The sequence below is a fragment of the Sorex araneus genome, chromosome 7 (genome assembly GCF_027595985.1).
Source record: "Sorex araneus isolate mSorAra2 chromosome 7, mSorAra2.pri, whole genome shotgun sequence".
Lineage (NCBI taxonomy): Eukaryota > Metazoa > Chordata > Mammalia > Eulipotyphla > Soricidae > Sorex > Sorex araneus.
This window is the reverse complement of record NC_073308.1, coordinates 21,606,766-21,709,941: the sequence shown is the minus strand read 5'-3', so window position 1 is coordinate 21,709,941 and position 103,176 is coordinate 21,606,766. Positions and strand designations below refer to the sequence as shown.

At 47.7% G+C, this 103,176-nt stretch overlaps 2 protein-coding genes and 1 pseudogene across 2 annotated transcripts; 2 read left to right on the top strand and 1 right to left on the bottom strand.

Annotated features, from left to right (window-relative positions):
- The first annotated feature begins 6,144 nt into the window (after nucleotides 1–6,144).
- On the top strand, nucleotides 6,145–30,435 carry TAF1A (TATA-box binding protein associated factor, RNA polymerase I subunit A). Its single transcript, XM_004613024.2, has 11 exons — nucleotides 6,145–6,222; nucleotides 7,826–7,945; nucleotides 12,103–12,272; nucleotides 14,508–14,621; nucleotides 17,143–17,341; nucleotides 20,298–20,428; nucleotides 21,599–21,757; nucleotides 24,311–24,377; nucleotides 25,431–25,554; nucleotides 27,740–27,894; nucleotides 30,058–30,435. Exons 2-11 carry the CDS (start codon nucleotides 7,834–7,836, stop codon nucleotides 30,162–30,164), a joined length of 1,338 nt encoding a protein of 445 aa, XP_004613081.1. The 5' UTR covers nucleotides 6,145–6,222; nucleotides 7,826–7,833; the 3' UTR covers nucleotides 30,165–30,435.
- A 6,306-nt stretch (nucleotides 30,436–36,741) lies between these two features.
- Nucleotides 36,742–59,365, top strand: HHIPL2 (HHIP like 2). Its single transcript, XM_004613060.2, has 9 exons — nucleotides 36,742–37,062; nucleotides 38,320–38,972; nucleotides 40,624–40,767; nucleotides 42,950–43,278; nucleotides 45,088–45,214; nucleotides 46,069–46,214; nucleotides 50,368–50,449; nucleotides 57,693–57,775; nucleotides 58,747–59,365. The coding sequence occupies exons 1-9, from the start codon at nucleotides 36,742–36,744 to the stop codon at nucleotides 58,968–58,970; spliced, it is 2,109 nt and encodes a 702-aa protein (XP_004613117.2). The 3' UTR covers nucleotides 58,971–59,365.
- A 7,902-nt stretch (nucleotides 59,366–67,267) lies between these two features.
- LOC101540405 (serine/threonine-protein phosphatase 2A catalytic subunit alpha isoform-like) lies at nucleotides 67,268–73,028 on the bottom strand (annotated as a pseudogene).
- Nucleotides 73,029–103,176: the final 30,148 nt, after the last annotated feature.

Below are 103,176 nucleotides of genomic sequence, written 5' to 3'. Positions count from 1 at the left end.
CAAACGTGTGGAGAGTGGCCTTGAGCATGGATGTGCTAAATTAAATTAAATTTAAAATTAATTATTATAAAATTTTAATTAAATTTTTTTTTTTGCTTTTTGGGTCACACCCAGCGATGCTCAGGGGTTACTCCTGGCTTTGCACTCAGGAATTGCTCCTGGCAGTGCTTGGGGGACCATATGGGATGCCAGGGATCGAACCCGGGTCGGCCGCGTGGAAGGCAAACGACCTCCCCGCTGTGCTATCGCTCCGGCCCCCTTAATTAATATTTTTAATTAATTTTTTAAAATAATAAATTTTGATTGTTGCTCAACAACAATAATGAGCTATTGATATCTATAAAGGAAAGGAGATCCTGAGTGAAATAAACCAAATTAAAAATACATGCTGCAAAATCCCATTTTTGTACAAGTCTAAAAAGCTGCAACTACCCCATAACCACGGAACATCTGATTGGTTACCTTCTGACAAGGAAAGGAGACAAAGGATGGGCACAAACTGGGGAGCAAAGATGTTGCTTCTCTTGCCTGGGGTGATGATTTCAGATGTCTCTGCATGGGTCAGAGTGCAGAAAACTGTACAATTTTAGTACCTTCTTTATCATTTGTAACTTACTTAAACTATCCCAAAAAATCTGTATGAGGAATAGTAATTTGTAAAATAAGACAGAAATGAGTAAGATACAGTTATCCTTAAAAGTAATGGAAAAGGGGCCGGAACGATAGTACAGTGGGTAGAGCATTTGCCTTGCACGCAGCAGACCCGGGTTTGATTCCCAGCATCCCATATGGTCCCCTGAGCACCGCCAGGAGCAATTCCTGAGTGTAAATCCAGGAGTAACTCCTCTGTATTGCCGGGTGTGACCCAAAAAGAAAAAAAAGTAGTGGAAGAGTCATAAACCAGGTAGATTCTAGTAAAGGTCTAGTTATTGGTTACAATATGAATCAGAAAAACAACACTTCTGGGGGTGTTGGATAAGCCTCCACACTATGATCTCTTGCTGAGTCCCAAAGCTCTCTCTCTTTCTCCCTTTGCAGATTTCTGGCTTCTTTTATGGCTGGTGCTATCCTTTTGGTGAGTCTAAGAGACAGGTATACAGGTGTAAAATAAGCCCCAGTCTTGACCCCACAACTAAGGGTGGAGAAAGACTCTGAATCTTCCTGGGATCCGACAAAGTAGAAACCCCTAAAATACAAATAACTCTCTTGTCCCCCGTGCCCCACTTTCTTCATAAGGATGGGGGGAAGGGCAAGGACCTATCACAGAGTAAGTGATAAAATGTACTTTGGCATAACTTATAAAACCCTGGAGGTTCAAAACAGGAAAGTATGTGATGTTGGTGAAATTTGAGCTTGGACTTGGTGAAGAAGTAGGATTTAGCTTCTAAAAAGAGAGGCGGGGAAGCTGGTGAAGTAGCAGCAAAGAAAGAAGAATGAAAGGCAGTGTTTGAAGAGCAGTAGGGAGACCGTCTTACAAGTATAAAATTATCTGGGCCCAGAGAGATAGTACATATGTGTGTGTATTGCCTTTTGGGTCACACCCGACGATGCATAGGGGTTACTCCTGACTCTGTATTCAGGAATTACTCCTGGCAGTGCTCAGGGGACCATATGGGATGCTGGGAATCGAACCCGGGTCGGCTGTGTGCAAGGCAAATGCCCTACCTGATGTACTATTACTCCAGAGAGATAGTACACCAAGGTAAGGTGCTTGCCTTGCATGGAGCCGACCCCATTTTGATCCCTGGCTTTGTTTATGATCTCCTGAGTTCTGTGCTAATACTATTTTACTACTTTAAGAATTTTTTTCAATAAAAATTGTTGAAAAATTCAAAAGGGCTTACACTTCTCTTACAGTTATGTGATGCAGTACCCCCAACTCCCCACCCCCAATAAAGAATGATTCTATTAAAGGTATGTGGAAGGTAAATTTGGGTGGTTAGGGTAGCCTCATTTATGAAAGCCATTGCAAATAAAGCCTGAGAACTTTAACTTAAGAGTAGTAAAAAAGAGAAAGCCATCAAACTTTAAGGAATGGAATTTCATAAGTAGAATTTAAGCCAGTATGTTGTCTTGAAAGCCAAAGAAAAGAAGTTTTGGGTAGACATGGTCAGTAGGGTTAATTCCTCCATAATTAAAAAGCCATGTCAATGACTGTGCTATTGGGAGTGAGTCATATCTGAGGCACAGTCTTCTATCAGTATGTACTATTTGTCTAGTCTTGACAAATATTATACTAATTTCTATTGTACAAAGAAAGAAATGCAAACATCTGAAATTGCCACAAATATACAGGCTCATGGACAAGTTCCTGTTTCCTGTTCTGCTTGATTTACCTTGGCACTATTTTCTTAGAAGTCAAACATTTGGTGCTTTCATACAAATACAGAACAAATTCCAGAGTGGGTGGGGCCAGCACAACTCAAGTTCTATATATTATTTGGCATTCTACATTTCAGTTTTTAAATGTATATCATTTCCTTAGCAGAATAATAGTGGAAGCAAGGCAGGTAGTCAAAACTAATGTTCAAGGCTGGGGAGATAGTACAGTGGGTAAGGCACTTGCCTTACATGCAGCCAACCCAGGTTTGATCTACTGAACACTGCTGGGAGTGAAACGTGAGCACATCTGGGTGAGGCCCCAAAACAAAACTCAATGTTTATCACTGAGATTTAAAATCCAGTTGTGTGACCTTAAACAAGTCATTGATTTTTCTAAGTCTTAGTTTCTCTGTCTACAAAATGGGACGAGGGTAAAGGAAATAGCTGGAGAGGCAAGCATTCAAGGTTTTTTGCAGAAGGCTCCAATTCAATTCCCAGCACCACATAGTCCCCAGAGGGTTATCAAGAACAAACCAGGAATAGCCAAGAATAGGCCCTGAGCACTGCTGGGTATGGCCCAAACACAAAAAAAAATAAAGAATCAAAAGTATGGGAAAATGGAACAAATGTTAAAACTTCACATTTCTTTCAAAAGCAAATAAAGTAGAATTTTTTTTAAAGGAAGCATTTCTAGTTAGCACCTACTCTGGAAACTAGTTTTCTGATTAGGAGACAGGATAGGGAGAATCATTCCCCCAGGCTATGCTTGGCACTCGAAACACCTCCAGGAGGAAACAGTAAGGGCTGTTAGGGAGAAAGTATGTTTTTGAGGATAACAAATAATCACAGTAGCCTGACCTGCTAAAGATCACACATCCACAAAAGACAAACCTCCCAAATTGCTATCATTTAAATTGTGGTTATAACAAAGCAGTGGGAACATAAGTTACACTATGAAGACTGGGCTTAAATGTGGATAATAAGCAATTAGATACAGAGTACTACCTGCAATTACAATACCTTGTTTCTATTTAAGTCTACCTTAAGCCTACGTGGGATTTTAATACTGTGAAATAAGTATAAGAATGAATGAATGACCTCAAACCAGAAGAACTGTATTTCTCACTGATTCTCTGGAACAATGCCATCCAATAATAATATAATCCTAGCCACATATGTACTCTAAAATTTCTAAAAGTCATGTTTAAAAGATAATACAAAACTAGTGAAATTAACTTCAATAATATATTTTGGTGGGGCTGGAAAGATAATACAGGGGTTAAGGTACTTGCCTTGCATGGGACTGACCCTGGCTTAGTCCCAGCACCACCTATGGACTCCTGAGCACTGACTGCCAGGAGTGAGATAGAGGACTCAGGAGTAAACCCTGAGCACAGCTGATCATATATAAGTATACGTAGGTTTTTATTTATGTAGCAAAAATTTTATCATTTAACTTTTAGATGTTTTATTAAATCCAATTATTTATAATCAACATAAAATTACTGAGATACTTTACATTCATTATTTCATGTGAAATCTCTTAAATCTAGTAAATATTTTATTCCTGAAGCACATCTCAAATTGAATGACACATTTTTAACAATAGTACATCTCTAGAAAACAGATATATACTGTACATTAACAAAAAAGCATTTAAAATTGGGGTCTAGGGTTTAAAAGATTTAAAGCAAAGTTATTTTGAAACCTCAGCTGAAGGAGAAAGAATATTAGTGGTTATTTCAAATCTCAAAATATTTGTGTTGTCTTCCATCAGAGGTTGAGGTATTTTGGTTGGGATACATGAAGATTTCATTGCTATCACAGGTGAACACAAAGTTTCAAATAAAAACATAGGCTACAGGAACTGGAGAGATAGTTAATGGGTTAAGCAGCTCCCTTGCATGTGACTGACTCCAATTCCATCCCTGGCTCACAAATGGTACCCTGAGCACCACTCTGTGCTTAGGAGTGATCCCTAAGCAGAGACAGGAGGAATCCCTGAGCACCATCGAGTGGCCCCACTTCCACTCAACTACAAGTTGTCTTCAGTAAGCTTCTACGCTATATCTCCATTCTTTTCTCATAATCATCTTTAATACAGTAGGTGTTCTTGTTTTGTTCTGAGAGTCACACCTGAGATGCTCAAGGGTTATTTCTAGCTCTGCCGAGGAATTATTCTTATTAGAGAACTGGGGTGTCATATGGGATGTGGGGGGCACCCAGGTTGGCTGTGTGCAAGACAAACTCCCTACTCACTGTATTACCTCTCTTTCTCATATTTGCTATACTTGATAAATACAAGGAAACCAAAAATGACTTTTTTTCTTGGTGGGGTGGGGCCCACCAGGAAGTGCTGAATTAGAGTTTACACCTGGCCTGCTGTACTATCCCTCTAGCCCCTTGCACAAACTTATTAGACCGCTTCATCTCTTTCAATGCTGTTCAAACCATTTGAACGCTGTTCAAATGGTTCCCTTTTAGAGTGGGGGAAGCAGAGAATCTGTGGGAGTCTATGCCATTATTTTACACAGCATAGATATGGGTGAAATTCTTGCAATGATGCTAGGTATCAGTCTTGCCATCACTTTATAATGATGGTTATTTACTACTATTATTGTTGGTTTTGGGGGCACACCCTGAGGTGCTAGGGGGTTATTTCTCTGTGCTGGGAGTTTCTCCAGTCATGTTAGGAGCCAACAGTCTGCTGCATCAAGATAGCACCTTATCTTCTGAACTATTTCCCCTCCCACCCAAGCCTTACAATGACTTTAAAATTGCCTCCCTAAAACTCTCAGTCCTTTCCTAACTTTGCACTGATACTATCTTAAGAATCTTTTAAAAATTAAAGGGCTTACACATTTCTCACAGATCAACCCCCCACATTCTGGAAACACACATTATGATCCCATGGCTGTCAGCTTTCCAGGGGTCCTTCACTTTTATTTTAAAAATTGCTGGAAAAATTATTATTTTTATTCATGATTGGCACTTATATAATCTCACATGACAACTCATTACATTTACAGCTATTTGGACGATTTCTACCTTTGGCTACTATGAATTCTGTTTTCCTAGTGGTTTCCCTGGGAATTACAGTTTTACTTTTTATTTTTTTCATTTTTATTTAGGCATCATGGTTTACAAAACGGGTCCTTCACTCTTGACCCTTCCAATTCTTCACATTTCACCTTTGACCTTCTCCCGTTTGACCCGTTTCGCCCGGCTTTTCATGTTCTTCATAAAAAGTGATCTTTACGGAAGAACCACCCCAAGGGAGAGGAAACAGATACTCTTCACTGCGGGATGGCCACGTCAACTCGAAGTCAAAAGCTGAGTAAAGGAAGAGACCTCGAGGAAGCAGCTGGGAGCCAAGCAGAAATCGACAGGTTACTGCGGCGGATTCCGGGAACAGAGTGACACTGCTTTTACGTCAGCCCCCCTTTGGGGGTGCACTCCTGACGCTGCTGGGGGGTACTCAAACTAGGTCCTCCAGGGTCCCTGCGGTGCGGAGACACGCAAAGACTCCGGGTGCAAAGCCTCCAATCAGAACCATCTCCCCGGGGCCATGTATGAGGCGTCCGGGGTTGCTCCTCTCGCCCAGCCGCAGACAGCTCAGCCCAATCACCTACAATCGCAGAGTCTAGTCCAGTCCTAGCCGGGGGGGGTCACTTCCGGTGCCTCCCCGGGTACTTCCGGTATACTTCCGGGCCTAGGCGCGGGCAGGGCCTCTGCCACGGCGGATAAAAGAGTTGGGGCGGGACCGAGCGTGGCGCAGCCGGAAGTCGCCTTGTTGCGCATGCTCACACGTAGCGCCCGATAACTGCGCTTCCGATCAGCACGTTGTTCCCGGGGCAGTAGAACAACTTTCGCGGGGCCGCGGAGCTCGGCTGTGGGCCGGTGAGTGTGGCGGGCGTGGGCGTCAGCCCCGTGGCGTAGGGATTCAGCCGTATTCTGGTGTTTTCTCCGGAGGCCTTTGCAACCCGGAGTTCTCGGAACCGCGCAGGAGTGGGTGGCCCGTCGGTTACCGTGGCAACGGGCGGACGCCGCTTTTGTCTGAGCGTGGGAAGAGGACGGTTGTTGTGAGGACGCTTTAAAGGTTAACCCGAGCGGACAGTAGAAACAAAGGCCAGGAAGACTGGTCCAGGGTGGAAGGGAAGGGGCAGAATAGGACAATGAGAGTTGGAAATGATCACTGGGTAAGAACGGAGTGCTGAAAGCAGGTAAAGGGATAAAATCTCAGTCCCTGTATTGAAAACCATAGTGCCCCGACGGAAAGAGAGGGGTAAGGGGGGAGGGGGAGGGAAGAAAAGTGTCTGCCATCGAGGCAGACGGGGGGGAGGGAAACCGGGGACACTGGCGTTGGAAAATGTGCACCGGTGAAGGGATGGATATCGGAACATTGTATGACCGTAACCCAATCACGAACAACCTTGTATCTGTATCTCACGTGCTTCAGTTAAAAAACAGAAATTAACTCGTGAGTCGGTTCGGGTTTAGCGACTGAGGTCTCAAATCCAGACCCCTGTAACTGTAGAGCTTCATTTTGGGAAGCATTCTTTCGGGCCATAGTGCGGCCAAGCTAAACTGGAGGCAGGGGTTAGCTCAGCTGTCGAGAACCCGGTGGAAGGTACTCGATCTAACGTTGGAGAGACCAGGGAAGACAGGGGAAAGACCCACAGCCAGCATCCCTGAAGGTGATTGAATAGACCTGGTGGAGAACAGGGACATGTGTCTTGTGTTAAGTCCCAGGTCGGCATCTGCCCTGCCTTCTGCATAGAGCAGAGACCTCATGCCAAGTTGCTTGACAAAAAGTGGACCCACCTTTCTGCTGTCTTAATTTCCCTAAGCCCCTCTGCTTTTCCATCATGAAAATGGAAAAAGGTAATAACCTAGTCTTAGTGAATTAGTTTTCCTGCTCAGGAGATAACCCATAAATGCCAATTACTACTAATGTTGTTGTTCTTGATTTGTTATTCATCAGTTTGCTGGTTTTGTTTTTTTTTCCCCAGGTTTAAGCTCTTTTTCAGTAAATGGGACAGTATCTTGTCTTTGTACTTGAAACAGTAGTAAAAGCCTTTCAAATGGGTTTGATTGTTGCTGACAAATGAATTCATGTCTTTGAAGGAACTCAAGGTATTACTAAGATGACTGGTCAGATGATATTTATTAGATAAAAAGATGGCTGTTGTGGGGCTGGAGCAATAGCAAAGCCGGTAGGGCATTTGCCTTGCACGTGGCGAACCTGGGTTCGAATCCCAACATCCCATATGGTCCCCTGAGCACCACCAAGGGTAATTCCTGAATGCAGAGCCAGGAGTGACCCCTGTGCATCGCTGGGTGTGACCGAAAAAACAAACAAACAAAAAAATTTAAAAAAAGATGGCTGTTGTTCCTGTGTGAACTCACAAGTTTGTGCATTCAGGTATATAGAATGTGACCGATAGTCACAGTTTGGACAATTATCAAAATGAAGAAGAACCAAGCTGCTTCTGTGTTCCAGGTTGGAATATGAGTGATTTTAGTGAAGAGTTGATCACGCCTTTGACCAAGGATGAAGCATCTGTGTTCTCTGGTACAGGAATGTGTTTTCCTTGGCTCCAAAAGCATATCGATGCTGTGGGTAAGTAAAATAACATGCAACCATTTTGGCCATAATATAAATGAGAAAATTCAACATGGATTTAAAACTGAATAACCACACTAGTTCAGTGGTCAAAAGAATTTGTGGGGATTGTTGCAGGCTAAAAGCAATAAAATAATTAAAAATAGAATTTTGAGAACTGGAGAGAATACAGCAGGTAGGGAACTTGCTTTGCATGCGGTCACCCATGTTTGATCCCTAGCATTTCATAGGATCTCCTGAGCACCTCCTGGAGTGCAGAACTAGGAGTTAGTCCTAAGCATTATTGGGCATGCCCCTGCCCCCAAAATACACACACATGCATGCGCGCGCACACATACACACACACACACACACACACGTATACACATATACATATATATGAGTGTGTCTCTGCATATATATGTAATAAGCTGGGACTGTGGTTTAGCAGGAAAGCACATCTTGTGTGCATGAGACCTTGGTTCCATCCCTGCCACTGCTAACAATAAAATTGCATAATTTTAAGAGTTCTTTTGAATTAATGGAAAAAAAAGAATTATGCTAACTGCACTTTAATTTTCAACAATACTTAGCACATATATCTCTGGCACCAGCTTAATATTGATGATATGTATATAAAGATTTCTGCCATTTAGATGTACTGGGAGGTGTTCAGGATGTATCTGTTGCAATCCATTCCAATAGTTTCTGATAGTTTATTGAAAACATTTCAAAAATACTCAAATAAATTAATTTTTCCATCTCAAGTAAATTAATTCAATCTCAAATAAGTTAATTTTTCCTATGGGATAAACTTCATAAAAGATAATGTAACGGAGAGGCTAGAGAGACAGTACAGAAGATACGGCACTTTCCTTGCACAAGGCCAACCTGGGTTCATCCCTGATACCCCATACTGTACCTGAGCCTTGCCAAGAGTGATCTCTCAGTGTCGAGCCAGAAGAAAGCCCTGAGAACGGTGGGGTGTGACACCCCCAAATCTAAATTAATTAAAGAATGTATAAGATATCTGTATATTGTTATGTTGGATAGGTAATCCTGAGAATACATCTGAATCACTGTGTTTCACACAGCCGTCAAATACATCTTTCTTGTTCTAGCCTTTCCACTTGACAGAGATTTCTTGGCTCCTTGAATTCAATAGGATCTAAGCATTTAAACTTGAATACTTAACCCTTAGGACAGTTAGAAATGAAGGGGCTGGGGTGATAGTAAAGCGAGTGGGGCATTTGCCTTGCACAGTTAGATCCCCAGCACCCCGTGTACCCGCTAGCCCGTCAGGAGTGATTCCTGAACTCAGCGCCTGGAGTAAGTCCTGAGCACCACTGGATCTGCCCCGCACCCCACCCCCCTCAAAAAAAGAGAAATGATTGCATCCTTCTACAGTATTGGTAAGCAAAAGATCTGAAAACCATAAGACTTCTAAATGGATATGTGAGAATTGCTCACTTTCTCAGCACTAAGCTTGTATTAAACTAGTGTGTAGAGATTTTGATTGTGAGGCGCCTGTTCTTGGTGATCAGTTTTAGGTAAGGGTTTGTGAGGAAGTTGAAGACCTGAAAGATGGTTTCTGTAAAACTGTATCATATGTGAAACTAGCTAGTACCCGAGTTCTCCCGGGGAGACTAGATGGGTAGGACTCTGTTTTTGTTGTAGGGAGGGAACAGAAGGTGGCAATATATGATCTATTACTTTTGGGAAGGATTGTAAGAGAACTCTTATCTTTATAACATGAGTTAGAGATGTCAATACTAACATCTACAGTAGCTTAATTCTCATTCGCACTTAAGTTACTGTGAGCCCTGTAAAAATGAAAGCTCGAAAAAAATCAAAAGCCTCAGTTAATCTTGGCCTGCACATGGCTGAACAGACCCGGGTAAATCGAAGGGGGCCGGCCCTCGTCGAGATGTAACCCTGGCGGCTGTACATGTGTGGCTTCCCCGCTGCTGTACGACCATCGCCCTGGAGGCCAGCTAAACTACTTTGGGCACCAGCAGCTTCTTGCAGAAATGTCTCTAGACTGTGAACTGAGCCACGGCCGCCATCTTATGACAACCACAAAAGGGAGGTACGAGCTTGCAGTGATACAATATCTGGCAGAAATTTCCCTGGACTTAGTTACTAAAATACAGAAATCCAAAACCTCAAATCTCTTCATTGTCAGCAATGGAAAACAAATTATCAAATGCTTCCTTTTCAACAGGTCTGACTTTGGGGGGAGAATCTCCAAACAGTAATAGTGAGTTTTTTGTTGAAATATTGAGTGTAATCAAAGTAAAGAGAAAAATAAAGTGAAATTTATCAGCTACACAGGACGGGGGTGGGGGTTGTGGTTGGGGGGGAGGTATGCTGGGGTTCCTGGTGGTGGAATATTTGCACTGGTGAAGGGATGGGTGTTTGAGCATTGTATAACTGAGATTTAAGCCTGAAAGCATTGTAACTTTCCACATGGTGATTCAATAAAAAAAATTTTAAAAAGACAATGAAAAAAAATTTAAAAAAAAATTGTAACTTGTAAAGCGAAGGGGGCCGAGTTGGCCAAAACCCACCCAAGTGAGCCCCTGGTAGCCACTTGCTTCCACAATCCAAAATTGCTGCCATACCCCCGGCCTGACTCCACTGTCTCAGGACAGACCTCACCGAGATATAATCTGCTGAAAATTCAGGTATGCAGGTTTTGTGACTGAAATCTCCAGCCTTTCTCAGGGTCGGAATGGGCCACCTCCCTCTATCTACCTGTACTTCCACCTTCCCCCACCTCCCTGTACTTCCAGAAGCCTCGGAAGTCTCGGCAGTCCAGAAGCCACACCCTAAGTGGCTACCCAATTAAAAAGCTACTCCAGCCTTAACATCCCGGTAAAAATTGTCCCGATTTCTATAAAACTATTGTGTGGCACAAACACCATGACCTCTTACCACCTGTATTGCAAGCCATAATGCACAAAAGGAAAAGGAGAGAGAGATCAAGAAGGAAAGTGCCTCCCATAGAGGGAGGCTGGGGGGATGGGGTGTTGGGGGATGGTGGTAGGGAAACAGGACATTGGTGGTGGGAAAAGTACACTGGTGGAGGGATAGATGCTGTGTCATTGTATGACTGAAACCCAACTATCAACAGCTTTGTAATAGTCTATTGTGGATATTCAATTAAAATTTTTTTTGAAAAGTAATGTGGAGTTTCATGCCCGATTCAGTCGACTTAATCAATGGCTGAATAAATAGCAGTACTCCTATATTTAAAAAAAAAAAAAAGAACACTCACCTTTTGGTGCTTTTTTATTCTTTTTCTTTTTTCTTTTCTTTCTTTTTTTTTTTTTTTTTTGCTTTCTGGGTCACACTCAGTGATGCCCAGGAATTACTCCTCGAGATGTTTGGGAACCATATGGGATGCCGGGGATTGAACCTGGGTTGACCTTATGCAAGGCAACCGCCCTACCCACTGTATTATTGCTCCGACCCCTCTTGGTGCTTTTTAAACCTGTGGTTGGAAATAAAGACTTCCTTGCACAGAATGCCCCTGCTTTAATGTTTTTTTTACCCATTCTAAATATTTTGGAGGTTTGCTTTGGGTGCCCTGTTTGAGAGATTGTCTGCAGATTGTTCAGTGCAAGAACAAAAAGGCAATTGAATCGAACTCTGGTAGCCCAAGGATGTCAATAAAGTATTATTGCAACAATGTTGCAGTTTTACTTGACAGTCTGAGGCACTTCACTCCCAGAAGAAATACACATTTTTGGGGAGGAGGTTTTTTTGTTATGGCCTGCCGGAGAGCAGCCTGTTCAATCTCCTTTTATTTAGTAGGTTAATGTACTAACCAATAATATTCAGCCACATAGGCTGAATATGCAAATTAACTTAGCCATGGGAAACAGTAACAGTCACTTAAAGTAACAGTAACAATAACAGAAACCCTCGTTTAGATCCAGGCCTAGGTAGGCCTGAGATTATGGGATGTTGTATACCAACAAAGTATCTCTAAATGAGTCATTGTTTTCATTTGCTGACACCAATTAAAATCGCAAGGAAGTTGGTTTCAGGTGAGTGTGTCTTGGATTTCAGATGGGCTGGTTAGTAGCACCTGTTGCTCTACCTACTGGAAGTGTTCTGAACTGTGGAGTTGGAGTTACTGTGAGTAAAAGACTCTTTTTAAATCCTAGACACTGGAGGTAAAATGGAAAAGGATTTTGCACAGACAACAAATGCTTGTCTAAGTTTCATCCAGGAAGCTCTGCTGAAGCACCAGTGGCAACAGGCTGCAGAGTACATGCACAGTTACTTACAGATCTTGGAGGATTCCGATACCTACAAAAGGCAGGTCGCTCCTGAGGTAAGTAACCTGTGGACAAAATGATAGACCTGGGAGTCTTTGCCTTTTAAATTTCTATAATATCCTTTGCAGGATCTCACATTGCTTTTACTAAAAGTCTCTTTAAGTAGTTTTGGAGGGTGAGTTTGTGTTGGGACAGTTGTGTTTGTTTTGGGGGGACCGTCTTGGCATTTTTCAGCCAACTACGTGTGTGGATCTAAGCATTTTAACTTAGGATCAGTCCAAAAGATGTGATGCTGCCTAAGTAAGCCCTGCAGTGCCGGGGCTTCTCAGGCCTCACCCAGCAGTACTCTGGGGATCCCCAGACTATCCGTGGTGACGTTCAGGGGACCGTTGGGTTGAAGATTTTAGTTTTCCCACATCCTTACCAGCATTGTTAATGCCCATATTTTGTTACTACATCCATCCTAGCTCTTATTTGATTAGTATCATGGTTTTGATTTGTATTATTTTAATGACTAATGGTGCGGTGTGATTCTTTTAAAGCATTAGTCAAGTCATGTTAATTCTCCCCCCCCCCCCATGTTAATTGTCTTTGCATCACTGAATGTCTCTTCCCACTCACCCTCTAAACACCAAATTCTGAGTGCCCCTCTGGTCCACGTGACCTGCTCATGTTGCTTCTTTTGCCCACATTGACCTTACAGTTGGTTTTTCTTTTCTGTCTGCAAGCCAGATATATTCCCGCTCAACTACCAGTGCCTTAGATATTTTCTATATGGGGAGAGCGCTCTCCAGTTACCACAGCAGCTCCTGTCTTTGTCTCGTTTTTCAGTCAAGCTACCAGTGCAATTTGCTGTTGCATGCCAGCCCCCATTCCTGCCTTGTGTGTGCCTCTCCCTTCTCCTGCTTCATTCTTCCCCCATAGTACTTGCCAGCTTAATTTTCTGTTACCTGTCTGTAACAAAGTATGACTTCCCCATTGGCAGAGATCTTTGTTTATAACAGTACCAGGCATGTGCTGTTAAATGTGTTCATTGAATGATTGTTTATATACACTAGCTCCATATGAATATCTCAGTTAACTTTTGCTAATATATTACCTTTGCATTAGTTAGATGTCTAGTACACACACACACACACACACACACACAAAAAAAAAAAAAAAACACTATAAGAAAAGTTAACCATTCATTGGGAATTTAGATTATGAACTGAAGTCAATGTAGCTGGAAAACATTGGGCAGAAAACATTGGGCAGGTTTACTGATTCCTTTTGTCCAGACTGTTTTGTACAAGGAAGGTATTGGTTCATTGGTTTTCTAATAAGTGTGCCAGAGTAAGCTCAAGGCTTACTCTGGGCTCTGAGCTCAGGGATCACTCCTGGCGGGCTAGGGGGAGCATATGGGGTGCCGGGGATCAAACTGGGTCAGCCCTGTGCAAGGCAAATGCATCCTGGCATGGCAAAAACCGAGAAAGAGGAGAACCCTAACCTTATTACCCCCAACAAAAAGAACATAGTTTGATTTACGCTAAATACCAGGGTATATGGTCATTTAATTTATTTTAAATGTGTCTAAATTTAAAGTTGATTTCACTGAAATTCTTTAAATTATGGTAAGAGAGAAAGATTTAGTACCATCAACAAGAAGAGTGTTAAGCTCTGTTACAGAAATAAATTTGACAGTATTCGTGGAACTTAAAGTTACCTCAGGAAACATAGACTGTCACTCTCTTTTTTAAGTTTTGTTTGCTTTGGGGACCGCACCTGGCAGTGCTCATGGACAGGGACTGTTCTGGGCTCACTGCCATTGGTGTTGGTAACTGAACCAGAATCTCCAGCACTCTCACAGCATTTTTTTGTGAATGGAGAGCACTCGATGCAGCCCTGTGAGCATCTCCCGGGCCCCACATCTGTCGTTTTGTACATAGCAAAGCTGAGAATGAGAGAAATGAAGAAGCTGATAGTAATAGACCCAAGTTTTCCAGCTCTATTAAAGGTTATCTCGTGTGTGTGGTTGGGGGGCCTGTCTACCTAGTAACCTAGTATCCTGTAACTTAACTCAGTGTTCTGTCTAGTAACTTTAAAATGGCACTATCATAGCATAGGTATGTGGCATTTTAGTTAGTAAAAATGATTTTTATCACAGATAAAACAGTTTGCATTAGCTACAGTTAACAACAGTTTGGGTCTTGGGGAAGACTATTGATACTAGAAGTGTATAGAAAAAGGACTTTTAGATGGAAATTAAGGCAAAGCTTTTACATTTTTGTTAATAATTTCTGTTTTGACAGATTATCTGGAAGCTTGGAAGTGAAATTCTCTATTACCATCCTAAAAGCAATGTGGAGACTTTTAGTAATTTTGCTGACCGGATGAAAAATATTGGCGTCATGAATTACTTAAAGGTGATGAGAATTAGGCTTTGTAAATTTACATTTGCAATGTTCACTTTTTAAAAATTTGTTGTCTTTCTCTCAGAACAAATGGTCGCTCTCTCTCCCCCCCCCCTTCTTCACTCCCTCTCCGTGTGTGTGTGTGTGTGTGTGTGTGTGTGTGTGTGTGTGTGTGTGTGTGTGTGTGTGTAAAAAATTACTTGGCCCGTTGATAAAAGTAGGAAATAAAGTAAAAAGCATGGGAAAAGTGCAAGACACCACAACAAATACGAGAAGGTAAAAGAACCATGTGCTTCACTTCTGTCACCTAAGCTCCTTTACCATCTGTGAGAAGTTGCCTTTCTGTCTCCTTTGTGGTCTTTTTTTGTGGTGCGGAAGCATTTCAGATTGATTTGCTCTATCTTGTTGAGTTTTACTATTGCTTCTGCTTTCGGTGTCCTGTCTGAAAGAGACCTATGTTAAGGAACTTTTCTTCAGTTCCTTGTAGGAGTTATATAGTTCTGGTTTTACATTTCTTCGGTTCTTTTTTGAATCACCGTGAGGTACAGTTACAGATTTACAACTTTTCGTGCTTGTGTTTCAATCATACATTGTTAATTTCTTCAGTTCTTAATCTATTTTAGGTCAGGTTTTGTGAATGTTGTAAAATAGACCAATTCCGTTCATTTCATGATTCTGTTTTTAGCACTGTTACTTTTTTAAGAATTTTTTTTAAGAAAATACCTTTGCTATAGTCAATCCCTTTGTCTGTCATAAATTAATTGATCATGTTATTTTGATTGCTGTAGCTTTGTTTTGGTTTGGTTTTAGGGTCACACTCAGTGGTGCTCGTGGCTGATTCTTGTCTCTCTACTCATGGATCACTCTTGGTGGGTCCTGGGGACCAGAAAGGGTGAACGAACTCAAATTGTTTACATGCAAGGCAGACACCCTACCCACTGTACTATGGCTCAGGCCCCCTGATAGCTATAGCTTATAATGTAGTTTGAAACCAGGAAGCATGGTATTTAATATTTAATTTAATATTAAGCTAATATTTCTTTGGCTAGCGAGTAAGCCACTTGCACTGCACATGGCCAAATGGGCTCAATCCCTGGCACCCTCTGTGGTCCTCTGATCCTATCAGAAGTGGCCTCTGATCCCAGTCGAATGAGGCTCCAAAGCCAACCAACAAACAAAAAATTGCTTTGGCTATTGAGAGTCTTTTGTGGCTACATAGTAATTTAGAAATGAGGTTTTTCTCCCCCTATTTCTCTTTTTTTTTTTTTTGCTTTTTGGGTCACACCCAGCGATGCTCAGGGGTTACTCCTGGCTTTGCACTCAGGAATTACTCCTGGCGGTGCTTAGGGGACCATATGGGATGCCGGGGATCGAACCCGGGTCGGCCGAGTGCAAGGCAAACGCCTTACCTGCTGTGCTATCGCTCCGGCCCCTTCTCCCCCTATTTCTGTGGAAACTGTCATCAGAATTTTAAGACTCATTAAAATGTCTTTGGTAGTATGAACACTTTAAAAATTTAACAGTATTAATTCTTAATTCTTTTAATTCATGTGTGAATATGTTTGAATGCTCTAATGTTTAGGTAGAACTTTCTCCAAATTCAGTTGATCTTTCATAAAATTCTTGTTTAAAAGCATTTAGGCATTTCCATACTAGGGCCGGGGTGGCACTACAACTGGTAGGGTGGTAGGGCATTTGCCTTGCACGTGGTCTACCGGGGTTGGATCCCTGGCATCCCATTTGGTTCCCAGAGCACCGCCAGGAGCAATTTCGAGTGTGGGGCCTGGAGTAACTCTGTGTACTACCATGTGAGAGACCTCTTCCCCCCCCTTGCCCCCCCCCCAGCATTTCTAAACTACATTGTATCTTCCTTTCTGTGGTAGATACTTGCCTCAAAGGTACACCTTTTTAGTAGTTTCTAAATATATTTTTTCTTTTTTTCAATGTTTCTAAGTAAACATCCACATCCATTTCAGTCTGTCAATAGTTGCTTTTTTACACAATAATTACACAACCGGAGAATTATGACAGACTGGTATGTACCTGAAGTCCTAAAAGACTCTAGTTCATTTTTTGTTGATGTTTCTACTTTTTCTAATTTCCTTTTTTTAAAATGTGGTGAAATACCTAATTCTTTTTTTAAAAAAATACCTAATTCTTAAAGAATAGAATTTAGTAGCATTTGTTACATTTCAAGGTTGATCCGCTGTCATCAGTATTCCCAAATGGAAACTCTGTACCCATTATGCAGTAATTTCCCAGTTTCCTTGATCTCCCAATCCCTGGCAACCTCTAATCATTTTTGTGTGTCTCTGAATTTTTTCATTCTGGAAGTGTCATCTGTTTGTAAATTTCCATTAGGTAACATCCATGATGTTCATTGTTTCCTATTTGATTTCATTGCTCAGTTGAAATTTTTCCTGCCAAGCCACAGTGTTTCTCATTTGTGTCTTACCAAGGCCAGCCCCAGCACAGACTGCTTCTGTTGTCTCGGAGCTAAACTCCCGTGGGTTTTTTCTTCTTCCTGTTGCAGATCTCCTTACAGCATGCACTCTACCTTCTGCATCATGGCATGCTTGAGGATGCAAGCAGGAATCTTGGCCAGGCAGAGACGTGGAGATACGGTGAAAAGTCCTCTTCCCAGGAGGTTCTCATCAACCTCGTGAAGGCCTATAAGGGGCTTTTGCATTATTTTACTTGGTCGAAAAAGAAGATGGAATTGTCTAAGCTTGGTGAGTGCATACAAGGCAGCTACTTTTGGTAATGAGGCTGGACCCAGGGGATTTCAGAAGGGGTCATTTCCCCTGATTACACAAAGAACAGACATTTCTATGGAGCTGTAACTCTTTGTTGTCCTTTATATTTCTGATATGTCCCCAAACTTTTCAGACCTGAATTAGGTCAGTGTTTCTCAGCCTTCTGCCAACCCTGGCCCCATTTTGACCACGTTACCATCCCGTGGCCCCTCTGCTTTCCTCCCCTGCCACTTACCCCCCTGCTCTGGTGCTGTGGGTCCCCGTTTGTTTTTAACCTGTGGCCCACTGGGGTATAGGTTGGGGGCAGAATTTATGGTCGAATAACGCTGTTAGAGGATTCATTATTAATGATCATTTTAGATCATTTTTAAGCCACAGTTTCCAAGAAAGGCTATAGAGCTGCTTTGGCAGGCATTTTGTATATGATGAGCATTTCACCTTACTTGGAATGGAGATTATTTTCCTTTATTATGTGGTTTCTCAGGATAATGCATTTAAAGAGTAAGACAATAAAACATGGTAAAGTTCATTTCTGTGGGAAGGTATGACAGTTTTCTTGGTTACTGACCACACCCAGAATCGGTCATGTGCTCTGACTTCTAAGAGTGAGAGTCTGTCTTCTTCCCAGTGTGACCTTCCTTTTCTGGGTCCATATTTGTGTTGTCTGTAGCTGTTGGAGTCTGTGCATTTTCTCTTCTTGATTCTTTTTCTCATTGAAGTCATAAAAGTTGGAAATTTTAATTCTCTTTTATTTTCTCTTTCTCCATCTAAATCTCAGTCCTACTATTTATTACATCACATGTGAAAGTACCACGTGTGATGTAACATTCCTTACTGTCTTTATGTGAAAATAGTTTTCCTTGGTCTCCAGGCATAGTAAATCCACTAACTTCAGAATTGCCTTTTCTCTTTCTCTCTGTAATCTCTCCCACGCTTCTGCTGTCTTCTTCACGATCATTTTGTAGGGGCTGTGCCAGTTCCTCATCTGGAAAGCCATCTGCCTTCCCTTGCTCTCTAGACCATCTATAGCTGCTGTCTGTACCGCCTGCATCATTTGGCTGTATTTTTTGCTGTTATTTATGTGTATTTTATATTGTATTACCCCACCTAATAACTTACATGTCCTCGATCTTTTTTGTTAACCTTACCATAATGTCTTCTCTGATACTAAAAAAAAAAAAAAAAAGCTGCTGATATTAACTGATTAAGTGGGTTGTAAAGTTAATATTTACTTTTCTTCTGACACATGGTTAGATAGAACCCACGCAAATATTTGCCAGTTAACTCAGTTGAAACGTGGCGCTTACACGGTCAGTTCCACAGGCAGATGACTCCGTACCTTTCTGTGGCTGACGCTTGGTTCTGTAGCGACAGGAGCTGATGGTGGAGTTGTCTGTACAGGTCTTCAGATGGTCCTAATCCTCAGAATGTCCACTTAAGGAAAAATTAGGCTGAGACTCATGTCTGTAGTCAAACTCATACACGGGAATGTACATTGGGAGTTGGCCTGTGATGTGCCTGCTCTGTGGCCTGTCCAGGTTGCTATGAAGCAGCCAGGAGCCCCTTTCCTTAGGAAGTTTGTACCTTATACTTGGGGCTCCCCTTTTCCTAAAGATACATTTTCAGTGCTGGAGTGCCTACTACATATGTGCAAATGTGAGTTGGATCATGGGCCCCGCCACTTTGTTCCCTGACACCCCAACATGACAGATCAGCGCACTGCAGCCCAGTACTAGCCTGTCTGGAGGGAGATGGGAGGAAACGCATTTCTTGCCTTTCTCTTTCTCTCTTCTTTGGGGTGTGTATGTGTGTGTGTGTGTGGGGGGGGGGCGTGTGGCTACATCTAGCGGTGCTTAGGACTTACTCCTGGCTCTGTACTCAGGAATTGGTCTGCTGGTGGGGGTTGTGGGGGGTCCGTGTCGCCCAGGAGAACAGGTGGAGTGCCAGGGATTGAACCCAGACCAGCGCTGTGTGCAAGGCAAGTACCCTGCACGTGTACTCCCTCTCCAACCTTGCTCCCGTGACAGCTGTCTATATCCTGGTACCTTTGGCCTATTAGTGGATTCTTAGGATTTTCTATATAAAACATCATGCCACCTGCAACTAAGAGATAGTTTTGCTTTTTTTTCTTTCCAGTGTGTCTATCTTTTATGTTACTGTCTCGCTGGATTGCCTGGCACTGGGCCTCTGGAGGACTGTGGGGTGGAACTGTCCGGAGGACGTCCTGTCCTCCCTGCGGCCTTGCACTGTTAAGTCTGATACGAGAGCCAGTTATTTATAGATGACTTTTATCAGCCTGAAAAAGTTCCTTCTATTTCCAATGGTTACGTTTTTATCTTAGAGGATTGCCATGTTGTCCTAGGTTTTTCCTACATCAGTTGAGATAATTACGTGTTTCTGTATTCCTTGTTCTGTTTGTTTTAGAAGTGTTGCATTGATCGATTTTGCAGTTCTTAAAATAGATCCCATTTGTGCCTGATACATCATTTGTTATATGTTGCTGGATTCATTTTTCTGGTATTTAGGATTTTTGTACTGTCCATAATATAGTTGTTTATATGCTTTTGTATTTGTTTTTTTGTAAGGTTGGTTTCAGAACAAGCTGGGAGCTTTTTTTTTTTTTAATATTTAAAAATAATAAAACTCTCTATGAGTGCAGACTTTGTTTTTCCATTTTTGCTTTTTGGGTCACAGTCAGCGATGCACAGGGGTCACTCCTGGCTCTGCACTCAGGAATCATCCCTGGTGGTGCTCAGGGGACCATATGGGATGCTGGGAATCGAACCTGGGTCGGCCGCATGCAAGGCAAACTACCCACTGTGCTATGGCTCCAGTCCCTGAGTGCAGACTTTTCTTGTGGGTGGTTGCTTATATCCTGCTCATCAGAAGTATTCAGTATTGAATAATTTTTGAAAATCTTTTCTTTGGACAGATGAGGATGATTACGCTTATAATACAGCTTCCCAGAATATGCGTAACAGTAGCTGGAAGACATCTATGAACTTTGCTTCATTAATTCAAATTCCTGGAGTTTGGGATCCTTTTGTGAAAAGTTATGTGGAGGTAAGTAGACTTTTCATAAAGTTTTGTTAATTTTGTTTTTCTAGGCTAATGTTTATCGATCATAAGGCAAATGATGGAGAAAATTCTCTTGAAAATGTATAAAAATATGTTATGGTTTTTTGGTTTGAATCTAATTTTCTAGTGTGCTATAAATGGGTAATCTGTTTTCACAGTTGGGCAACACACATTTAAAAAATGATGATAGGGTTACAAATGCCAATTGTGTGGATTTTTTGTTGTTGTTTTGTTTAGTTTTATTTGGGGCCACACCAGAATTGCTCAGGCCTTACTCTTGGCTTCAAAGAAAAGCAGAAGTATGTGATGAGCTAGAGGAGGTCAAGGGACAAAATACGAAGCTAGATCACAAATGGGATGCAGCATAATGGCTTTTGGAAAATTCTGAAGGATGTTCTGTTATTTTGTTTTTGTTTTTGTTGTTTTTTTTTTTTTTTTTTTTTTTTGCTTTTTGGGTCACACCTGGCGATGCTCAGGGGTTCAGGGGTTACTCCTGGCTCTACACTCAGGAAGCACTCTTGGCAGTGCTCAGGGGATATATTGGATGCTGGGAATCGAATCCGGGTCGGCTGCATGCAAGGCAAGGCAAATGCCCTACCCACTGTTCTCCAACCCCTGTTCTGTTATTTTGCTCATTATCAAAGAACCAGAAACCTTGGCACTGAGCCAGAATTGAATTTTCATAATCAGTTTTCGTTTGGAATATTTGGTGAGTGTGAAAGAGGTCAGTGTGTGGTCAGGGTGATCCCTGACACGGAAGGAGCAGGAGGAAGTGGGTGGAGACTGTGGGACCCCACCCATTGCTTAGGAACAGGGCACTGGGGTGCAGGACATCATTTTTCTCCATTGTTAGTGGGTCCCACTTTGAGGGTCTTATAGAAATGAAATACAGGAACAGTTCTTAGATTGAATTGCTGCATTTTCAGCAACAAAATATGGTCACAACAAAATGGAAAGCCTTGTAGGCCTTGCTGGAAGCAAACTTTGTCCCGTCAAGTTGCTACATGCTGGTGAAAGCAAAAACTGGCACTACTGTGGTTCTCTGGATGGCAAGTTCTGTCCTTATGTTATTGTACCCATCATACAATAAGGAGTGCATCATCTTTTAGACAGTGGTTTGACTTGTGCTGATATATTGTGATTTATTTTATACAGATGCTGGATTTCTACGGGGATCGAGATGGAGCCCGGGAGGTCCTCACAAATTATGCCTATGATGAGAAGTTTCCTTCCAACCCCAATGCCCACATCTACCTCTACAACTTTCTAAAGAGAGAGAAGGCTCCCCAAGAGAAACTGATAAGTGTGCTTAAGGTAAGTATTTATTTCCATGTTTGAACAGGTCTACTTTAAAACATTCTTGAGTCACTGTTTTCCAGCTTACATGCTAGAACAGCAGTAGAAAATTACAGTACATGTGTGGTACATGGGGTAAACTGAGGAAGGGCTGCAGGCTTGGGTGACCTGCCATTGGCCATCTATACCCTGATTACACTGCCCCAAGCTCAGGCTGAGGAGAGCGGGAGGGTCACATTTCAGAAACCTTCTATTACCCTCACTGGAAAGTGCTGCATTGCTTTGCTTTGAAAATCACCTTTACTGCAATTAATTTACATATTATGCTATTCCTATTTTAAATTACATTTGGTTGGATGGTTTTTCTGGGGATAGGAGTTTGCCAGAGCAATGCTCAGATGACCTAGGGATGCCTTCCTCCCCCCCCTACACACACACACACACACACACACACACACACACACACACACACACACTGATTCTTGGCCAACCAGATTGGTGGTTCAGTGCGAGGACCTGAGGAGGTGGTGTGTCAAGGACCTGGGGGCCACCCACATCTCCCAGGCAGTGCTGGGGCCAGGAGGGCGTCCTGAAGATCATCTCTTAAGTGCTCAGGGGCCGCTAGCGCTGCACCTGACAGAGCTTAGGGGCCTATGTGGTACCAATGACAGAACCAGTGTCGGGGCTGGAGCAATAGCACAGTGGGTAGGGCATTGCCTTGCACGCAGCCAACCCGGGTTCGAATCCCAGCATCCCATATGATCCCCTGAGCACTGCCAGGAGTAATTCCTGAGTGCAGAATCAAGAGTAACCCCTGTGCATTGCCAGATGTCATCCAAAAAGCAAAATAAAAGGACTGAACCAGTGTCGACCATATGCGAGCTTGTATCTTCACCCATGCTGTCTCTCTGACCTTCTTTTGAATCAGTGTGTACATCATTGTAACTGCTGATAACTACAATATTTAGCATTTCCCTAACCTTAGAAAGCCCTTCATTTTTCTGTATAACCAGTACACCCATTTCTCTCTGTCGCTAACCCACTCATATGCCAAGGGAATTGTTAATTTCCTGTGTATCATTGTGTATTAATTTGATCTCTTCATAAAAATAAAATCTTAACTATGATTACTTTTTTTTCTCCATTGGCTTTTCTTGGTCAGCTTAATGTCTTTGAGATACATCCAGGTTATTGTATCAGGGATTTGTTGTCACTGCTGAGTAGGTGATTTTACACCTTCCCTTCTGGGTAGATGGTTGGACTAGTTTTACTTCATGACTATTATGAATGCTAGCATTCATGCATGCATCCTTTTGTGCACATTCTTTTTTTTTTTTTTTTTTACTTTTTGGGTCACACCTGGCTCTGTACTCAGGAACCACTCCTGGCGGAACTCGGGACCATAGGGGATGCTGGGAATCGAACCCGGGTTGACTGAATGCAAGGCAAACGCCCTAACCACTGTGTTAGTGCTCCAGCCCCTGCACCTATATTTTCTTCTGGCTGTAATGTCATTAGCTCTCAGTGTGGAATTTCTCAGAAGTGTATGTGAACTTTTTTGTTTTGGGGCCATACCTGGTGGTGTACAGGGTCTTCTCCAGGCTTTGTTCAAGAGATCTCTCCTGGTCCTGGTGGGGCTTGGGGACCCTATGCTGTGCTGAGAATCAACTGTATTCAGTGGTGTGCAAAACCAGTGCCCTAACCCCTGTACTGTCCCTGTAGCCCTAGCTACAAGACATTTTGCTACTGTTTTGAATCTATAGGTCTCTTTTGAGAGAATCAGAGTCTTGAGATTCCTTAGCTGTGAATCTTGCGTGTGTTTGTTCAGCTAGGTCTTTCATTGGGTGAGATGTTTTATACTTTTTATTGTACAGGCTTTGTAAAATTTATGTTTTATGTTTGTAGCTCTATACGTTATTGCATAAAAAATATACTTGTGGTAAAAAATAGTAAAATTTTAAGCTCATGCTTTGTAGTAAGTCTGCTCAGTTCTGTGTAACTGTCAGCTGCTCTTTTCCAAATTTGTGTCATTTCTTATTATCTTCCCTGTCGGAAGAGAATTAACAAGACTAGTTAGTTTGTTTTCTAGAAAATTATTTCAGTGTAAAGCTAAAGTGTCTCAGCCAGCAGATTAAAGAGGAATTTGAATCTCCTATTGAATGCTAAAATGAGAAATAAAATTTTAGTTTGAATCTTCTTTTTTAAAAAATTTTATTACAGCACTGTGATTTACAAAGGAAAGTGCCCTACCTGTTGGAATAACACTCTGGCCCAAGTCAAGTATTTAGTATTCCTTAGTTTTTAGTTTAATTTTGGGGGGGGGGTTTGGGCCACATTCAGGGCTATCCGGTGACTCTGATTACTCCTGATGGGACTCAGGGAACATTGTGGGGGGGTGGGGAATGAACCTGGGTTTGCCACAGGTGAGGTATTATCTCTCAACCTCAGTCAGGTGTCTTTTAAGCCTGTCTATTGAATGCATGTTAGAAAGACCTTCATCTGGGAAGCAAAATGAAATTTTAAAAATGCCTTTAGACTATCATGAAAAATCACAGGATTATTTTTTTCCAGATTTTATATCAGATTGTACCATCTCATACACTGATGTTAGAACTCCATAGATTACTGAGAAAATCAGGTAATGTTGGGTTTTTTATCTCTTGGTGCAGACAAGTGGTAGTCTAGGGACCCCCAGCTACATGGCCCATGAACCAGGCCCACTACTTGCCTATTTGAATGAGGCAGGTTCTGTTGGAACACACCAGCAGTTCTCAGGGCTTATTCCTGCTGGCTCTGTGCTAAGGGATCACTCCTGGCAGTGCTCAGAGCATTACGTGCAGTGCTGGGGCGGGAACCAGGTCAGCCTCCTGCAAGGCATGCACCCTCCCCACTGTGCTCTTTCCCGGCCCTGGCGTGCAGCTCTTTCCGTGCCTGCACGTACTCTATCTGGCTGCTTTCCGGCATTACGCGGTGTGCTGAAGCTGCGGCAGATGCAGCGCGGCTTGCTCAGATCTCAGACCTTTATTGCCTTTGGGAGGACCTTCTAACAGGAGGACGTTTTCTGACACTTGTGGTAGAATATTTGGCAGTAATAGAAGAGAAATGGCTCCAGTTTCTCTGATTCACCTTGATTTTAATAGCTCTTGGGTTTCAGCTCCGAATAGGAAAGAGTCTACCTCGCTACGACCCTGTGGTATGGAGGGAAAACAAAAAAAGGAAATAGATAGTATCCAAGGAGAGCGGCCCTTGTGTTATAAAGCAGAGGATAGGGCAGGAGCAGGCAGGGGGGTGGTGAGGTGGGCCAGAAGGAGCATGCAAGGCCTGGCGGGGTGAGGTGTGGTTACTGTGTACAGCGAAACTAAATATTGACACTGTTGTAAACACGTGACCTGAGCTAATTTTCACAAATTATTGGGTCAACCCTATTCCTAATAGACAGGACCACAAATAAAATCCTCGGATGGGGCAGGCTCAGTCAGTAATTTCTCCTAGAGCCTGCCAGCACTAGCCATGCGCCCTTGCTTTATTGCCATGGACTCAGATCATTGTCTGAGTATGAGCATGTGAATACTTTCAAGCAGCTAATCAGACTCAGATCTTTGGTTCCGTCACACAGGAACCATTAAACATCTATGTTGGCTTTATGCACATTGATGTTTTATATAAATTCCCATTGTTATGATCATTGCAGGAAAAGAAGAACATCATAAACTGGGATTGGAAGTATTGTTTGGAGTCTTAGATTTTTCTGGTTGCACTAAAAATATAACTGCCTGGAAATATTTAGCCAGATATCTCAGACAGACCTTAATGAGGTAAGTAAAAATCAAATTGGTAGTTTTTTGGAGGGAAGGGCACACCCACTGATTCTCAGAAGTTACTCCTGGCTCTGCACTCAGGAGTCGTTTCTGGCAGGTTCGGGGATCAAACTCGGGTTGGCGACCACCTGCAAGGCAGATGCCCTACCCACTGTACTGTTGCTCAGCCCCTTTCTATCTCCTGTCTCTATCATTACTGTTATTAGTAGTATTATTATTATTATAATTAGGGTTTGGTTTGGGGGTCGTGCCACTGATGCTGGGGGCTGTCCCTGCACAGGGCTTGTGGGTTATTCCTGTCGGTGCTTTGGGGAGGACATGTGATGAGACCAGGCGTCCTCCACACTGAGCGGCAGCCCTGTGCACTGTCTCCTGCCCTCTTTACTCTCGCCTCTTTCGCCTTGCTTTGGGAGTTGGGGATCCTGTCCCCGCCCTTCCCTCTGCTGCTGCTCCTACTGTAATGATGGCTGTGCACTTGGAGTGTCAGACTGCAGAGGTTGGGACTTCCTTGGCACATGGCCTTTGGCACATGGGGAAGTGCCAGGGAAGGAGCTGGCAGTAACGCTTCACCTGAAGATGCCATCTCCTGGCCGATTGGGGATTTCTTCTTATTATTATTTTTAATTCAGCTTAAAAGTCCTTTATTGAATACTAATACTATGTATAGGAACTTGTTAGTAAGAAGCAATCAACTACAAAATCCAGTTCAAAAGAGCTTGGGTTGTTGAGTTCTTAGACCACCACCAGAAAGAAGTAAGGAAGTACAAAGTCACAATGTAACTACAAAAATGCTATTCTAGATTTTCTCTGTGTGAATTTTGATTTTTGGAGTATCCTGGGTGGTCCTTATGGCACAGTGCCCAGAGATGGCTCCCTGCGGTACTGCAGTGACCACAAGATGCTGGGGTGGAACCCGGCACCTCCGTATGCAGAGCATAGCCTTAGCCCTTGGAGCATCTCCCTGACCATTATCATGCTGTCGAAGTACTTGTGTTTTTGCTTTTTGGGTCACACCCAGCAATGCTCAGGGGTTATTCCTGGCTCTGCACTTAGGAGTTACTCCTGGCGGTGCTTGGGGGACCGTGCGGGATGCTGGGGTTGAACCTGGGTCAGCTGCATGTGAGACAAATGCCCTATCCACTATACAGTCGCTCCAGCCCCCAAAATGATTCCTATACCTGCCCTTTGCACTGCTAGGGGAGTGTGTGTGTGTGTGTGTGTGTGTGTGTGTGTGTTGTTTGTTTGTTTATTTTGTTTTGTTTTCAGTGAAGCAAGATAGTTATTATCGAGATTTCCTTAGATGTGAGGGGAGAGGAGAGAAGCCTCTGTGTGAGAGAGAGCAGTGGCTTCTCCAGAGTGTAAAAAGCAAAAAGACAGACAAACAAGTGATGTGTGTGTTCAAGGGAGAACATGGGCTTAAGAGCGAGCCAGCCCATTGCAGTTTATTCTTCAGTATTAATTCCAGCGTGAGCTGGAAACGATGTCTCTGACCAGAAGGTGTAAAACTGAAGATCTGATCAGATGTCATTGCTGAGGCCTTTGAAGTGAAAAAGGAAGGGGTGACCTTTGTTTACTTTTGAGAGGAGATAAGAATAAACACAAAATTAACTTTCATTGTATCTGTTTTACTGTTTTAGGTCACAGTGAATTTCTTTTTATTGGCATGTATCCATATCAGCATTTAGTGGTTTGGGGCAGAAAAGTTAATCCCTTTTGTTTATTAGGAAATTCATTATTAACAAGATCTTGTTTTAAGCTTTGGATCGGACTTGACCTTGTAGCTAGAACAATGTTTTATTATGAAATATGTTAGGTATGATATGTTCATCACCTTGGTTAAAAACCATTTTCTAATCCAAAACACTATCTAGGCCCCTACGCAGAATAACAGTTTTGTTTATGACCCTCGCCTGGCGGTGCTCAGATGCTCTCCCCGGCTCAGTGCTGGGGTCTCCCCCACTAGTGCCTGGGAACTAACCCAGGGGTCCTGCGTGCACACCGTGCGCTCCAGCTGTGCGTGTTGAGCTATTGCTTCAAGCATGTGCTGTGCGTGGCCACACTCAGCAAGCGAATTTGCAAACATTTTCCTTGTCTTCTTTCCATGGATGCTACTTACATTCAAAATCTAACAGCATAGCTCTGTTCTGTCATGAGCATTCCCTTTTTATGCTTTATTTTCCAGGAATCATCTCGCCTGGGTTCAGGAGGAGTGGAACTCCAGGAAAAGTTGGTGGCCAAGCTTTCACTTCAGCATCTTTTGGGCAAAAAGTGATTGGAAGGAGGAGAAAAATTTGGCATGTGAGAAAGCTCTGGTAGCTGGAATATTGTTAGGAAGAGGTACATGTATTTCTGTTGTTTTTATCTAGATACAGCTTTTGGACAGTTTTGTGATTACAGATGATGACCGTGTATTCCTGTTACAGTTTACCTAGTAGCATTCCTGGGGAAAATTCTAAAGTATATGTAAAACAAGCACAGTTAGGCCTGCAGCTGGGCCTCTTCCTTCCTGCAGGGGTGAGGGTGCAGCCGCTCTGCTCTGGAGTTAAGTCAGTGATGGAAACTTTTCCTCTTGCTGCTTCCTGTCATCCCAGCCTTGTGTTACTTTGCTTTGGACCGAGAGCGGGGCGGGGGCCCTTCCCATGCCCTTGGTGGGCCTGTCCCTCCCGGGGCTTCCTTTCCTCGCTGTAAGGCAGTTCAGGCCTGGTGGAGTGGAGGAGATACTGCAGTGTGGAGTCTACTGGCTTTCTTCCCTTTATGCGAGAGTGGCAACAGATTTCTCTCCTGCTTTCTGTATTCTAGCTAAAAGCAGAAATCTTTATGATTTTTTCCCCCAAATTGGGGACTATTTTATTTTTAAAATTTATTAAAATTTTTTTTTAATTTATTTTGAGGGGGGATGTTGGGGCACGTTTGGTGGTGCCGGGATCTCCTTGAGGCACCATATGTGGTCCTGGAGTTGGAGCCAGGTTTGGGTGCCTGCAAGCACCTTGATCCTATCTCCAGTACGTTTTCTGATTATTGGGGGTGGAGAATATTTGTAAATATGTTCAGAAATAAGTCATCGGACAAGTTTCACTAATAGACTAGCAGTTCTGGAATACTATTTTTTAGAGATAATAAAATGGTTACTCTAGATGTATTATTTACTCTAATAATTTCCCAGAGAAGATGTAACTAAGCTGAAACTATTATCAGATTAATTTTTCACATATTATTTAAGGTTTAATTCATTTATAAAATATTTTTAAACGTCTCTTAGAAGAATGCAGTAAGATAGCTCAGGGGACTAGTACACACACGTACTGGAGGCCCCGGGTCCGACCCCTGGCCCCAGCACCAGCCAGAATAGGCTTGGAGGCCCCCGGGCACTGCAGCAGAATCAGGCCTGAGTGGCAGCCCTTACCTCTCCAGGCTTGAGCTTCTCACTGGCTGGCAGATACACTGGGAGTGACCCCAGGCCTCCTGAGCACCACTTTAGGAGTCTCCCCCCTCTCGAAAAAAAGCAGACAACTCTTGCACTATCCAGTGTGCATTTATCTTATATAAACATTTGGGTTTTGTTCTAAAATATTACTCAAGTGACCCTCTTAACTTTGTGAGTTAAGTTAAATAACTAAAAACAGATACGAGTGGCAGTGAACTGGCCTGGCAGTCAGGGATGACGTCGGCACCACCCAGCCACTTGCTCGAAGGCTGGATCACTGGCAGTGTTCCATTTCTCCCCCGCTGACTGGTTTGGTCTGCCCCTCATCTCCGCAGTTTCCACTGGGCACATCCTTTGGGAGGGAGATGCTTCTTCGATTCACAGGCTAGCGTTAAGTGCAGTTGGCTTTCGGGGAAGGTCTGCTTATCATCATATCTAGTGAAGTATCGATGTAAAATGTGCACTGGTGTTTGGGAGTAGGGAAGAGGATAAGCTTTACTTATCCTGAGTCAGGGATATCTTTGTGGGGCCAGAGAGAGAACACAGCAGACCTGGGCTCAGACCCCGTACTACATGTGGTGCCCTGAGCGCTGAGTCAGGACTCAGTCCTGAGCACTGATGGATGTGGCTCAAACACCAAACACCCCATCCCACCCCTAACAGAAAAGAAAAAATCATTATCTCTCTCTCTGCATATAGCAGAAGCAATATTATTCTGTGGCAGTAGTTATTAAACTTGTGACATGTTGGTATAGGTGATATATAAATTTTTGTTTTTCTTTCGTTTGGGGGAGGAGGGCACATTCTGCAGTGCTTGGGACTGCTCCAGCTCAGTGCTCGAGGGTTGCTCCTGACGATCCGCAGAACCAGATGCTGGGGACTGAGGCTCGGGCCCCCTGCATGGACACAGGCTTCGGCCCAGAGGGCGGCGCTCCAGCACGGGTCAGGCTGCACGATTATTGTGTGCCCGGCTGAGTAAGGAAGAGTTTAAGTATATATTAGTCGATGCTGATATATATTAGTCGATGCTGATAACTGAGACTCTTTGTTTTGCCTTTTTTTCCCCCTTTTTTTAGGTTGTAGATATTTTCGGTATATTTCAAAACAAGATCATCAAATCTTAAAGAAGAAAATCAAGCAAATGAAGAAATTAGTGAAAAAATTTAGTATTGCAAATCCATGACTCTGATACTGAATTTTAGTTATTTCAGGTTAAAAGTTACAGAGTAGTAGATCAGCAGGTAACTCATTTCATTTGCTGTTTCTTAAATGATGGAATGGCTACAAAAATGTTATCTTTATATTTATGTTTACTGTCAGTTTTATCTAGAGAAAAAAATCTCGCAGCCTTTGCTTTTTGTAAATATATTTATTTTTGTTCTCTTTTTTTGTACTTTTAAATAATATTTATTAAAGAATACTTTTTCCAGTAAAAATGTATTTATTTAACCAGCTCTATAAGCCTTATATAGCTCTTTACACGTCATTTGCCTTTTATTGTTATGCAATGAAACATGATTTGGATTGTAAATGAATTTATATTTTAGATTCTTTTGTTTTGGGGCCACATCTAGCAGTGCTCGAAGCTTCCTTCTGGCTGACTCTGTGCTCAGGGCTCACTCCTGGTGGGGCTTGGGGGACCATATTGGGTGCTGGGGACTGAACCCAAGTCAGCTACATGCAGCATAGTAGCCTACCCACTGTTCTTTCTCTCTAGCCCCAATATCTTTCAGATTCTCAATGTTTCCTACTAAGTATTTCGTGAAGAATTTCCTGGTGATAATATGTTGTGGATTTTTTGGTAGAGAGGGTTTAGAAAGACTCCTCTTTCTCTTGGGCTGAAGTGATAGCACAGCGGGTAGGGCATTTGCCTTGCACATGGCTGACCCGGGTTCGATTCCCAGCATCCCATATGGTCCCCTGAGCACTGCCAGGGCTAATTCCTGAGTGCAGAGCCAGGAGTGACCCCTGTGCATCTCTGGGTGTGACCTAAAAAAAGCAAAAAAAAAAAAAAAATGAAAGAAAGACTCCTCTGTCTCTTTTCAGCAATACTTGGCCTTTGGGGACTAAATGATCTCCAAATTAATAGCTTTGATTCTGTTTTTCACTTGGTACAGAAATCTCAGACATGCTGTAGAACTGATGTGTCCCTCTCTTTTCTCTTGGAAACTAGGGTGCAGAGTTAGCTGGACATTGGGAAAACTGTAAATGGTGTCCGAGGGTCACACCCACTAGAAAAATTGTGGCCCAGAGCCGAGACCAGCTTTCCTAGAATAAAAGCTGAGTCTTAGGACACGCTGTGGTCACTGGTTAAGTGTCTCTTCAAACCTCTGTTGGCTCTTACACCTTCCCTGACTGAATAACTGGTATTTGAGTTCCATGAACTGACTTACTCACTTTTTCCCCCCTCACCACACCTGACAATGTTAAGGATTTACTCTTGGCTCTGCATTCAGGAATCGCTCCTGGTGGTGCTTGGGGGACCATATGGGATGCCGGGGTTCAAACCCAGGTTGGCTGCATGTAAGGCAAGCACCCTACCTGCTCTGTCTTCGCTCTGGCCCACCTGTCTAGTACTTAGATGGCAAACCATATATCTTTCCCATTGACTATTTTATACTAATTTTAAGCCATCTGCAAGAAAATTGGGGAACAAATTATGGTTTGTCGATAATTTAATTCAATATCTTACATTTAGAACTGGAGCGATAGCACAGTGGGTAGGGTGTTTGCCTTGCACGTGGCCAATCCAGGTTTGATTCCTCCGTTCCTCTCGGAGAGCCAGGGAAGCTACCAAGAGTAGCCCGCCTGCACGGCAGAGCCTGGCAAGCTACCTGTGGTGTATTTGATATGCCAAAAACAGTAACAAGTCTCACAATGGAGACCTTACTGTTGCCCGCTTGAGCAAATCGATGAACAACGGGACAACAGTGCTACAGTGCTATACTTTGAAAAAAATAATCAATAGTCTTTTTATATACATAAACCAAGTGGCTGCCCCACAGAACCAAAACATGCCAAGTTAAAACTGCCACATGCGTCAGCTTTATTGTGGGAGTACATAAGGATGAAATTCCCAGACGAGATGGGCAAAGTCTCAAAACAGACTTAAATTTTCAGGGCATCTAAGTTTCTCAATGAGAGACGTTACTGGTGCCCGCTCGAACAAATTGATGAGCAACGGGATGACAGTGACAGTGACTACTCCCTGTAATCTTCATTCAAAATAAAATAAGATTTATACATTCTTGTACTCTCAAGCGAAATGGAGAATGAAAGAGAAATGGGTAAATAAGGTTCTTGGTTTCCACAAACAGCTTAGTCTCTTAGAATTTTCACATCAGATTCCAGCTCTAATTAAGCATTAAGAGAAATCAGAAGTTCTTTTAGGTTTTCTGAAGTTAAAGCCATTTTCATGGATAGTAGCTCTCAAGTTTATCAAGCACCTTTTATTGTATCATTTATGGACCATCTCCGCCTTAGCTGGAAAGAGAGTTGGGGCGTCCGAGTTCAGGCACTGTGCTCAGGACCACAGGCGGTAACTGTTGGCACTAGGACCCTCATCCAGTCTGGGTGGGTGCAGAGACCCCTGCTTTACCCATGCTGTCCATACCATCACAAGGGAGCTGTGCTGTGGCCCAAAAGAAACCTCCCAAAGTTGGGCCTTTGGCAAATGATTCTTTAAAGGAAGTGAATATAATCTATGAATAATCACAACACATACAGACATAAGGTTAAAGTGCAGTAGCATCAGGAGAAGCACTCCAGAGAAAACAGAACACAGGACACGCCCAGGTTTTTCACAGAAAAGGAAACACATCAACAAATCAGAAAAAATGTAAGTCAAGGGGGCAGTGAAATGCCTATTTGCTCCATTCAACTTACCTCAAACAGGCACATCTTTGGTAGATAAAAGACGTGTCTATTATGTTCAAGTTATTTAGTGGAGCAAAATAGATTTGGGTGGTTTTTCGTTGTTTGTTTTTGTGACCAAATTGGTGATGTGATGTGCAGGGGTTTGGGAGTCAATCCTCGTGGGCTTGAGGGAACCATATGGGATGCCAGGGATTAAACTCTGGTCAGCTGCATGCAAGGCAAGTGCCCTACCTGCTGTGTTATCTCTCTGGCTAGATGGTTTTTATTGAATGGAAATAAAAAAATATGGAAATAAGAAAGTAGTTTTTATTGAATTGAATGGAAATCTTAAAAAGATGCCATTGGCAGGGTGCAAGAAGGAAAGGAATAAATGTTCAAGAGAACATAAGCTCGGAAAAGCAAACAAGCAAAGAGACATAGGACAAGAAAGCGAGGTAGCAAGTTGATTTTTATTAGTGTGACAACTATAAACCACCATTCATTTCCCTGAAGGAGACATTCTTTTTTTAGGCTCCCTGTTTTTCAGGGCAAAAGGAATGCTGAGATGACCAGGTCAGTGGCTGCTGGAAAGTCCAACCGGCCCCACCTGGAGTGTGTGTTCCCCATGTAGCCCAGGGCCAGCCCGTTCCCCTCCTTTCTGAGAAGGCGGAGTGCTGGGAACTCACTGGCTGTCTTTCCTCCAGGCCTCACTTCTGCCTGAGGCTTCTGAAGCCCTGGCATGATCTCATCTTTGAGCAAACAAACCTGAAGAAACAACACAGGCACCCATGAGTTGTGGGTGCTGAATGGTGTTTAAATTGACAAGAGAGTCCTCCCGATTTATGATTAGAATATCATATGCGTTTAATGCAGTCCCTATCAGGATACCCATGACATTTTTCAAAGAAAAAGACAAAACACTCCTGAAATTTATATGGAACAATAAACCCCCACAAATAGCTAAAGAAATCCTTGGAAAAAAGAAGATGGGTGGCGTCACCTTCCCCAACTTCAAACTCTACTACAAAACAGTAGTAATTAAAACAGCATGGTATTGGGATAAAAACAGACCTGCAGATCAATGGAACAGAGTTGAATATCCTGTCACAGACCCCCAAATATATGGCCACTTAATCTTTGACAAAGGAGCAAGAAATGCAAAGGAACAAGGAAAGCCTCTTCAACAAGTGATACTGGGAAAACTTGATAGCTACCTGCAAAAAAAATGAACTCTGACCTATGTGTAATGTCAGACACAAAAGTCAGATTAAAGTGGCTTAAAGACCTCAATATCAGACATGAATCTATAAGGTTCATAGAAGAAAATGTAGGCAGAACTCATCATGACATTGAAGCTAAAAGCATCTTTAAGGACAAAACAGCACTGACCATGCAAGTGGAAGCAAACATAAACAAATGGGACTACATTAAACTAAGAAGCTTCTGCACTTCAAAAGAAACAGTGACTAAAATACAGAAAGAGCCCACAGAATGGGAAAGAATATTTATCCAATACCCATCTGATAAGGGATTAATATCCAGGATATACAAGATACTTGTATACGAAAAAACCTCCTTGGGGCTGGAGAAATAGGACAGCGGGTAGGGCATTTGCCTTGCACGCGGCCGACCCGGGTTCGATTCCCAGCATCCCATATAGTCCCCTGAGCACCGCCAGGGGTAATTCCTAATTCCTGAGTGCAGAGCCAGGAGCAACCCCTGTGCATCTCCGGGTGTGACCCAAAAAGAAAAAAAAAAAACAAAACCTCCAACCCCATCAAAAAATGGGGAGAAGAAATAAACAGAAGTTTCCTCAAAAAAGAAATACAAATGGCCAAAAGGCACATGAAAAAATGCTCCACATCACTATTCATCAGGGAGATGCAAATCAAAACAACAATGAGATATTATCTCACACCACAGAGACTGGCACACATTCAAAAGAACAAAAGCAACCAGTGCTGGCGTGGAAGTGGGGTAAAAGGGACTCTCCTTCACCGTTGGTGGGAATGCTGACTGGTCCAGCCTTTCTGGAAAACAATATGGACAGTCCTTCAAAAACTAGAAGTTGAGCTTTCTTATGACCCCGCAATACCACTTCTGGGAATATATCCCGAGGCTGCAAAAGAGAACAGTAGAAATGACATCTGTACCTATATATTCATTGCAGCACTGTTCACAATAGCCAAAATATGGAAACAACCCGAGTGCCCTAAAACAGATGACTGGTTAAAGAAAGCTTTGGTACATCTATACAATGGAATACTATGCAGCTGTTAGGAGTGATGAAGTCATGAAATTTGCTTGTAAATGGATAAACATGGAGAGTATCATGCTAAGTGAAATGAGTCAGAAAGAGAGGGACAGACATAGAAGGACTGCACTCATTTGTGGAGTGTAGGGTAGCATCACATGAGGCTGACACCCAAGGATGGTAGATACAAGAGCCAGGGGGATTGCCCCATAGTTGGAAGACTGCTTCGTGAGTGGAGGGAGAAGGCAGATGGAATAGAGAAGGGATCACTAAGAAAATGATGGCTGGAGGAATCAGTCAGGATGGGAGATGCGTGCCGAAAGTAGATAATGGATCAAACATGATGACCTCTCAGTGTCTGCGTTGCAAGCTATAATGCCCAAAAGTAGAGAGAGAGTATGGGGAATATCGTCTGCCTTAGAGGCAGGGGGAGGGTGGGAAAGGGGGGGTATACCTGGGATACTGGTGGTGGGGAATGTGCACTGGTGGAGGGATGGGTGTTTGATCATTGTGAGATTGTAACCCAAACATGAAAGCGTGTAACTATCTCACTGTGATGCAATAAAATTTAAAATTTTTTTAAAAAAAGAACATCATATTAGGATATAAGGCTGAATTTTTAGATAATACATTGAGAATGATATATAATAAACACTGCTTGGCAGCAGTAGATATGCAATATCAATATTAAGAAAATTATTTTGGGGGCTACACCAGCAGTGATCGGGGCTAACTCCTGGCTCTGTGTTTAGGGATCACTCCTGGTGGTGCTCAGGGGACCAGATGTGGTACTGAAGATCAAAGCTGTGTGCAAGGCAAGCACCTTGACCTCCATACTTTCTCTGACCCTCTGTGGCTTTTTTTGGCCAGTAGGTAGGCTTCAGTTTATGTAAATAGATGTCCCACTCCTTGCCTTAGCATCGGTGTAGAGTGTAGCCAAGGACACTGAGCCATATCCCAATTGGTTCATGGATATATGCTCAGGACACCCCGCCCTTTATTCACAGAAAGAATGGCAACCCATCTTCTCTGTGTCCTTACGGAATGATCCAGCGGCCTGTCGACTGTTGGCTTGGCTGACTCTCCCCTCTCCTGCGGTGGACGCAAGGCTCATGCCCCATCTCCTCTCCCCCAGTTCTGGTGTGCTGCTTTCAGGTCCCCAGCAGCCAGACAGCTCAGCCTGTCTCTGCCACCTCCTTGCAGCCACTGGGTGCTGGCATCTTGCCTTCCCAGTCTGATGTCTAGGGCTGTGCAGAGTGGGATTCTCCATGGAGACTGGACTACACCACTTAGACTGTAAACAAAATGTGAGCTTCCTGGCCGACTCCCTGCAGCTTTCACAATCTACCACCTCAGTCACTGGCACCATTGCACCTTTTGACTAAGCAGCCGTGCACCCCAATAAATCAGCAGTCGGGGCTTGGGACTCGTGCCAGCTTCTCAGAAGGGCTAGGGGAACACATCTCTCTGCTTTTACAAACAGAGCAACCAGGGTCCCGGCAGGGATGTTGCCCAGAAACCAGCTCAGTGAACTTGGGGGGTTGGGAGGAGGAGAAGGAAGGAAGGGAAAATCCGGGGGAGGGAGGAACCAGCCCAGAGCGAAGAAGCCAACCTGGGCATAGTGGCAGCTGGCGCCTTCTCCTGGGACCAGATGCTTAAGCCACCCACTGCTAGGGGTGCCCCTGAGGGGCACCCCCCCTGGCTCCCTACCCCGACTGGCATTTGTTGTCTTTGCTTCACACTGCTGGTGGCCCAGGTGGGCTGGCTGTGGGGCCACCCCCAGTGTCTGGATTTCGGGCCCCCCTTCCAGCCACCCCGGCACCTGGAGTTTTGCTCAGACTACCAGTCCTTTGGCTGCTGTGACCAGCGGCGGGACGAGCGCCTGGCTGCCCGCTTCAGGACCATCATGGACCACTTGGATCCGGGAGGCCACCAGCTGTGTGGCGGCTACATTAAAGACATCCTATGCCAGGTAAGCCTGCGGGAAGGGGGTGGGGGGCAGCAGCCTTGGAAGAACATCAGGGTCCCCAGCAGTGGGGGTGCTGGCTGGAGAGCGCCTTTGAGGAGCGCCGCTGCCGCCAGCCTCTGCCTGGGCTCGGGGTTCTGCTGGCCCCACGGCTTCCAGGCTCGGAGGTTTGGGGAGAGCATCAGGGAGCATCAGGACCCTCACTGGGTCCTCGCTGCCAGGGTCTGTGGCGAAGGTGGCGGTGGTGCTGTGGGGGTGTTCCCAGAGGACTCAGGCTCACCAAGGGCCAGTTCCACACACCTCTAGGAACGCAGGCTCTGTGGGAAGCAGTTTGAGGGGTGCAGGGCATGGAAAATCTGATGGGAGAGGGTGTGGGGGGGTCAGGGCACGGGTGATACTCAGGGCCAGTGGCATTTATTTGGCTCTCCCTGAGGGTGTCAGTCCACACCCTGCTGCTGCTGGCATTCCTCGACTGGGGGTCCCTGTCGCTCCAGTGTGACCAGGGCGCCCAGCCTTCAGGCACAAAGGCAGCCACGGGGATGCCCAGCTCTGCTCTCCGGCAGGCTGCATGCCCTCAGGGGGCGCTGCTCTGGGCTGTCCCCTGGGGGAGGAACTGGAGCAACCCCGAGGCGGTTTCTGAGTGTGCCCCCACTGCCTCTGGCCTCCTGTCCCTCCTACTGAGGGGTGAGGGGGCTGCAGAAAGCTGGTCTCAGCACTCGTCTTGGGGGCCTCTGATGACTCAGGGCAGAGCACAGGGTCTGTGGAAGGCCATCTCTCAAGCCCCCATTCCCGGGTGTCCCCAGCAGTGATTTGCAGGGAGAGGGGACCTTCCCCTCTGGTCCTGGGGTGCTATTGGCAACAGTTGAGCAGCAACAGCCTGGCCCAATCTAGTGGTCCTGCGACTGTGCAAATGAGGCGTTGGAGACCCCCAGACTGCAGACTCCTCCTTTTGGTGCCCTTCCCCTGAAATCAAGGTCCGCACACAGGCTCGCAGCTTCTCTGCATGCTCTCCAAGACCTCCCGGGTGAGCGGGGTGGGGTGGCGGTTCTCTGTAGCCCGTGGACCTCCCCCTTTCTCCTCCCCACCCAGAGTGCCCGTAGAGGGGTTCATGAGTCCCATCGCCCACCCTGCAGCCTAGGACAGAGAACTGGAGGGGCTCCCGCAGCCGGGACAGCGGGCTCCTAGGGCGCGCTGTGGCGGACAGTCCCGTCGCCTGAGCAGGGAGAAGTCTGGGTCTGGCCAGAACATTCCTTCCCTTGGCAGGAGTGCTCGCCCTTCGCCGCGCACCTCTACGACGCTGAGGACCCCCACACGCCCCTCCGGAGCCTGCCGGGCCTCTGCCGCCCCTACTGCTCCGCCTTCCACGCCCGCTGCGGCGCGGCAGTGCCCCTGCTGACCAGCGACCCGCGCCTGCAGCAGGCCGCGGGCACGGACGGGGCCCACTTCTGCCGCCTCCTGGACCTTCCCGACCAGGACTACTGCTTCCCGAACGTCCGGCGGCGCGGCCACCTCGCCCGCGGGCTGGGCGCGGTGGCGCAGGGCCCGCGGGGCTGCCTGCAGCTCTGCGCGGCCGAGGCGGCCAACGGGCTGCGCAACCCGGTGAGCATGGTCCACGCGGGCGACGGCAGCCACCGCCTCTTCGTGGCCGAGCAGCTGGGCGTGGTGTGGGTGCTCCTGCCCGGCCGCAGCCGCCTGCAGCAGCCCTTCCTGGACCTCAGGAGCGCCGTGCTGGCCACGCCGTGGCTCGGGGACGAGAGGGGCTTCCTGGGGCTGGCCTTCCACCCCCAGTTCCGCCACAACGGCAAGTTCTACATCTATTACTCCTGCCGCGGCAAGAGGAAGGTGGAGAAGATCCGCATCAGCGAGATGAGGGTGTCCCGGGAGGACCCCAACCGAGCGGACCCGACTTCGGAGAGGTGAGAGCGACGCTGCCACCACACCCCTGGTGTCGGTGTTGGCGCAGGAGTCCTGCAGGAGGGAACTGGGGGCGGGAGGGTCTGCTCTCAGATTGACCTGTGACCCTGCATCATTTTAGGGTACAACACAGGAACTTGAATATCTTTGCAAGTGACCCGCACAAGGAATCTGGTTTCTGTCAACGCACAGCATTACGGGGCCTCTTGTTGGAGAGGGGCATCCCCGACGGTGCTCAGGGGTCATTCCCATAGATGCTCCGGAGACTGTGGTGGTGTCAGGGATGGAGCCAGGCTTGGGGGCAAGACAAGCATTGTACCAGTTGGGCAATCGTGCTCCAGCCCTACTCATTGTGTTTCTGCGTGATGAGAACTTTTGTTTGTCTGTTTGTTTTTCTGGGTGTGGGGGTTTGTTTTGGTGGGCTCTGGGCTTGCTCCTGAGCCTGCACTAGGGATCACTCCTGGTGGGGCTTGGGGGACCATTTGGAGGGCCTGCTGTCAAACCCAGGTCAGCTGCGTGCAAGGCAAGTGTACTATTGTACTATTGCTCTGGTCTCAGAATGTTTTATTTAAAAAATCACTTTTAACCACACTGCTTGAGTGCTGGGATTACTCCTATCTTGGTGTTTGGGGATATCATTCTGGCATTGTTTTTTGGGGCGGCATGCAGTGCCAGGGATGATTTCAGTCTTTTGAACTATCTCCTGGTCCTGATTATTGATTAATTATTGATTGATTATTATTGATTAATTATTTTTGGGGTTTTTTTTGGGGGGGGCACACTGGCAGTGCTCAGGGCTTACTTACTCTTGACTTTGTGCTCAGAGATCACTTCTGGTGGGAATATCACCTGAGTCAACCATGTGCAAAGCAAACACCCTACCCACTGTACTATTCTCTGACCAGACTGATAAGAGACTCTTCTTTTCTTTTAATTTTTTATTGAGTCACCATGTGGAAAGTTACAAAGTTTTCAGGTTTAAATCTCAGTTATACAATGCTCGAATACCCATCCCTTCACCAGTGCACATATTCCACCACCAAGAATCCCAGTATAGCTTCACCCCGCACCCTCACCCCCCTAACCCCCCCATGCCCTTAGTCCCCCCACCCTTAGCCCCCCCACCTGTGTAACTAATAAATTTCACTTTACTTTCACTTTGATTGCATACAATATTTCAACAAAACTCACTGTTATTGTTTGGAGAGAAGAGACTCTTTTTGTTTGTTTTTAATTTATGGATCACACATTGTGGTGCTCAAGGATTACTCCTGGCTCTGTGCTCATGGTGGTGCTCAGGGGACCATATGGAATGCCAGGGATTGAATCTGTTCAGCCGTGTGCAAGACAGGTGCTCTACTTGCTATACTCTCTTTCTATACTCTCTTCAGCCCCCTGATGAGAGATTTTAAGACCTACTCTGTCAAAAACTCTCAAGTATGTTAGACATATTTGTCACCACACTGTGCATTGCATCCCATAATTTACTTTATAGCTAAAGTCTGTACCTTTCAGATTGCCCTTCACCTTTGCCACCCTACCCTGTCTTCCATGACAACCACAAATCATGGGCCAATCACTTTGGTCTAAGAAGACATAATTTCAGCTTGTCTCAAAGTCTGACACACATGTTTGGTATCTTTGTCCATACAGGGTCATCTTGGAGATAGAAGAACCAGCCTCAAATCATAATGGCGGGCAACTTCTTTTTGGCCTGGATGGCTACATGTACATATTCACTGGAGACGGAGGACAGGCGGGGGATCCCTTTGGCGAGTTTGGAAATGCTCAGAACAAGTAAGCTAGATGGAGACGGGTGTCCTTGTCCACTTAGTGTAAATCTTGGGGCAATGTTTCTGCTGAAATGGGGGCTGCAGGGGGCCAAACAAATCACTCACTACAAGCTGGTACCCTCACAGTCGAGGTCCTTGGAGAGACACATGGCTCTTGGTCCTTTCAATTCAGGCCTCAAGAAGTCTGACGATTAATGTGATGGTTGGTCAGTGGAATCCTCAGAGTGCTAGGTAGAGATGACTTCTGAGTTTTTCATATACACAAGAGCAGGACATTATTTATTGAACCTAGCTCTGATTTTCCAAAGCAGCTTAACTGCACACAGTGATTAGATATCATTTCCCAGTCTCTGGCCCAGCAAGAATTTTAAAGAATTGATTTTGCTCACTGATGTATCCCAGCACACAGACCAGTGCAATGGAGTCACTCCACCAATACTTTGGCAGTGAATGAAGAGTCAGTGTGGCTACGGCCCCAGGAAAATAGTGAATAGGGATGTTAAGTAACTGTATCCAAGGACAAACAGCAAGTAAGTGGCAGAACCAGAATGCAAACTCATCCAGCCTGGTCAGAAAGTCCAGTGAGGCTATAGGTCATGGCAAAGGTCAGAGTACGTCTGCCCTCTGCACAGCGAACACTTGGTGCCATAGTCCTTAGTGACAGAAATATAAGGATGACAATCAAGAAGTGCTGACGCCTGCTGACTGCCTACTGTGTCAGGACTCGCATCGCCTGCTGTGTGCACAAGAACTCACCCCATGCTGCAGGGAATGAGGCCTCCCTGGCTCCACCAAGAAGGGGACCGGGTCCCGGGAACATAGTCTCCTTCAGGGCTTCTAGAAGCCTTATGTGGCTCTACCAACCACAACCCACCTTCCTGTCTGATGGGTGTCAGAATTCCTAGCATTAGACCAAACCCAAGAAACACTGTCCCCATCTTCATAGTTAAAAAAATTGAAGCTTGTCCTGAGGTCACATGGATCAGGACCCTTTCATACTGTGGATCTTTTGGACCTTAAAACTGAGAAGCCTTCACACTGTGTGTGTGTGTGTGTGTGTGTGTGTGTGTGTGTGTGATTTTAATATCTCTATCTCTTTTGGATCTATCTACCTAATATCTATTTTTATTATCTGTCATCAACTACTATTTATCACCTATCATCAAATCATGTTCTCATGTCCTCCTTTTACCCATGGATTCCCATTTCCTTTAAAAAGTTATTTTATTTCAGGGGCTGGAGCGATAGCACAGCGGGTAGGGCTTTTGCCTTGCACGCGGCCGACCCGGGTTCAAATCCCAGCATCCCATATGGTCCCCTGAGCACCGCCAGGAGTAATTTCTGAGTGCAGAGCCAGGAGTAACCCCTGTGCATTGCCAGGTGTGACCCAAAAAGCAAAAAAAAAAAAAAAAAAAAAAGTTATTTTATTTCAAATGTTTCTTGATTGGGTTGAGACTATTTAACATGAGATCTATACTCTTTTATTTTTTTATTTTATTTTCAGTTTTTGGGTCAAACCCAAAAGATGCTCAGGAGTTGCTCCTGGCTCTGCACCTAGGGATTACTCCTAGTGATGCTCAGGGGACCATATGGGATGCCAGGAATAAAACCCAGGTTGACTGCATGCAAGGCGAGCATGCTGCCTGTTGTACTATCACTCCGGCTCTAAGATGGATCCTCTTATTTTTGGGGGGTGGGGGTTTGAGTCACCCCCTGGTGCTTGGGGGCTCTTTCCCATTCAGTGCTTAGGAAATCATGTGATGCAGGAATTAAACCTGAGGTTTCTACCTGCCAGGCATATGCCCCAGCCCTGGCAGCTACCTCCCCAGCTGCTCTGACCACTTGCTAATACAGCACACACTATTGTCAGTGATGGGACAGCAGATCTTTGGCGTACAGATGCTTGTGCCCCTTCCCCACTGGGGCAATGTTAGTCAGAACCACATTGAGGTGCCACCTCATGTTCGGGATGACTCTTGTCAAAGCAGCCAAAGATTCAAGTCTTGGCGGGGTGTGGCCAACTTTGAATTCTTGTTTGTGGGGAGGCAAACTAGTGTTAGTGGCCTGGGAGAGTTTGGGAGAAGGCCTCACAGTCACCCAAAGGGTGACTGGGCTACTGAGCGGCAAGGGCTGTGGGCTAGTGCCAGGCCTTCACCTCTGCCCGTTTCTCCACCTGCCTCTTTCAGAAGTTCCCTTCTGGGAAAAGTGCTGCGGATTGACGTGAATGGGGGCTCAGACGGCCAGCGGTACCGGATTCCCCCGGACAACCCATTCATTTCTGAGCCAGGAGCACACCCCGCAATCTATGCTTACGGGGTCAGAAACATGTGGCGCTGTGCTGTGGACCGAGGGGACCCCACCACACACCAGGGCCAGGGCCGGATCTTCTGTGGGGACGTGGGACAAAACAGGTTTGAAGAGGTGGACATCATCCTTAAAGGCGGCAACTATGGATGGAGGGCAAAAGAAGGGTTTAGATGCTACGACAAAAAGCTCTGTCACAACTCCTCCTTAGGTAAGGGAGACGAGCTCTGGGGGGTTTCTTGAATGAGTCTGGGGTTGGGGCATGGAAGTGGGAGACACTGTGTCCCTTTGGAGAGCTGGGGGGCCCTTGGCACAGCAATCACTGGCCAGTGCTTGCTAGTGGCATGAATTCTTTTTAAAATTAAGGTACCGCAATTTACAAAGTTAATCAAATTCCAAGTGTACAATTTTCTAACACCAATCCCATCACCAGTATCAGGGACCTCTCCTGCCTGACACAGGGACCATCTAGGCTGCCAGATATCAAATCCTGCTTAGCCACATGCAAGGAAAGAGCCCTAAAGCTTGTACTATCACTCTGGCTCCTCATGTCATGAATTTGGGTCTCAGATGGGTTGGGCGAAAGTGGGATTGACCCACATCTACACTTTATTGCTTGGGGAGGGGGGCATATCCAGGAGTGCTCAGGGGTCACCCCTGGCTCTGCACTCAGTAATTACTCTTGGTAGTGCTTGAGGCACCATATGGGATGCCAGAGATTGAATCCGGACAGCTATGTGCAAGACAAGTATGCTACATACTGTACTATTGCTCTGGCCCCCTATACATTTTTTAAATTAAATTTATTTGGGGGGGGGAGCTGGCGTTTGGATCACACCTGCTATGCTTAAGGGATAACCCCTGGCTCTATATTTAGGAATGGCCCTGGCGGTGCTTGGGGGAACATATGTGGTGCCAGTGATTGAATGAGGGCTGCTGCATGCAAGGCACATACCTTACCCCTTGTGTTATTTTCCCAGCCCCCACACTTATACTTGAACTATTCCATGCAATTTTTAGTGCACACATTATTTTTTTAATTGAATCACTGTGAAATAGACCCTTAAAAAACTTCATGATTAGTAGGTTTCAATCACACAGTATTCTAATACCCATCCCTCCACCAGTGTACATTTCTCAGTGTCCCCAGTTTCTGTCCCATCACCCCTCCCACCCCTATCCTAGCCTGCCTCTATTCTATGGCAGGCAACTTTGCTTCTCTCTCTCTCTCTCTCTCTCTCTCTCTCTCTCTCTCTCTCTTCTCTCTCTCCCTCTCTTTCTCTCTCTCTCCCCCCATTCTCTTCCGTTTGGGAATTAGGCACACACTATTTTTGAGAAGAACTGACAGGAGGAAATTGGTGATATACTCTTTTATTTATGTTTCAATTGGGTCAGCCCTCTGAAATGATATTTCTTCTAGAGCCAATCCTTTGGTATAGACCTTAAGCAGTAGGTACGCCTTAATTACTGCTATTAGCATATTTTGTCTTCTAAGTTACAAAGCATTCTTAGAGACTATCACAAACCAGCAGGTTCTCCAAGCCTGTTTTTCCATCTAATGTCATCTTGTTCAATGTTGTTTCATGTTCTAGTATTGGCACAACAAAAACAAGCATCAGCAGTCAGTCAATGAAACTGTTATTCATTATCTGAGAGTGGCCTGCTTTGTTATACATCATTTCCCCAAAAGCCCCATTTCCAAGATCCTCTTAGAGCTAGGTGAAGACTTCCTACAATTTGTAAATTCTCAAGTCTGGGAATCTCCTCGGAAACACATAAGTGTGCAGATTCCCAAATCCCTGCCTCACAGCAAGGGTATCTGGGCTTCCAGTTCTGCTTGGGGTGGCCAGTCAATGCAGAACTCCCAAATTGACTATTGAAAGACTAAACACAGTCCATTTGGCTGTTTGTCCAATCAAAGACCGAGAAGTAGAGTGTTTCAACCCAGCACTGACAGCCAAAGGCCCTCTCTGTCCTCCTCAGCCTCCTTAACCATGCTCTCTTCTTTGTTCCTGGCCAGATGACATCCTGCCAATCTATGCTTATGACCACACAGTGGGGAAGTCAGTCACTGGAGGCTACGTCTACCGTGGGTGCGAGTCCCCAAATCTCAAAGGCCTCTACATCTTTGGAGACTTCATGAGTGGGTAAGGATACATTGGCCCCCTATCTTTTATTGTGGTTTAGATTTCAGTGACATGTGGTGAAAGGCAGTCTTTCAGAGTAAGCTTGAATAAAGTTTTACAAATGTAGACACTTGCATTTCCTCCAACCATATCAGCGAATAGAACATTACTGATATTCTAGAAGATTCCCTCTTCTCCCTTGCCAGTCAAAACTGTCTCTTTTACACACACACACACACACACACACACACACACACACACACACACACACACACACACACCAGCCAGAGATAATTACCACTTCCATCACAGATTAGTTTTGTTTCTGGAACTTGATCTCAATGAAATCATAGAGTATTTGCTCTCTTCATCTCACCTCCTTTTCCAAGTTTATTTATTTACTGAAGTCACATTCTATTATGAGTCAATTTTGGTATATTCTTGGAATTTGATACTACAAAGCAGAAAAAGGGATAAATTACTGATATATAGAACAGCATAGATGAATTTCCAAGACACTATTGAAGGAAACTGACTATACACTTACAAAAACAATGCAAATATTTGGGATGTCCTAATGCTATGTTCTACTTCAAATGGGATTTGTCTTTCATAGGGGAACTTTCCTCATGGGGAAAAGCCCTTTCATGATAGAAAATGACCTCCCCCTTCTGGCAGAGAGAACTGAGGTATCTGAGGCCACAATCTCATTCCTGGGAGAGTCTTGTTATTGATCCGCTCAATCATTATTGGTTCAGCAATCTCTATTACTGAAAGATGCAGTCCTAGTGAGCAAGGGTAGAGTCTAGGAAGAAAAATAGCCTGCAAGGCAGAAATATGGATTCCTAATCTATAAGGTTTTATTTTTCATCTAGTCGACTTATGGCTTTGCAGGAAGACAAAAAAACCAAGAAATGGAAGAAACAGGACATTTGCCTGGGCAACCCAGAGTCCTGTGCTTTCCCCGGGCTGGTCAGCACCTCCAGCAAGCATATCATCTCCTTCGCTGAGGACGAAGCAGGTACCGAACATTATTGTTGATAGTGTCATACAATAGGGCTGGAGCGATAGCACAGTGGGTAGGGCGTTTGCATTGCACATTGCCAACCCGGGTTTGATTCCTCAGTCCCTCTTGGAGAGCCCAGCAAGCTACTGTGAGTATTCCGCCCACATGGTAGAGCCTGGCAAGCTACCTGTGGCATATCCGATATGCCAAAAACAGTAACAACAAGTCTCATAATGGAGATGTTACTGTTGCCCGCTTGAGCAAATCGATGAACAATGGGACGACAGTGCTACAGTGCTACAGTGTCATACAATGAGCAAATGCTGCTTCTCTTCTTGCTGTCACTGAGATGCCTTTTAGAATAGACTGGGTGTTGTCCTAAGCACTGTACATTCATTTGGGGGGGGGGGCAAAAAAGGATGCTTAGCAAAGGAAGATGGTGGTGGTGGTGGTGGGTGAGCATAAGAGGATGGACGACAGACTTACTCAGCTTGAATTCATTGCCTCACATATTTTGGATCAGCAAATGAATAGTTGGGGGAAGGCGAGTTTCCCAGTGATAATAAGGAGCCCCAGAGTCCCCCACTGATTCTCTGCCAACTGGGGTGGCAATTCAGTGTTTGGGCCGTGGGGGTGTTGATGCTGGGGCCCTGTGTTGCCATGAACCTCAGGGCCTCTCCAACAGCACCTAGGGAGCCTCCAGGGCCACACCAGCAATGTTGGCGTCACACATTGCTAGAGATGGACTAGGGTAGGGTGAGTTTCCTACATCCTGATGGCAGGACTCTCTCCCCAGCCAATGGAATTGGTCAGCCTATAGTTGCTGCATTTCATTTTGGAAGGCCCCGATACCCTGGTTTGTTCACTTGTATTTGGACACAGCTTACGGGTTTTAGGTCTTCATCTTCCCCAAACAAATGGACTTACCTACTCACACTTTGTCTCTCATTCGACCGAGGGCAGGACCTGTGCTCTTTCTGGGACCGGTGCTGAGGGGGTCCTGTGGGAGGCAAGGAGTGAAGAAAGTCACCCCTCAGGACCCACCAGGCCTGGGAGTCTCTGGCAGCACAAACCAGAAGCTCAAAGATTTTTTTTTTTGTACTTTTTCATCTTGGGGTCATACTCTGCTGTGCTCAGGGCTCACTCCTGGCTCTGTGCTCAGAGATTATATATTGAGATCATTTGTAGTGTCAGGGGTCGAACTCAGGTAGACATGTGCAGGCAAGTATCTAACATGCTGTATTATTTCTGGGGCACAAAGAGTTTTGTTTGTTTGTTTGTTTGTTTGGGGGCTACACCAGGCTCTGCACTCAGGGGTCGTTCCTGACAGGACTCCGGGGACCCTATGGGATGCTGGGGATTGAAGCTGGCTGCGAGGCAGCTGTCCTCCTCACTGTACTGTCTCTCCAGCCCCACAGAGATTTCTTAACTCTTGGATTCCTTTCCATCTCTGAGCCCTGGGGTGGCTGGGTGGAACCTTTCCTTCAACAGCACAGAAAAACATCCTTCTTCCCGCTCCCTCCTCCTCCCCCTCTTCGCCTCCCTCCTCCTTTCTTCCTTTTCCCTGTGAACAAACAGACAGTAGAGAGAATCTTGAGGAGGTCAGAGGCTGTTTTGGGAAATCCAAGCATTCTTAATAGAGAAAAGCCTAGGTGTGTTCCAAACCGGAAGTCCAAGCTTAGAAAAAAGGGAGAGAAGCCTCGGGCTGGCGGGAGGTTGCCCAAGGGAAGTGGAAGATGGAAAGTCTCAGGCTTAGGGGCTCTCCCGGGTGCTGGGGCTGGAAACTGGAGTAGCCCCTCTCTCCCTGGGCCCCAGGGGGCTTGAGTCTAGCAGTGGTGGTAGTCTGTGAAAGTGTGTGTGTGTGTGTGTGTGTGTGTGTGTGTGTGTGTGTGTGTGTGTGTGTCTACACATTGGGGTGCTTGGGGTGCTGTCTGCTTGGGTCTGTTCATTTTCAGCAGTCACAGGAGGCGCAGCCTGGGTGGCCTGTTCCTGCTGGTGTCCTGCTGCCCGAGCAAACAGCCGTCTTGGAAGGCCAGGGTGCATCTGGTCAGTGGCGGTGCGGGTTGGGCTAGCGCTCGGGAGCAGGGTTCCACCCAGGGCCGCCAGCCAGCAGCTGCCCCGGCCAGCTCTTTCCACCCGAGTCACTAGCTTTGTGGCTCTTTTGGCGCTGCAGAATTCCAGTTTTCTTCCCTGAGCTGTTTTCCCCTTGTACAGACTATTTCCATCTCAGCCTCACTTGATTGTCAGACAGGCTCGACAGTCATCTTTCTATGGGTGTGTGAAGTAAAATTGTTTCATTGAGGGAAGACATAAATGCTCAGGAGAATGTGAGGTTCTTCAGAGAGACAATAAGGCCCCAAGTAGAGGCGAGTTAATACAACAGAGTTTTGTTTTTGTTTTGGGGCCACACTCAGGACTTACTGAGTGTGTCCTGCCGGCTCTGGGCTCAGGGATCACTCCTGGTGGTGCAGGGGCTAGCTGGATCCAAGGCAAATGCCTTGGCCCTGTCCTCTCCCTTCAGAGAGACAGAGAGACCCAAGACATCTTGAATGGAGCTGGTGCTGCACCTTTCTGCGATGGGGAAGGCGCGCGGGAGTGGGGCTGGTCAGAACCAGGCAGGGCCTCCCGAGCTGGCCTCTAAGTGCTGGGAATCCTGAGGGCTTGGACATATAGCCTGCCCCAGAAGGCTGGTGGCAGCGGGAATGCTGGGCGGACCCTCACATTGTTTCAAGAAGTGCTCAGGAGGCCCCACGACACCCCCTCCCAGAATACTGGCCAATTGGCCCAAGAGTGTGATGCTAGGACCCAAGGCTGTGGTGTTGACTGGTCCAGGAGGAAGACAATGGTTTCCAGGACCCAAAGCCTCTGACCTCGGGGCATCTCTAATGTGTTCATTAGCATCATTTTCCTGCCTGGAGCTGACAGGGAGCACGGTGTATGGCATGCCACAGAGTGAGTGAATCAGGACAGTGATCAAGATTAGACCCAGTGCCAGCCCCGAGCAGCTAAAAATAGAAGAGTGGGCGGGAGACCGAGTACAGCAGGTAGGGTGCTTGCCTTCCACGAGGCCAGCCCGGTTCAATCCCTGGCACCCTGTATAATTCCCTGAGCACCACCAGCAGTAATCCTTGAGCACGGCCAGGTGTGACCCCCAAACGAAAGAACAAAAGTATATGAAGGTGACTGTTGATGACCCAACACGTTCTAATGCAGTGTCTGACAGGCCCCAGATATCCCATGATCCTGTTTGACAAAAGAACAGACACTGTGTGAGAACATTCTCAGAGCAATTGCTAGTAACTAGTTGGTGTGTCAGAATTCACGCTACCATCCATGGACCTGTGAGGGCTCCTTGGCTTCCTGGGGCCAGGAGCTGCTTTAAGGTGGGGTGCTTTCTGAGAAGCGTGGTGTGAGGCGATTCCGTCCTTGTTAGACCATCGCAGACAGGACGTGTGTGTGTGTGTGTGTGTGTGTGTGTGTGTGTGTGTGTGTGGCGGGGGGGGGGTGTGTGTCTCACCACATACTCTGCCGGCACCATCACTGTCTCTGGGACTGTGGGCCAGACCATGGTGAATAGCTGCTGTGAAGAGGGTGGCCCGAGGGTCACCCAGAGGGATGGGGGATGAGGAAGGTACGGCCTCTTCTCACCACGTGCAGGAGAAGGTGAAGGAGACCACGGGCAGAGGTGCTGACCACAGGGTTATGAAGAGATGAGAGTAGTGGCTGAGCAGCGGAATGGGCAGGGGAGGGGGACCCCAGGCCTGAAAGGGGTAGAGACGGGGGAAAGGGTGAGGAGGCTGGTCTGGGTGAGAAGGAGCAGCAGAAACCAAGGACTGGCTGTGCCTTGGGGTGCTCAGAGAATCCTCCTCAGGATTGGTCGGGGGAGGTTGCGGGAGGCCTTTCCCAGGCAGTGCTGAAAGCAGCTCCCTCAGTCCATGGACACGGACACAGATGTTCTCTGCCAGCCTCCTCAGAACTGGGCCTGGGGGGCCCCTGGTGGACTGTGCTCTACGAGGTCACAGCTGCTGATTGCCCAGCTGCAACCCCAGGACGCTGGGCAATATTCCCAGGGCTCAGTGCCCTCAGGGCCATAAGGTCGCCCTGTTTCTGGGCCCCAGCAGGACCTCTGTCCTTCCTCCTCTGACTGACGGTCTATTCCTCTTCCTAGGGGAGCTCTACTTCCTGGCCACCGCCTACCCCAGTGCCTTTGCACCCCGCGGATCCATCTACAAACTTGTTGACCCATCAAGGTGAGATTTGGTTTCTTGTGTTACTCTGGAGCAGTTTTTAATCTATTCCATGACGAGTCACAAAAATAGCCCTCACTGCACAAGAATGAGCAGACACGAATTTGTTTTTATTGACATCTGATAATCATGTAGAAACACACATGTATCACAATGCTACAGTTCATGAATTTTCACCAGCACACCAGACCCCTGTAACCAGCACCCAGATTGACAGACAGCAATGCTCACATACACCATCAGATCTCTCTCAAGACCTTTTTTTTTTTTCTTTTTTTGCTTTTTGGGTCACACCCGGCGATGCACAGGGGTTACTCCTGGCTTTACACTCAGGAATTACTCCTGGCGGTGCTCAGGGGACCATATGGGATGCTGGGAATCGAACCCGGGTCGGCCGCGTGCAAAACAAATGCCCTACCCGCTGTGCTATTGCTCCAGCCCCTCTCAAGACCTTTTTTAAGGGTAAAATATTTTCATTTTTTTGGTTTCTTTTTAGGCCACACCCAGCAGTGTTCAGGGGTTACTCTTGACTCTGCACTCAGGGATCACTCATTGTGGTGTTCAGAGGACCACGTGGCATGCCAGGGACTGAACCCAGGTTGGCTACATGCAAGACAAACACCTTACCCACTGTACTATCGCCCCAGTGTTAAATATCTTCTATCTTAAAAAAACATATTTTTGGTAGTACATGCTGAAGAATTTAATTTTTTCCTAATTTTTTTATTGATTGGGATTTTGTGGTATATGATACTATACCAACAGCACACCATCATCACCCACCTCTTTCCCCTAGGATCCTGATGACTCACCTCCCTGCCCCTAACTCAGTTGCATGTACCAGTTTTCTGTAGAAAAGACTCTTGATTTTATTTATTTGTTTTTTGTTTGGGGGACATGGCTAGCACTGCTCAGAAATTCTTCTCAGCTTGGTTCTTGGAGGTGTTTCCTAACTGCTGGGTGACCATGTGATGCCAGGGATTGCAGCTGGGCCTCATCCATGCAAATCATGCAAACTATCTGTATTTATTTGGTTTTTGGACCATACTCGGCTGTGTTCAGGGTTTTCTCCTGGCTCTGTGCTCAGGAATCACTCATGTGGGTTCAGGGGCTGGGGTTGGGAGCTCTAACTGGGGCCAGCTGCATGCAAGGGCAGCCCCTTAATTGCCGGCCTGTCTCTCTGCTCCCCTGCACCTGCTGAACTAGCAAATAATGCAGAAAATCTGCCCCTTTGGGACAAGCATGTGTGCAGGACAATGTCACGGGGATGACGCGTGAGCTGGGAGACAGTCTCTAATGCTGTGTCGAGGGCTCTGAGCCTCTCAGAGCGACACATCAATGCCCGTGACTCCTTTTTCCTTCTACTTCTGGAAACTTCTGTCTGAATTCTCCCTCTGATAAAGGTGCAGGCACTCCCTCGGTTTAGTTGGGGTCTCAGGACCCATAGAAACACCTTCAGCCATTAGGTTTCTCGGAGTCTCTACTTGACTCTGTTTAGGGTCCAGCAGCAGTGTTGATCCACTTGGTTCGGTAGTTTTCTCCTGAGTGTTGCTCAGGAGCCTCGGCTTACTGGGCTGCTCAGCTCGGGGGCCCAAAGACCCACCCAGCACTGTGGTGCCGGATCCTCTGGGTGAGCCTGGCACTTCTTGGCGAGGGGTCTTCAGGGCTGCCCCAGGGGCTGTCGTGCCTGTGCCCTGAGCCCTGGACTAAAGCCCCGCCCTGCAGCTTGACCGTTCACGCCAGCACACAACCTCCCCTCTCTGGGGTTCACTGAACCACCAACAGACGAGGCAAAAGGGGCGCATGCGCAATGGTTGTGCGTGTGGGGCCTGCGTCGAGGTGGCATGGGGTGCTGCCTGCGTCCAGCTAGAGGGCTCAGCATCGATCTCAGGAAAGAGTCAGGGCACAGTGAGACCCGCAGAGAGGACGTGCTCGAGAGGCTTGGCGTGGGGGTGGGGGCTTGGCAGACCTTGACCCAGACCCAGCCTGGCACAGCGCCCTGAGGCAAAAGGACTCTGGAGCAGCTGGTCTGAGAAGCTCCTGGAGAAGGCTTGGCCTGTGCCCGGGGCACTCTGCTGGCTTCTGCCTCCTGCTTCAGGCACAGGGGGCCCTTCCTCCTCAGCCTTCCCACAGCTGACGTTTCTGGAGTGATTTCTGTGAGCAGGAGCAGTGCCTCAGGCTTGCACTTAAGCCCAGAAGGATCCCTCTGAGGCAGGTTGACACCGATTATCACTTAGGTGAGGTCTTTGGCTGACGAAGGCTGGGAAGGCTGAGCCCTGCTCTGAGAGTGGGTGTTCTTACCACCAAGGGCAAGATGCAGCGGGGCAGAACAGCTCTAATCAAAGGATTAGTGTACCGAAGGAAGGATCGAGAACTACCTTGCAGGACTGCAAGGTAAATTCCTGGAGAGATTTTCTTTCCTTCATGGATTATGAGTTGTGAGGGGCCTTCAGTTCCGGGGAATAGAGCCCAGTGATTCACACCGGAAAGATACGTGCTCTAATACTTGGGTCACATCTCCCGCCCCTAGGAGGATGGTCTTAAAGGAAATTACTGTCACCTCCACCACACCACTATCACCAACGCCACAGTCACCCCTCCAACAGCACCACCACTGCCGTCACCTCCTTCATGGCCACCACTATTAGTCACCACGACACCCTCTACAATACCACATCACCACCACTACCCTCCTGTTACCACAACCATAACCACCACTACCAGTACCCCTCCATCACCAACACCATTGCCACCTCAACCAGCACCACCACCAGCTTGCCAGCATCCTGATCACCACCAGCATCCTGCCCTCAACCACCCCCATGACCCCCTCCATCATTACCACCACTGTCACCATAAACAACTCCCCCACCACCATCATCACCTCCATCTTTACCAACACTGTCACCATCACCCCCTCCACCACCAACACCCCCTCCATCATTACCACCAATGTCACCATCACCCCCTTCATCATTACCACCACTGTCACCATCACCCCCTCCCCCACAACCATCACCCCCTCCATCACTACCACCACCGTCACCATCAACCCTTCCACCACCAACACCCCCTCCATTACCACCACTGTCATCATCAACCCCTCCCCCACCACCATCACCCCCTCCATCATTACTACCACTGTCACCATCAACCCCTCCGCCACCACCATCACCCCCTCCATCATTATCACCACTGTCACCATCAACCCCTCCCCCACCACCATCACCCCCTCCATCATTACCACCACTGTCACCATCACCCCCTCCCCCACAACCATCACCCCCTCCATCACTACCACCACCGTCACCATCAACACCTTCCCCACCATCACCCCCTCCATCATTACCACCACAGTCACCATTACCCCCTCCCCCACCACCATCACCCCCTCTATCATTACCACCACCATCACCATCAACCCCTCCATCATTACCAACACGGTCACCATTAACCCCTCCTCCACCAACTTCACCCCCTCCATCATTACCACCACTGTCATTAAAACCCCCTCCTCCACCATCACTTCCTCTATCATTACCACCACTGTCACCATCACCCCCTCCCCCACCACCATCACCCCCTCCATCATTACCACCACTGTCACCATCACCCCCTCCCCTAACATTATCACCCCCTCCATCATTATCACCACTGTCACCATCACCCCCACCCCCAACACCATCACCCCCTCTATCATTACCACCACCGTCACCATCAACCCCTCCATCATTACCAACACGGTCACCATTAACCCCTCCTCCACCATCACCCCCTCCATCATTACCACCACTGTCACCATCACCCCCTCCCCCACCACCATCACCCCCTCCATCATTACCACCACTGTCACCATCAGCCCCTCCATCATTACCAACACGGTCACCATTAAACCCTCCTCCACCAACTTCACCCCCTCCATCATTACCCCCACTGTCATTATCACCCCCTCCTCCACCATCACCCCCTCCATCATTACCACCACTGTCACTATCACCCCCTCCCCCACCACCATCACCCCCTCCATCATTACCACCACTGTCACCATCAACCCCTCCATCATTACCAACACGGTCACCATTAAACCCTCCTCCACCAACTTCACCCCCTCCATCATTACCCCCACTGTCATTATCACCCCCTCCTCCACCATCACCCACTCTACCATTACCACCACTGTCATTATCACCCCCTCCTCCACCATTACCCCCTCCATCATTACCACCACCATCACCATCAACACCTTCCCCACCATCACCCCCTCCATCATTACCACCACAGTCACCATCACCCCCTCCCCTACCACCATCACCCCCTCTATCATTACCACCACCGTCACCATCAACCCCTCCACCATCATCCCCTCCATCATTACCAACACGAACACCATCAACCCCTCCCCCAACAGCATCACCCCCTCCATCATTATCACCACCTTCACCATCACCCCCTCCCCCACCACCATCACCCCCTCCATCATTACCACCACTGTCATTATCACCCCCTCCTCCACCATCACCCCCTCCATCATTACCACCACTGTCACCATCACCCCCTCCCCTACCACCATTACCCCCTCCATCATTACCAACACGGTCACCATCAACCCCTCCTCCACCAACATCACCCCCTCCATCATTACCACCACTGTCACCATCACCCCCTCCCCCACCACCATCACCCCCTCTATCATTACCACCAACATCACCATCAACCCCTCCATCATTACCAACACGGTCACCATTAACCCCTCCTCCACCAACTTCACCCCCTCCATCATTACCACCACTGTCATTATCACCCCCTCCTCCACCATCACCCCCTCTATCATTACCACCACTGTCATTATCACCCCCTCCTCCACCATCACCCGCTCCATCATTACCACCACTGTCACCATCATCCCCTTCCTCACCACCATAACCCCCTCCATCATTACCACCACTGTCATTATCACCCCCTCCTCCACCATCACCCCCTCCATCATTACCACCACTGTCACCATCACCCCCTCCCCCACCACCATCACCCCCTCTATCATTACCACCACCATCACCATCAACCCCTCCATCATTACCAACATGGTCACCATTAAACCCTCCTCCACCAACTTCACCCCCTCCATCATTACCACCACTGTCACCATCAACCCCTTCCCCACCATCACGCCCTCCATCATTACCACCACCATCACCATCAACACCTTCCCCACCATCACCCCCTCCATCATTACCACCACAGTCACCATCACCCCCTCCCCCACCACCATCACCCCCTCTATCATTACCACCACCATCACCATCAACTCCTCCATCATTACCAACACGGTCACCATTAACCCCTCCTCCACCAACTTCACCCCCTCCATCATTAGCACCACTGTCATTATCACCCCCTCCTCCACCATCACCCCCTCCATCATTACCACCACTGTCACCATCATCCCCTTCCTCACCACCATAACCCCCTCCATCATTACCACCACTGTCATTATCACCCCCTCCTCCACCATCACCCCCTCTATCATTACCACCACTGTCATTATCACCCCCTCCTCCACCATCACCCCCTCCATCATTACCACCACTGTCACCATCACCCCCTCCCCCACCACCATCACCCCCTCTATCATTACCACCACCATCACCATCAACCCCTCCATCATTACCAACATGGTCACCATTAAACCCTCCTCCACCAACTTCACCCCCTCCATCATTACCACCACTGTCACCATCAACCCCTTCCCCACCATCACGCCCTCCATCATTACCACCACCATCACCATCAACACCTTCCCCACCATCACCCCCTCCATCATTACCACCACAGTCACCATCACCCCCTCCCCCACCACCATCACCCCCTCTATCATTACCACCACCATCACCATCAACTCCTCCATCATTACCAACACGGTCACCATTAACCCCTCCTCCACCAACTTCACCCCCTCCATCATTAGCACCACTGTCATTATCACCCCCTCCTCCACCATCACCCCCTCCATCATTACCACCACTGTCACCATCATCCCCTTCCTCACCACCATAACCCCCTCCATCATTACCACCACTGTCATTATCACCCCCTCCTCCACCATCACCCCCTCTATCATTACCACCACCGTCACCATCAACCCCTTCATCATTACCAACACGGTCACCATTAACCCCTCCTCCACCAACTTCACCCCCTCCATCATTACCACCACTGTCATTATCACCCCCTCCTCCACCATAACCCCCTCCATCATTACCACCACTGTCATTATCACCCCCTCCTCCACCATCACCCCCTCTATCATTACCACCACCGTCACCATCAACCCCTTCATCATTACCAACACGGTCACCATTAACCCCTCCTCCACCAACTTCACCCCCTCCATCATTACCACCACTGTCATTATCACCCCCTCCTCCACCATCACCCCCTCTATCATTACCACCACTGTCACCATCAACCCCTCCCCCACCACCATCACCCCCTCCATCTTTACCAACACAGTCACCATCAACCTTTCCACCACCAACACCCCCTCCATCATTACCACCACTTTCACCATCACCCCCTCCCCCACCACCATAACCCCCTCCATCATTACCACCATAACCCTTTCCACCACCACCAGCACTATCATTCCCTCCATCACCACCACCACCAGCGCTTTCACCACGTACTCTACAATCATTCTTACAACTATTTCTACAGCTATGAGCACCAACAACACCGACACTTGTTACAGCTACCACCAACATCACCTCCACCAGCACCACTGTCACCATCAATGTCACCACCACCAACACCCTCACCACATCCATCACCGCCCTCTTACTCTGTGGCACAGGTGCGATGTGTTCCAGATGCTCCTCTTACTCCCACGGAAATGCTCTCGGCTTGCAGCGTGCCAGGCGTAACACTCTGCCCAGCCCCAGCACTGCTCTTCCAGCACAGAGCAGTTGTGAGGGGCGTGATTTTTCCTGTTTGGAGATGTGGGAACTGAGACTTGTCAAATTTCTCTGCCCTCAGTCCTAGCGCCCCTGCCCTGGTGGCACTGCCTGCAGTGACCCTGGGGCGTCCGTGACCTGTCCTTTTCCCTCTGAGCTCACAGCCTCCTTCCCAGGACAGCTGCCCTGTCGTGTTCGGGTGAGGAGGGCTGAACCTGGGGCTTGCCAAGTGGTGCCTTTGGGAGTCTCTGGTTCTGGGCCTGTCTCACAAAGCCTCCTCACTCTTTGTCTTTTAGGCGAGCGCCCCCAGGGAAATGCAAGTACAAGCCCGTGCGGGTGAAAACCAAGAGCAAGAGGCTCCCGTTCAGGCCGCTTGAAAGTGAGTCCGTCTTCCTCCGGGCTCGGGCTTGGCATGGAGGCGCGGGGCCACACCGTGACCCCTTCACACTCTCACATGGAGTGGGGGTGTCATGGTTTCTCCTGAAAGGCTTAGCCAGGCCGTACTTGGTGGTTCAGCCTCCACCTCTCTCCTCGCACCTGCTGTGGCCACTGTCGTTCTCTCCACTCATTCGCTCCCCCCTTCACTTCTGTGACCCAGCACTTAGGATTCACTGAGTACTTGTTGAGTGGGGTCGCAGCTGCGCACTGGCCTTTGGGAGTTGAGAGTGAGAAGGAAGTGGGGTTCTAGGAAAGAAGGAAGTTCAGCGGATGGAGAGACCCCAGCATGAGGACTTCTTCCTTGTGCAGGGGACACCTTCTGGGTCCCAGCTGCCCTCTGGGGCTGGAGAGCGAGTACGGTGGGGAAGGTACTTGCTCTGCATGCAGCCAACTGGGTTCAATCCATGGCACTACATATAGTCCCCAAGACCTCTAGGAGTGATTCCTGAGCAAGTGAGTGAGGGAGGGAGAGACAGAGGGAGAGAGGAAGAGGGGGAAGGAAGGAAGGAAGGAAGGAAGGAAGGAAGGAAGGAAGGAAGGAAGGAAGGAAGGAAGGAAGGAAGGAAGGAAGGAAGAAGGGTGGGAGGGAGGAAGGGAGGAGTTAGAGAGGGAGAGAATGGGAGGGAAAAGAGAGAGGGAAGTGAATAGGAGGGAGGGAAGGGAAAGGAGGGAAAGGGAAGGGGAGCAGAAGGGAAGGGGAGGGAAGGGAAGGGAAGGGGCAGGAAGGGAAGTCAAGTACTTCAGGAGACCAGCGCACTCAGAGTAATGCGGAGGGAATAAAAGCAGCTGGCTTGCAGAGAGGTGACATGCAAAGGCCCTCCTGCAGCCATCGCCTTCCTGGGTGGCACGTCCTCTCCTGGACGCTGCTTTCCAGGGTTCTTATGTCCCCCTAAATAAACGCTTGTTTCCCAGAGACAGTCCTGACCTTGCTCCAAGAGCAGTCGGAGAAGGCTGCTCAGAGATCAGCCAACACCACTCTGGCTTCAGCTCAGAAGGGCCGCGCCAGGAAGCCCGCTGCGCCCAGCAGGAGCTGGAAAACATTCCAGGGGCCGGGGACCCATGAGAGAGGCAGAGCCTGGTCCCCCGGCCCTCAGGGCCAGAGGAAGAAGAGTCAGCATACCCGCCATGGAGAGTGAAGCTGGTCAGCCTAGCGTGTCCCTGACCAAGAGACCATGCAGGGGACACGGGGACAAAGAACCAGCTTGCAGTGAGTCCATGGCTGGTCTTGGTCCTTCGGAGGAGGAGTGGAGGGGGGCAGGCACTGGGCTTGGTGAGTGTGCCTCCCCCTACCCCTTCATGTCTGCATGTATGAAGGGATGCTTTTGCCTGCTTCTGTGGGGGTGTCTGTGCGTGGGGCACACCACATGGCCCTTGCACCTGCCCAGTGGGGCCCCCTCACCTGCAATCCTGCTTGCAGTCAACTTGCTTCTTATTCTGCTCTGTCCTGTCTATCACTCGGGTAATAAACACACTCTTGCGCCAACACCCGCCCTTTGATCTCCTTTGGCTGTTTTGTCCAGTGTTGGGAAACCTTGCAAGCCTGCCCAGTTTCTGTGAGAGCCAGGCTTCCCCTCCTGCATCAGCGCCTGCCCATGGTCAGGTGAACAAGGAAAGGGCTCTGCTGGCCTGACCTCCCTTGCCCCCTCACACCCAGTACCACAACAGACTGCTTTGCTTTGGCCACTTTGGGCAAACACTGGCCGCAAGCAGCAAAATTGAGGACAGTGGGTAGGGTGTTTGCCCTGCATGCATCCAACCTGCATCCAATCTTGGCATCCTATATGGTCCCCTGAGCACTGCCAGGGGTAACCCCTGAGTATTGCTGGATGTGGTCCCCTAAAACAAAATAAATAAAAGGGCTTTGAGGTCTTGAAAAGGACATGCAAGTATGTGCACACTCCCCAGAAATGAGCTGGAACGAGGGATCTGTTTTTGGATTTTGGGGGGGCCACACCTGGCTGTTCTCAGAGCTTCCTTCCTCCTGGCTCTGCACTCAGGGATCACTTCTGGTGGGGCTCAGGGAACCATATGGGGTCTCGGGGATCAAGCCCAGATCAGCCATGTCCAAGGCAAGCATCGTGCTCGCTCCACTATCTCTCTGGCCCCGAGAAGGGGAAGGGACGTGGGAGTGAGGATGAGGACGATGATGATTTGGAAAAGCAGAGGAGGTACAATGAAAGGTATCTTCATCAAATGCTTGTTGGGGGGTGGTTTGAGTGAAGTGTCTAAAGTAGCAAAGACACTGCAGCAATCTTGGGACGTGGGGGGCCCAGGAGGAACCCACTGAACCCATCTTTTTCTTCCTGGTGACCCAATAATTCCTCGCACTTGAATGGCTTTGCACAATGCCATTCATGTAGTGTGATGATGGTCCTTATGGGTTGAATCAGTATCACTATTATTATTATTTGCATCAGGGGGTCTGTTTCCCTCCACTGCACTCCTGTGACTGATGATATCCGGCAATACCAACAAGTTTTTCTCCAGGCAAAAGTGTTGCAAACTGAAGAGTTTCAGGCTTATGAAGACCCCAGAGTTAACTCAGTTTCAGAAACAAATTCTCTTATCCCTGTGGAATTGAAGGCCACGCTGAGGAGATGTCTGATTTTGTCTGACCAAATGCTTAAACTCAGCTGGCACGTGCCAGGTACAGACGGGCCCAGGGGGAGCCAGAGATGAAGCCATGCCCAGCATCTGCCACAGCTTCCCAAGTGTGAACATGGGTAAAGAATTAAACTTGGACTCGAAGTCAGAGGACGCTGATGTCTTAAATTTTCTCCATACGGGAATGAGGACTGCAAATGAGAAGGCCATATATGTAAATACAATGCTTGCCAGCTGCCTGCTGCAAAACAGGTAAAACTAATGTCATATATTTTATTTAACCCAATATATGCAATAGTATGGATTAAGTAAAATATGTGCATTAAACACATGAAATACTATGCAATATATGCATACTATGCATATTGGATTAAGGAAAATGAACTGTCACTATAATGCACTGGAGTAGCACTAGCAACAACTCATTTTATTTGGCACTGAATTTTCTAGATCCTAATTTTGAAAATCCGAGTATTTTACTCTCTCCATTTCGGTCGGAAAGGTTTCATTCCGGCCCCGTGTGACCCGGGGTTCTCTCACTGACAAGTTCTAGCCCGAGACCCGGAAGTGGGAAGATTCACGTATTTACTATTAAAGACTGTCACGTGGCTGTCTGGAAATGAGCAGCCCGAAGCTGTTTGTTTTGGTGACTCGCTTCCCCTCCCTTCGGAGAGGCAGGGCTGTGGGGCTGGGCTGTGAGCTCCAGAACTGCCACGTGGCAGCCACAGCGCGGGCTTCGCTCCCGGCCACGCTGGCCACGCTCCTGGCCCCGGGAGGAACGTCCGCCTGGGGAGCCGGGCCCGCTGCCACAGCGCCGACTGCCGGCCGCGCGGCGCAAGAGCAGGTACAGCGGCGCCCAAGTCGGTTCCAACGCAACAGCCGCGCCCGGCCTAGGGATAGCCCCGCCCACCGCCGCAGGCTCCGCCCAGCCCAGGTCACGCTCACTCTCCGCCCGGCCCACCGCAGGCTCCGCCCCCGACAAGGCCACGCCCGCCCGGCCTTCGAGCGCCCCGCCACCACCGTAGGCTCCGCCCTCTACAAGGCCACGCCCATTCCCCGCCCGGCCCACGGAGCGTCCCGCCCTGTTCCCCATCACGTCGACCCGGATGGCCGCGCAGCTCGGCAATGACCACTGCTCCTCCGTCAGTCACACTCGGGCCACTACGCTCCTGCCCCACCCACCGTGCCTCCCGTCCCAGCCCGGTTACACCTGTTTCCCCCTAGCACCTACGTCCCGTCCACTCCCCCCCACGCCCACTCTCCTCTGCACCCGTCTCCAGCCCCTGTCCCCGTCTAGCTGCTCCCAGGCCCCTGCCCTCGTCCGCTCCCACTGCCCGCCCGCCCCTGCTGCTCACCCACTAGTACCCGTCCCCACCTACTACTTCCTCCCCACCCCCGCCTAGATCCGTGGCCCGCCCGCCCCCTGCCCGGGCGCCCTGCCCCCTGCCCGCCGCCCCTCCTGCCGCCCTGTTTACCCGCCCAGTTGGGCGCACGGGCGTGGCGTCTGAGTCCCGGGTACTTTGGGGGTCGCCGAGGGCGGCTTCCCAGTGTTTTCGGTTTTTTTCTGCTCCGTGTGTTGGTCAGGGACGTTCTCTCCCGGCCCCGCCCTCCCGGGTCTCGCCCACTCTCTTTCGGGAAAGCTCAGCCAGGAAGCTCGGCGTTTGCGTTTCAGGAGGCGTGACTTTTAATCCTGCTTGAGTAGAAATCATTGTATTTAATCGGGATGCAGGTGCCCACAGAAGGCCCAAGCAAGGCTGGAACTGACTCCTGGTCTACAGGACCAGTGCTCTGTCCACTGAACCGAGGAGCCCGTTTATCACCTGGCCCGCTGCAGTTCATGGACATTGGGAATGAGCTGCTTTCGCTGGCAGCCTCAGAACTCATCATTTACATCCACCATGTTATAATCATAAAAGCAGCCCTATGTAGAGAAAACTACAACGTGGCAAGTGGAAGAAACGGAATCTCAATGTTCTGATTACAAGACCCCCAAATCATATCTATAGCGAATCAGGCAGATAAGCAAGAACTGTAAGGAAAATGCAAACATAGCCTCATATTCTTATGACACGGTGATAAACTGATTTCTTTAAAAAGCTTCCTATCTCTTATTTCTGTAACAAAGTGTGTCGTTTGGTACTCTCAGGGAAGTTATGGGGGTATCTCTGGTTCTCATAAATTTGATTGTTGCTTATGACTTAATAAGTATATAATGACTTATTTTTAGTGAGTAATTGCATCCTGCTAGAACTTGAAAATAGAGTAAATGAGGTAAATCTGTCCCTACCTCTAGCAGTATTCAGAATTTCCTTTAATGGGAAATAATATTTACCCAATACCCTCTGATAAGGGATTAATATCCAGGATATACAAGACACTAGCTGAATTGTACAAGATAAAAAACCTCCAACCCCATCAAAAAATGGAGAGAAGAGGTGAACAGAAGCTTCCTCAAACAAGAAATACAAATGGCCAAAAGGCACATGAAAAAATGCTACACATCACTAGTCATCAGGGAGATGCAAATCAAAACAACAATGAGATATCATCACACACCACAGAGACTGGCACACATTCAAAAGAACAAGAGCAACCAGTGTTGGCATGGATGTGGGGGAAAAGGGGATGCTCTTTCACTGTTGGTGGGAATGTTGATTGGTCCAGCATTTTTGGAAAACAATATGGGCATTCCTTAAATAACTAGAAATTGAGCTTTCATATAACCCTCAATACCACTGCTGGGAATATATCCCAAGGATGGAAAAAAGCACAGTAGAAATGACATCTGCACCTGTACTTTCATTTTAGCACTGTTCACAATAGCCAAAATATGGAAACAACCTGAGTACCTAAGAACAGACAGCTGGTTAAAGAAACTTTGGTACATCTACACAATGGAATACTATGAAGCTGTTAGGAGAGATGAAGTCATGAAATTTGCTTATAAATGGATAGACATGGAGAGTATCGTGCTAAGTGAAATGAGTCAGAAAGAGAGGGACAGACATAGAAGGATTGCACTGATTTGTGTAATATAAAATAATATAATATGATACTGACACCCGAGGACAGTAGACACAAGGGCCAGGAATATTGCTCCATAGTTGGAAGCCTACCTCATGAGCTGGGGTAGAAGGCAGCTGGAATAGAGAAGGATCACTAAGAGAATGATGGTTGGAGGAATTGTTCAAGATGGGAGATGTGTGCTGAAAGTAGACAATGGACCAAACATGATAACCTCTCAGTATCTGTATTACAAATTATAATGCCCCAAAGTAGAGCGAGAGTATGGGGGAAATTGTCTGCCATGGAGGCAGGGAAAGGGTTGGAAAGGGGGGGTATACTGGGGACATTAGTGGTGGAGAATGTACACTGGTGGAGGGATGGGTGTTTGATCATTGTATGACTGAAACTCAAGCACTAAAGCTTTACAACTATATCTCACAGTGATTAAACAAAAAAAAGTTTTCTTTAAAAGTTTTCCTCCCTTTTTGCTTAAGCAACAGTTTACTGAAGGAGTGAAGATCTGAGCCATCTAGATTTGCTTGTGCATGAAAGAGAGGACTCGTGTGCTTCCTGTTGTTCTATGGGCCACTCAGGGGTGGCCTCTGGGTGTCTGCTGGAGGCCACGTCCTCCAGGATGGCTTCTTGCCCTTCTTTAGAGCTGCTCCCTGGCCTTCTTTCTCTTGAGACAGGGCCTAGCAAGGATCAATCTTTGTCTCTCCGCGTTAGATCTTGGAGAGCAGGGATTGGGATTCATCCCCTCTTGTCCTCCCAGCACTCAGAACAGTGCCTAGAGGTAGGGGCTCCATAGGAGCCGAGTGAGGAGGGGACGTTGCCTCCCATCTCTCCTCCTTCCAGGTTGGCCCAAATACCCTTTCCTTGCTGGTTTTCCTGTTGTCCTGCATGTCCAGTCCTTTGCCCTGAGACTGTGTACCCTGAAGTGTGGTGTTCCTCCTTCCTGTGCCCCAGGATTTTCCCTGTGCCCAGGATCAAGGCCAGCTCCTTTTCTTTTCCCTCCCTCCCTCCCTCCCTCCCTCCCTCCCTCCCTCCCTCCCTCCCTCCTTTCTTTCTTTCTTTCTTTCTTTCTTTCTTTCTTTCTTTCTTTCTTTCTTTCTTTCTTTCTTTCTTTCTTTCTTTCTTTCTTTCTTTCTTTCTTTCTTTCTTTCTTTCTCTCTCTCTCTCTTTCTTTCCTTCCTTCCTCTCTCTCTCTCTCTTTCTTTCTTTCTTTCTTTCTTTCTTTCTTTCTTTCTTTCTTTCTTTCTTTCTTTCTTTCTTTCTTTCTTTCTTTCTTTCTTTCTCTCTCTATTTCTCTTTCTTTCTTTCTTTCTTTCTTTCTTTCTTTCTTTCTTTCTTTCTTTCTTTCTTTCTTTCTTTCTTTCTTTCTTTCTTTCTTTCTTTCTTTCTTTCTTTCTTTCTTTCTTTCTTTCTTTCTTCCCTTCCATACACAGCAATGTTCAAGGATTACTTCTGGCTCTGCACTCAGGAATTATTCCTGGCGGTGCTCGGGGACCGTATGGGATGCTGGGGGTCAAACCCGTGTGGGCCATGCGCAAGGCAAATGCTCCACCGGCTGTACTCTCTCTCTATACCGCCAGCTCCTTTTTTGTCTACACTCCCTCCCCTGCTTCCCTGGCAATTCCAGGTCCTCTTATGGCACTGGAATTTGGTGGCTGCTGCCTGTAGCCCCAGAACTGTGCTTAAGCGGTCCTGAGACTCAAAAGCTGGTCTGTTTCTGGGAAACTGAGGTCAGGGTTGGTCATGCCTCCCTCCTTCCTGTGTCTCTTCCTACCAAGTGTCCTCTTTAAGGACAGTCACACTGGCTTAGCCATCTCAGGGATTTCACTTCAACCACATCACCTCTGTAAGACTGGAGTATTGGGGGGTAGAAATTGATCATAGAATTTGGGGGGATGGGCTCTTACACATGCTCAGGCTATCCTTGGCCTCCTGGCTTGGCAGGACAGTGCTCAAGTTCAGTGCTCCTTGGGCCTAGTAGTCCTGTGGACATCAGGACCAGCTTGGCAGTGGTAGGCGCTTGGCCTCGCCTGTGGCTGACCCAGACCCCATCCCCTGCACCCCATATGGTCCCCCGGGCCTGGTTGGGAGTGATCCTGGATACAGAGCCAGGAGCGAGCCTGGAGCACTGCTGGGTGTGGCTCCAAAACCAAACCAAAATAGTATCTAAAGTTGGTGTGGGGAGGAAAGAGTTTATTCAGGGGCTAGCCACACCTGAACTTGGTGCACTCGGGGTCCCCCAAAGCACCTTACTCGCTGGCTGGTCTATGGAGGACTGGTTGGAGAAATAGGAGAAACTTCGGGCTGTTGACAGAGCTGGAGGGAGTTCTGTCTGCAGGCTGCCTGGGCTGGTGTCATGGGGACCAGGTCATGTGGCTGCTGGTGGTGGCGAGGTCAGGAAATGCACGTTAACCCCGCAGAGTCCTTCCAGGGGCTGGCAGTGGGTCTCCCAGGAAGAGGAATCCCTGTATATGGGGAGCGGGAGTGGTCTAGTGACTGTTAATTTCCACACCCCTGGAATTTGCTACCTCAGTGACTCCATGCCCCGGGAGTCACCAGGAACTGAGAGATTCTGATTGTTGGATCAGGGGCGAATGTGTGGGAGGGGAAGGATGCACTCTTGGTCTCTAGTGGGAAGATGTCAGGGGTGCTGTGCAAACACAGTGCACCGGACAAAGCTGTCCCTCCCCTCCCATGCTGCCTGCCCCCTTCCCCCCCCCCATCTATCCAAGCTGGTGTGTTGGGCAGAGAGATGGCACGTATGTTCCAAGTTCTACCTCCAGCCCTCATGATTGCCCAAGTCTCATGGGGGCTGGGGGCAGCTCTGGAGGCCCTGAGCATTTCCTGATTCCGGCGTTGAACCAGTGTGGGGCCCCTGAACATCCTGAGTGCAGTGTGGGGGCACCCCACCTTTTCCAAACAACAGTAATAGCAGATCGGGTGCTTATTTCAGGGGTGCAGGAGGTTTAGAGATGCGGGCAGGACAGGCGACCCCCAGCAGGAAGCTTGCATCAGACCCTACTTTGTGTGTGTATGTGTGTGCGCGCGCACATGGGGGCGGGGTGTTTCTCTTTTCCCACCCTGGTGCTTGGGGTGCTCTCAGCTCAGCCCCAAGCTCTCATCTCATCACTTATGAATGACAGCCACCAGCACTGGAAAGTGTGACACCAAGCGGAAAACGCACTCAGCTTTCTTGGCCTCGCGTCTCAACTTACTTTCCAAACAAAATCCAGACTGAACCGGAGGGCCAGCGCAGCTTATGCACGTAGACCAGAAGGCAAGTCAAAAGGCCGCTCTGGGTCAAATGGGAGCTCAATTTTTACTTTTTTGAGAAACGTCCATATTGTTCTCCGAAAGGTGAGGAGCAGGCGGCATTCCTGCCAACAAAGGAGAGTCCTTTCTCCCCACATCCACACTAATACCGGTTGATTTTTTATTCTGGCTGTGTGCCAGTCTCTGTGGTGTGAGACGATATCTCATTGTTGTTTTGATCTGCATCTCCCTGATGATTAGTGATGAAGAGCATTTTTGGCCATTTGAATTTCTTTCTTTTTTTTTTTAAGCTCTACCAGAAAACATGCTGCTTTATTAAAACAAAACCCCCAAACCATAAATCTCAATTATATGATTTTACAGTCAGATCCTATTGAAATAACACACAATTCCCTTTTTGCACGCATGTTAATGTGCAGAAAGAACCCCTGAAAAGCACATAGGGCAATCTAACAAACTATACTGTCTAGACAAAAACTAAATCCTGAAATTCATCAAAGTAATGTCAAGAAGTAACCAGAGAGATTATGTAGTGGGCTTGATTTTTATTGTTCTTTACCTAGAATTCTAAAAGTTCTAAAATGTATGTATCTTTTAAATAAACAGCACCATCTTGCCCATTGATACAATTGACATTTGACTTTCTCAGTTCTTAGTTCACAAGTTTATTATGAAAAACACTGCAGTGCTCTTGTGCAGTAACATCGTCTTACGGGTGAGGGGCAGGGGGAGGGAAACAGTCCTGTCCAACTCACCAGGTCCTGACAATAACAAAGAACAACATGAGGCTGAGATTTAAGAAGGGAAATAAACCGAGTACAGACAAATCATACAATTAAATTAAACGGTATCCCTGAAAATAAACAAAACGATTTCAAAACTCACAAGTAGAGGGTAGGCCGTGGTACTTATTTTTAAAAATGTTCATTAAGCTCCAATGATTGTTTGCTGCTATCCTTATCTACAGTCCTGCTGAGTAAAGCTATAGCTAAATGGAAGTTAAATTGTATTCACGAGGTGTTAATGTTTACATCTAATTATCTACAGCCTCTCAGAGAAAGCAAAAGTAACTACAAATAGTGCTATGCCAGAAACTGGTTTTTTGACCAACAATGTCGCTTCAGCATGCAATGAACTGGTTCATTCTAAAATAGTCATGGCTGTTGATGACAAGAGGCTTTGTATTTTTATATGGCACATCTTTTGGTCCATGTGAAAACAAGTTTTTTGAATGTTAACTATTCTCTGGCACTTCGGAGTTACTGTTGCTCTTCCCATTTCCATTAGGTCAATATACGGTTCATGGCAATACTATATAAGTTTAAAATTTCATTACAGTAAGTAGTCTGGGGTACGATGAGTAACATGTGGCTCACCTCTGTGAGGAGCTGGGTCAAACTGCAAGAAAGGGTATTTTAGAGTATCATCAAGTTCCATGATTGCAGCTTGGTTACCACAATGATAACAATAGTTTGGGGCACTGAAAATCATTACTACGTTCTGGTCATGGCACCAGTTATATCCCTCCATCACCAGCTAGTGGGCTCTAGACACCAACGTGAGGCCATTGGCATGATTGAATGTCTCAGAAATATCTTGCCTGAAGGTGTAACCAGCTCCCCGGGGAGATATACCCCAATCACCACGGTCATCTGGATCTGACCACAGCAAGTCACACATGGGACCCTCATGGGGAACTTCTTGTAGGCGGTCAAGTGCTCTGATGTGATCCACTGTATCTATAGATGGTGAGAGGCCACCATGTAGACAGAAGATCTGCCCATCCACCAAGGCAGTGAGAGGAAGGTAGTCAAAAAGACCTGTAAAGTATTTCCAAACACTTGCATTTCCATATTTCCTTCATCATAGAGACCATATACTTGTGTGATCTGTCTGCTCTCATGATTTCCTTGAAGAATAGTAATGCGTTCACGGGAACGAACCTTAAGAGCTACAAGTAGAGTAACTGTTTCAACTGAATAATATCCTCTGTCAACATAATCTCCCATAAACAAGTAATTTGTGTCTGGTGATTTGCCACCAATTCTAAACAGTTCCACGAGATCATGAAATTGCCCATGCACATCTCCACAGACGGTGACTGGACATCGAAACTCTTGCACGTTGGATTCTTTCGTCAGGATTTCTTTAGCCTTCTCGCAGAGGCTCTTGACCTGGGACTCGGACAGCTGCTCGCACTCGTTCAGCTGCTCGATCCACTGGTCGAGCCCCTTGGTGAACACCTTCTCGTCCACGATGCCACCCGCCCCAACCGGCTGCCGCTCCACGCTACTCCCGAGCCGCCTGCACCCGGGTGGGGTGATGGTCCCTCGGCGTTGACGACAGGCGGCTACTCCTGGCAAGGCTCGGCCGCAGGCCACTGCCCCCCTTCCCCGCTCGCTCTTAGCCCCAGAGCTCGGCTCTCTGTAATCGCCATTTCAATTTCTTCTGTGAGAAAGTTTCTGTTCATTTCATCGTCCCATTGGTATATCAATAGAGTAAAAGACTAATGTCCATGGCCAGGGAAAACAGGTTAGGAGGACTGGTCAATGTTTGGACCTATCCACAAGTGTGTGTGGGGCTGAGGGTAGGTAAGGTAGAGAACAGACTGATATGATAATAATAGCTGGGAATGATCATGCTGGACAAGATCTGAGGGTTAAAAGTAGGTAAAGGGATAGTCTTGATAACCTCTCAGTATCAATATTGCAAACCACAATGCCCCAAAGGAGAGAGAGAGAGATAGAGACAGAGACAGAGAGAAATATATATATATGTGTGTGTGCGTGTATGTGTGTATATATATATATTATATATAATATATATATATATGTAGAGAGAGAGAGTGAGAGAGAGAGAGAGAGAGAGAAGCACTTGCCATAGAGAAAGACTGGGGGTGAGGGGATGAGGGATGATGGGAGGGAAACTGGGGACACTGGTCCTGGGAAATATACACGGGTGCAGGGATGGGTGTTAGAATACTATATGACTGAGAAACAATCATGAACGGCTTTGTAAGGGTCTATCTCACAGTGATTCAATAAAAAAGTTTTAAAAAGTTTTGTTTTTTTAAAAAAAGGCCGCTCTGGGCAAACAGGCGACTGTTGCGGCTGCAGTTTAACACTGGAGCCAGCAGGTGGCGCCACGCTCTCGCGCCCGGGGCAGGAGCAGGGTACTGCACCTGAGCGCGCTGCACAGGGGCGCGTGCAACCCAGAGCGCCCACACCCTGGAGCGCTGTCCGGATCCCCGCGAGCAGGTTCAGTTCTTAAGTCTGCCGCCCAGGGACGCCGGCTCTGCCGTGCAGGCACGTTTGCTCGCTCAGTCCGCTGGAGAAGGGCACTTGCTGCCTACAGGCATCGGGCTGCAGGTACCCAGCTAGGAAAAGACTCAACTACAGGGCACCCGGGGCAGGCCTGGCCTCGAAAGCGAACGGGACCGGCTGGACCTGGCGCCCGCCCGGAGCTCGGCTCGGGCCTGCACGCAGAGGGCCCGTGGCCAGCCGGCCCTCCCCGGCCGCGGCGCGCCCTTGCTGGGTCCCGCTTTTCCACGGTTTAAGACAGACCCCGCCTTCCTTTACCTCTGGGAGGAAGGAGGTGAGCTGGGCGCACCTCGCGGGACAAACGGGCCCAGCGGTCAGGACGCGGGTCCTCCTCCGTGCACTCCCAGGGTTGTGTTCATCTGGGGGCCACCCTTGGCGGTGCTCAAGATTCTATCCTGGCGGGGTCGGGGGATGCCGGAGGCCCTGTGCCAGGCAAGCACCCTACCCGCTGGACTGTCCACTCTGGGAATCTGTTTGGATTCGTTTCCTGGTCTTCACACTCTGTAGCTGTTCCGGGGACCTCTCTGGTCCATCCCAACTCACGGAAGGCGAGGGCCCGTGTGGGAGACACAGTGTGGTTTTGCACACAGTGGTCCTGGGGTCTGGCCCAGGGTGGCTTCCAGCTCTGGAGCCTTGGGGATGTCACTTCTCTCCAGCTCAATCATCTCATCCTGATAACTGGGAGGATCGGGCAGAAAGGCACAAGGGGGTCCTGTTCTCCCCATAACCGACGAGGCCTGCAAGGACAGTGGCCAACAGCCACGCCTGCTGTGGAGGAGGGGTTGAAGATGTGGCAGGTGAGAAGGGGTTCACTTTGGGATACCCCAAAGACTCCACCCCTTTTGTTGGCTGGTTCCCCCCCCCCCCACCCCGCACTGGGTCCCCACCATGCTGGGAGGCTGCAGGTTTCCCTTGTCCTGGGCCCAGCCATGTTTCAAACTGTGAGTGTGCTCCTCGTGGGGCGTGCGAGCCGGTGGGAGCAATGGCAGTTACCTCAGGAAGTTCAAAGGCCCTGTGAGGTACAATGAGGAAACCAGGGCACCTAACGCAGCGCCATCGGGAGGCAAACTTGGGTCCATATGAGAAAGCAGGTAGGCAGGAGGCCACAGCCCCAGAGGAGAGGCCAGGCCTTGCCTTTCCGCTTCAGTAGACCAAGTGTCAGGAGGCTGTTCTGGAAGGTTCCACATGAATTGTTTTTTATCATGACTGTGTTTCAAAAGGCCAAGAAACACAGAGAAAAATACAGACACAGAGATACACAAACACACAGTCTCATAGACACAGAGATACATTGACACACAGGTACAGACATAGAAATATACAAGCACACACAGTCTCACAGACACAAACACACACAGACACAGAGATACACAAACACACAGTCTCATAGACACAGAGATACATTGACACACAGGTACAGACATAGAAATATACAAGCAAACACAGTCTCACAGACACAAACACACACAGACACAAAGATGCACAAACACACAATCACATACACATGGAGAAATACAAATAGATGCACACACAGACACATATAGACACACAAAGACACAAATACACAGAGACACCAACACAACAAGACATACACAAACACACACAGAAACATCGTGATACACAGAGATACAGACACACAGTCACACACAAACACACTGAGACACACACATGCTCTCTCACTAGGGGCAGAACTTAGTTTTTATGTTGAGTCACAGACATTCATCATGTCCTAAAGATCCAGGCTGCCTCTGGATCCAGGGCCCAGGACGGGTCTCTGGGCCACTGGAGTTTTTGTTCACATGTTGGGGGGTGCAGAAGTCTTTGCCTGCTGCCGAGGGACCCCTATCTCCCTCATCTGGCTCCCAACCAGCTGTCCAGACCTGAATGTGCTAAACTAGAATTTATTTGTATGTGTTCATACATGTACACGCATGTGGTCATGTGCTTGTGCATGTACTGTATGATATGTACATATATGGCTGTATATATCTGTATGTAAGTGTGTATGTGTGTATCTGTATGCATGTGCGTATCTGTATGTATGCCTATATGAGTATATTTATTTGTGAGTGCCTGTATCTGGCTGTATATGTGTGTGCATGTATGTATCTGATGCATGTGTGTTTATGTGTGCAAATGTCTGTATGTGTGTGCACATTTGCATGCATGAATTTGTATGTGTACATATATGGGTGTATGTTTCTGTATGTGTATGTATCTGTGTGTCTGTATCTGTCTGTATGTGTCTGCATACATGTGTGTGTATGTGTGCTCATGTAACTATGTAAGTGTGTATGTGTGTGGATGTATGTGTCTGTATGCATGCGTGGGTGTGTGTATGTGAATCCTTCAGTGTCGAGTTCAAGCAAGAGCCTGCCAGGGCCAGGGGGCCAGGAGCATGGACAGTCACCCCAGCTTGGAGTTGACAACCGAAATGGAGGCTAGTCTTGGGGAAGAGTCTTCAGCCATGGGACAGGACACTGTCTCCAGGTCCAGGGTGTCAGCTGTCAGATGGGAGGACACTCACTGATGACCGAGCCTTGCTCGGCAGCCTCCCTGGTTGATGTGAGGTGCTCGGAGACTCGCCAGGCAGAGGCTGAACCCTTCTTGCACCGTTGGCCTTCACCAGTCTGACCAGATATTGAGCACACAGCCCCGCCACACACCCCACACTCCCACCGCCCCACACTCCCACCGCCTCCCGCCCCTTTCTGGGGCTGGGACTGCGAGGAGGGCCCTCGCGGCTCACAGAGAGACCCAGGAGCCTGTGTGGAGTCAGGAGGGGGTGCCAAGCGAGCGCAGCCCAGCCTTGGTGTGGGCGTTTCTGAGTCCTGCTTTGGTCTTCACAGATGTTGTGCTGGGGCCTTAGTGGATGCCAGCCTAGGGCGGGCAGACGCCAGAGCCCCCAAGCTGAGCCCCCAGTTTCCCGTGCTGTGTTCAGGCTCCCCACCCGGGCGTGCCTCCGTGGATCAGCGGCATCATGGTTGAGTTGGCTCTGTCACACCTCCAGGACTCGGAACACGGCCGTAAGGGTGCAGAATTGGGGGTGGACAGTGCTGGGATGTCTCAGATGATTCATGATCCGTGAAGACAAGGTGACTAGAGAATGCCCCCATGTGCATTTTACCCCTTTAAAAATGCTGAGTTTTGACTGTGGGGAGCTTTGGGCCCACACTGGGTGGTGCTTAGCGACTTACTCAGTGCTTAGTTGCTCCTGGGGGTGCTCAGGGGACCATGCGGTGACGGGGGTTGAGTGTGGTGTCCAGCTTACAGAGCCTGGGCCCCGATCCACGGAACCATCTCTGCGGCCCCTCACGTCTACTGAACAGTTTATGCCGGGCACCCGGTGACCTGAATGGCTTGGGTAATGGCACTGCTTGGCTGTGTGATTGGACTTTGTAACTGGGATCACCAACATGTGGTCAGAGGCCAGGGCAGGACCAGATGTTGTGGAGCTGCAGGACTGAGCTGGTGGCCCCAGCTGCACACACAAGGCAGCAGTGGGCAGGGGCCTAGGTGCTCAGCACATGGACGAGGGTACCCGGGCAGGTGCACAGTGGGTGACAGAGGGTCTGGCTGCTGTTGACATCACTTCATACCCTAGGGACTATAGCGCCCTTCATCGTCCTGGCTACTGGCCTCCATGTCGTTCCCCAGGACGGCCAGGGAGGCTGGGATGTCAGGAGGCATGTGAGGGTGGGGGTCCCGCCCCCCAGCCTTCCAGCTGGGTTTCCCTTCCCTGGAGTGCCCTAGAGGGGGTCATCAGCTGGACAGCCTTGTCCTGCAAGGCCCCAAGTCAGGGGTCGACATAGGCTCTCACCCCAAGTGTGGAGGAGAGAAGTGCCCAGAGCTGTGGCTTTCAGTGGGGGTCCCTGATGTTGTCGGGGATCATGGGGGAAATGATCTCAAAGGGACTCCCAAAGTGTTTCCCTAAGCTGCCCCAGAGTTCAGTGTGTTTGGATCCTGATGCTGGTTCTGGCTTTGTGCTCCAGGTTGGGTCTCTACTCTTCCCTCCCCCCCTTTCTTCAATTTTTGGGGTTTTGGGCCCCCCCCCCAGCAACACTCAAGGGCTGCTCCATGGCTCTGTAGAGAAGTGACCCCTGGCCGTGGAGGCAGAGGTCAAGCCAGCTCCGGCTCTCTTGCATGGCACGTGCCCTCACCCTGCGTTACCTTTCTGCTCCCAGGTCTCATATTGATTTATTTTTTCCCCAAAATAACAAGGGTTGAACCCAGGTCTTACCCGTGCCAGGCATGAGTTTACCACCGAGTCACGTCCTTGTTCCCTTTGCTTTTTGCAATGAGTTTTGAAAACTGTTTGCAGAGCTGTGGCAACCTCCTGGCTGTGCTTGGCGCCCCAGTGCTGTGCATAGAAAGGGGACGTAGTCCCCGGTGAGTGGGGGCTTTTTAATGTAAGAGAGGAAGTTGTACTGAGTACTTGCTGGGAGCTGGGTGTTGTGCTGGTGTGTGTGTGTGTGTGTGTGTGTGTGTGTGTGTGTGTTTGCTCACAGACATCATACATGATGAGGACACTTTGGCCGCCTTGTTTCATGAGCACTCCATGAAATGGGGGAGGGGGGCAGGGGGGCTCCTGATCTGCAGGGTCAGGGGGAAGGTCCTAATGCAAGGCTTTAGAGCTCGTGTCCCCTCCGTCCGCCTGTCTTGTCTGGACTGGAAAGGGCATTTGGCCTTTGGGGACCCTTTAGTTTTGCCTGCACCAGTTTCGCGGGGTTTCGTGAGGCCCGCTCAGAACAGGCAGGTGTGCTGGGCAGGGGGTGTCACTGGTGTGTGTCCCACTGACAGCAGGAGCCTGCGGCTCTGGGGCTGCAAGCTGACCGTGTGGAGCGGCTGCCCCCATCAGAGCCCTGAGCGGGTCATCTCAGGCCTGGCCGTACCCCGCTCGCCTCACGCTGCATTACCTTTCACTCCCAGGGATTCTCTTTATATTGATTCCCCCCAACCCCCCAAAGTACCAAGGATTGAGCCTGGGTCTTATCAATGCAAGACGTGCGTTTCCCAGGAGTCATCTCCCGGGACAGCGTTCTCGGGGCTGAGGGTTCCCCTCTCTGAGCCTTGGTTTCACCACCGTGACTGCAGAGCCGGGGGAGCCCCACGTTCCCACCCAGGCCTTCTCCTGCTGGCCTGGCCTTTCTTCTACAGTGCGGCCGGTGGCCGGCGCCTGCGGATGGAGCAGTGCTCACAGGGTCCTACCCGGGAAGGGGCGGGGTTGGGATCTGGGGGTGGGGTGGGGGTGTGTGTGAGGGCGTTGGGAGGAGACTTGGCTACGTTCTCCCTTTTCCCTCGCTGCTCCCTTCCTCCCCGCCCTCCCGCGGCACCAGGCTCTGCATTCCGCCCAGCCCGGGGCTCTGTGTTTCGCCCAGCCCGGGATTAAGTGTGCCGGTTCCGGGGCGGCGGAGCGGAGCAGGCTGGCGTTCTGGGCCGCATGTGCTTGGGGTGAGCCACACTCCCCAGGCAGACACCGCGTCAGGCTTGGGGCGGGGTGGGGGGCTTTGCTGTACTCCAGGGTCTGCAGGGGCCCTGGGCCCGGGAGAGAACATGTGGTGCCCGAGAGAGAGGGGTGGGAGGCCAGATCCCTCCCCGCAGACCTGCTGGGCGCTGACCCGTGCCTTGGGACAGAAGTCTGGGCCTGGCCTTGGGCAGCGTCTGTCCCTCCATCTTCTCCTGGAAAGCACGCGTGAGGGGCAGGGAAGCGTCCCCTCTGGCTGTCACGCAGCCGGGAGCTTGCCTCTGCAGTACAGGGGCTCAGGACACCCTCGCAGCTTCTCCAACCTTTGGGGCGCACAGGCGAGCCCTCTGGGGCCTGCACACCGGTTCCTGCACAGAGGCTGGAGGCCTGTGGGACTCCCTCTGTGACCCAGGCGCTGTCAAGGAAGACAGCTTGCCATACCTTGTGGGTTTAGTGCAGGACAGTGACACGCGGGCCTCGCCGCCTGCAGGCCTCTGCTGGCACTCCAGACGGGCTGGACTCGGGGGCTCCCTCCGGGCCGGGCTGTGCTGTCTCCGCCAGCACCAGGGCCTTGGGGCAGGCTCCCAGGGACAGAAAGGGCAGGACGGGATCCACAGGACGCCCAGCTCGGAGGCTCCTGGACAAGGCTCTTCATCTCAGTTCCTACAGGCCAGGCCTGGGGCCGAGGGGGGACAGGCTGCCCATGGGTGGGGACCAGTGTAGTCGCTGATGTGACAGCGAGTGAGATTCGCACCCCCCAGGGGTGCCCCAAGCCCCACAGGGCCAGTTGGAGCAGGCAGGGGGACCCTGTGGCAGGACTGGGCAAGCCTGACCCACAATTCTAGGGGATGGGGAAAGGCCTGGGTACCAGTGAGGGGTCCTGGAGAAAGAGGGGGGCACAGGGAGGCTTGGGGATGTCCAGACATCCAGAGCACAGCCGTGGCCCCCTGTGGGGGAGAGGCCTTCCAGGAAGGCGGGTGCGAGGAGGCTCTTCCTTCCACCACCCAAGGCCTGGCGAGTGTCTTCCCAGTATCACGCAGGTCTGGGGAAACTTCTCCCCTGCCCCTTGGCCGATTTCTCCGACAATCTTGTCTTTTTTTTTCTTTTTGGGTCACTCCCAGCAATGCACAGGGGTCACTCCTGGCTCAGCACTCAGGAAGTACTCCTGGCATTGATCAGGGACCATATGGGATGCTGGGAATGGAACCTGGGTTGGCCGCGTGCAAGGCAAATGCCCTACCCGCTGTGCTATCGCTCCAGCCCCTTATATCTTTTTTTAAAGAGAATTTAAGAGTTCTTTGTTGGGATTTGTTAGCTCATTAGCTTTGTTTTTTATATTCCACTGCGACCGAAACTGTCCAGAAAAATTTTCACTGCCTAACCGGATAGGCAGATCTGTCCCCCACACTGTGTGTCCTGAGCCCCAGCGGGAATGATCCCTGAGCACACAAAAGGAGTAAGACCCTAGACTGCAGGGTGTGGCCAGGTTCTCTTCTTCCACAGCAGGAGCGCCCTCTCTTCAGGCTGCCCTTCCTCCCCAGCCCGCCACTGTCTCCAGCCCATGAACTCTGGACTAAGTTGGGATTTTCACTGTGGGAAGGAAGCCAGAGTCAGATGCGATGGCTTCATGAGAAAGCAGGGCACGGGCACTGCCGGGGGCCCTGCTGGGGCGGGGCAGTGCTCTTTGGCATCTTAGACCTGGCAAGCAGAACAGAGCCTCTGGCAAATGGGCTTCCCCATGCTGACCTCACCCCCCTGGCTCCATTCATTGCTCACATTTGTAAAACGGTTCTGAATGGGGACCACACCCTTCGACCCTCAGGCCAGGTCTGTCCTGGCAGTGCTGGAGAAGTTCCAGATCAAATCCTGGCCTGGAGCTCTCACAAACAAACCCAGAAACACTGCCTTTTTGGTGCTCAGAAAGCCTGGAGGATAGCTGGAACTGTTTCATGAGCAGAGGGGAGAAGGCAGGTGGAATAGAGAAGGGATCACTAAGAAAATGATGGCTAGAGGAACCAGTCAGGATGGGAGATGTGTGCTGAAAGTAGATAATGGACCAAACACGGTGACCTCTCAGTGTCTGTGTTGCAAGCTCTAATGCCCAAAAGTAGAAGGAGAGAGAGTATGGGGAATATTGTCTGCCATGGAGGCAGGGGGAGGGTGGGAAAGAGGGGGTATACCCGGGATATTGGTGGTGGGGAATGTGCACTGGTGGAGGACGGGTGTTTGATCATTGTGGGATTGTAACCCAAACATAAAGCTTGTAACTATCTCACGGTGATTCAATACAATTAAAAAAAAAAAAGCCTGGAGGAATGGGCACTGGTGGAGGGACGGGCGACCATTGTATGACTGAGACACAAGCATGGAAGTTTGTAAGTCTGTAACTGTACCTCATGGTGATTCATTAATAAAAAATTAAAAAAAATATTTTTCTTACACAAAAAAAGAAAGCCTGGAGGTCCCGGCTGTGATGCTCAAATGTCCCAAACCCTACACTGCTGAGGATTTCACAGGCCCTCCCTGGCAGTGCTTGGGGTCTCCATAGGCACCTGGTGATACTGGGGGAACCATGTGATGCTAAGGTGAGTTTTCTTCTCAGCAAATTTTTCCAGCCCAGTCAAGAAACTCTTCCAACCACCCGGGGCTTTGTTTTTGTTTTCTTGTTTTGTTTTGTTTTGTTTTTTGGTCACATCCTGCCTTACTCAGAGATCACTCGTGGAGGGGCTTTGCAGAGGATCATAATGAGGTGATGGGGATCAAACTCTCACCGGCCATGTGTGAGACAAGCATCCTACTCACTGTGCTATGGCTCTGGATCAAATCCTGGCCTCTTCCCTGAGGAAGATGAGACTTTGCCTCCCCATCTGCCAGCAGCTTGGCCCTTTCTCAAAAGTCAGGGCCCCGCTCGGTTTCATCCTTCTCATTCCCAGAGTTGGCATTGGACCCCTGACAGCCTTGGGTGGGTCGTCCTGCCATTTGGGTGGATGCCCCCTGCCTCCTGCAGCTGTGGGCTAGCGTGGGCCCACAGGACAGGTGGCACAGAAGGCAGATAATTGATTTCTTCTTATGAATATTCATCTGTGATCACCTCTCCATCTGCGCTCCTTCTGGGATGCTGAGATGGCCCCCGAGTACTGCTCAGGCGCCTGATGGTCCCAGGCCTTTTAGGTCATTCCTCGGAGCACGGGTGGTGTCCATTATCTCTGGTAGCCTGCTCAGGGAGTGGGGAGAATTGTCTGGGCTTGGGGTGCTTCCAGATTGCCTATTCATAATTGCGCTCGGCTCTTCAGAGCCAGCCGATGAATGGGTCCTCAGCACGACCATCTGCACCGGGAATGCGGGGCCGCTTGCCGGACTGGAAGGCAGTGAGGCGGCCTGAGTTATGTGCCGAGCCCCAGGCAGCTCTGGGGAAGGGGCAGAGCACACAGGTCGCAGATAACAACTACCAAATGCAGCGGGCTCATTAGTTTTGATGGATCAGGCTCAAGTCATATGACATTGTGATCCCTTGTGTAAAATTTGGGCTCAGTGCCAAATGGATAACATCTCTTTGTGCCTCTTAGGGAAGGGAAAATTCGGTCTCTCTCTTCCTGTGGTTGATAGGTTGGAATGTGAGTCCCGTGGAAATCACAGTTGTCTCAGAAAAGGGTTTTTACCTGACTTTCTATCAGTAGGAATGGTCCAATGAAGGACTCGAAACCCACCAGTGCCATCAGCGACACCCCTAAGGATGGCCCCGAAAGACAGAGATGACCTGATTGGTCTCTATAAGAGACCTTGAAAATGGACCCAGGATGACATCTGAGGTTTCAAATGTGGAATATATTGTGGATAGTCAAACCCATTGCAAACGCAGCCTCTGCAGGGATACCAAGTGCCAGACTGAGCACGACGGACAATGTGGCCCAGGCTTCCCACTCAGTGTTCTCTGACTCCTCATTGATAATCCACACGTCCATTCTTCCTCGGCACTGGCTGGCAGAGAGAGAGTGACTAACAAATGTTCAGATTCTGTTATGGGAAAGGGCCTGTGGAGTTCGAATCTTGGGTCTAGACTCCCAGACACAGGAGATAAGACCCAGTCCTGAGGTGAAAAAGCAGGTTTGGGGGTCAGGCAGAGTAGCCAGGCCATGAAAGGAGGGGTGCCTTTTATAGACCTGAGCTCAGAATCTGAAAGATGGAGGGGGGTCCTTCAGGTAACTCTGTGTGTGTGTGTGTGTGTGTGTGTGTGTGTGTGTGTGTGTGTGTGTGTAGGGTGCAGCACAGGTCTGAATAGAGACAGAGGGTGCTGTGTTTCTGTGTTTCTATTGTTGTTTTGCTGTTTTGGGAACACACCCCATAGTGTCCAGAGTTTACTTCTGACTGCACTCAGGGATCACTCCTGGTGAGCTTGGGTGACCATATGGGGTGCCGGGGATCAAACCCAGGTCAGCTGCATGTAAGGCAAGTGGTCTACCTGCAGTACTGTCACTTTCGCTGGTGCTATATCCCAGAAGGGGCCACTGCCCTTTATTTTGAAGAGACCATGTGTGGTCCCAGCCTTTCCTTTGAAGAATTCATATTTGTAAAGCCTCTCTCAGTGGTTCTCAGTTGAATTTCACTTTGCTCTCGCCCCACATCTGTAGGGCCATCGGGCAATGGAGACGTAGTGGTCATTGGGATTGGAGATGGGGTGTCCCTTAACATCTAGTGGCATGAGGCCAGGGATACAGCTGACTATCCCATCAGTGCACAGGATGGCTCCCTAACAAGGTCTCGGCTCCTCACGTCAGCAGCACTGGCTGGGAATGCTTGATCTGCGCTCATCAGCACGAAGTGGTCTGCACAAGAGCTAGTCGTCCTTAGTGGAGGTGGGAGGTGCATCCCCTGGGTGGCGTTGTGGATGTGGTGACCTTTACTCAGCTCCAGATGCTGGAGGAGGCATTTCCTCTGCGCCCTTCACGTTCCTCTCTGTATAAATATAGAACAGTTGGCTAATAGCTATAAAACGGATCATGGTACAAGTTGCTGCCTTACAAGGACATTTGAGCCAACACTCGCAGCCCGGGGCATTTTCTAGTGGGATGATCATATTGTCTTGGGGGGTGGAGAAGCAAAGGACACCCTGAATGAGAAGTGTGTGCATCTTCCTGACTTGCATGCGACATCACGGCTCCTTCCCCCACCCTGTCTCCCGTCCCTTTGCTCTTATCACTGTTGTGATGACAGGGTTCTCACATTTGAGTGGTGGGGTTGCCCTGGCATGTGGGGGTGGTCTCAGAGTTTGCACTGCAGGTGAGTGCTCTGCTGCTGACCCACCTCTCAGGACCTGTGATGGCTTCTTTGACGCGCCTCTTGCCCAGGATACACGTGTCAGTGAGCTATACAAACAGTGCTCTAGCTCCACAAATACCCCAACAGGTGACTTAAGAAAGCCAGCCCTGGGGCCTGAGTACAGCGTGCTTGCCTTGCACGTGACTGTACTGGGTTAGATCCCCGGTATTCCCTCTATCCCCTGAAACGACAACCAGTAACAACCAAGTAACAACTGTTACTCAGTGCAGAGCCAGGAGTAATCCCTGAGAATTGCCCCAAAACTAAAAAAAGAAAAACAGAAAGTCAGCCCTGTATGGCCCAGGTGATGGGCCTAAACTGCTAGGAGTGGCTTCCTCCAGGAAGAAGAAATCTGTCCCCTGGGGAACAGCTGGAACCTGAGCTGGTGGGTTCTAGCCCCATAGAACTCTCTGTTTCCTGGGCTCCTGCCTTGGTTGTCTGGGGCAGCTCAGCCAGCTCCCCCACTGCACAGGTAATTCCTTGCCATGAATCTCTTTCTCTCGGCAGCTCGGCCTGCTTGTGCTTCTGTGACTGAACCGTGACTAACACAATGAGTGTTTATAGTATTTTATGTCTGCCTGCCTGGTAGGAGGTATTTCAAGATACCAGAGACATATTCAAACACAGTTTCTGCTCAAGTCTGGCTTCACTCACTTCTGAATAGAGTCATGATGGTCCCAGATGCTCAGAATGGAAAGAAAATTGTTTCATCAGTTTTGCACCTTTTTGTTTGGTTTTAGGGCCACACCTGGCGATGCTGGGGGGTTACTCCTGGCTCTGCACTCAGGGGTCACTCTTGGCAATGCCCTTATGGGGTCCCAGGGATCAAACCTGTGTTGGCAGCATGCAAACACTATTTTGCTGACCCCCTTCTCCTAAATTTCTCAGTAGTTGTGACCTAGCCGGAGACGGGATGTGGCTGGTCTGGCTGTTAATGGTCTGATCACAGTCTCCACTAATGAAAACTTGCCGTCTACCAGGAAGGGCCAGTGGGCTGAGCAGCTGCCTTGTAGGCAGGAGGCCCTGGTTCATTTCCCCTTGTGGCCCCTAACACAGAACTGGGAGGGGCAAACAAAACAAACAAAAGCCACACCTCTAACCCCCACCCCACCCAAGAGGACAAACAACCACCCCTCCCCCAAACAACTCTTACAAGCCAAACACAAGTTTTCAAGTTTCAGGGACAATGTACTCCCTTTTCTCCAGATAAAATCAAATAGAAAAATTGAGCAGAGAGCAGACCTGAGGCGTCCCTGAGCAGACAGTCTGAGCCCGACTGCCTGGCTTCTCTCTGGGATGTGACTCGTGTGTGGCCAGGGCTCTTTTTGTCAGGGCTTCTGACTGTCATAACAGAAGCTAGAGCCGACCTCGTACGAGGGGTCTTGAGGGGACCACGGTCAGACGTTCCCACTGTCTGCAAATCCTGCCGTGAGAATGGGTGGAAACGTTTCCTCATCACCAGCTGAGCCTTCGGCTCCAGCTTCTGGTCCATTTCTCTTGTTTGAGACCGCGGGTCTCCACACTGTTCTTTGAGGCAGGGAAACTCTCCCTGAATGATCAACTGGGCCGAGGGATGAGTGTAGCTCTGTGGAGTTTCTCATGGGCCGAACCAGCTGTGTGGTGGGTGTGGGCAATGCTGGGTGTGAGCGGCCGTGCCACTCAGAGGGACTCAGAGATAGAGAAGGTAGGAAGGGCTGCAGAGCGTGTGTGTGTGTGTGTGTGTGTGTGTATGTGTGCTCATGTGCTTGTGCATGGGCATGCATGTGTGTGCGTGCACATATATGTGCATGCACCTGTTCGTATGTGTGCGAGCATGTGCACGCATATTTGTATGTGTGTGTATGGGGGTGTGTATGTCTATGTGGCACTGCCACGTTGCAGAGGTGGGCGCCGTGAGGCGAAAACCAGGTTTACATAGGTGGCAGCAGCCTGAGGAGATGGTGGATCGGTTCCGAGTAAGCATCCACCTGTGTGGTCACAAAAAGCTGTTTTTATAGAAGCACATTCTTTTTGATGCAAGACCACACCAGACAGTGCTCAGGGATCATTCCTGGAAGTATTTGGGGGACCAGGTGGGATACTGGGGATCGAACTGGGGGTGTTTAAGGGCAAGGCAGACACCCCACCCTCTGGACTATTGCTCTGACCATGATTGTTTTTGAAGTACACCATCATACTCTTTTCTAAAGCCTCTAAGTGTTCCTTATGTTTTTCAAGAATATAAGCTGTTTCAGGAGTGGAAAATCTAGAGGCTATATATCTTGGACGTAAAGTTTGGCTATATTGTAGGTAAATGTATGTATAAGCAGGAGTTTTCAGAAGACTGTATTCTACTAATGATTCTTCCAGAAAGCCTTGCATTCCTTGTTTGGGGTCCTGGCTGCTCCTAGGTGGTGGGCTTTACTCTTAGGCTCCAGCTTCCAGCTTCCAGATGTGGCTGCCTGTGGTGCTGTCAGCCAGGGGAAGTGGAGTTTCTCATGGACGGCAGAGAGGACCAGTTTAGTCCTCCTTGCATTGGGTTAGTGACCTACTGCAGAGTCCCTGTAGTCACTTGGCAGGATTGGATGGTTTCCACTAAGCTGGCCAGGAAAATTTCAAGAGAGAGAGAGGGAAAAAGAGAGAGAGAGAGAGAGAGAGAGAGAGAGAGAGAGAGAGAGAGAGAGAGAGAGAGAGAGAGAGAGACAGACAGACAGAGAGAGAGAGACAGAGAGAGAGACAGAGAGAGAGACAGAGAGACAGAGAGAGACAGAGAGACAGAGACAGAGAGAGAGAGACAGAGAGAGCAGCGTGGGTGGGTGGGCGAGAGGGAGGGAGGGAGGGGGAGAGAGAGGGGTGTTTTCTTTTTTTTTTTTTTATTGGAGCAAAAAGTGTGTGAGCACAGAAATACTGAGGTTATCCTTGACCCTTGGACCAAGCTCACCCTTCTCTTTCAGATATTCTCCTAAAAGATGTCCTTTATTAAAGAAACCGATCCATTGAAAGTCCGGGGTTAACTGTACTTTCCCAGACTTTCACATTACTCATTTCCAGAAAGCAATTTTAGTTGATCGCTTTGTGGTCTTTTTGAATGAGGCATTTTAAGAAATAGGAGAAAATTGAAAGGGTTGGCTTACTATCAAAATGTATTCCTTCTGACTGCTTCTAAGTACAGAGAAATTGCCAATTTGGGATGGAAACTTGTTGGAATTCCTGTCTCTGGTGGATTTTAATGGGAGGTGAGACAACTGTCTTTCTTGGGCCATTTAGCTGGATGCCTGCCTAGGACAGGGATTTCAGATGACCTTGTGGTCCCTTCCAGGATTGGCTCTTCATTATTGGATGGTAGATCATAAAACTTGACCAGGCTGAGGAATTTTACTTGTTTGCTTTATTATTTGACTCAATGTCTTTTTAATCTTGTCTTTACACAGCAGATACTTAGCTTACTAAAAAGAGACTAAAGAAATCTGTATTTCCCCCTACTCTCCATGGAGGAGGGTTAACTTAAGGAAGAGAGTTCTAGAGCATACAAATTCTGAGGAAATAAGGACAAGGTCCCAGTCATAAGTTTGACCATTACTGGGAGGAATGATAATAGATCCTATGAAATTAGAGGAAAGGAATGAAAACTGCTATGAATGAAGATAAGTTAATGGGAAAGCCTGAGAAAAATGGGAAAGATCATACTTAATCTCAATTTCATAGATAAAGAATGAGGAAAGTTCACTGAAAGAAACGAATCTAAAGAATAGAACTTTCTTTCTTTCTTTTTTTTAGTGGGGGGGTGCATACCTGGTGGTTGCTCAAAGGTTACTTCTGGTTCTGTGCTCAGGTATCATTTCTGATAGTGCTCAGGGGACCATATGCGATGCCGAGGACCGAACTTGGGCCTCATGCAAGCAAGCACCTTACCATCTATGCTATCGCTTCAGCCCCAAAAGGGCAGAAATGGAATGGCAAGTTATTTGAGGTAATTATTATCAAGACACAGTTAGCTTGATGTCTTGCTGACTATGTTTAAAAATATGATATTATATCTTTAAAAATGGGAAAGCAAGGTCTTTATTCTTATTTGTATGAGCATATTTTAGAGCCCTTCAGTGTTATGGCATTGGCTGGAGCAATGACACAGTGGGTAGGGTGTTTGCCTTGCACGCAGCCGACCCGGGTTTGATTCCTCCGCTCCTCTCGGAGAGCCTGGAAAGCTACCAAGAGTATCCTGCCCACGTGGCAGAGCCTGGCAGGCTACCTGTGGTGTATTTGATAGGCCAAAAACAGTAACAACAAGTCTCACAATGGACACGTTACTGGTGCCCGCTTGAGCAAATTGATGAGCCATGGGATGTCAGTGATACAGTGAATTATTATCAAGAATTAAAGAGCTGATGATCAAGGACAAATATTGGATGAGAGACTAGAGGCTCCAAGGAAGTTTGAGCCCAGGAATATACCTTCAATCTACTGGGACAGAGAACTACCTGGGTGGGTAGGATTGGAGAAGGGGGATTGGAATATGGGTCCAGGTTGGGTTATGTGGTAGAAACATAGGGAAGCAAAGTAATTGAGATTAGCAGAGAGAGGAGAGATAAGATAACTCACCTGGATCTAGGGTTTTCTGAGAGGTAAGGAAGGAAGTGTGTTGTTGGCTGGAATCCATTCATCCATTCATCCACCACGCATGCCTGTATATGAATAGTAACTAATTAAATGAAGAAGTCAAGAAAGTGGAATCTGGTGAGTTGAGAGGAAGAAGGAAATGAAAGAACACAGAGGATAGGAGAGTAAGAGGAAAGAGTTTTAGTATTTGGAAAATGATAAACTGAAATCCTTTGAAACCCAGGTATGGCTGCAAGGATGAGTGGGGTCTGAATGTGGTAATGAGGAGCTTCTGGGAGATGGTGAGCTTTTAAGAGTACCCTATTTTCTAGTGGCTTATGACATGGTAGATTTATCTTAATGGATATATATCTGTCCTAGGAGTTGGGCAGGGTAAATGTAGAAATAAGGATGGTCATTGAGGCCTAAAGAACTATGGAGGAGAGTAGACAGTGTTGAAGACTAAGCATGTTGGGGTTGTGTACCCCAACTTGAAGATTTAGACATTCCGGGAGAAAGTGGTAGTTACAGGAATCCCAAAGGATGAATGATAGCCAGGGCAGAGAATAGGATTTGTTCCAGGTAAATGGAAGTAGTACATAACATCACTGTATCACTGTCATCCCGTTGTTTGTTGATTTACTCGAGCAGGCACCAGTAACGTCTCTATTCCCCCCAGCCCTGAGATTTTAGCAGTCTCTCCTTACTCGTCTTTCCCAAAGATTGGAGGCTCTTTCAGGGTGAGGGGAATTAGACCTATCGTCACTGTTTTTGGCATATCGAATATGCCATGGATAGCTTGCCAGGCTTTGCCCAACAACATCATGTTTGAGAATTTATACTTACATTTAAACATTTTTTAAAACTGAAATTAATGTTTTCCTTCTGGGTAATGCCTCTCTGTGCTCAGAACTTAATCCTGACTCTGCATTCAGGAATCACTCCTGGAGGGGTTTGGGGCACCATATGGGGTGCTGGGGATCAAACCTGGATCAGTCACATGTAAGGCAAGCACCTTACCTGCTGTCCTATCTTTACAAACATGTTTTAAATATTAAACAATCAATGGATTATATCAGTCACGAAATGAATGATAACCTGGAATGAGAAACTGCTCTTTAAATAACAGTGGTAATCTTTTCCCCTTATAATAATTGCCTCTATTTTGTAAATTTTTTTTGGTTTGTGTGGTTTTTGGGTCACACCCAGCAATGCTTAGGGCTTGCTCCTGGCTCTGTGCTCAAGGATCACCCCAGATGGACTCGGACCCTATGTGATGTTGGGGAATGAACCAGGTTGGACCCATGCAAGGCAAGTTCCTTACCTGCCATACTATTGCACCAGCCCCTATTTTATAATTTTCAAAATGAAATCACATTTCTAGGGATTTTAATTCTTGCCGTCACATTTGTGACATAGTGTGAAATGACTGAACGAAGTGAGAAAAGAGATGAAATGTTCCCCAGAACTGGTCATCCTCATGCCCTACATGACATAACCTTCTGCCTCCAGCCTAAATTTTGGTTATAGAACAAGCAAATTATTTATTCTACAGTGATGACAGGGAGGTGCCAAATCAAAGGAGAACCAACCATGAAAGGTGGCTGGAGTACCACAGAGTGTGTTGACTTGGGAAGATGCAAGGAGAAGACGTGGATACGTGCAAACTCCCACACGCTGACTGTGGATTAAGAAAAAAGCAAAGTGCTGGGAGAAGAGAGCCCGAATGTCTGCAAGGGAACAAGAAAGTCATCAGAGAAGCCAACTCTTTCAACTGAGCACCTTGGGTCATAAATTACTTCCAAGGAGACTTTGCTAACTGACACGTTGTTCTTGGAACCCTGATCCTTTTTCCACCTCGTTCACACAGGAGAAGGGGCTGGACCTGGCTGAATGTGAAGAACTCAGACTTTGGCCTGGACGAGAGCTGGACCTGCCTCCCGGCTCTGTGACTTCGCTGAAGGCAGCGTGACCTTGAGTCTGTGCAAAAGCTTTTCTTCTAAGCTGCCAACTCACTGGGGGTCCCACTGGAGTGCGTTGGGGGTACGGGTGTGCAAGCTTCTCCGAGGATCCGCTCGAACACTTGTAGAAGCAGCAGCAAATTCATAATGTGGAAGGACTGAAAATTGTGTTTGTAAAGTATCAGGACAGTAGCTGCTACCCCAGAGGCTGCTGAGAATGGTGGATGTTAGCTATTACAGCTCTGGCTGCTAGCACTGAGGTCCAGTACTGAAGCTAAGAATGTCTGTAGACTACAGATGCTTGTAAGGTGTAGAGGATACGTGCATGCTAGTCTCCTAATACATTCTTCTCCTATTGCAACACTTCAAAATGAACAGGGGACCGTGTTGCAGACAACCTGTGCTTCTCTAGGAGATGAACAGATATTTATTATTGGTCTTATGTGTGCGTGGGAGAGGGTATTGGACACATAGGAAGGCAACTGGGAGTTACAGTTGTAGCTGTGTTTTCCTTTGGTTTTTATTTTTCTTTTTTGGGTTTTGGGCCACACCTGGAAATGCTCAGGGGCTACTCCTGGCTCTGCATTCAGGAATTACTCCTGATGGTGCAAAGGGGGCCATATGGGATGCTGGGGATCAAACCTGGGTCAGCCTCATGCAAGGCACATGCCTTCCCGGCTGTCTTATCACTCTGGTCCTCACAGCTGAGTTTTTCTAAGTGCTGTGTAGAAGACTTCCATCAGAGGACTTGCCTTGAACTGACTCAGAGAAGTAAGCCATCTCTCTAGAGTTACTGGGCTTTATTTTTCAGAAGCTCGAGGGAGACTATCTCGGCGGGTGTAACCAGCTTCTTTGAGGAGGGAACTAAGAGGGAGTGTTCCAGAAATGTTTGGCATGAAGACTAGCCTGGGAGATGAGTCTCCTAGTGAGCCTGAGCCTGTGTTTTGAGGGAAGGGAATACCTGATGATGCTCAGGGGTTACTCCTGCATCTGCTCTCAGGAATTAGTCCTGGTGGTAACCATTGGACCATATGGGATGCCAGGGATTGAACCGAGGGTTAGCCGCATGCAAGGCAAGTGCCCTGTCACTGTACTGTTGCTCCAGCCCAGAGCTGTACTTTTTAAACAAGAGGTTTTAAAACCCTTAGATGAACCGATTTTTGGAGCCAGACAACTAGCAGAATATTACATTGTCTTAATTTGCTAAAGGGAGCCTGGAGGATAGGGACCAATGTGTGCTGGCAGTGAACAAGATGCCTTCTGCAGGTATCACCACAGGAACACCTGGTTGCACATGTTCTGTTTTGGCTTGCTTGTTTGTTTGTTTTGTGGTTGTTGTTGGGTCACACCTAGCAGTACTCAGTGTTTACTCCTGGCTCTGTGCTCAAGAATCATTCATAGTGGCTTAGGGCCTCCTATTGGGTCAGATGTCAGGGATCAAACTTGGGTTGGCTGTGTGTAGAGCAAAGGCCCTACCCACTGTACTGTGCCTTTGGCCCTGGTAGATCTATTCTGATCTCAGATTTTAGTCCACTGGTGGTTCGAGCCACAGCATGGACATCCAACTTGATATCAATTTTTCAGTGTGGCCCAGGTGCCCTGGCAGAACAGGCGAGATAAGTCTTCTCTCTAACTTCCATGATGCTCTCCTGTTTTCTGTCTCTCCTGAATCCAAGGAATTTAAAAGCTGGACTTGGGCCTTATTGCCACCTTTTCCCAGAGATCTGAACTGGCAGAGGAGAATGAGTTGCATGAATCTTTTGGGGTTAGTATCTCTTTTAAGGGGATGAATAATCAAAAATTTCATACCACCTTTGATTAGTTTTAAAAACAAGGGAATTCATCTTTATAACCTCTAAGAAATCAAAAGTATATGTACAGTTTTGCAAATGAATTGTAGTTTATTTTATACTCACATTGTACATTGTAAGTATATTGCAATCACAGATTATAAGTAAAAATACACATAGCTTTGCCCAAGATTGCATGTCAAGCAAGATTGCATATCCAATATATTTTAATGTACAAAATTTTATTTATCAGTAGAATATGCACATACATGAAATGTAAACAAAGCAAATAAATAAGCCATTAAACAGAAAATTTTAGGTAGGTTTCTAGAGAGGAAGGAAGTTTTGTCAGTGAGTTAAATGAATAAAGGAATTCACACTCTAATTTCTTTTTTTTTGTTGTTATTTTGTTTTTGCCTTTAGGCCATACCCAGTGGTGCTCAGGGCTTTCTCCTGGCTCTGTGCTCAGGGATTAGTCCTGGTAGTGCTCGGAGGGTTGGGGGAGGGAGGGACCATGTGGGGTGCTAAGGATCAAGTCTAAGTCAGATGTAGAACAAAAATTATGTTTTGGGGGGGTGTGGACGCACTCAATGGTTCTCAGGGGTTCGTTCCTCCTGGCTCTGGGCACAGGGATCACTCCTGGCAGGACTCAGGGACCATGTGGGTTGCTAGGGATCCAACCCAGGTTGCTGACATGTAAGGCAAGCACCCTACCTGCTTGCTATATCTTGGGCCCCCCAAAGTCTATTTTTAAGACCACCAGTTTTGTAATTGTTTATGATTTTGGGTGCAGTGATGCAGATAGACTGTTCTCAGCATTGCTTGGGGGTTGGTCTGGGCTCTTCACGTACACCTGAGCCGCTGACCAAGACAGATGTCCAAGACAACATGAAGGGCCTTGTGAATTATTCTTCGATACAGCCCAGGCTCTCTGTTCTGTTACCCTCACTTGTGAAGGGTGAGTAATAAGAGGACACTTATCATTATCTTAATTCATAGAACCTTGGGCTTTACCTTTGTTGTAATATTGTTTTGGGGAAGCCAGTCATGGAACACAATCCAAATGCCTCGTCATCTGTCAGGAGGGAGGGATGGGTTGGTACCTCAGAGGATTGGGGAGGTAAGTAGTGAAGTAGAGAACTCTCACATTCATGATCAGTTTGTCTGTTGTGTGGGTGCCATGGGAGCCATGGCTGGGGAGGTGGGGCACATATGACAGGCTGAGACTTTAAGCCATGTGCTCTCAGGGCAGTGTCAGAGTGAAGCAGAGCTGATGTGTGCTAGGGCATGCCTGCGCAGTCAGCTCAGGGCATGTAGCTGGGAATCAGCTCTCCGCTCCTGGTTATGCATCTGTGGGTTCACCAGCCAACATGTCTGGTTGGTTGACTCTATGAATCCAGAACCCATGAAGGAAAGTGGACTCCTGTAGTTCAAACCTGTGTCAAGAGCCCACTGTATGGGGGGGAGGGGGAGGCGGCGGGCAGAGCACCTGTGTTCTGGATTCGTTGCACCATTGAACCATTGTTCATATATATATCCATTTTTGTGAGAAAAAAACCGAGTGCCCAAAAACAGATGACTGGTTAAAGAAACTTCGGTACATCTACACAATGGAATACTATGCAGCTGCTAGAAAAGATGATGTCATGAAATTTGCATATAAGTGGATCAACATGGAAAGTATCATGCTGAGTGAAATGAGTCAGAAAGAAAGAGACAGACATAGAAAGATTGCACTCATACATGGAATATAAAGTAGCAGAGAGGTACAAGCTTGCAATGATGCAATTTCTGGCAGAAATTTCTCTGGACTTAGTTACTAAAATACTAAAATACAGAAATCCAAAACTGTGCAGCTGCTATTGAGGTCACTTGACCTCATATCTCTTCATTCTCAGCAATGGAAAACAAATTATCAAATGCTTCCTTTCCAGCAGGTCCAACTCTGGGGGGAGAATCTCCAAACAATAATAGTGAGTTTTTTGTTGAAATATTGAATTAATCAAAGTAAAGTGAAAGTAAAGTGAAATTTATCAGTTACACAGGCGGGTGGGGGGCTGGGGAGGTGGGAGGGTGGGAGGGAGATATACTGTGATTCTTGGTGGTGGAATATGTGCATTGGTGATGGGATGGGTGTTCGAGCATTGTATAATTGAGACTTAAACCTGAAAGTTTTGTAACTTTCCACATGGTGATTCAATAAAAAATAAATTAAAAAAATAATAAAAATCAATTTGTTGTAAATATAAAAAAAAAGAACCATTGTTCATCAAACCAGTGGGTGCACTGAAGAAGCCTCACTGCTCTGTCACTGCTCAGCCTTGTTTCCTTCCACCGGACCCCTGTCCTGCCAGTTGCTTCCTACTCTCATGCCCTCCCACACCTCCATTTATGTGGTTTTCTGCAGTGACTCCCTCGGAGTATCTTGAGGGAGAGCCCCCTTCCACTGAAGTTGTTACCTACCAGTGGTTGCTAACCCAAACCTGAGGCTGGAAGTACCTGATTGTCACCGAATGCTCCCTCCCCTCGACTGCTTCTTCTCCTGTTCTCCTTAGACGTTTGACAATTCACCTGTAAAAATGATGGCAAAACCACTTACATCCCACTCTGTCACTTGCACGCAGGAATTTGGTCAGCCCTGAAGGGAAACTGTCCTTCTCATTACACGTATCACAGCTGTTGGCCTTCCTTCTGTCCTTCCCCAATGACTTTGCCCAAACAGTGCTACCAAGGACGTATTTGGTGCAGAGTAGCTTCACTGACGCGCCCTCCCCAGCCTATTAGACCTAGAGCTCGCTCAGAGCTGCTGCACAGCATTAAAATGTAGCTCATTAATTGTACGACACGTCACTCTGCCACACCGCTTAGGTTTTAAAGCAATGCAAATGCAGTTTTATTTCACGGCTGGGAAAAGCCACCAAAGAAGTGCCAAGGATGGTCTTAGCTGGTATTAGGGAACCGCCAGAGCAAGACACATCCGCGTGCTCACCTCAGATGAAACAGCACCCGGGGAGAATCTCCCATGTCCCCGTGCAGAGGGTTCCTTTGCTTCTGCTACTCGACTTTTCACCCGCAAACCAGCCACTGTTTCCTATCATCAGCGCCACATCCCAGCATTTCCTCTTGGCAAAGTAAACTGGTGTGTATTTAGAAAATGCCGACTCATTCTCCCATCAGTGTAACGGGGGAAAATAAATGTCAGCAAAGACATAATCTGCAAGTACCTCAAGGCCAAATAAGTTAAATCTTCCAGAGTCCTCTAGTATCCCTCTGATTGAACTGGTGCCAGCGAGATGGAGACTAGGGTGAGCCACACAATTTGTTATAAAATCTTAGGGGTGGAATTATCTTACCTGGGAATCTTCCTCTGCGATTCCAGAGCCACTCAGATTCTGCAGAAGGAGAGCTGAGGAAAGGACCCTGTGGTCTTCTCTGGCATGCCCCACTGTCCTTAGAGAAGCACCTTTACAGCTTTAGTGATTGCAGGATTCTCAGCCTGCAAAGCTCTGGCTTTCGAGCAGTGTTCTATCACTTTTCACTGCTCCCACAAAGAGGCGGTTGGTACCCTGTGGAGAGAGTTTTTCCATGGTAAGCACCTGCTTCCCAGTGGGTTCCTAGGGAGAGAGCAACCAAGACTCACCAACAGGCTGAGTTACAGCAACAGCCAGGTGCCACCCTATGGCATCTAGATGCCTGAAACTAAGGTGTCAGCAGCGATGGCTCCTTCTGCAAGTTCTAATGAAAATCTCTTCTTCCATCCCGCTGAGCTTCTGAGAACAGCAGACTGTGCTTGAAGCTCACGGGTTGCCCCTCTCTGCTCCTGGTTTCTGTCACAGGTGCTGGCACACCTGTGTCCACATCTGTTCCTGGGTGTCTGTCCTCTGCATCTGTTTTTCTTATAAGGTCATTGGCCATACAGGAAGAAGTGCCCACAGCCTCACCAGCAGCTTATCCCAAGGATGCCACATGGCTCTGTTTCCAGGCAAGGCCTCCTTTTGAAGTTCGGGGGGGATAGGACTTCAATATACAATGTTTGAGGAAGCACAGTACATGCCACCACAAGCTCTCAGTCTTTTGAACTGTGCTTCCTAGAGCCAGGCTCCCCACTTCCTCACTGCCTGCTCATCCTTATTCAAAGATCTGGGATGTCAATGTCATCTCCAGGATGCCCTGGAGAGCTTCCGGACCAGAGGACAGAAAGGATTTCTTATTCGTTTATGCTATGCTTGGAATATCACATTTCACTCAAGTGAGAGAAGGAATCCGGAGTTCCGACCTCCTTCGATGATCAAGAATCAGGGATGCTCAAAAGTAGAGAGAGAGTTTGGGGAATATTGTCTGCCATGGAGGCAGGGGGAGGGTGGGAAAGGGGGGTATACCAAGGATTTTGGTGGTGGGGAATGTGCACTGGTGGAGGGATGGGTGTTTGATCACTGTGTGATTGTAACCCAAACATGAAAGCTTGTGATTATCTCACGGTGATTCAATAAAATTAAAAAAAAAAAGAATCAGGATGCTGTCTCATTTTCCAAGGTGTTGAAAATCAGATGGGTTGGACACGTAATGCAATTTAGAGACGACTGCTGGACTAGAGCTGTTACTGACTGGATTCCACGGGATGTCAAAAGACCGCATAGAAGCCCACCTACGAGAGGTCAGACTTGCTCATCAAAATCCTGAACGGTTTGAGGCTCTTCATGTTCCTTAAGCGAGCAGATACTATTGGGCTACACTGCCACGCAACAGGGATGAATGGAGATGTTACTGGTGCCCACTCGAGTAAATCAAAGACCAATGAGATGACAAGTGATACAAGTGATTCGTTTATGCAATTTTGACTCAGTTGTAGATGGTAACCAAAGTACCTCCAAAGTATCAAAGTCACCAAAGTATTTCCCACTGTAAAGGATAAAAGGGGCATTTCAAAGTATTATTTTCAAGTACCTCAAATCTTTTTTTTTTTTTTATTGAATCACCGTGTGGAAAATTACAATGCTTTCAGGCTTAAGTCTCAGTTATACAATGCTGAAACAACCATCCCTTCACCAGTGCCCATATTCCACCATCAAAAAAAAAAAAAAACACCCCAGTATACCTCCCATCTCTCCTACCCTCCCCTTCCCCCTTCCCCAACCGCTGCCTGGGTAACTGATAAATTTCACTTTACTTTCTCTTTACTTTGATTACATTCAACATTTCAACAAAAAACTCACTATTATTGTTAGGAGTTTCCCACTAGAGTCAGACTTGTTGTGAAGAGATATGAGGTTGAGGTTTTGGATTTCTGTATTTTAGCAACTAAGTTCAGGGAAATTTCTTCCAGAAATTGGATAACTGCAAGCTTGTATCTCTCATTAGTGGTCCTCATAGTATTGTGGTCTCCACGCCCTTCCCCCGGCAAGGAAAAGGTGAGAGAGAAAAACTTTTCCCCTCCTGGACAGGCATGGGGCCGAGGCTTAGTTCTCAGTCTGGAGACATTCTGCAAAGTGCTGCCAGTATCAAAAGTGTTTAGCTGGCCTCTGGAATCATGCTCGTGCAGCGGAATCACATCTCGGAGGTGAGCGGGGCCGGTGCCGCCCACCTTCCCGAGAGCACCCTCACGTCCCTTTGCTGCCGCTTGTCAAGTACCTCAAATCTTGAAACATCCTATTTATTTGTTCATAAGGAAGTGATTGGATTTCTCGTAATCGTGTTCTTCTCATTCTCAAAGGCAGTTCCCTCTGCCATGTCCATCTCGAACCTTGTCAGCTTTTCAGGACATGAGAAGTCTCTGCTGTTTTCAAAGTAGTTATTCCAGAAAACACATGAGAAAGAGTCACATTTAGTGGGCAAGGGAAACCACATCATCTGTTGGGAGCGTGGTATCTGGAACGGAAGATGTCAACCCTCCCCCACCCCTGAACATTGATGTTGGCGAGGGCACTGTTTAGTACTGATTTGTGGCCACAATGAGTGTGGCACTCTTTCAACAAAGAAATCTCCCCCTCTCCCTCTGCCTTCCCTAACAAGTTGTGGGTCTGGGGGAATTGGGTTATTGCCTATTAGCTCTCATATGGTGCAGTTCTGCCTGTGAGTCTTTCTGTAGAACTGTGCGCAGGACTTCGGAAGCTGGCATTTTAATCTCATTTTTGGGACTCTGCCCCAGTACCTACTCATCATGTCCTGTCATAAGAGAGGGGAGCCCTTTGCTGAGAGTGGACAAAGAGCGGACTTTGGTGGTGGAGACATGGGAAGGCGGCTATGGAGGGGGCTTAGAAAAATCCAGAGAATCACTACGCTGAGGTGATGGTGCTTACAAAGTGGCCCTGTGTAAAAAATGCTGCCGACATCATAACTCCAATGCATTTGAATCAGAAAATCCTCAATTTTATTTAAATTTTCACCCTGTGTGCTTTCCTGCATATCCGATGAGAAGGCGTGCAATTACTGAATGGGTATTCATTACTGAGCACATCAATAATGCATGTGATTTTGCAGTATTTCTCTTTGTGTCATCATTGTAGTGATAGATTGTGAGTCTAAACAGATTCAGTTAACGCTACTGTGATTTATGAGAATGTGATGTGTTTGGAAGGGCCTAGAAATACTCTTTGCACAGAGGTGGTGGGAGGAAGTTGTCATGATGGTGGCAAGAGGACCATAACTCTCCTCTTCCCTCAAGCTTTGGAAATATTCACTACCCCCCAGCTCCTTAATTAGCTACCTGACTTCTTTGTCTTCCTGTGTCTCTATGGGGTTGTGGTTAGCACTGCTTGTAGTGATATACATGGGAGCAAAAAGCTGTCTGTGTCAGTGTTTATGGGAAAAGGAGAAATTGGACAGTGTTTTGGAGAAAGGTTATGTCACACGGCCAATGGAACACATATTTTTAATTATCACTGTGATTTCCCTTACTATTGATTTGAATCTAATGAGGTGGGTGCAATTCCATTTAATGAAAGCACAAGTAAGTGTCTAATACGTGGAAAGCTCATAGCAGTCCGTGTAGGTAGATGCACACACAAAGCATATTAAAATAAATACTGCCAGTGAGAGGGGGGAGCAGAGACATCACTCACTGGGCTGGAGTGTGTGTTTCCATGCAGGAGCGTGGAACTGAGCATGGCCGAGAGCAAATCTCCACAGGCAGGTGGGGATCACCGGAGTACTGCCTGGCGTGACTGGCCCAAACAAAGTAAAATAGTATCCTTTAGAGTCAAAGAAGAAAATATCTGCTTCATTCACTGTCTCAGCTGGAATTTTGTGAAAAAGAACCTGAAACAAACTTCATATACAGTATCAGTATAATGGGACACAATTCCAGGGAGGCAACAGTGGCAAAAGGGAAGTCAACTAGGAATCCATTTCTCTTGATTGCTTTTCATGTATTAAAGTGAGGGATGCTAATATTTGACTGTGAGTTTTTACATCAGTGTTTATCAGAACTGCTAGTAAACTTTGGGATTTACTTTCCTTGTGTTCTCCTTTCATGGCTTTGGGTCAGAATGATGGTGGCATCAAAAACTGAATATGGGAGACACATAGAAATCTTGGAACGGAGCAACTTGCGGCAGAGATGACCCAGGACTTTGCAGTAGGCCTTCTCCACTGGGCCGCTCCAGACGGAGGCAGGTGCCGTCCCACCACCTGCCCTCTAAGAGCTCCAGTGGTCGGCATTTTCTAGAAGCCAGCAAGAAGCACCAGCTCCCACGTGGCCACGATCCCGAGGCACACAAGAATCTCGGACCTGAGCAACCTGTGGCAGCAATTTCTTCATACCTAATTATTAAAATCTAAGAATTCCTAAAGCGCGACATTATATTATACCCATAACAAGCAATACAAAACACATTGTCTAGCAATTGTATTTTTGGCAGGTATGAGGGGTGGTAGGACTGATCTTGAAATATCGAAGGTAACAAAAGTAGAGAAAGAATACCTTGCAAATTGTCTGTCACAGGCAGGGGGAGGTATGGAATGGAGGGGGGTACTGGGGATGTTGGTGGTGGAAAAAATGTGCACTGGTGAAGGGATGGGTGTTGGATGACCCTATGACCGAAGTTCAAACATGAAATTTTTGTTACTGTATCTCATGGTGAATGAATAAAAAATAAAAAATGAAAAAAAGTGAATATGGAGACATGATATTTGTCCTTTCTTTAGGGTGGTTTGAGGAGGACTGGCTTTAGCGCTTCTTAAAAGTTCAGTAGAATTTATAAGAGAAGCTGTGTAGCTCTGGATTTTGGTTAGTTAAGGAGTTTTGGATTATTCTAATTTCCTTACTAATCTGTTCACATGTCCTATTTCTTTAGGATTTTGTCTTTTATAAAAAAACTTTTTTTTGACTAAACCAGTTGATGCTCAGGACCTACTCCTGACTATATTCTTAACTAAGCTTTATCTCTGTACAAACACACACACACACACACACACTGAATTGAGAAAAAGAATGAAAGTTGGACCCTGTATTTATGACAGTGGTCTTATGACTATGCCTATTTGTGTGAATGTGTGTTGGTGCACGTGTCAATGTATGGGATGGGGTAGGGCTGGGGGATGAAGTTGACTTATAAAAGCCATTTCATTTTTTGTTCATATTACTGTTATCAGAAAGAAACTTGATATTCTTTTAGCCATTTAGGGAGTCACAGATAAAAAGATGGGACTTTTAAAAATATTTCTTTTTATTGTAGAAAGTAGTTCACAATATTTGATTACATTTAATATTCAAACACCAATCCCACCACCATTACACCTTCCCACCACTTATTTCAGATGTTTCCATCCCAATCCCAATCCCTGTCCCAAAGCAGAACAAAAATAATATATTTTGTATTGTTTGTTATGAATAACCGCCAAAAATGCTGCAAAAAAGTATCCTTAAAGGAAATAGGGTGAAGATTGTTGTATTCCACCCAGGAGCCATTAAGTCCTTCTATAAGAGATCACTAACATGTTAGAGTTTGAACCTTGTGTGCTTTTATATATGTTTATATATAAATATATATATGTAAAAGAAATATTTCCTTCTAAGATTGGTTGCCCCTTGCCTTGAACTTCATCAAATGTGGTGCGATACTCTTAGAGTATGGGTAAGGTGTGTGATATGAAGTGTCTCGGGGTCACAAATGCATCTGTATGTTCCAGGAATAGGTTCACTTGTGGGTGAGGTTCAGCCTGAGTATGTGGAGAGTGGCCATGAGCATGGTGGTGGTTGAGTTCTGCAGGTTTTTGCCTTCTAGGGCTGGATCCCTTGGGGCAGGGAGGGGTCTCACCCACCCCCTCCAGGGTGCCCCAAGTGAAGCAGCCTGGTGTGGCGTCCGGCGGCATGTTTTGCTCCCTTCTGGGAGAGAAGAACATGCAATCTGGATGGGGCTGATAACGAAATTATCTGGTGCCAGCCAGAGGTGGCTTATGGGCATGACTGCTGAGTTGCTGGATACAAGGAGGTATGGGCGGAGGATCTTCGCTCCTGGTCCCATTGAACCCAGAGTTTTCAGTCACAATGGACTTTTAAGTTTTGAATGAGGGCAGTCTTATATTGAGCCTTGTGTGCTTTTATATATGTTTATATATAAATATATATATTTATATATACCTACCACCCCCTCTATCCCCCAACCCAATCAGCCCTTATATTTTTGTATTTTCTTAAGTAAAAATGTTACAGAAAATTTCTCAGTTGTTCAGAGCAAGAGGGTAGGGTGCTTGCCTTGCACGAGGTTAACCTGGGTTGATCCACTGTACCATAAATGGTCCCTGAACACTGCCAGGACTGATCCCTGAGCACTGAGCCAGAAGTTAGCCCTGAGCACTTCTGGATGTGGTCCAAAACACAAAACAAAAAAATTCTCAATTGTGAGTTTAAACATTGCATACCTAAAATCCATTCCTTTGGTAATGTCCAACTTCCCTATTGCCACCAGCTTCCTTGATCACCTGGTACCTATTTGACTCCATTTCTGAACTTCCTGATGCTTTCTGTGCTTTTGCACATTTAATCTTAATTCAATTCTAGTTAATCTAATCTAATTTTTTTTTTTTTTGCTTTTTGGGTCACATCCAGCGATGCTCAGGGGTTACTCCTGGCTTTGCACTCAGGAATTGCTCCTGGCAGTGCTTGGGGGACCATATGGGATCCTGGGGATCGAACCCGGGTCGGCCACGTGCAAGACAAACGCCCTACCTGCTGTGCTATCGCTCCGGCCCCTCTAATCTAATCTTAATTCAATTCAATTCTTAATTTAATCTTTAATCCAATTCTAGTAGCAGAATTGCAGCCATTAGAAAGACTTTCAGAGAGGACTGCGAGCCAGTAGATCGTGCACAGGGTTGGCGTGTGTACCTTATCTTGCTCGGCCTCAACTTTGATTCCTGACATTGCCTGGCCTTTTGAGCAGCGCTGGGCTTCAGCAGCATTGCATTGCATTTCCAGGTAGGAACCTGAGCTGTCAGCCCACACAACCTCACTGAGAATCTCTGCGGGTGACTCCCATATCTCTGGAACACAGCCTGGAAGTCACTCGTCCACCCCAAAGAATCCCCTTCCTCCCCGGCCCTCCCAAAGCACTGAGAGAGGGCTCTGCTGATATGAGAATAGACGGACTCTGGTCCAAAGCGGGGGCCTTCTGCAGAGTGATAGATAGACAGATGCACTGAGGGATGATTTAGGAATCAGTCATTTAAAAGGGGAATCTGGAGTAGACCAGGGGCTTTAGAGTTGGGAGGGACTTTGATGGAAGAGAAATCCCCAAATCCTATCAGACAAGTGACAAGACATCTTCCCCAAAAGGTGGAAGTGACTTTCCGTAGACCATCCTACTAGTTTGTGGCTGGCCAGTATCCTAGACATAAATATGACCCTAGGAGATAGGACTTGTGAGTCTGTTTTTACAACTGCCTTTAAAAAATAAAATTGAGCAGAGCCCATTGTGTTCACATTAGCAAAGTTTATTAGTTTGTACTATTCATTGGAGTGTGGGAACAACCTCATTGGGGAGAGCGAACATTACGCTAAAACATATTAAATTGAGTTTTCTCATCTGTAAAATGCAAGGCTTGCAGTAGATGAGCTTTGACATCTTCCTTCTCGAGAGGCTCTGCAGTCCTGCTTGTCCGGTTGCCAATTACAGCTGCTGCAGTTTCCTGGCTCATCTGCATGTCGGTGTCCCTGTTGTGACTTAGAGTATGTGGTGTGCTCTGAGCATGGCCACTTACTGGATTTGTCACCTTGGGCAGTTTTCTTCTCCAGACTCTGCATTTTTCTCTGTAGATTGGGAATAATGGCCAGTTTGATCAACTCAACTTTATGGGTTCATCACATAATCAAGGGACACGGAAAATGAGTTATCACTTATCTAGTTCTCTTAAGAAGAATTAGGTAAATGTTAACTGGGTCGTTCCAGGTGTAGGAGAGAAATCTGTTCACCTATATCAGGTGTGTGTATGGATGTATGAAGGTGCTGGTAGCATGAGACGAAACTCTTCTGAAAACCTAGATAAGGACTATTCTGTAACTGAGAAATTTCATGGTGTATGCAGTATGATAAAGTGGAAGAAATCATTGTCCTTTGTATTCAACTTTAATTGTTGCTAATATGGAATCCATAGGCCTTGTCTGAAGAAGGGTATGGGATGAGTGAGAGCTGGATGGCCATTCTAAGGAGGAGGTGGCTTGAAACTAGCCTCTTGGGGACAGAGCAGAGGCATCTACCTACTTTACCATCCCTTTCTAGGGAGAATTTAGCAAAAAGATTCCTGAATTTGAGACTGATGGGCAACTTAAGTCAGGTTCTTAGGCAAGGATGAGAAAGTGTTGGTGTTGTCGACTTGCTTTCAAGCAAGATCCTCTGTGAGTCTCAATGTGGACATTACCCTAGGGTACATGACCTTAAAGAAAGAAATTGTTCCTCATGGTCTAGGCTTTCAATGGGCCCAGTGCTCCTGGGCACCATATTTCATCCTTTGAGCCAGATGGAGACATTAGTATGGTCACGGGCATAAGGAGACTGAGGATCAGGGTCATTCAGCACTGGCTTGACAGCATCATGGCTCCCTCCTAGTTAGTGGCAAGGATGTTACAGTTGTCCTGAGGGTACCTGTCTCATGAATTTGCATATTAGGGCTGACAATCTGAGGGCGCTTGGTGGAAGGGGGTAGGGCGTCTTAGGTGGGCTGATACATTGGACCCTTGAGGGCTGAGCCACTGAGATCCATGTGGCTACCTCTGTGTAGAGGGTTGCATCTGAGTGGAGGATAATGTGGGGTTCAGGGGACCATATCTGGTATTGGGTCTTGAACCCAGGTTGGCCGTATGCAAGATAGACACCTTAAATGCTGTACTGCTACTCCAGCCACTCGTTATTCTTTTTAAAAAAAAATCCATTTAATTTAATTGATCTCCCTCCTTTATTTAAACACTGTGATTTACAAAATTGTTCATAATACAGTTATGAACAGGCATTCATTGTTACAGGCATTCAATATTCCAACACCAATCCCATCACCACTGTCACCTTCCCTCCGCCATTATCCCCATTTTCTCAACTAACCCCAAACCTGTGCACTTAGTAGGCACAAGTGCACATAAATATAAAAAATTTTTTTATATTGCTAATTGCAACTAAATGACTAATGCAATTATCAAAAATACTTTAATAACCGTAAATTTGTGAAAATTGTTATATCTCACCATGGGATCATTAGTCTTTTTCTGAGGGTTTACTAAGCTGCTGTTGCTAGTTGAGTCTTCTTGGTAATATTTTAGCATTTTTGTTTATTAAAGTCACTTGGCATCTAAGTTACTTTCCTATCTAACCTGGTGTGCTCCTGCTAGGAGGTCAGCATTGTAGAGTTTGGAGGTATCACGAGGCAGGGGCGTTGGGGGAGGCTGCCCCCCATGCTGAGTCTCTGAGACCAGTGTCTCCAAAGGTTTCCGGCAGTCTGGCATCTCTGCAGAGCTTATGCTGAGGCAGTGGAGTTGGGCGATTGGCCTGGGGTAAGCTGTGGGGGTGTGAGTGCAGCTGCTGGGATTTGGGCAGGAGACTCAGCCTGCCCCCCTGCGAGGGCGCCCCAGCACCCTCGAGTCATTCCTAGGAAAGAGGAGTCCAGAGGCTGTTCCTGGTGCTGTACTCAGGGGTCACTCCTGGCCAGGCTCAGGGGCCATCTGTAGCGCCAGGGGTCAAACCAGGGCTGACTATAGGCAAAGCAAGTGCCCTACCCACTGTGCTATCTTTTGACCCAGTATGAGCTGCTTTATACCCCTGCAGGTTTCGGTATAGAGGGGAGCCATTCCAAGTGACAGGCATTGACAGAGCCCACCCATCCCCCGCCTCCCATGGGGGCCCCTGATGAATTCCAGAGGGTCACAAAAGCTCCAGTGTTAGAGATTCTTTCCGAAAAAGAAAGGGAAGATGACACAGACTGGATCACGGTCATGTAATTCTCTCCCTTCACCAGCAGCACATCCGCTGACAAAGCCTTCAGGAAGGGAGAAGTCACCCATGGGACACCCACAAACTGCCCACGAGAGAGGGGAGAGGCTGATCCCAAGGACCCTGTGCCCAGGGGCAGAGGGGAATTGGCCAGCTGTGCTTTGGAGGAATGCATCTTAAACAGAATGGCCTCCCCAGGGCCTCTCCCCATTCCCCTGCCCCTGAGAGTGTTGTGTTGGCCTCTGCTCTGTGAATCAACTGAGCCAACTGTCTCTCTTTCCACAGGGGCTTGCTCCCATAATCACCACAATCAAAGCCATCTGCATGCAGGAGGCTCCAGGGAGATGATCTTTACTAAGCCCAGTGGGTGGATGGTGAAACCCCTTCCTTCCCAGCTTCGTGAAAGGGGGCTGAATTGGAATGCTGCTGCCTGCCAGGCAACGTGTAGGAGGGCACCTCCAATGTGAGGGTGCAGTCAGACCGTGGGGCCACTCAGAAAGATACCCTGGCTCCATCCCCTTCAAATAACCACATCGATTAAAGGACTGAGCCCAGCCCCTGGGCAGCTGGATGCGAGCTCGGGTGTTTGCCCAATGATAGGAGCTTCGT

Bases quoted from the DNA above. Each gene is read 5' to 3' on its own strand.
- TAF1A (XM_004613024.2), top strand. From the start codon at position 7,834: ATGAGTGATTTTAGTGAAGAGTTGATCACGCCTTTGACCAAGGATGAA. The intron at 12,273-14,507 runs GTAAGTAACCTG...CTGTTTTGACAG, and splicing joins AAAGGCAGGTCGCTCCTGAG to ATTATCTGGAAGCTTGGAAG. The intron at 24,378-25,430 runs GTAATGTTGGGT...TGATCATTGCAG, and splicing joins TAGATTACTGAGAAAATCAG to GAAAAGAAGAACATCATAAA.
- HHIPL2 (XM_004613060.2), top strand. From the start codon at position 36,742: ATGCTTAAGCCACCCACTGCTAGGGGTGCCCCTGAGGGGCACCCCCCC. The intron at 38,973-40,623 runs GTGAGAGCGACG...TTGTCCATACAG, and splicing joins GCGGACCCGACTTCGGAGAG to GGTCATCTTGGAGATAGAAG. The intron at 57,776-58,746 runs GTGAGTCCGTCT...CTTGTTTCCCAG, and splicing joins CCCGTTCAGGCCGCTTGAAA to AGACAGTCCTGACCTTGCTC.